The sequence below is a fragment of the Pinus tabuliformis genome, chromosome 6, assembly GCF_031772625.1.
Source record: "Pinus tabuliformis cultivar Carrire ecotype Pingquan chromosome 6, CPIR1, whole genome shotgun sequence".
Taxonomy (NCBI): Eukaryota; Viridiplantae; Streptophyta; class Pinopsida; order Pinales; family Pinaceae; genus Pinus; species Pinus tabuliformis.
This window is the reverse complement of record NC_142292.1, coordinates 2,057,093,818-2,057,237,996: the sequence shown is the minus strand read 5'-3', so window position 1 is coordinate 2,057,237,996 and position 144,179 is coordinate 2,057,093,818. Positions and strand designations below refer to the sequence as shown.

Below are 144,179 nucleotides of genomic sequence, written 5' to 3'. Positions count from 1 at the left end.
CATTCTCAACTCTTTCTTTAGCTAGAAATTCATTGAAGAAAAAGGATTGTTTATTATCTTAGGTGCATTTTTAGTGTTTTGGAGTCGAGTCTTCACACCATAAAGTTTCATCTCCACACCTTTTGACTTAAGAAACAACCATAAAAATAACGCTTAAAGTAAAATCTATCTACTAATCTTTTTATTTCTAGGGCTCTTTATCACCAACATAGCTTAGGCTAGTATCTTGGAGTAGGGAGTAATTAACTCTCCAAGATAGTAAAAATAAACAAGTAGCTGTATCTTGCGGTAGGAGATAAATTCCAATTGTTACATCTATGCTCTGGGAAGCTCCTCTTATAGGAGTCAAGCACGAGGTCATTTCCGAACCAGTGGGGTAATCAATCCTTCCTCATTGGGAACGATAGCAGATATACACGTATTAAAAATGATAAACCTCAGATTAACCATTGTCGAGGAGCCTGGGGTCACTTGTTGGTAAACCTTGGATTATGTCAAGGAGCCTTCAAGGGGATTGAGCTTGCCACTCTGCCCTTGCGTGTGTATCGGATCATAGACTATTCCCCCAGGTATATTTGTTTCTGTTGGTAACCATAGTGACCATAATCTATAGGATTCTTTCCTAAGGTGATGGTGGAGGGAAGATCCCACTGTACCTGGAGTAGACGTCGACTAGACTCACTTGGACTTTCTGGGGGGTTCTCTTCAATCGAGACGGTTTAGTGGAGAAACTTGTGCCAGTCTATTTCATTAAGCAGGTTGTCAGGGTAACTGTTCCAATCACCATTTCTGTATTGAATTCTGCGACGTTGGATTTCATCACCAACTAGTGTTTTCGGTACGAAAAGTTAGTGTTTGTGTGTGGTTTGACCTCCTAGATTCTTTAGGCTTGTGATTCAAATTGATTGGTTCTTTAAAGACTTTAGGTGGTTTTCATTGAGATTTTTCTTTGTTTGCGTGTGAAGTAATTAAAATATTTAATCGTGGCTGAATTACCGAGACAGTCCCGTAGACTTCGGGGCCAACCTCCTGAGTTTTCACCAAGCCAGCTTGAAGGGCTACGAGCTCTTGTAACTCCTAGTGACAGTAGAGTTGGGTCATCCGAAGAAGGAGAATCTTCTTTAGTTGTATATCTTGATTATCAAGTTCAAGCACCAGAGTATATTATGGAACCAATTTCATTTTCCGAAGTTACTGGTAGTGTTTCCTCTACTAGTGAATTATCCAAGGAACCTGAAATTTCTAAACCTGAAACTGAACCTGCTACTACTCCATCATCAAGATTTTCTTCTCCAACTTCTAATGGTCCTGGTTCACCCAGGGTAGGAAGAATCATTACCCAAAATCTTCCTTCTGGACTTATTGCTATTGCAGAACTTGTTACTCCGGAAGAAGGTATATCTATCCTTGAAAATCAACCAACTATAGAACTTAGGGAGCGTGAATCGATTTTTTACAGTCCACCTAGGAGGGACGCTTGGTATCTTTCATTGACCAACTTTTTAGAAAATCTGGGACTAAGTTTTTCACCACCTCAAGTTCCTTATCATCCAACACCTAGAGGTTATTATCCTCCTTTGAATATGTCGAGACAATCATCCATGTTTTCTCAATCTCCAGAAACATTTTTATATGGCGATCCTTCTGTTCCTTCTAGGTATCAGTCACTCATTGGTACTTTTTCGGGAGCATCTCCTCAACCTGTTGAACATGGGTTATTAATTGGTAATAATGGAACTAAGCCATTGAGTGTAGAAGATATTCTTATGATGTCAGGTACTATTCCAAATCCGCAGCCTCAAGGTATTCAGTTACCGCCTGGGGGGAAACCTCAAGGTCCTCAATTATCACCTGGGGGGAAACCTCAAGGTACCTAGTTACTGCCTGGGAGGCAATCTCAAGGATAGTACATACCTTCGGGACAATACATTCCTTACGGTCAACCCCAGACTCAGTACGTACCTCAAGGTCAACTCCAGTATCAATATGTACCTCAAGGTCAACCCTAGTTTCAGTACGTGCCTCAAGGTTATCAACCTCAAGGTCAGTACCCAACCCAAGGTTTCCAACCACCTTCAGGTCAATCATTTGTCCAAGGAGCTGGAAATGTACCTTTGAATTATTCACCCTACCCTCAACCCAGTTATGGTCCTCAATATGCTCAACCTTTTATGGGTCCATACCCCGGAATGAACGTAGTGCGGGATCCATCTCAATCCCAACAGATCTTGCAATCGAATGTGCAGTTGTCATCTCAATCTGGACAACCTTTGGTTTCTGGTTCAACCCAACGACCTATCCAGCCTACTATTCAAACTTCTGCACCTGGTGTAGTTTCTCAGCCTGGGCCTAGTTCGCCTCGAACTCCGCCTCAAACGACTATTGCAACTGCTGCAACATCTGTTCAATCTACCCCACCTACTTCTAGAGTATCGACAGCTCCAGTTTCTACTGTTCCTGCATCAATTTCTCAAGCATCTTTACCTCAGTCTGGACCTACAATTCAGACTTCAGTTCAAATGCCTGTAGGACAACCTGGTCCAAGTACGGTTGTCACATGTCAACCTCAATTTACTTATCAACCGTACCAGGGACAGTACCAATTCGGTCCGGCTGTGCAGAACCCAGTCTATCAGTATCAACTGTACCCTAGATATACTTATCAGCAACCTCAACAACCCCAGTACAGTCCGGTTAATCCTAGTTTTCCGGGAGGATATAATATCCCAAATGCAATTCCATTTCTAAGTTATCCTGGATATCCTCCTCCTGGGGCTGGTCTTATGACCCAGGGTTTTCGAGACCCTAATTGTCAGTTAACGTTTATTGCAACTTTGGACTTGCCTGATTTGTCGTGCCTTACGAATGATCTGATTAATTATCTTTCGTTTTGGCCGCCAATGCTGAATAAGTTTCCCAGTGATATCCCAACGTTTGAAGGTAAATTAGGAGAGTATCCGTCAAACCATGTGATGACTTATCACCTCTGGTGTGCATCTAACTCCATTTTAGATGATTCAATTCGTTTACGTCTTTTTCAATGCACTCTAATTGGTCTTGTGGCCAAGTGGTACATTGAGTTACCGCGAGCCACTTTTTATAATTTTAGTCAGCTCGCTACTTCATTCTTAACTCATTTTCAGTTGCCTGTCAGATATGACAATGGCACAGAATTATTAACTTCATTAAAATAGTCAACGTCCACTTATATTTCAGATCACATTCATGAATGGAGGTGTCGACGGCGTTTAGTGAAAGTTTTTATTCCGGATCAAATCTTAGCAGAATAGTTTGTCAAGTCATTATTACCTAAAATCACTGAGGATGTAGCTAAGGCAGGAGTTGTTACTGAAGAACAAGTAATTGCTCAAGCTCAGTACCTTGACCTCGTTTATACGCAGTTGGGTACGTTACACGAGAAAATCCCCGACCTTCCTAAACAAAATCAAATAACTGCAGCTCCTTCAGGGTCACATGCCGCTGACGGTATGATTGGTTCAATTAACACCAAAAGTAAGAAGAAATCTTCAAAGAATTCTTCTCCTATCATAACTTTACCAGATTCCCCGACAAGAGACTCTTTCGCTGAAATTTCTGCCATTATTCATGTCGTAGAGTCATCTACGGCCAAATCAAAATCCGACGGTAAGAAGAAGGGGAAAAAGAAAAATAAATCAGATAAAAATTCGAAAGAGAAATCTGATAAAACGGAATCTACTGATGAGAAATGTAAACCTCGTTATCCTTATCTCATTTGTGATGAAGAGCATTTTACAAGAGACTTCCCTCATCGCGCTGAGGTTGTGAAAATCGTCAAAGGTTCTCAAATGCCTGTTGTCTTGAAGGATCATTTTCCTAGTTAAGATAGTAAGATGATAGGTTCTTCCTCAAATGCCTCGGAAGAACCCATAATGATGATGTCCCATGTTAGGATTGCGACACAATCGCAAGATTATGGAAGTAAAAGTCTTGTTGGTGGTAAGGAAGCAAAATCTTCTAATTCGAACCCATCAACTTCAACTCCTGGTTCCGATCTGCTACAGATCGAGAAACCTAACCCAGACTTAGTAATTAAACCACCCACTAAGGGTATACTTTGAAAGTCAACTTTCAATCCACATGCGAGAGCTGCTCAGAACTATAACATTGTTGAAGATTTAGCTATTTCCCCTTCAGCAATGTCGGCTTTGGAGGTGCTGCAATCATGTCCAGCACAGCGTAAATTGCTATTTTTGGCTATAGGAGCTGTTAATAATCAGGACTCGAACCTTATAATGTTTGATTTAGAAAATAGTACACCTTGCTTACCTCATCAAATGGCTTTCCAGATTCCAGTGTTAGTAAAAAACAGACCTTGCTATAGGATTGTAATTGATGAGGGAGCTTCAACGTGTATTATGTCGATCTAGTGTTGGAGATCGCTTGGTTCTCCTACACTCAATCAATCCCCAATGATTCTAAAGGTTTTTGATGGTCGTGGGTTCCATCCTTTTGGCATTCTATAGGATTTACCTATAGGGGTTGAAGGCAAAACTATTAATCTAGATGTGGAAGTGGTTGAGGACCCTCTAAATTACAACCTTCTCTTGGGTCGTAGTTGGTCTTACGCTATGACTGTTGTTGTTTCATCGGTCTTTCGGCTTATAAAGTTTCCTCATAATGGAAATATTGTAACTATAGACCAGCTAACTTACTATTCATTCAACCCAGCCTCTTCTGAAAGTATCCAGCATGTCGGCAAAACAACTATCCCTTATAAGGATGTTGGAGTAGGACTAGTTAAAGATTCTGGTTTACTAGGAACTTTTTCCTTTCCTCTTCCTACCGTATCGCCTTCTACAACAACCATTCATATGATTTCATCAGACACTATTGTTTATGATGATCCTTGTATCATACCTTCTGAATCTGAGATGGATTCATTTGGTGATGCTATGCCTTTGAGTCCCTATGAAATTGCGTATCAGGCCGTACAGTCGTTTTCCGACCCTTCTTCAACTGAAATTGATCTAATGAATGTGATCCATGGAGAATCACTTTCAACATCAGACTCAGATTCAACAACTTTTTCTGAACTTGTTCATACTAATGAGCAGATTCGAGAAATTTTGTCTGTTGATGATTTACCATGGGAAGATCTTCATCATAGATCTTCGTTCTTACTTGAGATTGATTATTTTGAGAATGATTTTTCATCTATTTTTACCACTGATTATGTCAAGGAACCACAGAATCCCTTGCAAAATCCTGATTCTGAGTTAAATTTGGGAAATATTTCTCGAACAGTTCCTATTGACATTTCAGTTAAACCTGGAATTGTTGAAAACATTCATATAGGTGCCTCCTGTACAAAAGATGAATTTCAAACATATAAGGCCCTATTTCAAGAATTTCGCGACGTGTTTGCCTGGTCATATGAAGAAATGCTAGGAATTGACCCAACAATTGTTGTTCATGAAATCAAAACTTACCCGGATGCTAAACCTGTCCGGCAACGTTTGCGTCAGATACACCCGCGAAAAGCTTCTATTATTAAAGTAGAAGTTGAGAAATTACTTAAAGCAGGTTTCATTTATCCAATTCCCTTGATAGATTGGGTATCGAATATTGTTCCTGTTAACAAAAAGCAAGGGACGATAAGAATATGTATCGATTATAGGGATATTAATCGAGCCTATCCCAAAGACAATTATCTGACTCCCTATATTGATCAAATCATTGATGATTGTGCCGGCAGTGAAATATTCTCCTTTATGGATGGTTTTTCCTGTTACAATCAAATCAACATTCTACCTACTGATCAACCAAAAATGGTTTTCATTTGTCCATGGGGGACGTTTGCTTATTGCAAATTACCTTTTGGGCTAAAGAACGCCGGAGCAACTTTTCAAAGAGCTATGTCTTACGCGTTTCATGACATCAAGCACATTGTGCAACCTCATCTCGATGATTTACCTACTCATTCATTACGTAGAGCCGACCATCTTATTCATTTACGAGCAATCTTTATGAGATGTAGGCATTATCGAATTAGGTTGAATCCACACAAATGTGTTTTCTATATAGAAACGGGTCGTTTACTGGGATTTGTTGTTTCGAAAGCCGGCATTCGTGTCGATCCCTCGAAGGTTGAAGCTATTGTCAAATTGCCTCCTCCTTCGACTCTTTGCCAACTCCAAAGTTTGCAAGGGAAAGCAAACTTTTTACGTCGATTCATTCCTAACTACGCCGAGATAACAAAGGGTTTTACTAGGTTGTTGAAACAGAATACTCCATTCTTTTGGGATGAGATAGCTGACAAATCTTTTGATGCACTAAAACACGCGTTGACCCATGCACTGTTATTGCATCCTCCCAACTACAACCAGGACTACTTCTTATATCTCGCCGCCTCTCATTCCACCATCAGGATGGTATTAGTTCAGGAAGATGAATTCGGTAGTGAACATGTGATTTATTACCTTAGTCGAACTTTGAACCCAACTGAGCTAAAATATTCACATGTGGAGAAATTGGCCTTGGTGGCTGTTCAAGCTGTCCAACGATTTCGTCATTACATTTTACTACGCAAAACTACTGTAATTTCTGACTGCAACCCTATCATCTATTTTTTGACCAAACAATTGCTAGGGGGCAAGTATTCCAAATGGATTGTTATCCTACAGGAATTTGACTTGGAGTTTGAAAAATCTAAGTCAAAGAAATCTTTAGTTTTTGCAGAGTTGATGTGTGACTTCCTGCGTGCTGATACTGAAACTGTGGCGGAAGAGCCCATTGCGGACGAATCCTTGTTTCTTATCAGCACTCTTGATCCATGGTATGGGGATATCATAGTTTATCTCCAAACCCAATCCTTTTGGCCTGAAATTTCAAGATCTCAGCATCGGAAAATACGATTCCAACCCCAACAATACAAGATTATTGGAGATACACTTTATTGTCGTGGGGCAGACTCCGTTTTCCGACATTGTTTAACTCATGAGGAAGCTGAAAGGTTTCTAAATGACTGTTACTCTGGAGCATGTGGCGGTCATATGTTTGGGTATGCCACAGCCCAAAAGATATTGCACGCTGGCTATTTCTAGCCGTCTTTGTTTAAAGATTGTATTGACGCAGTCCGAAAATGCCACAGTTGCCAAATTTTTGATCGAAAGATGCGTGCTCCACCTGCTTCTCTCCACCCTATAATTGTTGTCGGACCTTTTGCGAAATGGGGTATCGATTTTAGTACATGTAACCCTCACTCGGCCGGGGGGCATGCGTATATCATCCTTGCGGTAGATTATTTTACCAAGTGGGCTAAGGCGATGCCTACATTTTCAGCAGATGGCAAAACTGCTGCGATTTTCGTTTTCAATCATATAATTACTAGATTTGGTGTTCCACAAGCGATTATCACTGATCATGGGCGTCATTTTCGAAACATCATGATGAGTGAACTAACAAATCAACTTGGCCTACGTCACGATAGTTCTACTCCATATTACCCACAGGCTAATGGTCTGGTTGAAGCCATCAACAAAGTTCTAGCCATTATGATCTGACGAATCATTGGGATTCATAAGTCGAATTGGCATAACATGTTATTTTCAGCGCTTTGGGTGTATCGAACCTCAATAAAACATCAACTGGTTTCACTCCTTTCCAATTAGTTTACAGTTTGGAAGCTGTGTTACCCATTGAATGCGAAATCTCGTCATTGCAAATAGCCATAGAATTACTTCCAGCCACTTCCGAAGAGGAGAAACATTTGTTGTACTTGGCTCAGCTAGATGAGAATCAATGTGATGCTGCACTAGCAATCGAAACTCACACCAAACGTATTAAAGCTCAGTACGATCGAAATGTTACACCTCGTAATTTTTCGGAAGGAGACCTAGTCTTACTATACGATCAAGCAAATGATAAGCTAGGCGTTGGAAAATTCGTACCCATGTGGCATGGTCATTATGTTGTTAAGCAAAAGCTGGCAAAAGGGGCCTATGAATTGGTAGATTTTGACGATGTCTCTTTAGGTAAGCCCAGAAATGGTCTTTATCTGAATAGATATTATGCTTAAATCTAGGTGTGGAGATTTTAGTTAGATTAGTTTTCTTTCTAGCTGGTGTGTTTTAGATTAGAAAAGTGTGCTTAGTTTAGAGAGTGTTTTTGTCATTATTCCTACTTATCTTGATTTTACTCTTGATATTGCAGATGTCGACGTCTCTTCAAACATACATTGGTTTCGCTGATGGTGCTTGTCATAACACACGGAACATTTCTTCCGCAGCTTGGGTTATCTATTCACCCTCTGATGAGTTGGTATCTATGCATAGGGTAAGCCTCGGTCAAACAATGAACAACATTGCAGAGTATAGTGCAGTGATTGAGTTATTATCTGAATCCATCTCATTTGGGATTCGGAGTTTGACTGTGAGGTTAGATTCTGAACTCGTTGTATTGCAACTTAATAGAGTTTATGCCATTAGAAATCCAGTGTTGTTAAGATTATTTTTAAGAGTTCGTCTCTTGGAACGTGAATTTGACTACATTGAATATCAGCACATTCCAAGATATTTAAATACATTAGTAGATGCAATTGCTTCTCGAATGTTAAGTAGACATTTGCAATAATCAAAAAGTGAATTTAAAAACATTCCATAACATTTTTTACAAGATAACCAGTAATAGTGATATAGTATAGCATAGAAGTGTGTCAAATATACATCGTCTTCGATCATAGGTTGAAAAACACCTTATGATCGGAAAAAATGATAGTACAAAAAGCAAAAATGTCATATGAGTCTACCACAGGTGATCATCCTATCACTGGTGATGATCACGATAAGAAACCACTGCTCGGGCCACCCTACATAGGAACCTCCTAAAAGGTCCTGGGACCCCAATCACATAGTGTTGTAACCTAAGAGGAATGTCATCTATGCTAGTCTCTGGAATACCTGCTATCAAGCGCTCTAGATGGTTTTCCAATTCGGCCAGGGTCTCTGTAGATTCGTCCCATGGGGCAAGTACTGATGCAGCTGGGTGTTTCCTCTCATAGGGCTGGAGAGTGGCTAGTCGCCGTGGACCTACATCTGCATTTGGAACTTTTTTCTATCAGTTTTGGGACGATTTAAAAACAAAACAAAAAAAAATTAATTAAAAAATGTTGAAAATGATTTTACCTGAGTCATCCCATTGCTCTCCTGGTGGAAGAGCCATGTCTGGGTCACCATGATAATCCATCCCAGCATAAGGAAAGTCCCGAATCATGAAAACTTGGTTCTCTAACCAAGGAAAATACTCAGGAGGAAATCGAACAACCTCTGAACCCTCCTCAGGATGACAGGTCATAACTGCAACCCAACGCATCAGTTTGGGCTCTCGGGGAAGTCTAGCTCCAATAGAAAGATGCTGTGGGACCAACATTGGGACCCTCTCTAGACCGAAGATCACAACTAAAAAACCATATCCAAAGTTCTTCAGTTGTCCGTTCTTTGCTCTAGTCAGTTGGCCTTTTACATTAGCCAACACAGCGTCGCACCAGTTGAAGAGGGTGCCTCGATAGCAGTCTACTGCCATCCGCATTTGGGATCCGGTGGCCATATGCAGTGCTACGCTTCCGCAGAGTCTAGTGACAGTAAATGCAATCACTTTGAGTTTAGGACGGGAGATGGTTTTGATATCAATCCTTTTGTCCTTGGTTTGGTCATTACAAAACTATAGCTGGAGACTATCGACAGACTGGCCACCTGGCCTAGTCCCAATAGAGTCAAGTGTTCACCTCTCTTAGGCAAACTAGTCAAAAAGTAAATTTCCTCTGGCTCCATTTCGAGCTGGTGTCCACCAATAATGAAATACTAGTCCTGTATATTCCATCTGTCCACCAGCCACTGCAAAAAGTCTACTTGGGCCCTCATGCCAGGTATGGCCCAGAATTTGAATAACCCGCATGTCTTCAATGCATCAATCGAAGGTTGATGATTAATTGCGGCAAGATCCACATCTTCGTGCTCCCGTTCCCGCCAACTAAGCATGGTGTATACCCTACATTGAAAGAAAAGGCGGATTAAAACATTTTAAATCAAATTTTTTGGGCAGAAATTGAAGAGTTTCAAATTGAAAACCTATGCCGCGGGGACCGCACTCTCCAGTTAGAGACAGTGCGTAGGTCCGTACTCTGCCCGAACAGAAGGTGCAGGCCCCTGGCTCTTTCCTGTGTGGGAAAAAGTCGGGGTTTGCAGGTTTCGCATGCTGCGCCTGCGGACCCCCGCGAGCGGTCTTTTAAACGAAATTCTTCCTAAAAATCAAAATAAAAACCTAAAAACAAAATTCAAATGGTTGAAATGCAAGAGTAAATTGATGTGGATTACCTGGAGGTGACGGTGTTCGATTCCAATAGACAGACATTCTGCAATCTTCACGAGAAGTTTCTTATCCAAAAGCTCTCTTTCTCACTCTGAAGTTAAACGGTAAAAATGAATTTACAAAAGCCCTTTTTATAAGATTTTTTGAATAAATGAATTTTGAATTTGTTTATTTTTCACTTTAAAGAGCTAACTTTTGAAACATTTTTATTTATTTTAAACAGGTATGAGTAATGTTTGAGTTTTTGTGCAGGATATCGGATTTTTCAGGCAAAATTGATCATTTTCAACAAAAACATTAGAGTCATCTTTAAGCTCTTTTCTGACTCCTAAAATATGAAAAGATTGCCGAGTTTTTCTTTTTAAGCTCGTTAAAACGGAATTAAAAGGACGGTCCACTTACAGCGCTTTTCTGACCGTATAAACATGAAAAGATTGCTGGATTTTTGTCATTTCAAATTCGATATTGGTTCTAAAACGATGTGTCGTTGATCGCTTTTTTACTTTTTCGGATCAGAGACACTAATTATGAAAAGTACTCCTTGATCGTAATGGTCAAGCGGTTCTCTCAAGTATTATTTTATACTTTTTCGGGCTTGGGAGACACAAATTTACGAAAAAGGACAACCATGGAGTTTTCTTAAGTTTTTCTTCCGAATCCCTAAAATTGAAAGACGCCGAGTTTCTCCTATACTGGACTCATTAAAATTTAACAGTAAAGGACCTGTTCAATTACAAACAGGAACGGACCACTCCTTCTTAGGGTTCGAATTTAAACTAAGTTGGACTCATCTGAAGGATGAGCTTATAATCAAGCAAATGTTATCCTCCTCAAGCTTGTCAAAAATAAAGAGGTACTTGCCAGAAATGGTGGGGAAAAGAGAGAAAAATGAACCTGTTTGTCATACTTTGTGTCTTAGAAAAACATTTAACCACTCTTGAACACGACACTTTTTGTTCACCTGGGTTGGGAAATCCTTTGCCTAACAGTTAATCAAACCATATTGAAAGTCTTCAGCCGGTTTCTGGGTATTAGCTTTGGGTCAATTGTCACCAAACCATCTGCAGTGTCGTTATGTGTTCAAGAGGTCAATGCAAATAAACCATTCATCTGCAAAATATTTGTCATCCATCTTGACCATCCCTGAGTCAGTCCTTGCAACTATATTTCTTCAAACTTGATCTATGATTTCGTGTTGTGGGCTTGCCTACGACGGATCGCTTTCTATCGACTTCAGCTCATTATCTAGAAAGATGATCTAGAAATCGTCAGTACCTTGGAATCTGCATGCCTCAATGGCAGGTTTCTCGCCTTCGACGACAAGTTGCATCATTGACCTTCGATCAAAGGATTCCGTGACATGTTCGACATCAACTCATCTATTCACATTTCATGGATTGTACTGAGTACTTTGAGAGCCATTGACATTAATGGTGGTTTCTCTCACACTTGTTAACAGTTTACATCATTGACTGGTAATCAAGTGGTTTCTACCATGTTCGACTTCGACACATTCATTCACATGGATAGAATCGTACTATTTCGAGAAGTAGAAATCAAGACCCTGGATCTAGTTTCCACCATCCAGGTTGCGAGGAATTTTGTTATTCATTATACAGTGGACTATTCATAAACATATGGCTGCGCCCATACTGTGTCTACATATGTCTATACTTGTGATGTATTACAAGATCATTCCTATATCAGAGCAGTTTAGTTAGTTTTCTAGTCAGTTTTGATCTGAATATGGGAATGCCTACCTCAGCAATGATATGATCACATATATATATTTTGTATTGAATGTTTTTACAGGTTCCAACTAGGCTCTCCACAAGATGATCCCCGAAATGATAAAGTACTTCACTCTTCTTAGATGAAAAATACTATCTATTACAAACTTCGCACTTTAGGGGGCAATCTGTTACAAAAAATATTGTCACCATGACTTTCTGCAGTCAGTGTGAGTCTATCACCACTCATACTGTCCTCCTTTGCAAGTCTCAAACCTCAGCTCTTCATGTCAAGCCTTAAAAATGAGAGAAAGTCCTTGAAAATCTCTAAAACTCTGATTCCGCACTTTCTCTTAGCATTACCTGCGGTCCCGCACCCCTTGGTCATGTTCCCTGTGAACCTGCCCGCTCTGTCTCCAAAGGAAAGGGTGCGGACCCCTATAAAAGTCAAAAAGGCGCAATTTTATTATTAAAAACTCACTTTAGATTAATTTTGGACGCTTCTAGAAGGAATCTTGAGGTGGCAAGTTCGCTCCTAGGTGGTTCATGCATCTCATAACTAAAGGAGCTAACCCCTTGATGAGAGGAGCTTATCCCTTTGAAGGAGGATGCTATCCCTTTGAAGGTGGACCTGGTAACTTCCTTCCTTTACACTATAAAATGAGGCATTGGGCTGGTTGCTAGGAAGGTTCAAAGCTGAATATTTTTTAGGGTAAATGCTGTTGGAATTTAGACTTCCTAATTGAGCTTGAGAGGAGAGATTACATATCTTTTGATCTCTTTGGGAAGAGAGTGAAGCTTGTCAAAGTACAGGAGATTCTTGCTGGACCCTGGGAGGAGCTTGTACAACATCAAGGCACTAAGGTTGTAAAGTTCTTCTTTGTCTAAAGTTAATACAATCAAGTTCATTTTTCTCAATAAGCAGTCTTATATGGTTTATTTCATGAATTCCTTGATCATCATGATAAATATGGTTTATTATATTGGCTATGTAGGTGTTATTTGATGTGTGCTTGTTTATGTTTGCAGGTTCTTTAAAAGGAAGCTCATTTGGACGGTCGAAGCGTGGCTGCCACAAACTAGCGTTGGACTTGAGGTAGGGTCTGAAACATCTCTTGGCTTTTATTTATAAATCGAAATATTTAGAGAAAGATAGGATTTGCTTGTTTTGATTGTCGCTAGATATCTGTAGATACTAGGGAGATCGGTCTTGTCCACAAGAACGATTTATCCGCCCGAAACCACCCTTAAGATGTCGATTCTTTCCCACGCACCCTTCTAATGTATAACCATACAAACTATCACTTGAAACATCAACACTCCGAGGAATAACAAATAAATAAAACCTGAATTAGAATGAAGTGAGTGCTTGTTGGGTGATGATATTCAACTCCTATTCATGCAAGCTCATTTATCCTTCATCCAAACTCAATCTGATTTAGATACTTCATTCATCCTTTAGTTCAGCACATGAGTTGAGATTGTTTCATTGAATTTAGCCTTCTATTTTCCCTAATGGTGTGTCTTTTTATGGGCCAATTCAACTACGTGGGGATGCATTCCATGATTTTGTAAGAAATAACAATGAGAACTTTTATAGTGGAAGTTTTGAAATAGTTTTTTTTAAGATGTTTTTTCAAAGTACATTTGAATATCTATTTTTAGTTAACTTTGTATCACACTATTGATAAATTTGAAAGTCCCACTTTCTTCAATCAAGCTTGCCATTTTAAGATAACAGTTAGAAATTTATTATGCAATTAAGATTTATTTTTTATTTATGATTTTTGTTTATTATTATAGTGTGTTTTGGTTCCTTTTCTTATTGCATTATCAAATCCAATGTCTCTTTTGCACTTTCTAAAAGATATAAGCTTTAAGTGTTTTTATTTTTCCTTTTGTAGTGCGTTTTGGTTCCTTTTCCTCTTGCATTATCAAGTCCAACGTCTCTCTAGTATGTTTTGCTTTCTTTTCCTATTGCATTATCAATTCCAACATCTCTTTACTAGTGAAACCTCTTTACAATAAGTATCTCTCTAGATTTCCTTCTTCTCCAATGCTTAAAGCATGATAACTTTGGCAAAATTGCATATGAAAAGTACATATTTCCACTTAAGTTTTCAACAAATTCCTTTGGTGCGAAGCAAATTCTCAATTGATGTCACTCATCAACAAAAAATCAAAGCACTTTATAAATCCTTCATAATCCAATGAGATAACTCAAAATAATATAAATGGGCTCTACATTGGAGTCTCTTTTCTTGGGATAGAGTTTTTAATTCTCTCTTACTTAGATCTTCCCCTCTTGGTGTGGCTTAAATCTTTAAGGACGCGCTCTTTATAGAGTGTATCTTTATAGATCCTTGTATACATGAACATTTAATTGTATACTAATATGATTTTGAAATTTTTTGCTAGAGATATAATCTCTTCTATTTGCACTTTTTGCGGCAATTGCTGGTTTGTCTACATGATTATAGTTTTTATAAAGATTATAGATCATATGTCAGTTTTTTTTGTTTTTTTTAATTTAATTTTTTGCTAGAGATATAATCTCTTCTATTTGCACTTTTTGCGGCAATTGCTGGTTTGTCTACATGATTATAGTTTTTATAAAGATTATAGTATTGCCACAACTCTTCACTTGATTATTTATTTAAAGTGTGCTAGCTCAATGGAAGAGTGTCTGCCTTACAAGCACGAGGTTGGTGGTTAGATTCCAAACTTAGATTGTACAATAATTTTTGACACAACAATTTAAATACAATATTTAAGACAATACACAAGTATTTTTTTTTGTCAAGTTAAGACAATTTACCCAAAAATTGTCTCAAATATTGTCTTAAAACTCCCTTCATATAATAATGTTATTTTCTGTATATCTTGTAACTTAAAATTCCCTACCAGATTTTATATCTATTAAGAAATCATTTTTTCTTCCCTATAAAAGAATTTGGTAACTTTGAGAAACGCTGATGGTTTGTATTGAATGCATTATTGAGGAACAAAGGAAAGTTATACATTGTGTCGGTTACTTCTATTAATTATATATCTGGTTAGTATTGAAATCTGTTAGTTCCAGTTTTACATATTGAAGTTTGTTAATGAAACAGTCCATATTTAGGTGACTAATTATACCTAAGTACTATATAAGGAAGAATGGCGTGATTAATTATACCTAAGTACTATATAAGGGAGAATGGCAAGTCCTGAAGGGAGTTTATCTAGGTCCCGCCTATCCTATGAAGTACTAGTAATAAATTCAAGAAATTACAAGTAAAGCGTTAAATTAAAGAATTATGTAAAGTAAACAACAGATAAGGTAAGAAAATAATTAAATCGATACATCTGAACAAATGTCATCAAATTGAAGTCCCCGTAAAAATGTAGAATGAAAATGGATACAGCGTAAACTAAAGGTGTACATGGGTCAAGCAAAATGAACAAGTAATGGAGTCGAGAGACGTTAGAACCATATATAGTGTAACAAAAAATTATAGTATGTATAACAAAAGTGTTGTACTTATGTCAGTCACATAAAAACCTAATACCCGAAGAACATATGAACTATATAGTGCTGGCCATTCATATCTGAAAATAATACTCTGACAGATTTTTAAAAAAAGGGCATTGTATTGGAATAAGTTTAAGTATAGTGTCGTCAATGCTAGTTAAAATCCCTAAAGAGTTAATAATATCTGGAACCAGGTTTACCTAGCTACTACCATAACCTGAATGAGGGATTTACCTCTATTAACAAGGACATAATCTTCCAACGACACCTTCCACAACCTGAATGAGGGATTTACCTCTACTATCGAAGGACATCGCTTGGAAAAAGAATAATAATATCATTGCGCCAAGGTTGGGGTTTATAGGGGAGTTATTCAAAGTATCCAGGCAACAATATGAATTATTTCATTATTAAAACTTAAGTAGCAATGAAATCACTTTGTAAATAACCATATCATACAAATAAATAAAAGTTGTGAGCAGTAAAGCTTTCAGTCGAATTCCTCTACGAGTACCAATACAATTTCTCCATAGAAACATTTTATTAATCCTGAAAATGCAACAGTTGTGCGTATTTCCATGCTAGTCATGACTATTGAACATTGCCAAGTAATATTAACAGTATCAAAATGAATTATTTCATTATTAAAACTTAAGTAGCAATGAAATCACTTTGTAAATAACCATATCACACAAATAAATAAAAGTTGTGAGCAGTAAAGTTTTCAGTCGAATCCCTCTATTGAACATTGCCAAGTAATATTAACAATATCAAAATGAATTATCTCATTATTAAAACTTAAGTAGCAATGAAATCACTTTGTAAATAACCATATCATACAAATAAATAAAAGTTGTGAGCAGTAAAGTTTTCAGTCGAATTCCTCTACGAGAACCAATACAGTTTCTCCATAGAAACATTTTATTAATCCTGAAAATGCAACAGTTGAGCGTATTTCCATGCTAGTCATGACTATTGAACATTGCCAAGTAATATTAACAGTATCAAAATGAATTATATGCAAAACCCCCTAGAGGAATAATTTCCAGAAACCTCGATAGCCAATATTAGGATATTGGTTCACGACCTTGAAGAAAATGTCTACACTGAGCCTTTGTGGGAACTGTAGAATAAAAACCTATTTAACTATATATTTAAACCCTACAATTCCAAATAGAAATTGTAGAAATTGAATCTCTCAACTATGAGGTTCAGTTGCAAGACTTTCAAGCACATCGCAAGAGAAGGTAAAGAAAACCCATCACCTAGAACCAACAGTAAAATCCCCAAGGAGTTAGGCCAGTGAAAATATGAAATTAGAGATAATCGCGTTTGTTTCAGCTAGAAGCAACTTCTCAAATGTACACGAGAAAAAGAAGTTAAATCCTGAAGCGCTGTAGCGTAAAATTACTTCTATCAAAGCTCTCACAGAGAAAATTACCTCTGGAAATGACCTGGAAGAGAAGTGGCATTCTCCATCGACATATTTGCCATTAAACCAAATTAGAGCTAGTCATGCTGCGGGAATTACTAGCAATCAGTGTGAAACAAGAAAAAAACCTAACATTGCAACAAATATTCCATGTATCCTGTCATGGAGAAATTTCATATTTTGAGCAGGAAACCGTCGCGCCGGAGGTTGCAGAGCCGTTCGACAGAAGGACGGGGCGACAATGCGATTAGGATTTCCCCGGGGCAAGAAGTTACCACTAACTGTCCTGGATGCATCCCAACCATTCACTGATAACCCTAGAGTTGGATGGCGGTGATCCCCGGGGACGTTCCCCAGGAGGGTGCAGTGGGAAGACCTCCTGGGGGTCTCTAGATCCTTGGATCCGGCCAAGGGTTCCATACCATACTAAAAAGAAACATAACACAAGTTCTTATCACCGCTGACAGGGTCGATATGGTTGTGTGCCTAGGGAGGCATAATATAGCGTATTAATATAAGTTTTTTAATGAATGCAACTCTTAAACCCGATCTTTGTGACCTAGTGTAAATACATTTCAAACTATCATATTTTTCCTAAGGTGAGATATAAACTCCATAATCTTTGCTCCGTTGCATAAAATTCTTAGTAGAAGTAGTAACGACTATTTTATTTTTATGGTTGGTATGAGAAGGGTTAAACACTATGACTTATAAGCCCAACTATAGATAAATTAACATATGATGAGGAAGAAGTAAAATTTCTATAAAATCAAAGCAACAAGAAGTGAAAGGACTTCGCTAAGAGTAATTGGAATAGACTCTCCTAAATTAAGTTAACTATTGGGTTACCCTTATTGAGCAACACTGATATGATTGAGCTTAATGATGAGAAATACATATGTACAAAAATTGAAATGTGATAAAATACGATGTTCTATCAATTAAATGGCTTTCCAAGTGAGATAGCTCGAGAGTTTACACACACTCATGCAATACACGCTATGTTTCTATGTGGAGAACAGCCTAGTACATATAGGCTTTCACACAATGAGGTGGTTTGAACCACTCTCTGAATATTAGGATCTGAGATCTAAAGTTAGAGTCTCAATCCTATCATCACTATAACAACTTTCTAGGTTTAGCTTTCTCCATTATCTCCAACACTCCCCCTTAATGGACAAAGGGTACTGAACAATAACACATGTGTGCTAGTCTAGTCTCAGCTAGGCTTACAATTAAACACATGAAAAAACTTGGTAAGAGAGTTTTCATTTTTGTCTTCTTGCTTGAGAGTCCATGCTTGTTCATCTTGAGTCGAGGCTTCATCTTCACTTTCCTCGCCATGAGATAGTGATGTATCTTCGCCTCATTTCTTCCCCTGTGAAGGAACACTTGAATTCTTGTTCTCGTCCTTCTCAGAATTATGGCAGGTTCGATAGGAGAATTTTCCTTCTCACTATTTTTGGTGTCAACTATTTGAACATCAATGATGATGTCTTCACCATTCATTAATGCAACTTCTTTGTTAACTTCATAAAGACATGGTGTTTCCAGCCATGCTTCAAGAAACTTCAATTCTTCTTCAAAATTCATTGTTGTTTCTTGCCTCCCAACATCTGCACAAAAAACGATGTTAGATTTATAAAGAGGACCACATTTACTTTCATCTTCCTGCTCCTTCAGGAGAGCTTTCATTTCACCATCTCTCCCTACTTTATCCCTTTCTGCTGTCACAATTATGCCTTCAGCCTCTTCACTCAGTTCTGCAGGCATCTTCTACATTTGATCTGTTTGTGAAGATAGGCCTTCCTTCTCACCAAACAGTAATTTATCAATAATACGTTCTTCAATCATCAAATTGATCCACTCATCATGGGGTATATAAATCTCATCAAACTTGATTTCTACATCACGAAGACTTTGAGGTTCTACAATAATGGATGTGTTTTCATCATCACAAATTTCAGTTACACGTGCACATTCATCACCCATCATTGCATCTTTAGTTTCACAATCAAATATGGGATCGTTACAATTTAAATTCTCATCAATTTTGTTTTCTTCTGCCACATCTTTGTAATCAGCTTCATCTGACTCATCCCATTGATCTTCAACACTTTGTTCCTCTTCACATCCTTCCTGAAAAACAACTTGTGAGTTTTCAGTCTCACATTGTTTTAGAACATATAGAATCTCTTGATAATCGTGGTCATTAATAAAGCCACTGTGCCTTACGAAAAAGATATCATCACGATCAAATATGTCTAAAAGTGCAACCATATTGAAAACAGTCCAGCTTATCTCGCTTTGAGATTTATTTTCAACTCCACACGGTCCTTTAACGAGCTCCAACAACCCCGTTACCTCGTTCCTGCTGGTAGCTCTTCAACTGTAGAACCTTGTACACTATGGCTTCTGTGCCACACAGGTCTTAGTGCCCTCGGCTCTAGCAACGAGCAACTAAACGACCTCTTACAAGTTGAAAACACTATCAATATCTAATTCTGATGCACATATTTCTTAAAGATGGGTTCAATCAGTTTAAAAAAAAAAAAAAAGTTCACATTTTCTGTGGCATATAATAATTTTCAAAAGAATTTTACCCAATTGGTTTTCAAATCCCAATTGATTTTTCAGATCTCTTCAACAACGAAAAAAATACATATCTTTAAATCATCTTGTCAATGAGATTGCTCTGACTGTAAGGCAAAGACCATAGTGCATGGAAAATGAGGCTTTACAAAGGAAATCCTCTTTCAAGGGAGCCGTTGTTTTAGACCAAGCATCATAGGGAATTCTGATATGCAGGCCACCGCCATGAACTTAAGGTGCCACCGTTGCTTCGATCTCTGGTGCTGCGATCTCGTGGATTGAAACTAACACAGGTGGGCCTCCAGCTCGAACTCCACATCACAACACAGTCCTCTCACGTTGAAATGGAAGTTTTCCACGCGGCTTTCTGATACACGCAACCCTTTAAAAGAAGAAAGCTTTCTCATACACGCAGCCCTTTAAAAGAAGAAAAGCACAACCAGCATGATCGTCGCAGCTGTTTTCCTCAGATCCGCGACTAGTCGCAAGTGTACACGGGATTCCTGCGACGATGCAGGCATTTAAAACGGAGTGAAGTTGGAAGATACTCGTCGCGGCTACTCTTTTTGTAGAAATTTTGAATAATATGACACTTATTCACAGAGATTATCCTGATTATACACTATTGCGGAATACATGCATAATACATAACCTCCTCTACGTTAATCATCAATTTAGCAGCATCAAGAAACAATGAAACATGTGCACATAGAAGCATCAATCACACATATCAACACAGTATGTACCCGGGGAAAGCTTACAGCTGAAAACCCCCAACTATCTGTATATTATATTGATTGAGAACATGTAACAATACATAGTACAATACTCCTCGCAAGTAATCAGTACTAGCTCCACCTGTTACACACAAAACTAGCTCAGATCCGAACAAGTCACAGGTTCAAATCTCCTCCGCTGCTTTGCCTGCCTCTATTGCACAATACCAAGTGAAAATCACGTGAGCACAGGCTATTTCACTGGGCATATACTGCGCAATCCTCATGGGCATACTCAATCCATTGATTGTGCAAATCTCATGCACAACTGATAGTAGCAACTCACCCTTTCACTTACCTCTAACACCTGTCTCTGTTGAACTGTCCATGCAATGAGTTAACTGATGTATTCTTTAGTTTCTTTATGAGTTAATAATTAGTGAATTAATTAACAATAAATTCACACAACTCATCACTAGTGTATTCTGCAGTTAGACTAAATATAACTAGTTCAACTGAACACAACTCCATCAACTCCACATCCAACTCCATAGAACTCACATGCATGAGTTCTAACTGAAGTCCTCCATGCAATAGCTCAACTAACACATAAAAAAAGTGTATTTCCTTCTGTCAGCTTCATGTGCCACATCCGTAGCTTGAACTGAAGTGCTCCAAGAGAATAAGATAATGTTTAGAGTCCAAATATTACTAAGGGCTAATAATATTTGACTGTTTCTATTTTAGCCTGGTAGTCTAAAAATAGACTCTGATCACACCGTTGTGAACTAAAAATAGAAGTCCATCTATTTTCCCAACATGACCAATCATCCATAAATAGCATCTTGCAACTCATAGACCATGATCCATATGTCTAAAAATAGACATAGTCTAAAAATAGACTTTACGCCAAAAATAGCCTGCGGGCCCACTTAGTGAAGGCGACTCCTTTCCACTAAGCTCCATCATCTTGTTGCATTCTCAACACTCCCTCTCAACAAGATATGGATTATCAGCAACCCCTATCCTGCCTCGATGGTATTCAAATTTGCTCCTGGTGAGCACCTTCGTCAAGATATTAGCATCCTAATCCTCTGCTGGAATGTATGAAAGTAACATGACTCTCCGCTGCACACAATCTCTGATATGATGGTACCTGATGTCAATGTGCTTAGATCTATCATGAAATATAGGATTAGTCGAGAGTTTAATGCAACTCTGGTTATCACAGTAAATCACAGTAGGCTCCAAGTAAGAACCGAACAACCCGACCAGGATCTTCCTCATCCATATAGCCTCGCATGTAGCCAAACTTGCTGCCATATACTCGGCCTTTGCTGAACTGAGTGCCATGGATCTCTGCTTCCTATTGTACCAAGAAACTGTTGTCGACCCGATACTGAAGACCCCTCCTGATGTGCTCTTTCTGTCCGTTGGGCTCCCTGCCCAATCTGCATCCGTGAAGCCACATAGCTTCACCTCATCCTCCTGTCTGTACCACAATCCATATCCTGATGTGCCTCTGAGATAACGCAATACATGCTTGCCTGCCTTCCAGAAGAGCTTGGTTGGCTTAACCATAGCTTGTGAAAGCTGGTTAACAGCATAGCATATATCGGGTCATGTATTGACCAGATACATAAGCGACCCCACCAACTGTCAATAAACAGTGGCATCCACTTCTTCTGCTGAAGTGGCATCCTCCTTCCTCCAACCTCCAGGAAGAGGAGTATCAACAGGCTTGCAGCCATGCATGTTGAACTTCTCCAGTATCTCCCGAGCATACTTACCCTGAGAAACAAATAGTCCATCACTGCGCTGCTAGACTTCCAATCCCAGGAAATAATGAAGGAGGCCCAAGTCCTTCATCTCAAACTCCTTAACAAGATCATCCTTTCATGAAAGTATCAACAAATCATCACCCGTTAGAATCAAATCATCCACATAAAGTACAATGATAAGCAACTTACCCTCCACCACAATCTGGTATAGGTTAGGATCCGCCTCACTCTTGGAGAATCCAAGTTCGGTGAAATAGTTGTCTGTCCATGTGTACCAAGCACGTGGTGCTTGTTTCAACCCATACAACGCTCTCTTGAGCCTGCACACATGCGACTCGCTGCTGAAGATCTTGAAACCTTCGGGTTGTTCTATGTACACCTCTTCCTCAATGACTCCGTTGAGGAACGCAGTCTTCACATCCATCTGATGAATGTGCCACCCCATCTGCGCTGAGAGATCAAGAATCGTCTGTATGGAAGAATACCTTGCGACAGGTGCAAAGGTTTCCTCATAATCGATCCCCTCTATTTGTGAAAAGCCTCAGGAAACAAACCTTGCCTTGTACTTCTCCACACTCCCATCAGCTGCCTGCTTAACTTTGTAGATCCATCTCGAACCCACCATTGATTTCCATTCTGGTCTTGGGACAATCTCCCATGCACTGTTTCTGACAATCAAATCATACTCTTCCACCATGGCATCTACCCATGCGGGATCCTCCACAGCTTCCTCGAAAGAGGATGGCTCAGTCATGACACATTTGCTCACAAGAGCCATGTATCCAGTGTACCGGTCAGTTGACTGTCTCTGTCTACGTTGGGCTGTAGGTGGTCCTAAAACTTTCTCTGCATCTTGAGCCAGTCGCTCAGCTTCTGTCAAGCGCTTTCGCCCTTTGATGGTTGGCGCTGCATGAGTGGTCTCTTCCACTCCATGAACTTCGTCCTATGGCTGATCCACATCCTGAAGCTCATCCTTAGGAACTAATAACTCCTCATCTGCATGCAAGTGTGGCTCCCTCTCAAGCGAACACTTCATGGCTTTCTCCTCCTGAAATTTTATATCCCGTCGTACAACAGTCTTCCCACTGTCTGGAAAATACACACGATAGTTGTGGGGCGTATCAGTGTACCCCACAAATATCTCAACCTCTGCGGTCGGCTCCAACTTTTTCCTGGCATCCTTCGTTACAAGCATGTAAACATTAGAACTAAAAATCCTCAAATGAGAAAGATCAGGCCTCTTACCAGAATAAGCCTCCTCCGGTGTACTCATGCCAAGTATCCTGTGAGGACAACAGTTTTGCACATATACTGCAGTATTGCATGCTTCCACCCACAAGTGAAGGGGTAGGCCCTGATCATGCAACATCGCCCGTGCAGCACCCACGATCGTTCTGTTCTTCTGCTCAGCAACCCCGTTCTGCTGTGGGTTATGGGGAGCTATGAGCTCTCTTCGAATCCCTTCTGCACTGCAGAAATCCTTGAACTCACCAGAGATGTATTCACCACCATTATCGCTCCTAAGAGCCTTCACCTTCTTCCCCGACTCCTTTTCGACTAGTGCTTTGAACTCACAGAACTTTGAGTATGTCTCGCTCTTCTTCTGCATGAAGAAGATCCAGCACTTACAAGAGAAATCATCAACAAAGATCACATAATACCTGTGTTTTTCTCTCGAAGCTACTGAGAAAGGTCTACACACGTCTGTGTGAATTCTCTCAAGGATCATCGTGGCGCGAATATCCTTCTCGTGAAAGGTGGCTTTCACAAACTTTCCCAAAGTACACCCCTTGCACTAATCTGACTGCGCAAGAGTGCCTTTAGGAAGCCCCGTAGTGATCTGCTGCAGTATCTTCAAGGCTCCATGGTGAAGGTGACCCAATCTCCTGTGCCACAGCTCGCCATCATCCCAGCTCACCAATCCTTCTGCCTTGCATGCCATTGCTTCGTAGCCATCTACATGCAACTGATAAAGGTTCCTTACTCGAACCCCTATCTTCCGGGTTTCTCCAGTTGTCTTACTGCGTAGGAAAGCCTTTCCCTCGCTGAAAACAACATCATATCCCTGTCTTCTAACATCGCCACAGAGATAAGATTCTTTTTCAATCCTGGAACATGCATCACTTCCTTCAATACAAAGGGTTTACCAGACTCCCTCTCAAAGGAAATGGTACCGATACCAGTCGCCCTATATCTACCATCATCGCCCATCTCGATGTGTACTCCAAGATCTTTCTCCTCCAGATCAGGAAACAAATCTCGATCTCCTGTCATGTGAAAAGACACACCACTGTCCAAGAACCACAACAATCCCATCACACTTGAAACCAAGCGTGCGATCAATGAAAAATCAAGCTCAAACTGCGAGGCTAGAGCCTCTCCTGCTGCAGATCCAATAGCTTGCTTGTTCTTCTTCTTCTGCGGACAATTAGTGGCATAGTGTCCGTGCTGGTGACAGTGAAAGCACTTCACCTTGGACATGTCCTGCTTCTTGCCTTTTGCACCGGAGTGAGAAGCTTTCTTGTTCTTCCCCTTCTTTTCTTTGGCAGCCAAAGCACAATTTTCTTCATCAGATGCCTTTGATGAAGATCCATCCCTGGTATTCCGCCTGATCTCCTCTTGCACAAGATCCGACCAAAGTCTCTCCCATTCTGGCAATTTCTCCTGACCATTGACAGAGTCCTCATAGGAATGCCAACTCTTCGAAAGACCAAGAAGAGCCAAGCTCACCAAGTCCTCATCATCGACAGTCACCCCCACACTTCCCAGCTCATCCCGGCATTGGGTGAACTTCGTGAGATACTTGGGTATATTGTTGCCTTTCTCACATTTAATGTTTCTGAGTTTATACTTGAGCGCCAGCTTCCTCTGATCGCTCTTGCTTTGGAATAGATCTATTAACACTTTCCACATCAAGTATGGAGAAGCCTTTCCATGAAGGTTGGACACAATGTGATCCTTCACGCCCTCCAACAGAATCCTTCGACACTTTGCTGTCTTCTTTTGCCAATCCCCGAATTGAGCAGCATCAGTAGGTTTGGGACATCATTCTCTATGAACTCCTTCAACCCATTATCATCTAACACCACCTCCATCCTGTCCTTCCATGCAATATAGTTTGAACTGCCCTCAAGAGCATACTCCAATCGCAATCCGCTGAAAGACATTGCAACGTTGACACCAAGAAAACACTGCTACAAATTCGAATTCCACCAGCTAAAAACTCAACCGCTTATGATCTAAAATTCGTGAGAAGAAGGTATTTCTCATACAGAGATCGACTGTATGGGCATTCACCGGATATCTCACCTTCCAAAAGAAGGATGAATCCAGAGGCTACCTGGCCTGATTACAGACTCTGCCTGAAGAAATAAAATGTAAACACTTTCTGAATAATAGATCTGATGATCAAATCCTCTGATACCATGTAGAAATTTTGAATAATATGACACGTATTCACAGAGATTACCCTGATTATACACTATTGCAGAATACATGCATAATACATAACCTCCTCTACGTTAATCATCAATTTAGCAGCATCAAGAAACAATGAAACATGCGCACATAAAAGCATCAATCACACATATCAATATAGTATGTACCTGGGGAAAGCTTACAGCTGAAAACCCCCAACTATCTATATATTATATTGATTGAGAACATGTAACAATACATAGTACAATACTCCTTGCAAGTAATCAGTACTAGCTCCACCTGTTACACACAAAAATAGCTCAGATTCGAACAAGTCACAGGTTCAAATCTCCTCCACTGCTTTGCCTGCCTCTATTGCACAATACCAAGTGAAAATCACGTGAGCATAGGCTATTTCACTGGGAATATACTGTGCAATCCTCATGGGCATACTCAATCCATTGATTGTGCCAATCTCATGCACAACTGATAATAGCAACTCACCCTTTCATTTACCTCTAACACCTGTCTCTGTTGAACTATCCATGCACTGAGTTAACTGATGTATTCTTTAGTTTCTTTATGAGTTAATAATTAGTGAATTAATTAATAATCAATTCACACAACTCATCACTAGTGTATTCTGCAGTTAAACTAAATACAACTAGTTCACCTGAACACAACTCCATCAACTCCACAAAACTCACATGCATGAGTTCTAACTGAAGTCCTCCATGCAATAGCTCAACTAACACATAAGAAAAGCATATTTCCTTCTGTCAGCTGCATGTGCCACATCCGTAGCTCGAACTGAAGTGCTCCAAGAGAATAAGATAATGTTTAGAGTCCAAATATTACTAAGGGCTAATAATATTTGACTGTTTCTATTTTTAGCCTGGCAGTCTAAAAATAGACTCTGATCACACCACTGTGAACCAAAAATAGAAGTCCATCTATTTTTCCCAACATGACCAATCATCCATAAACAGCATCCTGCAACTCATAGACCATGATCCATATGTCTAAAAATAGACATAGTCTAAAAATAGACTTTGCGCCAAAAATAGCCTGCAGGCCCACTTAGTGAAGGCGACTCCTTTCCACTAAGCTCCATCATCTTATTGCATTCTCAACACTTTTCGGACTCGTTGCAGCTACTCTTTTCAGCTTCCTGCGACGACGGTGCGATTACTCTTCAGCTCCATAGTGACGATGTCGCATTCCTCAACTCAGCGTACAGGCCTCTCCTTCCTGCAGCTCCGATACGATGATAAAATACAATGTTCTATCAATTAAATGGCTCTCCAGGTGAGATACGTGGAGGGTGTACACACACTCATGCAATACACACTATGTTTCTATGTGGAGAACAACCTAGTACATATAGGCTTTCACACAATGAGGTGGTTTGAACCACTCCCTGAATATTAGGATCTGAGATCTAAAGTTAGAGTCCTAATCCTATCATCACTATAACAGCTTTCTAGCTTTAGCTTTCTCCATTATCTCCAACAAAATGTAATAAGTAATAATACATTTTTAAATCTATAACACATTAGATATGCTTGAGGAAGAAGCTAGGGTGTTGTATCTGAAATCGCCCTAAAAGTAATAAACTATCTAAGTGGGAGCACCTTTTTTTAGAAACAAGCAAAAATTATATAAGAGCGGTATTCATGATGTTCGGTGTTAAATCCCTAGTTTACATGGTGAGGGATGAGACGAATATGAAAAAAACAAGAAGGAAATAGTACATTGGGAAATAATTATAGTAACATTGTGAAACTTTTAAATAATAAGTGATAGGGTAGAAATCAACAATGGTGACAACAAAAATATAAATATTTGTTAACAGTGTAAGCCAAAAATAAATAAGTTAAATTTAGTAATAACTAGTTGGCACAAGTAAGTTTGAACTTTATGATTGATTAAAAAAATTGCAAGGGAAAAATTAATGAACTTTTCCATCTAGTCTGTGGTACATGCCTTCAATATGGAGCATTGCATTTAATAGATAACTAGTATTGCATGGAAGAGATTTTAACAAGTCATGAGAAAACAATAGGTTGTGGATCAAATCATGGATAAGTATGAGGGAAAAATTTTGTGTTTGAATTAAAAGAGGGATGTATGTCAACAATTATTCTAGGCAAAAAACTTAACACATACAAGTGGGAGATTAAACTTATCGTGTAAAAATGGTATATACTTAGTAATTAGTGGTTTCGTTCTATGTTGGGTATGGATCCATTAGAAGTCCTAATATAGACAATAATAGATGCATGATATGTAAGTTCAATTATGAATCATAAGAATACCTGTTTGTAAAAAAAAAAAAAAAAACCATGTTATCTCGAGATACCGTAATCAATAATGTGCCAAATAGAAAGGGATGTAAAACCCAAGAAGAGAGTTGAGAGAATCTCATATGTGAGATATATTGGAAGTACTACTATAAAATGGATGATGTGAATCTCGTGTGATCTTTTGTGCATTTTAAGTATGCTTGTATTATACTAGGTTATACCTTGAACATTCATAGTGATTTCTTTTAATATTACTATGTGTTTCTAGTGTCGATGTCCCATTTGGGAAATACATGGAGGAAACGCATAAGATAAACAAAACTAATTAAATTAAAAAAATGATGGATAATTAATGTAAACAAGAACTGGGTTCACAAGAACAAAGTACAAGGATCATATCTCCCATGAGGATGTCAAGTTGAAATAATTAATAATATTTGGTTATGACTCATTATTGTCATGAAATTATAATGGTACCTAAAGAGAAGATCACTAGTTGTGAGCCATAATGGGGATAAAGTAAGGAAATATTCCTTGCAAATTGCAATATATATAGATATATATATATATATATATATATATATATATATATATATATATATATATATATATATATATATATATATATATATATATATAGGAAGAATGATTACTCTGTGAATGGTATAATAAGAAAATTAGATATTCTTAAATTGGGGTAAGATTGTTGACCACGCGACCCTAGACATCAAGGGAGTAAGGTAACCTATCGTGAATGAAGCGGGTGATGTGTTGTGAACTGATATGGAAGAAAGAATTATGTCAGAGAAACCTAATGAGTATGACACAATCAATATGCTTACGAGTGTAAAATAGACAAATATTCAGCTATAAATACTTTGATACACAGTAAAAATATATACATAATAAAATGGATGCAAACTACCCTAAGGAATGAGGGACAACTAGATTTGAAGCATAGAATATATGTATCAAAAATAGAAATGTATATAATGACAGTATGAGTGTGCTAAGTATGACTCTGACTAGGTTTCCGTAGCTCTCACGAGGAGGTTTGACTGTTGGGGTTGATAAAAGTGGAAGAATTAATCATATACCTCCATAAAAAAGAGATACAATAAAAATTGGAAATTTCAAAAGGAATCTTTTGTGATCTTCGTGATTGTGGCTAATCACTGATTGGTTCATCTATGGTTTGAAATTTCAATTTTGCATATTGAATAACTTGTAGAATAATGGCACAAATATGGGGAGTGACATTCTCAAGGAAGAAAAGCGTGTGAAACAAGTAGCTATGTGTTATAAAAGAAGTTGCACCTTAAAAACCTTTATCGAAACCCATAAGTATTGATTAACAAGGGTAGAGTGTCACAATAATTTATTGAAATAATAAAAGAATGAAACATTTTGAATCTATTAAATTAGAGGTGACAATGATAATGATACTTTGGTTGCTCCAAGAACAGAAAAGTTGAGGACATGTAGAAATGTTACTCGAAAGATTCATAAATTATAGTTTTACGCAACTCATGGGAAATATGATATTAAAAAATGATAATTTAATAGCTAGGTAGACTAGTTCAGTCCATGGAAATGAAGGACAATAAAATGGAAAAGGGGGAACTTTGTAACCCTCGCTTAGAATTTCACATGTACACATGTATTGTAGACACGATATATGTATATATATATATATATATTGAAGTTCCATTATCTTGGACATGGATTCTAGGGGTCAATGGAGCATAAAATTGTCTGCTTATGAATTATATATATATATATATATGAATTATATATATATATATATATATATATATCTAAGTTGCAGGAAACGTTGCCTAGGGGTCCGTTTCTGGCCGGAAACGAAATGGAAACGCGTTTCGGCGTACCGTACGGCCTGGAAACGCGTTTCCGGCCGTACGGGCACGTTTCCCGAAATGGAAACGTGCCCGTACGGCCGGAAACGCGTTTCCAGGCCGTACGGGCCCCGTTTCCCCAAAAAAATGACTTGTTTTTTAATTTTTTTTTTTTTTCTAATTAGTTTTTAAATTTTTTTAGGGTTTCTAAGCTGTTCTAGAAACCATTTCTAAAGTTATAAAAGAGCAGTGTCTCTCATTCTCTCATCACACTATTCAGCAAGGAGTTTCTCTTGGAGATTGGCAGTTGTTTCAGTAGCTGGTTTTTCCAGTTCCTATATTTTTATTTTCATTATGTGATGACTCATGAGTAAATGTGATGTAAATTTAATCTTAATGTTAAAATGTTTAAGTAAATGTATCATTAATGCTTTATGATTGCACATATGTATATTAATAATTTTTAAATGTTTTTAATATATATATATATATATATATATATATATATATATATATATATATATATATATATATATTATTATATTATTATATATATTCGCGTTTCCCCGTTTCCAAAATTTGGGGAGGTCGCGTTTCGTTTCGCTTCCGCGTTTCCCCGTTTCGTGCAACTTAGACATATATATATATATATATATATATATATATATATATATATATATATATATATATATATATATGTTAACAAATATTTTTTACCGAGCATGACTCTTATATCATGATCAAAAGCAGTATGATCTAGTTTGCATGAATAGAAATGGTGGGGTATCTCGAAATTTGCATGTGGTAATGTATGAAGTGTTGAATGATGTGTTTATGTGCATATGTATGATGTTGTGTGTACGTGGCATTGTGAACAGGTAAGTTTAAAACAAAATGTAAAGGTTATTCGATCTGTATGAGGTACAGTTTGGTGTGACCATTAATTAAAATACTAAAAGTTGGTGTTGCTGTATAAACATGTAATCATTGACGGGTTCCCTAGAATGACCCAATGAAATTGTAAGATTTTATGAGATGGAAGATGTTATAGCGGCTACTTCCACCCTCCAAAATTTTGTCTTAGCTTCGTTTTGGAGCCTCGCTACCAAATTTTCACAGCAGCATGTCTTGTCTTGTCAAGGACACAAGATTCAGTGGTTTTCTTACAGGATGACAGCCTATCCATCAAAGCTTGTTGCATCCCCCTCACAGGTTGTTGCACGAGACTTGGTCCAGCTGCAGGCTGAGGATCTCCCTCAAGAAATTGTGCAATTCTAGAGGGCAACCAACCTTCCCTCCAGAAATTGTGCAATTCTGTCTCGCAGCTTGCTAGGCTCCAAAATTGCGCAAATCCGCTTGTCACTGTTCACTCACAAAATTGTGCAATTCCTCCGAGCAGGGTTGCTCAGCCCAGAAATTGCACAATTCTGGGCAGCAATCAGTTGCTCAGCCCAGAAATTCCACAAAGCTTCTGAGCATCCAACCGAGCTCCCTCCCATAAATGTTCATTTTTTTCCCCTCAGTTGAGCATACCCATGCATGTGCTTTCAAATTGACCGGTTCCCTTTGGGACCAAGCAAAACAGATTTTAATGCATCGACTGCTTCTCCAAAGGTATCATGCAAAGACATCCCTTGTTTCAGGGATCTATGTTTAGCAGCTAGAGGTTACATGCAAGGATCATTTCAGAAACCTCCCACCAAGTGTCGTTTTTCCTACATTTGTGGCATGCGCGTCGCAACCTCAATTTTATCAAAACTCGTCAATCGGGACACTACAGAGCTCATTTCTCACATCGCACTTGCAGCTATGACATCCCACATTGCATCTAGGAGTCGTGGGCACATTCATCTCAGCTGGTTTGGGGTAAGCCCCTTTTTCATGTCTCGCGCTCCGTTTCTATCGCTTTTTGTGTTTCGCTTCATGTGAGTGTTATGTGCTTGATTTCAGTGAGCGCTTGCTATATTTTTGATGTATGTTAAGCTTGTAGAAGCTCCATTTCAATTTTCATTCGTATCTCACTGTTATTGCATGCATGAAATTGTTTTTGCATGGATGGTCGTTGTTGCGGCGACTCACTTCACACACATGCATGTTTTCCTGTTTTCTCAATCTTGCACTTGTTGTTTGCATTTATGATCATTCACTCTTGTTTGCGCTCATATCACCATGCATTCAGACTTCTCATGTTTTCAGTCCCCCGTCGGCCGAACTGGGTTGCCTTGGCCCGGACTATGCCTTTCCCGGATAACACTGCGCATTTCCAGAAGCGAAAACTCTACCTTCCCTCCAGAAATTTCACAAGTCTAGCCAAGCGCTCACCTCAAGGATTGCATTACGCAATTCTTGGAGGCAGTGTTCAGTTGGCCCCAGAAACTACGCAATGTAGTTTGTTGGTCGAATGTCACTGCTGACTGAAATTGCGCATTGCACAGTTTCAGTCCTCAGCAAGCCACGATGGACTATGCATTGTGCGGTTCCAGCGGTCAGTCACCCTCTTAACAACCCAGACTATGCCTTGTGCAGTTTTGGCAATCAATTTCCCAACCTCCCAGCGGAAATCGTGCAACCTTCACGTTCAATCACACAGGTATGTTGCAAGTCAGTCCTCAAGGTTGTTTTTGTTTTTGACTCACAAATTGCTTGTCATGAGTGTTGCTATGTCTCCAGGCATCACAGGTGTTCATCTATCTCTCAGTAGAACAAGTAAAATGGCTTCCACGAGAGAAGAGTCAAAGACACTATTAAGAGCACAACTAGAGATGCAGTTGGTCAAGTGTCTATGAACTTTCATATCCATGAAGACATCAAGATGTTCATGGAGAAGGATATCAAGATCAATGTCAACGACATTAGAGCGAGCAATACCATTAGCAACAGTAGAAGGCAACACACCTGCATGTGACGAATGCAAGAGGAAGGTTATTGACATCATAGAGGCAGATCAAAGATGCAAGTTCAAATCAGATCCCCTCATAACGAAAATAGCTTTGGAGATTGAGGCTATGAGGTGATTGCGTGACATGAAGATCGTACAAAGGCAGAGAATGGAACAGAGAAAGAGTTGCATGTGCTGAAGCAGAAAATCAAGAAAGAATAGTTGCTGCATAGACGAGAGAATGAGTTGCAGCAAGAACAGGTACAACAATGGGCGCAACATGCACAAACAGATGATTCTGCTCCCGTACAAGTTATGTATCCATCCGAGCAGTTGGCACAGAGCAGACAAGGTGAGCAGTGTTGTTGATTGCGTGCAAGGGAACTCAGCAACATGCATGTCATTGTGCACATGCATGCGATCCCACCCATTTAGCACACTCACCGAGGCAAACACAAGAAGCAAGTCCAACTAGAGCTGAATATGTATTTCGACAAGTTGATGTGCACGACCACCAACACATGCTTGCGAATCAGCGCATACACTATGCCTCAACATGTTGCCAGTCCGATTGCACCTAGGACGACCATGCGCATGCTATCAGACGAGTTGGACGGGGGATCCATATTAGTGTACTCGGATGCAATAGAGGCAAGAGTTCGCTTCAACAAGATATCAACATTGAGCACATGGACACCATCACGGACGACCAAGCTTGGCATCAATTCGCCACCATCGAAAATCATAAGGATGTCAAAGAGTTGGTCTCACCACAATAATCTGTGTGTTAGTGACATCTTTCATGGATTGCTCAAGCCATTTTGTCTCACATGCATACATGTGCATTGCAATGTAACATCTTATCAAGTGGAAGTTCAAGTGTCAATAGTTGAATGTAACAGTCATAGAGTAGTTGAACAGTCATGAGGATAGATGATGGTCAGAAAGTGGAATGTCAAGCGTCACCCCACCCTTTGCTATAAATAGTCCTTCATAACTCATTGTATAAGCTTTTGGTCAGCCAAACTTCCAATAAGACTATCTTAGAGAGAGCTTGGACAATATTGTAACGCGCATTGGCTTCTCCATTGTGCAGAGCTAGTATATCTCTTTGGAGGAGCAGGCGGTTGTGGCTGTAACGTTCTGCTGTTGGAAATAGTGGTTGGACATGGATGTATTGTATGACTGGAACTTACACTTCTTAATATAATAGAGGAAACACATTTCATGCATATGTCATATTGTATTCCAGTTATCTTGTTTACTCTAAATGGTATATGTATCTGTTTTCTTACGCATGCATGTATGAAATATTATGTATAAGTATGTATGAATCTTACTAAAGTCTGTCGATTGGTTTAACCATCACTTTGGATTGTTAGCTAACTTGATTTCCAGTTTGTGATGCATCTACACTCGTGTGTACCATTCCAAGCCGCATGTTATCACGGGTTTCCAAGGGGTGCACTCACCCCACTCTCCGTGTGTTATAACCGTTCATGCACCTTCCTTGTCTTTCGTGGCTGTCACACACTTGCTACCAATAGGGACATCTTACTTGCTTTTGTGCGAAATCACAGTCAAGGCATTACTGTACGACCCATTGTTGGGACTCCTATACCAAACGGTCTGAGGTCTAATTGGGACTTCTTACCATGGAGATCCCCTAACATGTTGGTGGGTCCAACACCGTCAACATTTCTGGCACTAGAAGGCGAGCTAGATGAAAAGATGTGTCCTCTCATCCTGTTTTGAACCTTTGCATATCTATCATGGAGTCTTGCACTCTCCTCCCTGCACGATTTTTTTCGCATGCCGAATCTATCACCATCACGAGGTAGTTCTTTGATCTCTTGTCTACATTCACGTATGATGGTGAAGGCGAAGTGTCCTGGCCTGAGTTCTTACATGAATTCCTTGCCTTGCTTCATGAGGATGATGGATGTTTTGACGAACAAGCCTATTTGTTGCTTGCATACACACTTCGTGAATCTCCACATCAGTGGTTGTGTAGCCTATTGGCTCATAACGTGCACTCACATGAGCACTTATGTGATCTCGTTGAATACACTTTCTATCATTTTGATCTAGAACATCTTGACCAAAAACTGTTACAACAATGGAAGGCTCTGCATGAATCATGTATGGAATTTTGGCATCGCTTCCTTGATTTGCAGTTTCAAGCTCTGAAGAGCCAAATGAAAATTTTCTATCTTTGGGATAGATTCAAGTATTTTTTTAAGAAATATGCCCATCCCAAGAAGAATTTTGAACTCAAGCCTCGCTCAGAAATCTTCAGTGATGGAGTTGCACAATCACAGATGGATACGGTCACTGTCACAAGTGACTATCCACCGTCCCCTCATCAAAAAGCTCCTCCACTGAGAGTGACGCGGGAGATCATGCTCACACATCTGTTCAACTGTCACATCCTCCCAACATCACTTTGCTTATTTTTTGCACAAATTTAGTTGTGAGTCCTTCGAGTTGTCGTATGCATTTTGTACCACAACCTCTGTCTTCGTACTTGGTTGTTCCTCGGGATGATATTGTCTTGTGTTCTTCCATTATGGACTCTACACTTATTGTGAACGAGGATCAAGCCATTGATGGAGTTGGTTTGCAAAACCAACATGTGTTGTCATTCATGAAGAGTATGACTGGGAGCTTGAGCATCAACACTCGGCGAAGGATAGCTCCCTTCTATCCAAGCCTCCTACGTTCTTTCCTGACATCTTTGGTGAACCTGCCATCCATTATTTCACATGTGTATTTTCATCTACAGATGCACCCATTGTTGACACACTAGATGTCAGTCCATCATCTGATAATGGAGAGGATAAACTTTTCATTGAAAACCCACCAGACCTTTCATCTGCCTTTTCCAGAAACACAGAGGATGAATTTGTTCGCTTCTCATCTACCCCTTTGTTTGATTCATCAAATCACGAGAATGCTGATGAAATCATTGATTTTTTTTTATCGTGGTTATCGTGATCCATTTACTCCCATATTCGATCACGATCATGATTCTATCGCAGTTGATTTTTTGAAGCCACCTATTTATGGTGATCTATCTGATGACAAAGTTTAAACACCCTAGACTGTCAAGGCACTTCAACTCGAGTTGATGGTTATGTCAGGCCCTCACTGTTGTGAGGTTGGTTTCCCTTCTGATCAGGAAATTGTTCAATCACCTGTGGCTCCTCATCACTCATCTGTATGCATTGAAGATCAATCTCACACACAGTTCATGCTTCCTCCACTCGAACTTCACGATCCCATCGTTCATGCATTGGAGGAATCTTACATTGCAAGCACACATGCATGACTCAAGTTGTCTTTGTTTCTTTCATTTGCTTGCATGTCACAGTCAAGAGTGTGCGTATGATTCACAGTTGTATGCAATGTCGCACAACACCATGATAAGTCCACGGACTGCTTGTCATTTACTTGCACTCACTTATGTCATGTGGGCACTTTTAAACATGAAGTGAGTTTGTCTTGATTTTTATATCTTTCTTGTTTGTTGGTTTGCACAACCAGGTTGCTCGCGGACCAAGCCTTCACCAACATGGGTCAATCAATGCGATGATGGCTGCATTAGAAATATCATTTCACGTGATCAAGGCCATGAACCATTAGTTTAGGAGTAGGAGTAGTGTTTTCTTTTATTTTGTTTTCTTGTGTGCATGTTTGCTTTCTTGCTTTGCATGTTTGTTTGTTTGCTTGCTTGTTTTCTTACTCACTTTTCTTTCGCTTTTACTTATGATTTTGATTTTCTTTTTTGTTTGTGTGCTTGTTTTGTTCGTAGGTTAGTTTCGCATGAAACCATGCATGACTCTTGAGACAAGATGGGTAAAGTACAAGAGGCCTTCTGCAACTATCACTACTTGGTTATGTGTCATCCTGCCTCTGTATGAAGAACTTCTTAAATTTTATTCCATGATATGTCGATGGAAAATACGTACTCGTAGAAGTGAAACCTCATGAAAACACAATGCTTGCACGCTAACTAGTGTCACCTACTCTAGTTGGTTGTTTTTAGGTTAACCCTTGTGAGCTCAATCAAGTAGAGTAACATGAGGGGGAAAACCTTAAAATGCACGTCAGAGGTATAAAATAAACTATTTCTTTGAAGGAACAACCTCTCCTTCTCTCAATAAGTCGAGATCCCTCTTCTGCCTCTGAAATGAATAAGTGTTATGCACAGTTGTGAAAATGAAAAATGAAAAAAATTAAAACTGAAAAATATTAAAAAATAAAAAATGAATAAGAGGAAAGAAGTGAAGGGATTCCTACACAGAGAAGTGATGCAAGTAACTCTGTCGAGGTACTGACCAGGGTCATTGGCAGCGGAGCGATGCTTGTGTTCTAGCGTGACTCCGTCGAGGTACTCTCCAGGCCTACTGGAAGCGAAGCAACACTAGAGATGAAACTAAGACTCTCATGACTATACTTATTTCGCACCAATATACCCCTCAACGCCAATCAAAACAACTGTGTTTCCTTGGCTCAGAATGTGTGTCAATTGAGCAAGAGTTTGGGAGATGCTACACCTTATAATCAAGCTAGTGTGGAACCCAAGACGAACTAAGAACCAAACAATACTTCTGGAGGTGTTAGACTTGCTTTCACGAACAAGGTCCATTGAGAGCACTAGAGTTCTACCAGTGTGTCACCAAGTGTTGTAGCGGCTACAACCACCCTCCAAAATTTTTCCTTAGCTTCGTTTTGGAGCCTCCCTACCAACCTTTCACAGTAGCATGTCTTGCCTTGTCAAGTACACAAGCTTCAGTGATTTTCTTGCAGAATAACAGCCTGTCCATGAAAGCTTGTTGCATCCCCCTCACAGGTTGTTTCACCGGACTTGGTCTAGCTGTAGGCTGAGCAACTCCCTCAAGAAATTACACAATTCTGGAGGGAAACCACCCTTCCCTCCATAAATTGTGCAATTTTGTCTGGTAGCATGTTGGGCTCCAGAATTACGCATATCCGCTTGTCATTGTTCACTGAGAAAATTGCGCAATTCCTCCGAGAAGGGCTGCTCATCCTAAAAATTCCGCAATTCTCAGCAGCAGTCAGCTGCTGAACCTAGAAATTGTGCAAACCTTCTGGACAGCCAGCCTACCTCCCTCCCAAGAATGCGCAATTTTTTCCCTTGAGCTACGCAGACCGATGCATGTGCCTTCAAGTTGACTGGTTCCCTTTGGGACCGAGAAAAGCTAATTTGCATGCATGAGGTACTTCTCCCAATGCAACATGCAAAGAAATCCCTTATTTCAAAGATCTATTTTTAGCAGCTCGAGGTTACAAGCAAGGATAATTTCAAAAACCTCCCCCAAGTGTCGCTTTTCCTAGATTTGTGACATGCGTGTTGCAACCTCGATTTTATCAAAACTCATCAACCGGACGCGGCAAAGCTCATTTCTCACATCAACCTTGCAACTTTGACATCCCACATTGCATCTAAGAGTCGTCGGCACATTTAGCTACACTGTTTTGGGGTAAGCCCACTTTTCATGTCTCACGGTGCGTTTATGTCGCATTTTGTGTTTCAATTTGTGTGAGTGTTGTGTGTTTGATTTCAGTGAGCGCTTGTTGTTGTTTTGATGTATGTTAGTTTGTAGAAGCACTGTTTTAGTTTTCGTTCATATATCACTGTTGTCACATGCATGACACTATTTTTGCATGGAGGGTTGCTCTTGCGGTGACTCACTTCACACACATGCATGCTTTCTCATTTTCTGAATCCTGCACTTTTTGTTTTCATGTATGATCATTCACTCTGGTTCGCGCTCATTTCACCATGCATTCAAACTTCTCATGTTTTCAGTTGCCCGTCGGCCGGACTCAGCTGCCTTGGCCCGGACCGTGCCTTGCTCGACTAGCACTACGCATTTGCGGAAGCGAAGTCTCTGCCTTCCCTCCAGAAATTGTGCATGTCTGGCCAAGAACTGACATCCAGGCTTGCATTGCACAATTCTCGGAGGTAGTGTCCCGCTGGCCCCAGAAACTGCACAATGCAGTTTGCTAGTTGCATGTCACTGCTAACTGAAATTGCGCATTTCATAGTTTCAGTCCTCAATAGGCCAAGATGGACTGTGCGTTGCATGGTTCTAGCAGTCAGTCAACCTCTTGATAGCCCGGACTGTGCCTTGCACAGTTTTGGTAGCCAGTCTCCCGACCTCCCCGCAGAAATCGCACAACCTTCATGTTCAATCAGACAGGTATGTTGCAAGTGAGTGATCAAGTTTGTTTTGGTTTTCAACTAACAGATTGTTTTCCATGAGTGTTGTTATGTCTCCAGGCATCGCAGGTGTTCGTTTATCTCTTATAGCACAAGTACAATGATTTCCAGGAGAGCAGAGTCAAAGACACTGTTAAGAGCGCAATTGGGGATGCAGCCAGTCAAGTGTCTATGAACTTGTATATCCACGAAGACAGCAAGATAAATTGCAACAACATCACAACGAGTAGCACCATCAGCAGCAACAAAAGGCAGGACATCTACATGCAACGAATGCAAGAGGAAGGTTGTTGACAGCATAGAGGCAGAGCAAAGCTGCAAGTTCATAGCAGATCCACTCATGACGAAAACAACTTTGGAGATTAAGGCTATGAGGTGACGATACGATATGAAGATCGTGTGAAGGAAGAGAATGGAACAGAGAAGGAGTTACATGTGTTGAAGAAACAACTCAAGGAAGAAAAGGAGGTACATAGACAAGAGAATGAGCTGCAGCAAGAATAGGTACAGCAGGGTGCACAACATGTACAAACAGATGAAACTGTGCACATACAAGTTATGGATCCATCCAAGCAGTTGGCACAGAGTAGACAAGGTGAGAAGTGTTGTTGATCGTGTGCAAGGGAATTTAGCAGCATGCATTTCATTGTGTGCATGCATGCCATCCCACCCATTTGGCACACTCACCGAGGCAAAGAAAAGAAGCAAGCCCAATTGGAGTTGAACATGTATTTTAACAAGTTTATGTGCACGACCACCAACGCATGCTTGGGGATCAGCGCAGACACTATGCATCAACATGTTGCTGGTCTGGTCGCACCCAGGACGACCATGCGCATGCTATTAGACGAGTTGGACGGAGGAGCCATATGAGTGTACCTGGATGCAACAAAGGTAAGAGTTTGCTTCAGCAAGATGTCAGCATTGAGTGCACAGAGACCATCATGGATGACCAAGATTAGCATCAGTTCGCCACCATCAACCATCACAAGGATGTCAAAGAGTTGGTTTGATCACAATGGCCCGAGTGTTGGTGATGTCTTGCATGGCTTGCTCAAGGCATTTTGTCTCACATGGGTACATGTGCATTGTAATGCAACATCTTGTCAAGCGAAAGTTCAAGTGTCGATAGTTGAATGTAACAATCATAGAGTAGTTGAAAAATCATGAGGATAAACGAATGGTCACAAAGGCAAATGTCAAGTGTCACCCACCCTTTTCTATAAATAGTCCCTCATAACTCATTGTATACGTGTTTGGTCAGCCAAGCTTCCGATAAGAATATCTTAGAGAGAGCTTGGACACTATTGTAACGTGCCTTGGCTTCTCCATTGTGCAAAGCTGGTATATCTCTTTGGATGAGCAGGTGGTTGTGGTTGTAACGTTCCGTTATCAGAACTAGTGATTGGACATGGATGTATTGTATGACTGGAACTTAAACTTCTTAATATAATAGAGCCAACACGTTTCATGCATATGTCATATTGTATTCCAGCTATCTTGTTTACTCTAAATGGTATATGTATCTATTTGCTTACGCATGCATGTATGGACTATTCTGTATAAGTATGTATAAATCTTATTGAAATGTGTTGATTGGTTTAACCGTCACTTTGGATTGTTAGCTAACTTGCTTTCCAGTTTGTGATGCATCTACGCTCGTGTGTTCCCTTCCAAGCCGCATGTTATCACAAGTTTCCAAGGGGCGCACTCACCCCACTCTCCGTGTGTTAGAACTGTTCATGCACCTTCTTTATCTTTCCACAGCTGTCACATCCTTGCTATCAACAGGGACATCTTACTTGCCTCTATGCGAAATCATGGTCAAAGCATTACCATACGACCCACTGCTAGGACTCCTACACCAAATGGTATGAGATCTAATTGGGACTTCTTACCGAGGAAATCCCCTGACATGTTGGTGGGTCCAACACCGTCAACATAACAATAAAAAGATAAAAAAAATTGTGACTCAGTGGTGCATCTATAGATATGGAGAGAAATATCTAAGCCTACTTTTATGATTTGAATCATTATGCAAATGAATGTTGGGGAAATAAACCCCACAATTATGCACAGAAACAAACTTCCAACAAAAATTGAGAGAATCTTGCAATATGGACTCTTGGTTTGCGCAAAAAGGAAATAACAAAGCATCCCAAGACTGGCACTAATTGGACAAGTAGGCAACAATGTGGCCACCTTGACCATGGAATAATTTTATTCACGCATGATTAATGTATATGAAACATTTCCAATTAAGATAACAACATAGTAATGCTATGATGACGTTAAAACACGAGTTTCAATCTATCGTAAAAGACAAGTAAATGATTTCTGAAAATGTTATTATCACTACGTAAGTGGTGCAAATGGAAATAGTGCTTCCATGGTATGGAATTTATAATGGACAACATGGTGGGGTCCTTATCAATTGGCATAACCATTTGGTAAGTAACCAAGATTGATTGTTATTGTGAAGAATTTACAATGGGATTGTTAACTTTTATTAAGTGCAGGTTGTCACCCTGGCTAGGTTGTGATGCATACTCAAGACCCTTGTTGAATATATAAATAACAATTGATGGTGCATTTAATAAATTTACAATGATTATATACATATGCTTCTTAAACAATGATAGAAAAAAACTTATGACAACAATTGTGAATATAGGACAAAAGAGACAGAACATTCCGAGTGGAAGCTTTGCATGTTCATAATCAAAGAGAAAATTTTCTAGAGGAAGCAAGATATTGCCCGTAATAAAGTGCAAAGGAAGCACTTCATTCATGAAAGGTTGTCTCGAAGATGGAGATAAAGATTTTATGCACAAGGCATATTCGAACATGTTGATGGGCTAGAAGCAAACACCCAGGACTTTGTTTCCCTCACGGAGGGAAGATGTATCACCCATTAGTAAGAAGTAAATATTTTATTTAATTTTACTGCACATACTTACTAAAATATGGGCTAAGTGAGAAGCCTAGTGGAAAACTTTAATGTTTAAAAGTTTTATTTTAATTCATCCTAAAAGGTTATGACTAGTGTTGGAATTCACTAGCAAAAGACACTAAATGAAAAAGTTTTCACTCATGAGACAGTTAGAAGATAGTTATTCCTCTCCCTATAGATAAATAATCTTAGTAGGGACAAAGAAGCCAAGAGGGTGGGAGGAGAGAAAACTTAAGGAAATCTTGAAGACTTGGTACATTGCTGAAGGAGTTCCAAGTGAGGAAAAGGGTGGGAGGACGTTGTCGTTTAGGGTATTCTTGATGCTGTTGTAACCATTGGAATCCCTAAAGATAGACTTGTGAGTGTGTGAATTCTTTGGATGGATTTTTACAGGCTTGATGCCATGGAACATACCTAGTGAGGTCACTGTCAAGCAACTATTCTTGAAGTGACTCACTAGCTTGGGGGGAGAATTGGACTTGATTTCCATTCTCATTGGTTGGGAGGAGTGATATTTCTCCCTTGTGAATTCCCTAGCTTCCTAACGGATGAAAGATAAGTACTTTAATTTGTTGTTTCCATAATTTAGAACTTATTTTCTATATATCTTGTAATGTGAAATTTAGTGTAAGATTTTGTATTGACTAGCTATCAAGAAATTGTTGGGTGTGGAGCTTGATTATCTTCTGTATTCAAAGGTTTCAGCCGGATGTATACCCCAGGAAGACTGTACACCCCTCCACGCGAGGGGGGTGCAGGGGGGACTTGTCCCCCCGCGGAGGTCCGGAGGGATAAATCCCCCCCGGCTGGGGAGTCCGGGAGTCAGTGGTCCCCCAGCGAGGGTTCGGGGGCAGCATCCATGAAGCTAAAAATAGATGTAAAATTGCCTTGTAAAAGTCTAGTAATTTCTAGTCAATCTGGGTCGTTCATTAGGCGGATGATCTGATGGTAGAAGTTATGTTTAATTTAGGGTTTTTTTCCCTAGAAGGAAACCCCTCACTATATATGAGGGAATTGTATTGCATCTATGTATATCTGTATTCTAAGTGAGGAAGAGAGAGGAGATTGAGAGATAAGAAGGAGTTATAGCAGATCTGTTGTAGGTTGTATCTCTTCAGTTTGCTGGATAATATAATAAAAGAAGGACTGGTTGTTTCTCCATGGACGTAACCCAAACTAGGTGAACCACGTATATCTGTGTCTCTCTTGTTTTAATATTTCTGCAATATTTTATGTGTTCCATTACTCTGTAATATATAATTCTCTAACAACTGGTATCAGAGCCGAAGGTCTATTTGGCTGATAAACTTGCAGGAGAGAAGGGTTCCTAGTTCGAGTGGGAGCAATGGCGGAAGATGGTAGGTTTAGGGTCAAAAAATTCAACGGCCAAAACTACCAGTTGTGGAAGATGCAGATGGAAGATTATCTGTATCAGAGAGATCTGTACCTACCATTGAGCGGAAAGACAAAGAAGCCAACGAGTATGACAGACACAGAATGGGATATTCTTGACAGAAAGGCACTTGGAACAATACGGTTGTGCCTAGCGGTGTCGGTAGCATTTAATATTTCAAAGGAAACGACAACACAAGGTTTAATGTTGGCATTGGCCAAACTATATGAAAAACCCTCGGCCTCAAATAAGGTATTTCTTATGAAGCGTTTATTTAATATGAAGATGTCAGAAGGTGGATCTGTTGCAGATCATTTAAATGATTTTAATACAGTTACAAGTCAATTAAGTTCTGTAGGGGTAAATTTTGATGATGAAGTTATGGCTCTGTTATTTTTGTCCTCATTGCCAGAAAGTTGGAATGGTTTAGTTATGGCCATTAGTAACTCTGTCTCTGAATCTAGTACTTTAAAGTTTGATGATGTTGTCGGTGCAATCCTTAGCGAGGAAATGCGACGGAAAAGCTCTGGTGAGACTTCAGATAATGCTTTGACTGCAGAGACTAGGGGAAGAAAAATGGAAAGAGGAAAGAGCTCTGGATATCGCAATAAGTCAAGAAAAGGAAGATCCATGTCCACATCGGGGATAGTGTGCTGGAAATGCGGGAAGAAAGGACACCTGAAGAAAGACTGCAAGTCTCGGAAGGGAAAAGAAGGAGACGTGCAACAAGAAACTAATCATGAAGTGAATGTAACAGGTGTTGTGTTACAAGATGCTTTGATTCTTTCTTTAGAAAATATTATTGATGCCTGGGTGGTAGATTCAAGGGCCTCATTCCATGCCACACCTGATAAGAAACATTTTCATGATTATGTTCAAAGAGATTTTGGACAGGTTCGATTGGGTGATGATAAACCCTATAAAATCATTGGAATTGGTACAGTTTTCATAAAATAGCAAAATGGAAATCAATGTCTATTAAAGGAGGTAAGGCATGTTCCAGATCTGAAGAAAAATTTGATTTCAATAGGGCAGTTGGGAGGTGAAGGTTGTATAACTACTTTCACAGATAAAACTTGGAAGGTCACTAAAGGATCGTTGGTAATAGCGAAAGGAGAAAATGTTGGTACATTGTATTTATGCAATGATATTTCTAATTTTGTTAATGCTTTAACCTCTACAGGAGAAGATACGACATTGTGGCATCATAGGCTCGGGCACATGAGTGAGAAGGGGATGCAGATTCTTCACTCAAGAAATTTGTTGCCAGGTTTGAAGCATGTTCATTTAAAATTCTGTGAGAATTGTGTTTATGGAAAACAGAATAAAGTCAGATTCCTTAGAGTTGCGAAAGAAAAGAAGAGCGGAAAATTAGAGCTTGTGCATACTGATGTATGGGGACCTGCTCAGGTATCATCTCTGAGTGGCTCTGGTTATTATGTTATTTTTATTGATGATGCAATTAGAAAAACTTGGATTTATTGTATTCGAAATAAATCTGATGTATTTGATACTTTCAAGAAATGGAAAGCTTTGGTTGAAAATGAGAGAGGAAAGAGATTGAAGTGTCTCAGATCAGATAATGGAGGTGAATATTGCAGCAATGAGTTTGATAGGTACTGTTCAGAAAATGGAATTCGTAGAGAGAAGACAGTTCCAAGAACACCACAAGAAAATGGTGTGTCAGAAAGGATGAACAGGACAATCATGGAACGTGCAAGGTGCATGAGATTGCATGCAGGATTGCCTTTACAATTTTGGACAGATGTTGTAGATACTGCTGTTTATCTAATAAATAGAGGGCCTTCAAGTTCCTTGGATGGTGGTATTCCAAAAGAGGCATGGACAAGTAAAAAGGTAAACTACTCTTTTTTAAAGACTTTTGGTTATGAAGCCTTTGTCACATTAACAAAGAAAACAAAATAAAGCTTGAGGCAAAATCAAAGAAATGTACCTTTATTAGATATAGTGTTAATGATTTTGGTTATCGCTTATATGATTATGAAAATCACAAAATCATTAGGAGCAGAGATGTAATATTCAATGAAAAGGTCTTGTATAAGACTCAGTTACAGGAAAAAAAACAAGAAAAAAAACAAAGAATACACAGTGCTTGACGAAATCACAGGAAAAGACATGGTGCCTGAAAATCATAATGATCAACAGCCAGAACAACAACCACAATAGCAACAAGCACTTCAAACACCTGAAAGTGGTGTTAGAAGATCTACCAGGATAAGTAGACCCCTTGAACGATAATCTCCTTCATTATATTATGTATTGTCGATTGATTCTGGTGAACCAGAATGTTATAAAGAAGCAATGTAGGTAGAAACCAGGTAGAAGTGGGAGCAAGCCATGAAAAAAAAGATGGACTCCTTAGCCCATAACCAGACTTGGGACTTAGTCAGGTTGCCTGCAGGTAAAACAGCATTGCAGAATAAATGGGTTTACAAGTTGAAGGAAGAAGATGGAGGTAGAAAAAGGTATAAAGCTAGACTTGTGGTGAAAGGGTTTGCACAGAAGAAAGGTATAGACTTTGATGAGATATTTTCTTCTGTTGTGAAAATGACTTCAATCAAAACTATTCTAAGTCTAGTAGCAGCTGAATATTTGCATCTTGAGCAGTTAGATGTAAAGACAATCTTTCTCCATGGGGATTTGGAGGAAGAGATATATATGCAGCAGCAACAAGGATATGAGGTAAAAAGGAAAGAGAAACTACTGTCCAGGTTGAAAAAGAGCTTGTATGGCTTAAAACAGGTTCCAAGGCAATAGTATCTAAAATTTGACAGGTTTATGTCTGAACAAGGTTATACTAGATGTCACTCTGACCATTGTGTTTATCTCAAAGGCAAAATGATGGCAGCTATATTATATTGTTATTGTATGTAGATGACATGCTTGTTGTAGGTTCTAACATGCAGGAAATAAATGTGCCCAAAAGGAAATTGGCAAACTCATTTGCAATGAAGGATTTGGGTGCTGCAAAACAAATCCTTGGTATGAGAATAACTAGAAACAAGAAGAATCGCAAATTAACATTGTCTCAAAGTGAGTACATAGAAAAGGTGTTGAAAAGGTTTAATATGCAGAATGCAAAACCAGTTAGTATACCTTTGGCTAGCCATTTCAAATTAAGTAAGGAGGTGTGTCCCAAGACTCAGGAAGAAATGGCTCATATGTCTAAAGTTCCATATGCATCAGCAGTTGGAAGCTTAATGTATGCAATGGTCTGCACAAGGCATGATATTGCACATGCAGTGGGAGTCGTAAACATGTACATGAACAATCGAAGAAAAGAACATTGGATGGCAGTGAAGTGGATTCTCAGGTATTTGAGAGGTACCACAAATCAAGCATTATGCTTTGGTGGTTCAAACATTGCTCTACAGGGATATGTTGATGCAGATATGGCAGGTGACAGAGATAATAGGAGGAGCACTACAGGATATGTATTTACTGTAGGTGGAACAACTATTAGTTGGGTTTCAAAAATCCAAAGTGTTGTTACACTTTCAACAATAGAAGCAGAGTATGTTGCTGCTATAGAGGCTAGTAAAGAGATGATTTGGTTACAAAGGTTTCTGGATGAATTGGGTAAGAAGGGGTTGGCCAGGTTATACAATGACAGCCAGAGTGCCATACATCTTGCAAAGAACTCTGCATTTCATTCCAAGACTAATCATATACAGCTCAAGTACCATTTCATATGGTCAGCATTAGAAGATGGACAGTTGAAACTGGAAAAGATACACACTAGCCAGAATCTTGCAGATATGTTAATAAAAGTTGTAACCAGGAAGAAACTGAGAATCTGCTCAGTTTCAATTGGTCTTCAAGTATGATGAAGCAGATGAGAAACAGCCAGGTCCAAAGTGAAGTCATTGTCTAGCAAATGAAGTAGCAGTGGAGTTGCTATAATCAGTCTTCAAGTGGGAGATAATCAATTTATCTTTCCTATAGAAGAATTTGGTAAGTGTGACAAATGTTGATGGCTTGTACTAAATGCATTATTGAGGAATAGAGGAAAGTTATACATTGCCTAGGTTACTTCTATTAATTATATATCTGGTTATTATTGAAATTAGTTAGTTCTAGTTTTACATACTGAAGTCTGTTAATGAAAGACTCCAAACTTTTGTCATTAATTATACCTAAGTACTACAAAAGGGAGAATGGTAGGTCTGGAAGGGAGTCTAGGTCCCCACTGTCCTTTGAAGTACTTTGAAGTAATGGTAATAAATTCAAGAAATTACTAGTAAAGAATTAGATGTTGGCATTATGATACATATGTTGTACTTGATGGCAACCCACTCATCTCAGATGATAAATTATAATGCAGAAAAGTTCACGCACTTATATGCAGAGAAAAGTTTATTCCATGTAGAGAAAAGTTCACGCACTTTTATGCAGAGAAAAGTTTATTTCATGTAGAGAAAAGTTCACGCACTTTTATGCAGAGAAAAGTTTATCTCATGTAGAGAAAAGTTCACGCACTTTTATGCAGAGAAAAGTTTATTTCATGTAGAGAAAAGTTCACGCACTTTTATGCAGAGAAAAGTTTATTTCATGTAGAGAAAAAGTTCACGCACTTTCATGCAAGGAAAAACGCGTATATGTTGGAGAACTTACCTTTGGGCCATGGTAGTTAGTCCTTGGTATTTGAACCTATGGTTTTGGACCATGGTACCTCGTCAGAAGTGTTGATCCCAAGTATTGGGTTGTTCATGCAAGGAAAAGCGCGTATATGTTGGAGAACTTACCTTTGGTCCATGGTAGTTAGTCCTTGGTATTTGAACCTATGGTTTTGGACCATGGTACCTCGTCAGAAGTGTTGATCCCAAGTATTGGGTTGTTCATGCAAGGAAAAGCGCGTATATGTTGGAGAACTTACCTTTGGTCCATGGTAGTTAGTCCTTGGTATTTGAACCTATGGTTTTGGACCATGGTACCTCGTCAGAAGTGTTGATCCCAAGTATTGGGTTCGTGGTATTGGTTTATTATGGTTTTGGTCCGTGGTATTGCATCCAAAAGTGTTGATCTCATGCACTTTCATGGTTGGTTCATGGTATTAGTCCGACAGTTTTTGATCCTATGGTTTTGGCCCATGGTATTGCATCCAAAAGTGTTGATCTCACGCACTTTCATGGTTGGTTCATGGTATTAGTCCAACAGTTTTTTGATCCTATGGTTTTAGACCATGGTATTGAGAAAGGACTAAGGCTATAAAAGAGGAAGGAGATCATTTGGCAAGGCATCATCTGAATTATTGAATATCTCATAAAGTGCTAGATCTGGAATACTATGATTGGGTTATGGTGCAGATCTAGATCTGAGCTAAAGAGGGATCTCACCAGTTGATGGAAAACAAGATCCAAGGATAGATCGGGATCAAATGGTTTGAAATGAACTATCTCTATATAGTTGATTATGCTTATTCTAGATCTGTATACTGACGCTTGTAATGATCTGAACTGGGTATAACTTAAGTTTGAAATCGTTGCAAGTCATGATTGAATATTTATAGATCTGTACGCGGGTTGGCTTTGGTGAAAGCACGTATGTACGCAGGTTTGGTTCATTGTAGTAGCATATACCATTTGAGCTATGATGTTTAATGTTACAGGTGGTTCAGGTTGTTGATGTGTTCTGATGACTATTTAATGGTGTCAGTATTCTACATATTCAGTTTGATTGATTGTGTTGATGGATGAGATCTAGTAATGGATCTAATGGACTAGATCGGGTTGCTAACACTCATATTATCCTTGTATGTGTATTGATCTGGTGATTGGGTGATTCAGAAGATTGATTGATTATGTGCTTCAATGATATTTATGGGTCCAGTATGAAAATTGGATGAAACGTGGCCCTTCAGATTATGTATTGTGCTTCAGGTGTATCCAGTCAGAAAATGTATGAAACGTGGTACCTGGAGGAGAGAAGATTGTAGGCCGGCGCCTACGTACTAGTATCTTGGCTAATACAAGAGCTAAGGGGGTTGTAGCTCCCTTCCAGGAGAAGCTGGAGAACGAAAGAGGGTTGTAGCTCTCTGCAAGTTGCAGCCTGCGTACTGGTAAAGGACTACACCAGTACAAAATCATTGTAAAAGGAATTTCTAATTGAAAGAAGATAGAGACATATTGCAGCAGGTGGTTTTCTCCCACATTAGGTTTCCACCTTATATCATGGTGTTCATGTGTGTGGCTTATGTGTGATGATCTGTTCTATTTTACTGCACCTGTTTACTGTTAATATGGTTGATGATGTTCTAATGCACTCATTAAGGATCAACTAACTGAATCGTAAGAAGTTGTGGAAGTAGCATATATGAATCTGAATATGGAAATGAAAAATTTTTATTGATGTGATAATACTGATTCACCCCCCCCCCCTCTCAATATTATTTCCAACATTAGATTAAAGAATTTTGTAAGTAAACAATAGACAAGGTATAGAAATAATTACACTGTCACGTCTCAACAAATGTCAACAAAATGAAGTCCTCATAAGCATGTAGAATGAAAATGGATATAATGCCACTTGAAGGTGTACATGGGTCAAGCAAAATGAACAAGTAGTGGAGTCAACATACGTATATAGTGTAACAACAAATTATAGTATGTATAACAACAAGCGTTGTACTCATGTCGGTCAACAACATAACAAATTAATACCTTAAGAACATATGAAGTATATACATCTCGACACTCATATGTGAAAATAATACTCTGCCAGATTAAAAAAAAAAAAAAAAAAAAACTAGTACTCTATTGATTTAAGTTTCAGTATAGTGGTTTGAACCTGTGTTTATAAGGATCGGGAATGCCCTTGGTACTTATCTGGATTATGACAAGACCTATGTGCAGTCAAAGAATCGAGCGTTGGCAAGAATCCTGGTGCATTTGGACACAAGGGAGGGTCTGGAAGAGAAGATTACTCTCAAATGGCGGCATTATACCAGAGTCCAGATTCTGGACTACGAGGGGGTTCCTTTTCGATGTAGGAGGTGCCACAAGGTAGGGCATGTATTCAAGGAATGCCCTATGCTCACGAAATCAGCAGAACCCCACGGCTCACCATCACCACAAAAAGGAAAAGCTACTGCAAATCAGATCAGCACCCTGGTATCGGTCCTCAAGATCATAATCATGGCGAATCCTCAAAGGCTGTGGAGGAGCATTACAGAACGCCCTCGCCCCCACTGACTCGGGCTAGAGCTGTTGCTGCTGCGGAGGTCGCAAGAAAAGCGGGTACAACTCTCTCTTCACCCCCTACCTCTCACTTTACTTCTATGTCATATGTTGTTTGTGCATCATTTGACTCTACTTCAGCATTGATTATGCCACCTACCATTACATGTGAGATCTCCTTACCCCCGCCCATCATCGCCACCACTGCCCCTACTTTGCCCTCCCCTCCATCCTCGCCCATGGCCTCGGCCATCAACCACCCTGTTTTTCCCCACTCATACAACTTACGTTCTTGGCTCATACCAGATCCTTGCATCCAGACTGGTCTTGGTCTCACCTTCCTTGGACCGACCACCCAATCATCCCGGGGCCACAAATCTAATCTATCCAAAGCTATCCAGAAGGTCGGGGCTGAAGTAGTCTCTGGTAAATAGTCCACTATGGAAGGGGTTCTTAGAGCATTGAACACCCTTGGGAGGGTTCCACCATGAAATGCCTCTCCTTTAATTGCAGAGGTATGGCTAGTGCCTCCAAAAAACTAGCCCTGAGGAGGTTATTTGAAAATGAGCCCGTTGATATTATTATGCTGCAGGAAACCCTGGGCACTGCTGAATCCATTGATCAAACCCTATCTGCCATCAACCCTGGTTGGCATTTCCATTCTCTAGATGCTATGGGTAGATCAGGGGGATTAACCATAGGATATAATCCTCGCTCCATTAATGTATCTGCCACTTGGGGAGGAGTGGGATTTATTGGACTGGATCTATTCTCGGCCGAGCTCGGCTTGTCCATCAGATTCATCAATGTATACGGCCCCTGTCAACAAAGAGAGGAATTTTGGCAGCACTTCCTTCATACTGATATCACATCAGTGGATCAGGTGATCATTGGGGGCGACCTAAACTTTTCACTGGGTTATGGGGAATCCTAGGGATCACAAGCCCAAGTTGATCCCATGACTGATTTCTTCAAGGATATCCTGGACCAGCACAATCTCACTGATGTCCCCATGATCAAGCCTTTGCCCACTTGGAGAAATAGAAGAGTTGGGGAGGCAGCTCTGGCTAGAAGGCTTGATCGTTTCCTGATTAAAGTTCCTTTGCTTCAACAATTTTCTAGATATAGACAATGGGTTGGGTCTGGGGGAATATCAGACCACTCACCTATCTATTTGGAGATTCTTGGACCCGATGCCAAGCCAAAGGCCCCTTTCAAATTTAACCACGTTTGGCTCCAAGATGCGGGATATACTAAGTTGGTCAAGGACTATTGGACATCCCACCCCATCTCTGGTCACAGAACTGTGGCTGAAGGTTTCTGCCACAACCTATCTCAGCTTAAACATTTATCCATTGCATGGGCAAAGGAGAAAAAAGCAAAGGATGATCAGACCATAATAGCTATTGAAGTTGAGCTGAACAATCTATTGGATGACAGAAACAAAGGCTTTGCCACAACAGAAGAGAAAGCAAATATGATTGAGCTCAAAAAACAGAGAGACAAGATACTAAAGGAAAGAGAAGAAACATGGAGACTGAAGAGTAGGGCAATATGGTTACAGGCAGGAGATGAAAACACAAAGTTCTATCAGAATTATGCAAAAGGAAGAAAGATAGCTAATACAATTTGGAAAATGCCTCTTCCAAATGGAGAGATGGCTGACACCTTCAAAAAACTATCTATGTTGGGTACCACTCACTTTCAGAATCTGTTCAGATCCCCTCAAGAAGCCAATCTAGCTGATATCATACAAGTGGCAGGCCATTTTCCTAGATATGTGGGGGAGGAGGCAGCGATTGAACTCAATTCTCCAGTCACTCTTGAGGAACTTGAAGGGACCTTAAAGTGGTTCAAAAAAGACAAAATCCCGGGTCCAGATGGGTGGACGATCGAGTTTTACCTGGCTTTCTATGATTTTCTGGCCCAGGACCTTCTCCAGGTTGTGGAGGAATGCTAGTCTTCTGGCAAAATGTACAATGCTATCAATTCTACTTTTATCGCCCTCATCCCCAAATCCGATTCCCCCACATCCTTCAATGATTTCCGTCCTATCTCCCTCTGCAACTGTCTCTACAAGATAATTTCAAAAATCATTGCAAATCGTATTAGGCCTATCCTGTTTCTCAGCACATCCTCCCTAAACAGTTTGCCTTTCTGGAAGATCGACAGATCCACGAAGCCATCGGCACTACACAAGAAGCCATACACTCTATTCGATCCAGAAGACTCAAGGGGATCATCCTCAAGATCGATCTGGCTAAAGCTTTTGACCAGGTAAGCTGGCTTTACATAAAAATGCTTCTTATCCACCTGGGCTTCCCGCATCTTTTACCACATGGATCATGGCCTGCATATCAACGCCTACCTTCAGTCTCCTCATCAATGGCTCTGCCTCTCCTTTTTTCCATGCTGAAAGAGGACTCAGGCAAGGATGCCCTCTTTCCCCTCTCCTCTTCCTGATTGTCATGGAATGTCTGAGTAGGCTAATCTATCATGAAAAGCAAAGTGGCAGATTATTTGGATTGAAGATCAATGATCAGTGCTACCTCACTCATCTCCTTTTCGTGGACGATGTCCTTATTTTCCTGGACGGAAGCATTCGTGACTCGATTGCCCTTGACAAGATCCTTGCCACCTTCTCCAAGGCCACTGGTATGTTGGCAAATCATGCAAAATCCACTATCACGATGGCCCATACCTCTGCTCAGGAATCCACCTTTGCCTCGCAGCACTTTCCTTATAGCCCTCGCCCACTTGATCAGGGCTTCAAATACTTAGGTTTCTGGATCAAGCCCATGAGTCAAAAGATAGCAGATTGGACTTGGTTGGTCATCAAATTAGAGAAAAGAATCTCTCACTGGTGCCATCGTTTCTTATCCAGAGCTGGCAGGCTGGTGCTAATCAAATCTGTTTTGGAAGCCACTCTGGTATTCTGGATGGCATTAGCATGGATTCCTAGATGTATCCTGGCCCGACTCAAACAGATTTGTTGGGATGGGGCCTCAAAGATCTAACCTTATTTGCACAAGCTCTGGCTGCAAAGATGGGCTGGACTCTCCTTACCAAGCATAACCTATGGACATCCATCTCATACCACAAATATATCTGGCCTCTCCAAATTATGGACTGGATAAGGATGCCTCGATGGAATAAGACAGGCATATCCTCGGTTTGGAAAGCTCTTCTTTTCTCGCTCCCTCTCATTCGAAACCACCTGGCCTGGAGGATAAATGCAGGTACTAGTGCACGCATTGGTCTGGATCCCTGGACTAGGGGAGGGGGTCGATGTCTCCTCCCAAGAGAGCTCACTCTACTTCTAAATCAACAAGACATCAAGGTAATTGCTCAAATTGCGGATCAGGAGAATACCTCTGTTTTTACTCAAGCATGGAAATCTGCCACTCAGCTAAACCTGCCTCCTCAATGGCACCTTATCTGGAACAACTATACAAATGCTTTGAATGAGTCACACATCCGTATCAAGGAGGGACCAGATGAGCTCATGTGGTGCATGGCAGAATCTGGAATCTACACTCCAAAGGAAGGCTACTTGTGTCTGCTACAAGACAAACAACCTGACAACATACAAAATTGGTGGCAGAACATATGGAAGTTAAAATCTCCTCCCCAAACCAGACTTTTCTTCTGGTGCATCCTTCAAAACAAAGTACCCACCGGGGACATCCTCACTCACAGATCCTTGTATGGTCCTCATTGGTGCATCCTATGCAAACAGAGCTCAGAATCGACAGAGCACTTGTTCCTCAACTACAATATCACAAAACAGTTATGGAGATCTGTAGCTGCTGAGATCCGATTCACGGGAGAATGGAAAGGAGATAGTATAACAGCAACATGGGAAGCCTGGAACAGTGCGCACACAGGGACAAATCTGCCATGCCTTCCCCTGATTATTTGTTGGGCTATATGGCTGGCCAGAAATAAAATGACTTTCGAGGATAGCATGATCAGATGGCAGAGCATAACTGCAAAAATCATAGCATCCTACCTTGAGCTACCAGAATACTCTCTGCCTCGTCTGCACAGACCCACTGCTCCCGAACCAATAGACCACTCCTCACCGTGGGCTTTTTTTGATGGAGCAGCCCAACAACAAGGATGCAGGGGGGGCTTCCTTCTCTACCTTACTGATCAACATTACTACAGAGTCAAAATGGGTTTGGGTGAAGGAACGAACAATTTTGCAGAATTAATCACTTTTCGACATTTATTACATTTTGCTCTAAATCATGAATGCAGAGATATTCAGATCTTTGGTGACTCTAATATTATTATAAATTGGATCAACAATAACACTAGATGCCACACACACACACTTATAAACATTCTGGATGAAGTGATGCATTTAAAATCTCTATTTAATTCCATACTTGTTCGTCATATTTACAGGGAGCATAACAACTGTGCCGACGACCTTTCCAAGGAGGCCACGCACCTGCCAAGAGGACAGTGGATAATCCATGAACAGAGGGGTACTACACAGTACCAGTACTATCACAGACCTTATATAGATCAGACATATCATCAGGTGGATGGCACCTAAATTTTTGCAGATTTCCGGCTATATATGATGATGTAGATATCTAGTTTATTTATGCACATCACCCTGCGAGGTGTATATATGTTTTGAACTCTATACAGCATCATCCTGCGTGATGATTTTTTGATTTTTGATACAGACCATTCACAGGAATGGGATTGTAGATACTCTGGACATATTCCAAAATGACATGAACGCATATGCTGCCAAGCATATACTATATGTAATTTTTCAATATATAATGAAAGATTACGATTTTTCCTTGGGAAAAAAAAAAGTTTCAGTATAATGTCGTCAATGCTAGTTATAAACCATAAAGAGTTAAAAATATTTAGAACCAAGTTTATCTAGCTTTGTCCATAACTAGAATGAGAGATTTATCTATAATATTAAAGGACATAATCTTCCAATGACACTGATTGGAAACAAAATAATAATATCATTGCCTCAAGCTTGGGGTTTATAGAGGAGTTATTAAAAGCATGAACGCAACAATAGGAATTGTTTCATTATTGAAATGTAACTAACAATGAAATCACTTTTTTGTAAATAACTATATCATACAAATAAATAAAAGTTGTGAGCAGCAAAGTTTTCATTTGAATCCCTCTACGAGAGGGAATATAATTTCTCCATAGAAACACTTAGTTAATCCTCTAAATGTAACAGTTGAGCATGTTTCCATGCTACCCGTGACTATTGAACATTGCTGAGTAATATTAGCAATATCAAAATTAATTACATGCAAAGCCCTAAAGGAATAATTTCCAGAAAACTGCATAGCCAATCTAGGGAGACCATTCCGTCTCTGGCATACAAAGTTACTCAAAAAGCGTAAGGCCTAGTTCGCAACATGACCTTAAAGAGAATGTATACACTCATCCATTGGAGGAAGTGGAGAATAAAAACCTATTTAAATGTACATTTAAACCCTTGACTGCCAAATAAAAACTGTAGAAATTGAATCTCTCAACTATGAGGTCTATCTGCAAGATTTTTGAACACATCGCAAGAGAAGGTAAAGAAAACCCAGCACCTGGAAACAACATTAAAATTCCCAAGGAGTTAAACTGGTGAAAATCCGACATTAGAGAAGGATTCTAACTAGAAGCAGCTTCTCACCTCTACACGAGAAAAGCAAATTAAAGCCTAAAGCACCGTAAGGTAAAATTACTTCTATCGAAGCTCTCACAGAGAAAATTACCTATGGAAACGACCTGGAAGAGAAGTGGCACTCCGGTCGACATATCTGTCGTTAAACCAAATTTAGAGCTAGTCGTGCGGCCGAAATTACCAAAAATCATTGTGAAACAAGAAAAGAACCTAACATTGGAACATAGATTCCACCTGTAATGGAGTATGGTGAATACCCCGCCAAGGTAATTTGGAAAACTCTCTAGGATATGGTCACTGCGGCAAATGGAAACCAAAAACATTCGTGAGGAATGTAAAATCTGAGCATGTCATTTGGCAAAGAGAAAGTATGTGACAACAACCCCTACTTACCAGAGAAATTTCATATTTCGAGCTGGAAACCCTGGCGCCAGAGGTGCAGAGTCGTTCGGCAGAAGGGCAGAGTGACATTGTCCAATAATAACATTAATTCTGTAAATATTTTATCTAAAACATGAACAGGAACAACGTCAAATTCCCTGACCTTTTCTCGTAAAATATCAACCTACAAAAGGACCCTAATCATGAGTCGCTTTAAGAACTTGAGAGGAATGTAACCAGATAGCTTGATTTGAATTTAAACGAGCTGCTAGGAAGACTTTAGTCACCAGACAAGAAACATTTCACTGCAGTTTATTCAACTCGATCCAAAAATAAAATGTATGAGAGAATTGGTTCAAACCAAAGAAATCTAATGTTGACCCAAATATCACAATTTAAATGGCATTCCCATAAACATCTATTGATATGAACAAACAAGCCATTGCAGGGACACGAAAAGGAGCATGAAATTGGGCAAAACTGAAAATTTGAAATCAAATAGTTTACTATATAGATATACTACTAGAATACATTGATAATTCAAATCAATACTATGACAAGTCATACCTTGAATCAGTTGCACAGGTGCTACAAGTGTGTTCCTGCTACTTTTGTTTTTCTGGTGATTTAGGAACATGAAATTGGGCAAAACTGAAAATTTGAAATCAAACAGTATACTATATAGATATACTATTGTAAATAACATTAACTTCTTTACAGAATACATTGATAATTCAAATCAATACTATGACAAGTCATACCTTGAATCCGTTGCACAGGTGCTATAAGTGTTCTTTCGCAACAACTTCCTGCTACTTTTGTTTTTCTGGTGATTTCGTTCAATACCAGTTCCAACTACCTGAATTCTCTGGCAACCAGTTCCCGCTATTTCTGTTTTTCTAGTGATTTTGCTCAATAATATATATGACCATGAAAAAAAAAATTAGAAAAATGTGAAGTGGGATAATAATCATGCATTTAATTATCCAAATGATAATTTTTTACACCAGTTTATTGTCACACAAAAAAAAATCTGATTTGGACAAATCTCCTCATAATTTCAATGGATTGAAATAACTAAATAAAAGCAGGTGCGCCTACATGGAACATCGACAGTTTTTGTTGGTATTAATTTTATAATATTAAATGCTAGCGAGGCAGACTGTGTGTCTGGAGGAGTCTCCAGCTTTTAGCTTCGCTGTTAGGGCTTAAGGAGTGAAGTATTGAAATCACATGCACACGAGGAGTGTGACACAAGTTAAGCGGTCACATGAAAGCGGTAATGGATCTTAAGCCAACAATAATGGCGACTCAATGGAAATGAAAGAGGATGGCACAAGATGGACACGGCGGGCCCTGAATACATGTGGAGTAATTAAATGATTAATTACATCATGGAATTTAAATGATATTGTTTAATTATTCTATGTTTTATAGTTTATGGTTATAAATTAACCAAATAAATTTTTATTACTCATTTTTTTTATTGTTTAATTTTTTTTTACATGCATAAATAAAGATTTAACAACATAAAAAAATTTATACAGATGTCACAAACTAAATTTAGGATTCCAACCAGTTTTTACCAAAATATAAACAGATTTAATTAAAAAATATGTCCAAAAACCTATAAAATGTAAAAATATTAAACTCGTGCATGTTGGATGGGCCCAAAGTTAGGCATACATTGCATGGACATTGGGAAATGCGTAGAAATAATTTGTGTGATATTTCGAATCATCATGTTCACGTCGTCATGCGTTGTACAGAGATTACAATATGTTTCACTGTCGGCTACTAGTATTCATTGTTTTACCCCCTAAAATAGAAATCTTTTTTGAAAGGTGAGAATTACCCCCTAAAATAGAAATCTTTTTTGAAAGGTGAGAATTTTTTTTTTTTCCGAAGGTGGTAAAACCTATCAACTCAGGTGTCAAACCAACAGTGAGGACAGCCATCTCTGGCTGCTATCCGCGAATGCTGGGTTTGACTCATCACTGTTAAATAGGAAAACCACGCCACCTGACATAACCCTGCTGGTGGTCCGTAATCGGGAGCAGGCTCTCACTCCTGCCAGATATTTCAATTGCAGAATAAAATTTGTAAAATGTTTTAATTTATTAGTCATATATTGCACTTGAGTGCATGGTCACGCAGTCGGGGATGACGGTTTTCTCGCACCTGGTCCGCGTTTGAGCTCCATTTGTAGCGCCGCGGCAGCATATGATGTATTAATTGAGGATTGATATGATGTATTAATTGAGGATTGATTGTGATATAATGGTTGTACATAATGTATATTGATTATTGGACTTAATACAACTTCTTAAAGGGACCTCACTCCCTTTTCTTTTTTTTCATCTACGTCAAAAATCGTGTCAAGCGTATCTTTGTTGTTGATATTTGTTACAAGGCCAATGAAACAACGGTCATGTGACACGTCATCACATGAGTCACATACCATGTCATACAGTTGGTGGCGCATACACAAGCATGATCCGCGATGGCGGAGACACGACGGTGGAACGAGCACTATGTGGCGTTTGATTACCTAGTGTAGTAATCGAATAAAATTACCTAGTGTGGTAATCGACTAAAATTGGCGGGAGACCGTTGGTGCTTACCGCTGAAACGATGGCAGGCGTTTATTTAGCCAAGTACCAGAATTGGGGGCGACCGTCGGCGCTTACCGCTGAATCAGTGGCAAACGTTTATTTAGCCAAGTACGCATTTCCTTATGCACAAGGTACGTCCAAATTTGGCGGTCGAATAAATGATCATCGCCTTTCTCTGCTATATTAAATAGTGGTGTTGGTGGAAATGATCTAGTATTCATTACAGGGTTGTTTATTTTGGCTGAAACTTTGTCATTCAATCATTTTTTCCATCTCCGGACTCCCGATCAGGGGTTAAATTTGACTGGTGCCTTTACCAGTCATGGAATTTTTTTATAACAGTTTTATTTTTAAATTGCCCATCACATAACTTTTAATATTTATTTGTACAAGTTTTATCTAATTTCTGTAAATTGTATATATAATTGTTGCAAATTTTCTATTGCTACAAAATAACTCATAATAAAAATTATAAAAAAATAGTAATAATATAAACTATAATAATTAATAATAAAAATAACAACCAGTGACAGAAAAAAAATACCAATCCATCACCCATATATTCTAATGTCAAATATTCTCTCTCTCGGATTAATTCTCCATATGTATTCTTACAAATAGACAAACCACTTGTATAATTTTTTCTTCCTAATTCTCTCTATAATTATTCACTTGCGTGCATAATCCAACGAGAGTTAATTATTTACTTGCCTCCATATTCCATGGAGAGCACCAAATGACAGTGATTGATCAACATAGGCTAAGAATTTCAAATCTAATGCATCTGACGACATCTCTGCGACTCTAATGTCATTTCAATCCTTTTACCAAAAAATGTTGAAGGGTTGGGAATTTTTTTTTTTTATATTAGAAAGGCAAATCACCTTTGAGGGTCAATTTCACAGTCAAATTCCACCCGTCACTCACACTTTCAAACTCCAGGTCTATTTTATGGATGGGGTTTCCGCTGCTTTTTTTGGGTAATAAATCACTGTAGGCATGCAGAACAGAGGGAATTAGTACTTTTTTAAAGAAATTGAAATGGAAGTTGAGTTATTGCATGCAGAATGGAGGGAATTGGTAATTTTTTAAAGAAATTGAAATGGAAGTTGAGTTATTGCCAGCAATGGTTTTTTCTATCTTTCTGTGTTTTCGTAAAGCCTGCATGAGAATTTTGTTTTTAGGTGTTTGGACAATTTTGAAGCATGGTCGAAGCGATGCAGAGTGAGTTGAACATGCATAAATGGTGGAGTTTTTTTATAGATCCTGTAATCTATGAGAAACTGATGAAAGCAGTTGAACCTTATGTAATGAGAAATTAAAAGCCAAAGTTGTCTGATAGCGAGGATCTCGTAGATGTTTCTTGCTCTTCTTCTTGCTTTTTCATGGGCAGATTAGGAACAAATACAGACGAGGCTTCTAGGCAGCAATTCTGCTAGAAATGTTCCGGAGATGTCAGCATGTGCACCCACTATTTCAAGCTCATGATCTAAATTGCTAATGAATGGATGCAGTAACGCTGGAGATGTGTCTTGGTACCCGATTTTTCATGGGTTAGAAGCCAATAATCAGCTGCAATATGCATTCGTTCCAAACAGGGCTATGGATATGGGTTTGTAGTGTATGCCTTCATCCCAAATGGGTTCTTTTGAACTGGGAGTCAATTCATCTCAACGATTGAGCATATCTGAAATATATGAGCAGGTTCATGCCAATATATAGACACAGAAGAAACAATAGATAGACCAACTAAAATTGTAGCTTTTCTTAGCCAAAAGCCACAGTTCACAGCAAGTACTGGGGTCTCTAGCCTACCATTATCAGCAACAGTAGCTTCAGCTGCTAAAACAATTAAGGGATTTATATTTATCAAGAAACCTACACAATTGATAGATTTATCTTTATAAAAAAACCTACTTGGGGTAAGAGGTCAGCCCATGAAACTTTCTGCAAAAAATGATTCAAAACTGGGTATTGCAAGGCTAGCCAAGCTCTACAGAGGAGTGAGACAGACTCAGGCCTGTGAGTGATTGACTGACTCATTGAAAACAACTAGAGAGGAGAGACAGAGAAATAAGACAAGGAAAAGAGGAGGAAATACAGCAACAAGATTTTTATATAGATAAAGAGTGATATGGTAACACGACACGATTTTCCCTTATGAATTAATTAATTTGAAACTATAACCATTTTATTCATACACTTTGAGCAAAGTAGGGGAGAACCATTATGTCAAGTAATGCTTTCGAAACAAAATAATCAGAATCCAGAGAACAAGGTATCAACTATCACTTACTGGTTATTTATTCTTGAAAGTTCTTCATGATTAGATTGTGCAACACAGTGTTGTGTTGAGTTCCAGGTTTTATAGCCTTCGAAGTTCTAGATTTTGCAGCATTCTCTGTATGCCCTTTTTCATGGTTAGATTGTGCAACACAGTGGTCTGTTGAGTTCCAGGTTCTGTAGCCTTCGAAGTTCCAGATTTTGTAGCATTTTGCCTATGCCCCATGCTTACGAGAATTCACATCAAGTAATAACTTGCACACTTGCAGTGGATTGGAATTTGGAACTTGCAAGCTGGAAGCCAGCAAATAATCATAACATAATTGGGCGGTGCACACGAGTTAAATTTGACGCCCGTATGCACGTATTTTCCTTTTTTACATGTAAAATACTATCTATTTCAAAATCTACACGTCATCTCTAACTTGCCAATAATTTTTAAAAACATCATATTGACGGGCATATTAAAAAATATCAAGTTTTAATTTTTTTATATATATACTTGGCAAGTTGGCAGCAATAACGTGGTTAAAACTGAAAGGTGAGTGTGTGATTCATTAATACCTTCCTTAATGATCCCGGTATCCGAATCACATGTAAATATTACAACTTACGGCTTATAGGACGAAGCCATAAATCTAAATGCCATAGCAATTAATCCGTTTGGTGACCTCCTAGCTACCCACCGCCTAGTTATGTTATGGTTATTTGCCTAGCTTCCAACTTGCAAGTTCCAAATTCCAATCCACTGCAAGTGTGCAAGTTATTACTTGATGTGAATTCTCGTGAGCAGGGGCATAGGCAGAATGCTGCAAAATCTGGAACTTCGAAGGCTACAGAACCTGGAACTCAGCAGACCACTGTGTTGCACAATCTAACCATGAAGAAGGGCATACGTAGAATGCTGCAAAATCTGGAACTTCGAAGGCTATAGAACCTGGAACTCAGCAGACCACTGTGTTGCACAATCTAATCATGAAGAACTTTCAAGAATAAATAACCAGTAAGTGATAGCTGATACCTTGTTCTCTGGATTCTGATTATTTTGTTTCGAAAGCATTACTTGACACAATGGTTCTCCCCTGCTTTGCTCAACGTGTATGAATAAAATGGTTATAGTTTCAAATTAATTAATGCATAAGGGCAAATGGTGTCGTGTTACCATATCACTGTTTATCTGTATAAAAACCTTGTTGCCTTATTTCCTCGTCTTTTCCTTGTCTTATTTCTCTGCTCTGGTTGTTTTCAATGAGTCAGTCAATCACTCATAGGCCCGAGTCTGTCTCACTCCTCTGTAGAGCTTGGCTAGCCTTGCAATACCCAGTTTTGAATCATTTTTTGCAGAAAGTTTCATGGGCTGAGCTCTTGCCCCAAGTAGGTTTTTTGATAAAGATAAATCTGTCAATTGTGTAGGTTTCTTGATAAATATAAATCCCTTAATTGTTTTAGCAGCTGAAGCTGCTGCTGCTGATAATGGTAGGCTAGAGACCCCAGTACTTGCTGTGAACGGTGGCTTTTGGCTAAGAAAAGCTGCAATTGTAGCTGGTCTATCTGTTGTTTCTTCTGCGTCTATATATTGGCATGAACCTGCTCATATATTTCAGATATGCTCAATGGCTGAGATGAATTGACTCCTAGCTGAAAAGAACCCATTTGGGATGAAGGCATAGACTGCAAACCCATATCCATAGCCCAGTCTGGAACGAATGCATATTGCAGCTGATTATTGGCTTCTAACCCATGAAAACTCAGGTACCAAGACACATCTCCAGCGTTACTGCATCCATTCATTAGCAATTTAGATCATGAGCTTGAAATAGTGGGTGCACATGCTGACATCTTCGGAACATTTCTAGTAGAATTGCTGCCTAGAAGCCTCGTCTGTATTTGTTCCTGATCTGCCCATGAAAAAGCAAGAAGAAGAGCAAGAAACATCTACGAGATCCTCGCTATCAGACAACTTTGGCTTTTAATTTCTCATTACATAAGGTTCAATTGCTTTCATCAGTTCCTCATAGATTACAGGATCTATAAAAAAACTCCACCATTTATGCATGTTCAACTCACTCTGCATCGCTTCGGCCATCCTTCTACCAAAATTGTCCAAACACCTAAAAACAAAATTCTCCTGCAGGCTTTGCGAAAACACAGAAAGATAGAAAAAACCACTGCTGGCAATAACTCAACTTCCATTTCAATTTCTTTAAAAAAGTACCAATTCCCTCCGTTCTGCATGCAATAACTCAACTTCCATTTCAATTTCTTTAAAAAAGTACTAATTCCCTCCGTTCTGCATGCCTACAGTGATTTATTACCAAAAAAAAGCAGCGGAAACCCCATCCATAAAATAGACCTGGAGTTTGAAAGTGTGAGTGACAGGTGGAATTTGATTGCCAAATTGACCCTCAAGGGTGATTTGCCTTTCTAATATAACAAAAAATTTCCCAACCCTTCAACATTTTTTGGTAAAAGGATTGAAATGACATTAGAGTTGCAGAGATCGTCGTCAAATGCGTCAGATTTGAAATTCTTAGCCTGTGTTGATCAATCACTGTCATTTGGTGCTCTCCATGGAATATGCATGCAAGTAAATAATTAACTCTCCGTGGATTATCCACACAAGTGAATAATTATAGAGAGAATTAGGAAGAAAAAATTATACAAGTGGTTTGTCTATTTGTAAGAATACATATGGAGAATTAATCCGAGAGAGTAAAAGAATATTTGACATTAGAATATATGGGTGATGAATTGGTATTTTTTTTCTTTCACTGGTTTTTATTTTTATTATTAATTATTATAGTTTATATTATTAATATTTTTTTATAATTTTTATTATGAGTTATTTTGCAGCAATAGAAAAATTACAACAATTATGTATACAATTTACAGAAATTAGATAAAACTTGTACAAATAAATATTAAAAGTTATGTGATGGGCAATTTAAAAATAAAACCATCATAAAAAAATTCCTTGATGGGTAAAGGCACCCGTCAAATTTAACCCCTGGGCGGTGGGTCGCTGGGAGGTCACCAAACGGATTAATTGCTATGGCATTTAGATTTATGGCTTCGTCCTATACGCCGTAATTTGTAATATTTACATGTGATTCTGTTATCGGGATCATTAAGGAAGGTATTAATGAATCACACGCTCACCTTTTAGTTTTAACCACGTTATTGCTGCCAACTTGCCAAGTATATATATAAAAAAAATTAAAACTTGCTATTTTTTAATATGCCTGTCAATATGGCATTTTTAAAAATTATTGGCAAGTTAGAGATGACGTGTAGATTTTGAAATAGATAGTATTTTACGTGTAAAAAAGGAAAATATGTGCATACGAGTGTCAAATTTAACTCCTGCTCCCGATAGAGGAGGTTTGTCTTCTAGTGACTCCTTGATTGGTAGTTCTTTCAACTTCGACTTACCAAATTAGTTAGAAATAGTTGTTTTTAGGGTCGGGTTTTTGGGATTTTCATGGCGTTAATACCGAGATAGGGGCCCATGGGTCCAGGGTGTTTTTTCAAGAAAGTAAGGGTTGGGCATTTACATTTGTAGTTGAAAGATATAATGCAGTTGGTCTGCCACTCATGGAGTACTGGGAAAGAATGGAGTCATATACCGAGGTGGAGGAATTGCTCGGATGATCAAAAGTGGCTGGAATCTGGGCAAAAAATATCAAAAAATCTTGTAGAGGCAGTTTTTGAATCATGTTTTTGATGGTGGAAATGAATTCAGCACCATCAAAAAGGTCTAAAATTTTGAAGTTTAAAAACTATAACTTGGATTTACAAATATCCTTGCCGGATTTTCTCTAAATATGACCGGAATTTCCATAACTTTCTGGGCAATTCCTCTGGCTAGTTAGACTATGGCGCAAAGAATGTGAGAGAGTACCCTATTATCAGGAAAACTAATGTCCATTCAGAGTTGCTAGTCCCACTAAGACGGGTAGCTATCTTAGAAACAAACAAACTAAAGTCACTTGTGTTTTCCTTTATGAGAGATAGATGAGAAAGAAGCAGAGAGTACCAACCTCAGTCTTTCGCTTGGCTCCTTGCTTGTTTCCTTTCCCCTTTGACAGAACTTCGCCACTCCTTCCTTACTTGTCCTGCTTCAAAGAGAACCTATAGAGTCAAAGCAACATAATACCATCAAAAGATAGAGATCTATAACCATAAACAATATAGGATCAGAAGTATATTAACCATACAAATGCATATATCAATACAAGATTCAGAAATATACAAGAATATGGAGGAAAACTCAAATAACTTTATTGATATAAGTAGTAGAAGAGAGGATTACAACCCATTGGTCTGCGCCATCCTCCCAGCATGAAAGCCCTCTTCACCTCATGAAAAGCTTAGATCACCCAACAATACAATGTTGCACAGAGAAACCAACAACACTTCCTTACAAAATACATGATTCTAGCCTCTAGATCTCTAGGATGAGGGATCCATATATAGATGTTTGTAGGGGGTGAGTCAGCTTCTGGGATTTTGATTAGTGTCATCTCTCTGATAGTTCTTGGTTCCACTTGGAGATTTCATGATCTCTTACTCGAATTTAGAGAGGCAAGTGTCAAATGAGCAGCGTCTAGAAGATTCTTAGGGTCTCCACCTATCAAACTGCTTCTGCCATTTGTCTGCTCTCGCTCATCGCACCCTGCAGAAGGGCTTTCCAGTATGCATCGCACTTTTTACATGTGGCAGGTGAGATGCATCGCACTCTTAGCACTGCGCAGTCTGTATGGTCTTGTTTTGACCAGTTCTGAGTAGTTTTTCATGGAGAACTTCTAATCAGTTGACTTTGCTCCTTTAGGGTATGAAACAACACTTTTAGGGACTTGGAAGCCCTTGGTTTTATGGACATATGTGTTTTGTGTTGCAGTGATATGTCTATACCATACCCGAATAGATTTTGATTATTTAAAACTAAATCTCAAATAATAATTACTAAATAAGAGAACTTCTTTTGTGCACCAATAAAAAAAAATTAATAAATAAATTGAAATTTTGAAAAAAAAAATTATTTGTATTTTTTAATGTCTATTTTATATATTTTTTATAATTTTTTGGTCACCAAAATAACTAATTAAAAATTCACCATATATTTTAATATGTTATACCCTAGCTTGGAGAGAAATAATAATAAATCGATCTGTTTGGTTAAAAATAAAAAAAATTAAAAAGAAACTTCCACAATAGACAAATTCTTTCATTCAAAGAAATTTTAGGCGATATTCACAATTATGTTTTACTATATAGACTTCCTTTTTGTTTTTACATTGTTGTTTTTCTAAAACAACCTATAATAAAAAATATATGTTTGACCATTATCTTGATAATTGTTTTAAATATATATAATTTGTTTAAACTAAATTTTAATTATAGATAATGAAAATTTAACTATTAATAAAATTTGGCAATTCATATCATATATTATATTTTATTAAATACATTTTTTAATATTAAAGACCCAGGATTCCCACAATTTTTCAAGTGACGGTTTGTGTCTTTGAAGATTTAGTTGCTTTAGCGATGAATAAAAATAAATTTTTACAAGTGACTGTTTTTGTCTTTGAAGATTTAGTTGTTTTAACGATGAACAAAAATAAATTATTTAATTGATATAATTTCTAGATATCAAATATTTTCATCTTTCTTTAAAAGTGGTATGGGAGAGAGATTATGCTACGAGTAATGTTAGAATCTGTTTCCACCAAGGTAAATGAGGATGTTGTAACACTGACAAGGAAGTCAATTTTAGGTCAGTATTACTTAAAAAAATGTTGAAGGTGGTACCTCGAGATCAACCTTATGAGTGTTGTGATTTTGTGCAGTAATGAATCAACCCTATGAGTGTTGTGATTTTGTGCAGTAATGAATTATCCAACGGAACTGAAGATAATTCTACCATCTAGGATTCTTTTAGTAATTTTTTTGATCTATTAGCTTTGACCAAACTTAGGTTGGAATAATGGAGAAATATCTAGAAGATTCTCAGATATTTAGATTTTGTTATGCTTTATTAAATTGTTTGCCTTATTTAGACTTAGTTGTTTGGAAAATCTTGTATTCCATAAATTTGTTCAACAATAATCCAATCGTACATATTTAATGGTTTACTAACTTGATGTATGCAATAGTGTGTTGTGGTGCAGTCTCCTAAGTGAGTGGTTTCCTCATCAGAGAGCTACATCCTTCAAATTTTGTCTTTGATTTTTCTATGTTGGTATCATACTGTAAAAATAGTTGATTGATTTGAAAATTGGAAGAATTTTTTTTAGAGATGGCTAAACCCCTAGTAGAATCATATCTGAATGAAGCAACCAAGTTGGATGGCGCCAATTATGTGAATTGGAATTTTAAGATGTAGACATTAATGGAAGGATACAATGGGTGTTTAATAGCGAATGGTGATGAAGTGAAGCCACAGAAAGTTGCATGAGCTACAAATGTAACAATTCAAGATTAGTTGCAAACATCTATAAAAGACAACATTATATTACATATTAGACACTACAATATGTGAAAAGAGACCTCGACAATGCTCAAGAACTTGTACAAAATGAAGAATAAAAATCAAATTTTGTCCCTAAAAACAACAATTTTATCTATTAAAATGGAAGAAAATGAAAATATGAGTAATTTGTTTCAAGAGATAAGGATTTCAAAGATAAACTTGGAGACATAGGATAACTAGTATCTAGCAATTACCTAGTCACTATAAGCTTAAATAGAAAGCTATATGAGTATCATATGTTCATCACAGGTCTTGCAGCAAGGGAGAAAGCTACCATTTTTTATGAGTTGGAAGGTATACTCATGTAGGAGGAAGAAAGACAAAGAAATCTTAAGCCTCAAATTTATGATTTGGCACTAATGGAGAAAGGGAAATCACATTTCAAAAGGAAGCCTTGTGAACGTAATAAAGGAGGAAAGTCACCACAAGGAAATCCATAATTTGGTAATTCGCCATTTTCAAAATAACAACCAGGTATGACATCTCCAAAGGTCAATCTTAAATGTCATTACTATGGAAATTTTGGACACTATTCTAGGTATTACATGAAAAAAAATTATAGTAATTTTGTTTATAGAGGAGAAATAATGAATGATGGCATCAAAAACATCAGACTATTTGTTACATATTTTTCACTATCTATTGAAATAGAGGATCCATATGATTGGTTTGTTAACTTTGAAGCCTCCATACATATGTCCTGTAATAGGCATTGGTTTGAGGACTTTCATGAAAATAACAATGGTGTGAATATATATCTTGAAGATGATTGTGCACATGAAATCAAAGGGCATGGTAGTGTACTAGTTTTGTTTCATGTAGCTTTCGAGACCCATCACATTATGTTAGTTAGATAATTGACGTTTTGAACCCACAACTGAGGTTCATCTTCAGGATAACTTGAAATGTGGAAAACTTATTGAACCAATGTAGATAATAAATAGGAATGATATGGTTGAAAAAACAGCCGACAATAAAAACCATAAAAGAAAAAGTATTTTATTAATATATTATAAAATAATTAAAGATCATATAATTATGTATATTAATATTAATCAAATATTTTATTTATTAATATATTTTTATTTAATGGGAATTAATAATAATGTTTTAAAATATTGGTAAAATGTTAGTAATAACAATAATTCATGTATTTGTTAAATTTTAATAAATAAAAATAGTTAATATATATGCGTTTATTTATGAATAATGTGTTTTGAATGATAAAGAAGAATATTAAATAATAAATCTTGAAGGAGGTTATTAATTATTGGGACCTTTAAGGTGAGGAGCTTGGGAAGATGTTGTTTTAGATGTCAAGGTAGGAATCCAATTTTTACTTATAATCCATCCTTCATCCCTGATGAGGTTTTTCAAATGTTTACTAATTTCTATGGCCTCTCTAGATTTTCTATGGAAGTAGTGGTCGATTATGGCAAGGATACTAGTTTTTTCGATACAAGTTTGATGTTTGGTTTTATTGGAATGTTGTGTGAGAGAAGTGTTTCTTGAACGATTATTTTTAATGTCATCAAAATGTTCTTGGATTCTAGTTTTAATAGATCGACCAGTCTCTCCCACATATGGAACCCCACAAGAACATGGAATTAAATAGGCGCCTTTCTCACATTTAGGATCAATGGGATCTTTAACTGACTTGAGACAACTATAGATGGTATTTAAAGTTTTTAAGGTGGTTAAAATATTGTTTCTCTTTAGTTTGTTGGAAATCATGTTTGTGGTTCGCATTATCTAATGGTTGTGTTAAACTAATCGACAATGTTATGTACGTGCCTAGTATTAAGAAGAATCTAATCTTAGTTTCTATTGCAACTCATCAGGGCTTGAAGGTTGAATTTCTAAATTCACACTTTGTGATGAAAGACATGTTGTTACAGATCCATTTGGGCACATCAACCCCAACTTACAGATCAGTACTATTAGGGCCCATCAAACCCTAAATCAGTTGTTATATGCCCTAAAGAAGTCAACCATCAGAATGCCTAGCTTGCCAAGAAGTTCAATGACTGAAATCATCTAGAAACTGCATTTAAGAAGATTAGCGCAGGCATGCCTTCATTAGGGTGCGCTACAATGCAGCCAATACACTGTCAGTGTGCGTTGCAGCACACTTGGTCTCTCTCTGGCCTGCGCTAGGCGAATTTTAGCGAATTTCCATGAGGGTTTGTAAGATTCCTTATCCATTAGGTGCCTCTAGAAGTTTCTCAAGGCTATCCATTCCTTTGGGTTTGTATTTGGATGAGGAAGGGAGTTAAGGAACATCAATCCCTTTATCCCTTCCTCCATGGAACTAAACTCTAAGTTTGGAAGGGCATTCATTATCACGATTTATGGCATAACTTCCTTCATTCACCTATAAAAAGACCACTCATCTAAGTGATCAGGGGTTGGAAATCATTGAATTATAGGGAGATTCCGTGAGCATGAGACTTGAGTTGATTTCAAGTATTGTAATGATGTCAAAATGTCTTTCTTGTAATGAGGAGAGGATGGGATTGAACTGGAGGAGTGAAGCTAAATCAGGCAAATTGGGTTGTTACTCTTCCTTTTACTAATAAAGTGTTAAAAGATTTTTCCATATGCTTGTATTGTCCATAGGTGCTTCCATATGTGTATCATGTACTTGATTCCATGTTATGTTTAATCAATAGATCATTATCATATGCTTTGATCGGTTTTTGTCTTCTGTCTCTGTGCAGGCACTCTTCAAGCGAATTAAGTATGGAAAGGAGCGATAGAATTGGTCAAGGGAGATAAGTGTTATAGACATTTTTGTGCCTTACAACTCTAAGCATGAAATGTCCAGGGGATCCTAAGTCCCTAATAGTGTTGTTCCAGCTCCTAAAGAAACAAGGTCAACAAATTACAGCTTCTCCCAGAAGTTCTCCACCAGAAACTGCTCAGAACTAGTCAAATCAAGATCATTTCAGCTGCTCCACTAGCTAGCTGCGTTGCAAAGCACCCAAATATACTGGCTAGGTGCGTTGCAACACACTTTAATGCACTACCAGGGTGCGTTGAGCGGGAAATGACAAGTGGCAGAGTCATTCCACGAGGTGGAGAGACAATGGAAGCTTCCAGAATCTTCTCCAATGACACCTGCCTCACTGAATTCGACCAATGATGAGTAAGAGGCTCTCAGTCTCCAAGTGGAAGCAAGAACTGACAAAGAGAGGCCACTAATCAATTCATGAGCTGACTCATCCTCTTTGCATACATCTATATATGGATCCCTCACCAAGAGATCCAGGGGCTGGAATTTTGTACATTGCAGAGAATTGCTGTTGGTTTTGAGATAGATATAAGAGTATTGGGTGATTTATGCTTTGTTGGAGGTGAAGAGGGGATTCTATGCTGGGAGGTTGATGCTGGATCAGGAATCATCAGTTGTAACTCCTCCTGGACCTTCTTGTTTTATCAATAAAACTATTTGAGTTTCTCCTACATGCTTGTATATCATTGATGTATGTTATATTTGTATGTTTAGCTTAAATTTGATCCTAAGCTATTTATGAACATAAATCCATGTCTTTGTGTAGTTTCTTTCTTCTGTGATCTTACAGGAACTTGGTGAAGCTGGGCAGGTAAGGGAGCAGGTATCCGGAAGCTGTCAAAGAGGAGAGAGATTGGATCAAAGGACTAGCGCAAGACACGGGTTGGTTCATCCTATTCCTCTTCGTTTATAGTTCATAAAGGAGAATACAAGAGTAGTTTTCCCTGTTTGTTTCTGAGGTCACTATCACACCTCGGTGGGATAGGGTCGTTCTGAATAGACACTTTTCCTGTTAACAAAATGGCGACTCCACTGGGGATCGTGTCTAGTTAGTTTGTTTGTGTTTCTCTTGTTGTTTGTTTCATAAACTTAGAAGTAGCGAATCGAACTGCATTTGCCATTAACAAATGCGAAGTAGACATATGCTGCTTCAATCCATTCACTGGATCTGTTTATGATCTAAACAGCTGATTCACAAATGATCTGATTACCCTTTGTGATAGCTCTTAAACCTCTTTTAAATCAACCCTCTGATTGTGCATCACTGATTGCTTTTACTCGGCCAAAAACCATAGATTAAACTGCAAACCGTGACCCAGAACCCGGATAGAATTCTCGTTTCTGCCCCAGCGCAGGTGCTGTGAAGAGTTCCTGCATTTCAGCGCAGTTCCCGAGAGGGAAACCTGCGTTGCAATCCAGTTTCTCTGTGTAGCAGGTGCGTTGATCAGCCTAGCCCTGTGCAGCTGAGGTTCTTTGCTCATTTTTTCCAGTTTTGCCTCTGATTTTTGCAGCCTGTGATCAGTGTGTGTGTTTGTTTAAAAGCCCCTTTTCTTTGCCTTAATTCCGCCTCAGTTGTATAAAAGAAACTGGATATGTTTTTGTGTTTTTGTTACGTCATTTACAGTTTCCCATTGCAAAAGTAGAATAGTCATACTGTCGTCCTTTGATTTAGATCTGTCGTAAGTGTCGATTTTGATCTTAGGAGAAAGTTTATTTGCTGTTGACAGTCGATTATGCTTTTACTTTTTCCTTTGGCTTGAATTTGTGAATTTCTAGTGTCGAAACAAGTGTTTATTTCAAAATCATAAAGTGTCGTAATCGTCTCTACCTTTTGATTTCGAAAAAGAAGCTTATTTGTGTTTTTCACTTGAAATCGAATTCAAATTTGTACAACAACTTTCTTTTTAGGCATCAATATTAAGAAAGTGAAAAACAAATACATGCACATGTGCATTTGCATATTGACAGTCTGTTTGGCTTGATTTAGGAAAAGTGCATTTACAGTGTGCTCTTCGCTCTTTAAGAAAAGATTGTGTCTTTCTTTTCCCCTTGTAGCTAGGATTTTCATTGCTGAAAAGAGATAAAAGCTTGCTTATCATCTTTAGATTGCATTTTAGGAATTACATCTACACCTCGTGGTGAACCCAAAAGGCAAACTTCATAAGAAAGATCAACCTAAAATAAATTCAATGAACTTAGCAATGCTTTGTAACTTAACGCACAACATTTAGAGGTATAGGTTAGAGACGTATTCCGGCGTCGTAAAGCCTGGTAACTGTTGTCCTCACTGATGGTTGGGTGATTCCTCCACTTTGAGATGATAAGTGCCAGTACAGACTTGTGCTCCCACGTACCGTCGAGTATACATTGGGAGACCCCTATAGGCATAAAACCTTTATCCATATGAAGCCATGTCGGCCGCCCTACTGATCGTAATGCACCGAACACAGCATTCGGGAAGATTGACTGCCGTACCGTAAAAAGTATTCTGCAGTTTTGCGATTGGTTTGGTACTCCCTCTACCTAGACCTCCAGAGCAGTCCCTTTCATTCCTTTTCAGACTCCTTAACGGAAAAGGTCCATCTGAGCACTTGTCACTTCAGGCTCATTAAAAATCGAAGGAGACTAGAGTCATCTTTTGTTTTTTCTCGACTCTTTAAAACTGAAAAAACAAGTTGTGTCAAAGCGTGTTAAAATTTATTTTAAATGGAATATTCATACCCTTTTCCTACGTTGATCTTTAGGTTGAGAAAATGGAGCCTACCAACCAAGGAATTCCCCTTGGTGGAAATCCTAGTCCCTTCTCCTCTTGGGGAGATGTTGGTGCGCCCCATATGGCCACATTGTCGCTTCCAGGACTGACAATTGGCTTGCCAGTATGGCTCTTCTCAACCAGTGTCATTCAGAACACCACTATTCCTGAACAATCGAATCAGCAATTTGACGAGTCCAGAGTTACCCACCAGCCTTCTACTTCCTCTAATTCTTCCTCTCCTCCTTCCTCTTCGCGTGACGGGACTGGTAAAGCTAAAAGCCAAGTTCCTAAGGAGAAGAAGGAAAAGAAGAAGAAAGAGAAAAAGAAGAAGGAGCCAAAGGCGAATAGGGGAAAACGAGTGTCGTCTAATGAAAATCCACACACAGCACCGACCAGGCCTAAATCGCCATGTGTCATTTGCAGAGGAGACCACTTTCACAGAGATTGTCCTTGCATCCCCCGGATACTAAGGGACTGGTCTCCTCGTTTGCACAATCCGGTGTCATCAACCTCTGGAGATCATGTTGAAAGCACACCGTCAACTAGTGAAAGTGAAGCCCCAAGACAAAAAGGGAAAGCTAGATTTCCTTGTAAACTATGCGAAGGCGACCATGCCCTCCACCATTGTCCCTTCTAAGACGAGGCTAAAAGAGTTTTGGATGATCGTCCGATTTCACCGTTACGACTTCCTCCTGGATATAAAAAACTCTTGCCGAGTCCGTCACTAGTTGAGAACCTAGCTGGCCCGCTCAAGTGGTCGGGTGAAGCGCCTATCATTGAAGATAAACCAACTGAATCCATACTAGACGAAAGTCAAAAGGTCGAGGCGGCAGTTGACCCGGTCTTGCCTTCAGAGGTTTTATCTTCGAATGATACAGTCACTGAAGAGAACAAGGATGACACAGTCCAAATTCTCTTCATCAACACAGACTCTGACGAACATGGGGGCAATGCACCCATTCCTTTACCGCAGGAAGGAAATTCGTCAGAGCCATACCCGTCCGTCTACTCGGTCCCACCTCCAAGCAACCTAGTTGTATCCTTCGACTGGAATCAACTAGGCAGACCTCGTTTTCCAGCAAGCATACCATTCCGAATTATCGTTCAAATATATAGAATGGTCATGGCTGGTACCATCATAGATGAGGGGGCTTCTGTGAGTATCCTTTCCTCTATTTCTTGGAAAGCGCTTGGTTCGCCATCGCTGTTGCTTGAAATGAGAAATCTGACAGGCTTTGATAAAGGAACCAATCGACCTTTAGGGATCCTTCCCGATGTGCCCATAACATTGAGAGGGAAGACAATTTGCATGAACGTCATGGTAGTTCAAGGACCCTTGGATTATAACCTACTCCTTGGACGAGACTATATTTATTGCATGGGAGCCATCGTCTCCTCACTCTTTAGAGTAATGTGTTTTCCGCACGAAGGAAGAGTGGTCAAGCTCGTGGACCAGCTTTCATTTCCCGGATCACGCATAGCAAATAGTCATATACCATCCCTGAATGGTCTCTTCACGCAAGAAATGTCTCAATCCCCAGTCCGTCCTCCTGATAAGCGCAAGTAATTCGGAGGGATATGACTGAAACCCAGGGGGCATGCATCCTGGTCTGCTTCGGTAGGAAAACTTCGGGTATAGGGTAGGTTTCCGCGGGAGAATATGACTAGTCTGTACCTCGTCCGTGATTGGAAGAGGGGTTATTCTAGAACAAGATTCTCTTGTCAAAGTTATGTGAGTTGGCAGAACTGAGTCACTCACCTTTGTTTATCTCGGTAGACATCGCCAAAGAAGTGTTTTGTTTGCTGTGTGAATAGAACAATCTTTGGGTAACCTGTAAGAGGTAGGCCTCTCTCGGTAAAACAAATGTTTTGGCGGACTAAAGTAGGGGTAACTTTGAAACTCTGTTTTATACCTGGGGGCATGCAAACCTTTTGGCATGCAAGCGAGGGGCGGCTATTTATTTTTTAAATTTTTAGGACCTCTAACCCTTTAAACTCGTAGGACTAGTCGTCACCAAACTTGCATAAAGAAAGGATGTGGGGCAAAAATCTAAAAGTTGTCGTTTTTATATGAGACATTCTTATCATATGACTGGATTAATCGAGTAGTTTTAGCACATAGTTCAAGCTCGTTAAAAAATAAACATAAGACCGAGCAAATGTTTCCAACCGCGTTTAAGTTCGTTAAAAAATAAACTATCTCCCCGGTAAATGACCACTGTGAATGAAGCATTTTCAGCCATTAAAGCCTTGGTCGTGTTTGCACCGTCACCTCCACTTTTCATTTTGGCCGATCATTCACCTCCATTTGATTGTTTACCCATTTTGAGGAACAGCTGCGAAGAGTGATTTCACTAGCCATCCTTGTGACACTGCCGTGATTGGAAAATTCCAAACCTTACCTGGAATCAGCTGCTACCTATTTTATCACTCGTTCCTCAAAAGACGAGTCTTCTTTAAGCTCTTTTCATCTGACTCGTAAAATATGAAAAGATTGTCGAGTTTTGGCCTTCCAGCTCGTTAAAGCGACATGAAGTGCTATCCCTCCTCTAGATTTTAATCTTTTTGGACCTGAGGGATTATTGCACAAAAAGATCGAGCGCTTGTTTTGTTCGGCTCGTTAAAACTATCGAAAATTCATCCCTTCTATATTGTTTTATACTTTTTCAGACTTAAGGGATTAGATGACGAAAAAGGAATTCCGAAGTTACCTTTACGTACCTTTTCAGACTCTATAAAAATGAAAAGGACCGAGTTATCTTTGTCGTTAGACTCGTTAAAAAGATTAAATAGCGACAAACTTGTCTTTAGACGAGAACGAGTTTCACTATCACTAGGCTCGTTAAAACATAGCGATGAGTTTGCCCGAAGGGCAAATTATAGAACAAGCATATGTTATCCTCCTCAAGCTTGAAAAAAATAAAGAGGTATTGGTCAGCAATGACTGGGGAAAAATTGGGAAGAAAACTCAAAGAAACTGTGTTGGTAGCAAGTCGCTCTTGAACATGACACTTCCACTCTGTGCCTGAGTCGGGTTGGGTTGTTTCATTCACCGGTCACATCACCATGGTCTCACCATACCATCCACATTTGGGGTAAATGCTACCAATCCATCACATAAGTGTTGCCGACATGTTCAAGAGAAGTCATCCAGAGAAGTCACCTGTGTCCCATCCATTACCATACATCATACTTCATTCTTTCATGACCGCCACCCTGAACCATATATCATCAGATCGTTTTCACCTCCATCAAAATCATTTGCTCCGTTCCGTGTCATTGATGTGGGATTCATTAAGGCCCTCCTTTGACAGATCGCTTCTTGTCGACATCATCTCATTATCCAAGAAGTTGATCTAGGAACACCCCATTCAGTACTTTGAAGCTTGCATGCCTCAATGGCAAGTTTCTCACTTCCGGCGACAGGTATACATCAATGACCTTCGACCGAAAGATTTTGCGTGGTGTTCGACGCCAAGTCCTTTATTCACACCACATGAATTGTACTGCAGTACCTTGAGGGTCATTATCGTTATCGGTGATTCCTCTCGCGCTTGTTAACAGTTTACATCATTGACTGGTAATCAAGCAATGTCTTTCCATGTTAGACTTCAAAACATTTCTCACATGGATCGACTTGTACTTCGAGTGAAGATCGGATGAGATTGAAGAGCCTGGATCTAGTTTCATCCATCCGGGCTGCGATATATATTCAGGAAAAATAAAGACATTGAAATGTACAGCATTGCAGCACAGATAATCATCCTACCAAAAGGATGATGACTTCATCAGAATCATCAGTCTACCATCAGATGATTGTCTGTCCTATGTACATGAAAATGAATTTATAAAGCTGAGCATGGGAATGCCCGCCTCAGCTAGATCATGAAAACAGTATGAAGATAATGTATTGTATTGTATCTTATTACAGGTCTCCTCCCAGCATTGAAAGAACTTCGGATCCTCCTAATAAAGCATTTCACCCGATAAACGACTTCATACTTTAGGGGGCAACTGTTATAGACATTTTTGTGCCTTACAGCTCTAAGCATGAAATGTCCATAAACCAAGGGATCCTAAGTCCCTAAAAGTGTTCTTCCAGCTCCTAAAGAAACAAGGTCAACAAATTACAGCTTCTCCCAGAAGTTCTCCACCAAAAACTGCTCAGAACTAGTCAAATCAGGATCATTTCAGCTGCTCCACTAGCTAGCTGCATTGCAAAGCACCAAAATACACTGGCTAGGTGCGTTGCAACACACTTGAATGCACTACCAGGGTGTGTTGAGCGGGAAATGACAAGTGGCAGAGTCATTCCACGAGGTGGAGAGACAATGGAAGCTTCCAGAATCTTCTCCAATGACACTTGCCTCACTGAATTCGACCAATGATGAGTAAGAGGCTCTTAGTCGCCAAGTGGAAGCAAGAACTGACAGAGAGAGGCCACTAATCAATTCATGAGCTGACTCATCCTCTTTGCATACATCTATATATGGATCCCTCACCAAGAGATCCAGGGGCTGGAATTTTGTACATTGCAGAGAATTGTTGTTGGTTTTGAGATAGATATCAGAGTATTGGGTGATTTATGCTTTGTTGGAGGTGAAGAGGGGATTCTATGCTGGGAGGTTGATGCTGGATCAGGAATCATCGGTTATAACTCCTCCTGGACCTTCTTGTTTTATCAATAAAACTATTTGAGTTTCTCCTACATGCTTGTATATCATTGATGTATGTTATATTTGTATGTTTAGCTTAAATCTGATGCTAAGCTATTTATGAACATAAATCCATGTCTTTGTGTAGTTTCTTTCTTCTGTGATCTTACAGGAACTTGGTGAAGCTGGGCAAGTAAGGGAGCAGGTAGCTGGAAGCTGTCAAAGAGGAGAGAGATTGGATCAAAGGACTAGCGCAAGACACAGGTTGGTTCATCCTATTCCTCTTCGTTTATAGTTCATAAAGGAGAATACAAGAGTAGTTTTCCCTGTTTGTTTCTGAGGTCACTGTCACACCTCGATGGGATAGGGTCATTCTGAATAGACACTTTTCCCGTTAACAATAAGGAGTAAGTGAAAGCTATAGGTAGGCTTCTTTACCTCTTATTTAATCTATTGGTCATAGAAAAAGTAGAGAATGCTTTGAACTGTTGTTCTAGACTTAGCTACTACTCTAGGGGTTTAAGCGTTTATCCGTAGACACTAAAACTTACCAAAACAAATTGGCGACCATACTGGGGAGAGATCGTCCATCTTAGTAGTTTATCAGCCTCTTAAGACATTTCTACATACTGTACTTATGGTCGTTGATTGAATTTCAGTCTTCTTTCATTGAAAATTGAGCTGAAATTGTGTCAAATTTCCTTCAGAATGGATTACTGTCACCAGCGCAGTCCAATGAAGGACACAGTGTGCTGCAGTACACTTCCAGCATAGATCTAGTGTGCTTCAACGCACTGTCGCTCACTGCTACCTGCGCCGATCCCTTGAGGGTTAGTTTCCCATCTAAGAACTGAAAGTTTTTACCAATGTTCTCCTATTTGAATGATTTGCTGAATGTCAATGATGTCTTGTCTCTGAAAATAGTTTTTCATCTCCTTACCTGGCCCTACATAGACTAGGATTAATAAATGTTTCTTATGTATTTACTTTGTCATTTTCAATCTATAGTTGAAAGTTAGTTTTTGATCGATTGATCTTTAGCGAAAGAAAGTGTCGTAAAATCGTCTTTTCCTTCGAAAATCGAATTGTCGTCAAATCTTCATTCATGAAAGATTGATTGATTGATGTGTGCATGTGATCAGTATTTTCGTTGAAAGTGTCATAATTCCTCATTTATTTGAAAACAAAAGTGTCGTAGAGTATTCCTTTCCTTGAAAAGAAATTGTTTCAAAATTGTCATTTTTATGAAAAGAGTTTATTGATCAATTATGCATTAGTTTTCCTTTTTGATCATTCACATTAAGGGAAATTGAAAAGAAATACATGCATGTTGCATTGAAAAAGTTTGTGTGTGCTGATAGGAATAATGTAGGGAATTTGCATTTAGATTGTGCTCTTTGCTCTTTGATCAAAAGAAATCTGATTGTTCTATCCCTAAGTAGCTAGTATTTTCATCGTTAAACTGAATGGAAAAAATGCTTATCATGATAGTTGCATTCTTAGGAATTTTAGAATAAATCACGTGGTGAACTTGAAAGTCAAATTCCTAAGAAAGATCAACTTAAAATAAACATCAATTTACCTAATGGAGCATTGTCATTAATGAGAATATTTAGTGGTTCTAGGCTAGAGACGTGTTTCGGCGTCGTTAAACAAAGAAGTTGTTGCTAACTTGTCTGCAATACATCCCGAGTGTGATACCTCATTCCACGTATGTGAGTATATCGTAGCTCGTCTAAATGCCTTTGGGTATATAGGGCGGTGTTACAATATGTAAAGTATATGGGAATGCTCTCACTGTGCGGTTTTGCATTAGGCAACGCTTATACGGACTGGGCCTCCACGTACCTTTAGGTATATATGGGAGGAAAACTCTAGGTTGTTATCCATCCTTAAGTAACCGAGTTGGCTGCCTTTTAAACTGTGATACACCGAACACAGCATTCAGGGAGATTTCCTCCTCGTACTTCTTGGTTTTCCAGGAGGTATTCTGCAGTTCACAGTACCCGAACATCTAGACTTCGAATTTGAACATTCAGAAGTTGTTACTTTATTGGGTGACGATCAATCGGTTACCCCTTAGACATCAGTAACTATTGAAACTCCACCTTCATCAACACTAGAAATATTTTACGGACCTGACGGTGAAGTTCTTCCACCAGGATTGATTGCCATAGAGGAGGAATTAGAAGAAGATTCCACATGTGGAACCCCATTTCACTTTGGAAATAGGCTTTACCTTTACCCTAATACTCCTAATTTCTTTGCTTCATTTGATCCTGCTTCATTTCAAGTACCCGTCGAATCTTTAGGACAACTTTTGGGTCAATTAACTATGGCTAAACAACCATTAACATCTCAAACTATATCATCTGATGCAGCTGCAGCAGAATCTTCTGTTGTAACTTCTTTGATGTTTTCTACCACACCTGAGTCACACCTGTATGGTGAATCGTCCATCCCGATTGGTTACCAATCATTGTCTGGAACCCACTCAGGGGTTGCTTCTACACCATGGTCATCACCCATGTCCTCAACCGGAATTTTACCTGGTTCTTCTCTAATGGGAACTCAACAGTTTGATCCTGCATATCAGTATCAAGTTGGGAAATCTAGTTAACAAAGACCTATGTATCCATTAAATACTGGATTTCCACCATATGGAGAGCAATTTGCTTACTCACCGTATCCTCCTTATTCCTGGGGACAACCATATGGTAATATCCCACAATATTCAAGTCAACCTGGAATTAGATTTTGTCAATGACAACTAATAATGCCAGTTCAACCAAGGCTTGTGTATCCAATACAACCAATGCAAACTGTGTCAACTATTCCCACTACACCTATTGTTACTATTATACCACAGTCACAAGTTCAAACTGTTGTATCTCAACCGGTACAAACTGATCCTTCTACCTTGCAACCACAAGTTTCAAGTCAAGAAGTTCAAGTTTCTCAAGTTGTTGTACAACAACCACTTGTTTCTGGAGTTCAGCAACAACCTCAGGTTAGTGTACCCTTATTTAGACTTGCCCAGACTTAGACTGGTATAATTTATTCACAACCTGGCCAACCTTTCATTACTAGAAAGCAACAATCATTAAGTCCACAATAGTTGTACCAACAACAACAACAGTTGATTCAACAACCGTGGCAGCCTCAATTTCAAAAACCCCAATTCCAACAGTTCCAACCCCGGTTTGGACTTGTTTCACAAGCTTAACCTGGTTTTGGTCAATCTCAAGCTTACCAAGGTCCTGCTCAACAAGGTTTTGCAGGTTATGGACAACCACAAATTCAACCTGGTTATCAACAACCACCTTATACTAGTTTTGTTCAACAACCATACCAAGGTTACCAAATGCAGATGCCCTATGTCGATATGCAAAGACCTATTGCTCAAGTAATTCCATCATATCCTGGGTATGCTCAACCTGACTTGAATCGACAGTTGCCATTTGTAGCAACTTTAGAATAACCAAATTTAAACTAGCTCACTAATGATCCAATCTTATATGCACCTTGGTGGCTGGTAATTCCGCATAAGTTACCATCTGACATTCCGAATTTTAATGAAAATCCTAGAGAAGACCCCTCAAATCATGTTATGACCTTTCATTTTTGGTGTTCATCAAACACTTTGAATGATGATTCAATCAGACTTCGTCTTTTCCAAAGAACACTTACTGGTCCAGCTGCTAAATGGTACATTGAATTACCAAGAGTTTCTTTCGATAACTTCACCACTTTAGCCACTACTTTTTTGACCCACTTCCAGTTACCTATCAGATACGAGATTGGAACGAAACTCCTAACCAACTTTAAATAGACTACTGCCACCCATATATCAGATCATATTCATGAGTGGTAGTTTCGTCGTCGAATGGTTAAGACATATGCTACCAATCAGCTTTTAGCTGATTGGTTCATAAAATCCTTCTTGCCATCAATCACCAAGGATGTGGAAAAAGGTGGAGTTGTCATAGAAGAGCGAGTCATTGCTTGTGCCCAATACTTGGATTTGATTTACACACAATCCAACACGCTTTATGATAAAAGTCCCAATGCACCTTGACCAGCTTTCACTGTTCCACCTCCTCCTCAATCGATAAAGGCTCTCATGCCAGCGACGATGTGATTGGTTCTTCAAGCACACAAATAGCCAGAAGACCATTTGTTCAAACTCTTGTTGTTTCCAATCAAACTACCAATGCATCTGAAAATACTCTTGCCTTCGAGATTAATCCGTGTCATCTGACAAAGGCAAAAATCCAAAGCAACCAGGAAGTAAGAAAAAGGGGAAAAACAAAAATAAACAAGAAAATTCCCCTCCAGAGAAATCATCTAATCATCTACTTCGGCAAGGAAACCTCGTTATCCATGTCTGATATGTAATGACGAGCATTATACAAGAGATTCTCCACATCGCTCTGTGGTCTCTAAACTTTTAAAGACTTCAAATACATCGGCAGTGTTGACTAATATGTTTCCAACCTTGGAGACACATTTGGTTGCAACAGACCATGCTTCCACATCCCAAGTACTCATGTTATCCATCACAAAGCCACAAAATGAAGTTTTTGTGTCAACAACAAACAAAGATTACAGAAATCCATTGCCGTCGACTAATTAGGCCACTGATCAAACTATTCCTTCGAGCTCGACTTCATCTGAAGTTGTTCCACCAATTGTCCCTGAATTGACAATAAAACCACCAAAGGGAGTTGTGCACAAATCGACATTCAACCCTCAGGCTCGAGCAACTCAAATCTATAACATAGTGGAAGATCTTGCTCAATCACCTTCCACTATGTCAACACTCAAGGTGTTGCAAAACCGTTCCTCGTAGAAATAGGCTTTACTATAAGCAATAGGCGGAATAGATCCTACAGATTCAAATCTTGTGGTTTTTAACCATGCAGGATATTCACCACAGTTACCGGCACAATTAGCTTTCCTAATCCAAGTAAAAGATCTCAATAAGAATGTTCACTGAACTATTATTGATGAGGGTGCATCTACTTGCATTATGTCCATGAGCTGCTGGAAAACACTTGGTTCACCATCATTGTCACGATCACCAACTACATTAAAAGCCTTTGATGTAAGAACATATACTCCATGTGGGATTTTGAGTAACGTACAAATTGAACTAGGAGGCAAAATGGTTACTGTTGAAGTTGAGGTAGTTGAAGGACCCCTCAATTACAACATTTTACTGGGAAGGCCTTGGGTATATGCTATGGTTGCTCTAGTTTCCACGTACTTTCATATTATTTCATTCCATTTTAAGGGTGGAATTATATTCATTGATCAGCTAGCCTTCTTTGCCAATAGTTCACAGGCTACGGGAAGCATTCCATTGGTACACGGACCCCTACTATCACTTCAAAGTGTTGGAGTAGGTCTCTTTAAGGATCCTTCCTAATGGGCACTTTTACCCTCCCATCACCATCTGATTTAACGGAAGTGGCAAGAGTAGAGACTTGCAACATGATTTCCTCCACCTCATTTGATTTAAGGAGGATTTCCAACCAAGTTGAAGTTGATAGTAATAGTGAGGTATTGCCGTTAAGCCCCATTGAATCATCATAGCAATCAATCTTTCGGGCTTGTGCGACAAACCCAAATCTGCACTCAACAATTGTATGGGTAGATAGATCGTTAGAATATGGTACCTCTTCGGATCCTTTTTCATGTATACATTCTATGGATGAAGGAATCATCCAATCAATGATGATAGGAGAGGAACCATGGTAGGATTATCATCATCATTCCTGCCTTCCAGATGACATTGAAGATTATTCAAATGAACTAAACCACCCATCAATTGTTGATTTCTTGTCGAATTCTATTAGGATAGATACTGTAGATTCTGAGCGTAATTTGTCAAACATAGAAGAAACAATTTCTATAAACATTTCGACCAAGCCTAACATTGTAGAGAACATTCATGTCAGCAAATCTTGTTCTCCATTGGAACTTGATAATTACCGTGCTCTGTTTCGTGAATTTAGAGATATTTTTGCATGGTCTTACAAGGAGATGCCAGGAATTGACTCAAGCATTGTTGAACATGAAATTAAAATGTACCCTGATGTCAAACCAGTACGACAACGGCTTCGACTTGTTCATCCTAAGAAATCCGTTTCCATTAAAGCAGAGGTTGAAAAACTTTTGTGTGCTGGCTTCATTTTCCCTGTACCTCTTACCGATTGGGTGTCTAACATTGTTCCAGTTATGAAAAACAAGGGACAATTCGAGTGTGTGTCGATTATAGGGATGTAAATCAAGCATGTCCAAAAGACAATTATCCTACACCTTTTATCAACCAGATTATTGACAAATGTGCCAGATGTGAAGTCTTCTCATTCATGGATGGATTTTCTGGCTACAATCAAATCAATATCTGCCCACAGGACCAATCGAAAACCGCTTTTATTTGTCCGTGGGGCACATTCGCCTATTACCTTTTGGTTTGAAGAATGTAGGGGCTACATTTCAGAGGGCAATGAATTATGCCTTCCATGACATCAAGCACATTGTTCAACCTTATCTTGATGATTTTCCTGCTCATTCACGAAAGTGGATTGATCACCCGCAACATTTGAGAGCAATATTTTTACGATGTCGACACTACAAGATAAGACTCAATCCACACAAGTGTGTGTTTTGTGTTGACTCTGGTCGATTTCTTGGATTCGTGGTCTCAAAAGATGGAATTCGACTCGATCCAATTAAGGTTTAGGCAATCCTTGACTTGCCTCCACCTTCCAACTTGTTACAGTTACAGAGACTTCAAGGGAAGGAAATTTTTTTGAGGAGGTTCATCCAAAACTATGCTGAGTTGGCTAAAGGTTTTACGTGTCTATTGAAGAAAGGGGTACCCTTCTATTGGTACTAGGTTGCGCAAGCTTCCTTTGATGCTCTTAAATATTCCCTGATTAGAGCATTGTTAATGTATGACCCAAACTACCAAAATGACTATTATCTGTATCTTGCCATTGCAGATACAACCATTGGCATGGTTTTAGTCCAAGAAGAAAGTGGAATTGAACATCCTATTTATTACTTGAGTCGTAATCTCAACGATACATAAAGTAAGTATTCATATGTCGAAAATTTAGCTTTGGCAGCCATTCAAGCTGTGCAAAAATTTTGTCATTACATCCTCCTCCATAAAACTACCATTATATCGGATTGCAACCCTATGACATACATTTCGTCACGTCAATTGTTGGGGGTAAAATATTCTAAATGGATAGTTATCTTGCAGAAGTTTGATTTGGAATTCATCAAATCTAAATCAAAAAAATCTCTTGTCTTCACCGAGTTACTTTGCGATCTTCCCTCATCCTCCAAAGATTCAACATTAGAAGCATCAATCTTGGATGAGTCTCTGTTTCTTATCTCGTCAACTGATCCATGGTGTGGAGATATACTGGTCTATCTCCAGACCCAAGATTTTCGGCCTAATATCTCTCGCTCTGAACAACGACGTATTTAATACCAAGCAAAATATTATCTAATCATTGGTGATACACTTTATTGTCATGGTGTCGATACAATTTTACGTAGGTGCCCCACTCATGAGGAAGCTGGAAAAGCTTTGAATGAATGTCATTCAGGTGCTTGTGGTGGACATTTATCTGGTTACGCTACCACACAAAGAATTCTTTGTGCTAGTTACTTCAAGCCAACCATATTCAAAGATTGCATTCTTGTTGTTAGAAGTTGCCATGCTTGCCAAATATTTGACCGAAAAACTAGATTACCACCTACCCCACTGCATCTAGTCATTGTTGTTGGCCCATTAGCCAAATGGGGCATTGACTTTATGACATGTAACCCCACCTTGGCCGAGGGGCATCAGTATATTATAGTCACTGTTGACTATTTTACCAAATGGGTCGAGGCGATGCCAACATTGTACAACAACGACGAAACAAATGCTTTATTTTTCTTCAACCATGTGGTTTCTAGGTTTGGTGTACGACATGCCATAGTTATATATCATGGATTGCATTTTTGCAATCACATTATGGTGGAATTGACTGCCAATTTAGGACGGTCACATGATAGTTCTACTCCATACTACCCGCAAGCTAATGGACAAGTTGAGATTATCAACAAAGTCCTTAAGTGCATGTTGCAAAGAATGATTGGAGTTCATAAAAGAAATTGGCATTTAATCTTGTATTCGGCTCTGTGGGAATATCGAACCTCGGTGAGAAATGCGACCAGATTCATACCCTTTTAGTTGTTGTATGGTTTGGAAGTAGCCATACCAATCCAATGTGAAATCTCATCTCTCAAACTCATGATTGACCTACTACCTGACACTTCTGAAGAAGAAGCATGTTTCTTGGAGTTAATCCATTTGGATGAAACCTGTTGTGATGCCGCATTGGCTAACGAAGCACATAAGAAATGTATTAAGGCACAATATGATAAAAATATCAAGCCTCGTGTCTTCTCAGATGGTGATCTGGTCTTGCTTTACGATCAGGAGTCTGATAAACTTGGAGAGGGAAAATTTGAACTGCTATGGATGGGTCATTATGTTGTTAAGTGTGTTTTGACGAAAGGTGCCTACGATTTAGTGGACTATGATGGGATTCCATTGTCGCAGCCCCGAAACGGGTTGTACCTTAAACGTTACTATGCTTAGTTAAGTGTAGTAAAACTCACTGTATATATGATTTGATTGCCTGTGTGTGTGTGTTTCTTTTAGAGTTCTTATTTGGTTAAGTAATCCACTTCGCAATTGTGCAAATGTTGAACTTTTTGGAACCATTTGTTGGTTATGCCAATGGGGCTAGTCGTAGTACGCAAAATCTATCCTCTGCAGCATGGGCCATTTTTGCTCCAAGTGGCGAGTTAGTGAGTTTTAGAGGGATATGTATTCGACGATCGACGAACAATATCGCTGAGTATAACACGTTGATTGAACTCCTCTCTGATGCCATTTCACTTGGCATACACCGAATCATCATTAGGCTAGACTCACAACTCATTGTACTACAACTTATTGGTGTTTATACCATTCGAAACACAACAATTCATCGTATGTTCCTTAGAGTTCGTATTTTGGAAAGGTATTTTGAGTTTTTTGAATATCAGCATATTTCCAGAAATCTAAACACATTAACTGATTCTCTAGAGAATTATGTGTTAAATAGACATTTGCAATGTATGTAAAGTAAATATTTTCAATTGACATCATCAGTTGAATATGATTGCATCACTTAACGATAATAAAAATCTGAAAGTAAAATAGATAGTTGTTTTAAAAGTTTTTACAAACAGTTTGTGCCCAAGGCAAAAATTGGTCATCTGAACCAAAAACTCAAAATGTATGCAGAAAACATCTAAGTAGACTAGTGCTGCTCATGATAATAGGTCACAAGCGGATCCCCCGCGTAACAGTTTTGGGGCTTAAAGCCCACAATTTTGGGTATTGGTATTGTAAAGGCTCCGCGAAGTGCATGGAGCGTGAGTTGTAATGAGTCAAGTCAAAGGGTAGTCCGCCCGAAAATAATGTAAGATAATAGAAAATGAGTCGGCCTACCCATGGTCCACGGACCATGGGAATGTATAAATAGAGCAAGGCTCTAGGTGTAGAAGTCATTTTTTGGTAGCTTTTAATCGGATCTGAAGTGTTATGGGTTGTTAACGGCAATATTCGCTCTGAGTCTGTAAGTCTGAGTCGAGGGTTGTAGTAGTAGAAGAGGCTCTGCAGTTGTGTGCGTGGAGGCCTGGTAGAGTCTGCAGCTGTGTGCGCGGACACCTATAGCTGAGTGTGCAGGGTGGAATTGGATTGTACTGGGACAAGAAGATTAATATAAGATAAGTGTTTCTGAACACTGTGCATCTGCTTGTAGATTTGTGTATTTATTCTTCTGTTATGGTGTTATGCATCTCTTTAAGGCTTATGTTTGCATGCACTTGTTACAAATATTAAATGATTGCTAAAGACTATTGAATTAAGTCAGATCTATAATAAAACATACTAAGGGTAAGGGATCTAGATAACGCCTCTTCACTAGGGCTACGTGAAGGTCGGATAGCTGTGAGAAGTAGTACAAGTGTGAAATATCGGTTTGCAACCTTTCTAGACCTCATCAAGACATCCCTAGGGTGCGGAAACCTAGTTCTAGCACCCTCCCATACTACCTCGGGTGAGACCTCAGTCTGCGCTCCACGGACTATTGCCGAAAGGGCTAGTAGTTTTGGGATTTGTTTGGCTAAACATTTCTGAACTTGGGTCAGGCCCCAATAAGCCAACAAATGGTTCCGTTGCTGGGACCGGGATCTACCTAAGGGATGTCTAATGTCGGAACACTGGAACCCTATGAAGAAGGAAATTGAAGATTGGTTGGATCAGAAGCTTCACGAGTTCGTATTACAGGAAAACAAAACCCCGCAGATATCCAAGAAGAGGTGGCTGGATCGCTACATATATACGGAAATCCATGAGATCTTCTTCGTGACCTTCTCATTAGAGCTGTATGATTGGATCGCGAGGCTAGCCGACAACCAGGGAAGGTGCAAGCTCGATCAACCAATAGTGTGGACTCCAAAGTTGGTGTGCAGGCTAGAGGCATCTGAAGATAAGATCGCATGGGCCATAGACCATTGGCTTGATCGGATAATAGGAGGGTTTATCACTGAATTTGCAATAGACATGACTGTAAGCTACAGAAAAGCAGACGTTTTCTCAAGGGACTACGAGGTAAGTAAATCAAATCTTTGAATACCTGGATTAAGATGATGTTATGTGAAAAAAGGGTGATGCAAATACATTAATGAGTGGAACAACACAGAGTGGAAAGGTCTACAAAGGTATCGAAGGGTTAGGAAATAGTCCTTTAATTTCACCTCCACGAGCAAGCGAGGAAGAGCGCACTTGGGTTTTCCAAGGAGTGTGGTCAGTTTGATAAGGCAACACATTCCACAGCTATCATCCCCACTAACGCCACCGCTCACGCCACCACCTTCACCTCCATCTTCGCCTACACCACCTCTGCCAAACCAACAGTTTATCATGGCGTGCGCGATCAAGCTGCCAGTATTCAGAGGAGTAGGGATCGAAGATCCAAATCAGTTTTGGTTTGTAGTAAGAGTAGTGTGGGAAGCACACGAGGTTACGGATGACAACATTAAGAAGGCCACATTGGTAAGTGTGTTGCAGGATCGCGCGCTGACATGGTATATCAAGCACCCGAATGATCACCCGAACGCAGGAATAGAGGAGATCCAGATTGCGTTGAATAGATAATTTAGCCGGCTAAAATCAGAGATGTAGTCGATGATCGGATTTAAGGAGATTGTGATGCTTCCAAGAAAAACCCTCTTGGATATGGATCAGAGGCTGAAAAGTATGATCCGCGAGGCTAATATGACACTGACAGATGAGCATCCCCACACGTGGTTTGTGGTGTTTTTGACACCACACCTGAGGACGACACTGTCGCAATAGAAGCTCTCAACCTAGGCAGAAGCATTGGAAATGGCTATGAGGTTGCATGAAACTCTGATACAAGATCCACGGTTGGGAGTCCAACAAATCCACGCACAGCTATAGAACCTATGCTTGGAGATGCAGAGTTTGAAGTAGGATAGGGCACCCTAGCTGGAAGCGCATGAAGAAGCGTGGTGCATAAAATGTAAAGGCCAGGGTCACGATAAGGATCACTGTCTGGTATTTGCGAACTACTTGGCAGGGAGGGGACCGATGCCATTAAGACCAGAGGCTCAGGTAGGGCCATGTGTGGAACCCACACTCTGGTGTGCGATCTGTCAGGTGGGAGGAAAGCACACGATAGACAACTGTCACCTGTTGCAAAAGTATACATAGACTCCGCAGTAGCTATTTTGTAATTTCTGTAGATCCGTAGGCCACAATGAGCAAAATTGTCGAAGTTATGAATTGTTGATGGATCGAACACCTACTTATAGGATGTAGATCGAGGCGCGAGGTCAGGATCTAGCTGCAGTAGTAGCGTGCATTGGATTTCAAGGGCAAGGTCGAGGATGAGGAGGAATGGGACCCGGACGAGGGCGTGGACAATTAATCTGCTATAATTGCGTTTAAACTGAAAAAATCGCAAGCTTAGTCTTTCTGCTCGTTAAACTTGATGAAGATGACCTGAGCATTCTTTTAGGTACTTTTCTCGCTCGTTAAACCAAAAAATCCCTAGTTTTTGTTACTGGGCTTGTTAAAAATATATGGCAACAGCAACAACACTTTATTTTTTGGGACCATTTCTCACTCTTAAATTGAAAAATCCCCGAGTTTTTCCCCTTCGAGCTGGTAAATCTATGAAGAAGGGATGAGCCATTCTTTTCCCTCTTTTTCTTGCTTACTAAACTGAAAAAGATACCCTAAGTTTTCTTCATCTGACTCACTAAACATTTTGATGAAGATATTGAGTTTGTCATCGCGCGACTCTTTAAAAATTCATGACGAAAAATGAGTTTAGTCCATCGCCTCGTACTCATAACAAAATGAGGTCGACATCTACTGAAAAAAGGTTTCTCTTTATCCGGGTTCAATAGATTAATTAATGGAAAAGTAACTGATCCGAGTATACTATTAACCTTTTTTCACACCTGGTTAACAACTGTGACAAAGGGACCACCATGGAGTTGCACTTTACGATCTTTTCAGACTCTCTAAATATGAAAATACCACTGAGTTGTTGGTGAGCTCCAGTATTGTAGCAATACTGCTACAACTCCTGGGGCTTCCTGTCTCTTAATTTTATCAACCCGGTAGTTCGTACAAACTTGGAAGCGGCGGTGCTATATGCACAAGTACTAGCTCTTGTCGCAGTTGTCACTTGGTCAGCTGGCACAAGTCCGCTAGGGCTCAAGTCAACTTCTATAGGCTCTCAGAAGAAGCTTGCTAATTGATGGACGAAAGCTATTCTCAAAGGAAAGCTACTTTACTTGACAAAAATGAATTGAAAGCAAATCAAAGCATGTAAACCTAGGAAACCCTAATTTGACTAGTCTAACCTCTACAATGCAAAGAATGTGAATAAACTTCTACCAATCCTGTCATTACCTCTAATAAGTGAAAATGCATGGATCTAAGCTACTTGCATCATAAAAGATATGTTTTTGTATTTTTCCTTTAAGTGTATGGAATGATTGTGATTTTGTGCTAACTAGGGTTTGGTTGTGCAGATGGGATGGAGAAGTAAGGAAAGCATGGGAAAGGTTGGGGAGGTTAGGAGAGGTCCCTAGGGATCCTTAGCATCCATCCACAGAGGTTCCTCATGTTCAAAAGCTCAGCAACCGAGTGAGTGGCCTCCTACAGGATGTCTGCAGGGGATCCTACAGGATACTCAGAGGTTTCTACAGGAAGGCTGTGCAATTCTACAGGATGATTGGCCATGGAGGTTTTGGGAGATGATGGAGTGTTGGAGTGGTGTGGGAGGCTAAGTGAGATGGAGATGGACCTGATGATGGCTTAGGAGCTGGAAAATCAGATGAAGGAAGAGTGTATGCAATGGTTTGATGATTGGAAGGATGGAACCAACGAAAGTTGAAGGAGATGGAGCTATGTGGGAAATGAGAGAGTTGGAGGGTAAATGAGCGAGACAGAGGCTAAATAGAACTTGAGGAGATGATGAAGGTGCCGTGCATATTGTTTACAATTGAACTGACAAGGACATGCAAGAAAACAAAGATCTAGTTATGAAACCTATGACCTAGTTACTTTACTCTAATCTGACCTAACAGCAAAGGAAATGAACAGAAGTTTATTTGCAGTGAAACCATGTGAAACGATCATGAAACTAAGTCATTATAAACCTAAACATGCATCCAAACTGATATCAAGTTCTGCAAATGAGATTCAAACACTAATGATTGCATGGTGAAGCAAAGAAAGTGTTTTTGTGGGCAGCAAGGCTACATTGGTCCCAGCTCATTATTCCACTGAAGGGGAGGTGAGATCCAAAGTACTTGGTAGCCTTTTTCTAAATATATTCCCTGTGATTAACCTATCAAGCAAATCTGAACATTAAAAACCTTTTCTAATCATCAAAAGCAACCTAAACAACAACACAATATTTAAATCTAAATAGCAGATTTTATTATGAGAATGCAGCAAAGACACATAAATATAAACAAGGGAGGTACTGGGCGCTTGAGATGGGCCCAACCCCAAGAACTACAGCCTCCCAAGAGAGATTTAGAGCTGGTGCAAAGCTGGATCCATCTTTATTAACCAAGAAATGAAAAGTACATCAAAACTGTCCATAAGGAGAGCTTGAGAATGAGCTGAAAGCAAAGCTAATCCATGGCCTAAAAATCGAACTACAAGCTAGCTAACTAATGGCTAAAACAAAATGACTAACTAGCTACAAAAATGACTACCAACTAGCTAACCAAAATGAGGCCCCAAGCCTTCTTATTTATACAATTTGAGGACCCAACAGTCCTCCTAAAAGTTAGGGACTTGGCTGTCCAAGACTTGGAGTTAACAGCAGTCCAACTTGACTTGCTTGGCTGCCCTTGTGCTCATTAATTTGGTGGCCTTTGAACTCCGAGCTGATGGTGGAGAATTCGAGGTAAGGGTCCATAAATGAGGGGGACACCTTCCTACAAATCCTCTAGCTTGTTCTCCCACGAATTTGGCTGCCAAGTGCTCATTAAGACCTTCAATTTTGTCTCCAAGTTGACCAACAAGGCTACACAAAGCACCCATTAGACTTGTTGGCATAATGACTAACCAAATTCACTCTATTAACATAAAAATAATCAAAAACATGCAATAAACAAATGAGAATGGTGGACTAAGCCAAATTAGGAGGTTGAATGAGCCCAAATAATTGTACATTTTTGGGGCTCATCATCACCCCCCTACTGAAAGTGTTGCTCATCCTCTGAGCAACCAAATCTCTCCCCTTGTCTTTGATGGCCCTGGTGACTTCCTTGGCTAGCATCTCGGCCGATTTCTCCTTTGGCTTCCCGCTTTCCAAACTTTCCTGTAGAAACTGTTCGCTGGCTTCCTGTAGAAACAGTCCTGTAGCTGAGTTCTGGCTTGGCTATGGGCGATTTTCCTTTCAGCTGGGCTGTGGCAGCCTTCATCTTCTCCCCCTTTCTGCTCTTTTTCTTCACTGTTAAAAGGACTGATATCTTTGGCCAAAACTCTTCATTCATTTTTTCAACAATTCAGTTCACCATTTATTCCAACACATATCATGACAACATGTTCTCGTGTCCTTTCATCACTGTCATGAAACCATGCTTCTTTGCTTTGGTTCTTCCCACTGCCTGCTGCTTTTCCTGTTTTATGAGATGTCCCATATCCATGTTTGAAAGAATGATCTTTGTCATCTATGGAAGTATATAATACAAAATCTTTGCGTCATCTGACCCTTTTTTGGAAAATATATTCCTGCTTTTATTCATGGGTTATTTTTCGTAAGAGTATAATTACTAGAAAAACTCAGCAGAAATTAATTACTTTCTTCCTGGTCATCTAGCAAAATTTTGACAACAAAATTGGCAGTCAATTGTTTCATTTATGGCTCTGCATGTGTCTCAAGGAAAATAAGAACTTCATGTCAACAATTTTAGTTATAGACACTGCTGAATTCATTTCTTTATCAACATTCTACTGCTCTGTTTTGAATTCATGATCATATTGCAGAGATGGCATCTTTCCTCAACAATTAATTCTTCCCATGTTCCATATTGGTCCAGGATAAATTCAAATTATTTTGAAGAAAATCTCATACAACTCCTAAGAGATGAAAGAACCTACCAAAGGTATTCTTACTCTTTGATTTCCATATCGTTCAATGAAGCCGGGGGCTTTCTCCAAGAAGGATTCAACTGAATTACTTCAAAATATACAGCTCTGTCCCATAATCAATTCCCTGGTGAAGACTCACCAATGAAGAAGCATAACATTTCAAATCAGAAAATAATGTTCTATTTGGAAAAACTTCGTTATCTCGAGCTCTTTTCCTTGCTTTCATTCAAGTGCTTCTTGTGCTCAAGACTTCGCGCTTTATCCCTGTTTAGCCTGTCCAAACTCTGCCGCGGAGAAGCAATCCATTTTTTCCTGGGCTGTAGTTGTTTTGCAACAACCTTGACTTCATTTCTTCAAGCTTCTCTGCTCTGCTGCACTTTCCTGTAGAAGACCCCACCCGTTTCCTGTAGAAAACGCCTGTAGAGTGCCCCTACGCCTCTGAGCGAGCTTGATACGTGGGATAATTTTGAAAACAGGTAGAAACCAATGGAGGATGACTAGTTCATCACTTTTGGAATCGGAGGATGCATACTTCAGTCAAGTGCAAATGGACAGCAGGTGGTGTGAGGTTCAGCCGAGCATTTAACATTGCTGCGTGATTCTTGGTGAGGAAGTAAAGTGGCCAGGTGTACATGGCCACATGCAGACTGCAGTTCTATTTATTAACTGTATGTCTCCTTCTATTTGTTAATCAATTGAACTAGAGTTAAAGTTCTGATCACTGTTTTTTTCTTTTACAATTTTTTTAATTTTTACGTGAGTCCATTGTCCACGTGCACTGCTTGGCTGCCGGCGAAGTTCTGAAGCAGACAATCAGTTGAGCCTTGCTACATTCGTGGCTTAATCCCTCATCCCATTCATTTATGCAGTTCCCAATTAAATCTATGCAATAGAAGAATGAGATTAGTCACATACCTCGAAGTAGAATGGTTGCCGTGAGCTGCTGTGGCCTGTCCTTGCTGCATGCATTGATTTTATGATTGCATGATGGCTTGGCTGCTAATCTTTGATTGTGTTTTTCATGTGCAGGTGTCCTCTGGCCGGATCCAAGCTCCAGACAATTGTTTCCATGTTCAAATCTGCACATTCAAGCTGCGGTTGCTGCATCTTCACCAAACCAGAACTTGTTTTCGACATTTCTCCCAAACGCCAAACTGGATCAAGCTGAAACTTGCTGAGCATGTTTCTATCACCATTATGCATCTCCCATAGCAAATTCGTGATCAATGGATGCACGGATTTCGAGAAAAATGGAAAATGGATGAAGATTTCAGAGGTCGATTTCTCGGAAACCGTGCATCAGAATCGGGTGAAACTACTTGGGTAGGCTACTATCATCCATGTGCATCTCCCCATGAAACAGGTTTTGAAACGGATGCACGGTTATGGAGAAAATGCAAAAATGGCTGATGGTGATGGAGGCTGATTTCTTGGAAACCGTGCATCGGAATTGCATGAAACTGCTCAGGCATGTTGTCATCAACCTTGTACAATTTCCCATAAAATGGTTTGTCAAAAGGATGCATGGTTTTCAAGTTATGGCAAAAACAAATTTGGTTTTATGGATTTTTGCCTCAAGGCTTTTTGCATGTGCTTGCATGGGATGACAAAATGAATTTTGTTTATGATGCAGGTATGGAGATGATGGAGGAGGAGTTGGAAGATTTCATGAGGGCTTCTGAACCTTTGAGGAAGCTACCATGTTCGTCAAACCACTTTTTGAAATGCATGCCTAGTTTCCCACAATTTCTACAGGAAGTTCCTGTAGAAGCACAATGAGAAGCACAAGGAGGTGAAAAAATGATGGATGAAGGCAAGGGATGGACACACAAGTGCTTGTAGGCCTAATCAACATATTCCCACCATTAGATTCACTTTTGAAATTGGATTTGGCTCGTCCAAAGGTTCTACAGGATGTTTCCTGTAGAAATTCAGAGCTTTCCTGTAGAAGACACAGTTTTGAGGAAAGAAGCTTAATGACATGAAAAAAATGATGGAAAAGGGGTGAGGAATGGAAACATGGATGTGGGTAGGCCTCATGGACATATTCCAAGCCTTCAGGTCCTCCTCGGAGATCAATTTGGCTTTTTTGTAAGCTTCCTGTAGAAGATACGAAACTTCCTGTAGAAGGCACAAAAACTCCTTTGTCTTTGATTTGAGTGCTCCTCCTGTCATGAAACGTCCTTCTTTAACCTGCAATGTCATTGCTGCAACATGAAATGGAGATTAGCTTTATTTTTCTTTTCTTTTTCTCTTTTTTTTTGAAAAACAACTAGGGCGCCTCATGGAGGTTTTCACCCTAATTGCCTGCCCTGCGTGCCTCCAAGGGAGGTTTTCACCCAGAGATCTTATCCTCTTTTTTTTTTTTTTTTTCAACCCATTGACCGCCTCATGGAGGTTTTCAATCAATGAGCCAATCTAAGGCGCCTCCGAGGAGGTTTTCACCTTAGATTTCTATTTTCCTCTTTTTTCATTTTTTTCTTTTCCTTTTTTCTTTTTTTTTTTTTTTTCCCTACCCTACCCTACTTGAAAAAACAAAATCATTTTCAAGTATAAGAATACTTCCAATGGAGCCATGTGCACATTGAGATTAGAGACAAGATGATGTAAAGGCTCGGAATGCATGCTTTGACAACTATCCAACTTTCAGAGACAAAATGATCTGACTTTGAAAGTACAAAACATAGCTGAGGAAGAAAGTACTGCTGCAACTTAGTGACCTTCTGAAACCATATCTCAATATAGCTTTGATATCCTTGGTTCTTTTGCTGATCTGGATCCTTCTTCATGTCACATTCTATCATGACCTTCTGATCTTCCTCATTTTGTTGATCTTTCTCTTGAATACATGGAAGATTTGATGGTAACCATGAGGGAACTATCTCGATCTCTGATTCTGATCTCTTCTCTTTATCAAGTGCAGCCCATGGTTCTTTGATCTCCTCTTTTGAACCTTCTTTTACTGGATGTGATCCTTCAATGCTTTCAAGATGATCTCTTTTTTGCAATGCTTTTCCTGAGCTTTGGTGAACATCATTGAGCTCATGAGGAATCATTTGCACATGTTGTGCCTCAGATTTGCAATTGGGTTGAGTTGCTCCATTGCATGGTTTTGGAAATGGTGGTACGGGTGGTTGAGTGGAGGTGTGAAATTGAGATGGAGATGGATGGCATTGTGGTTGGGTAGGCATTTGGGGTTGCCTTGGTGGAGGAGGAGGCGATGGTTGTGGATGAGCAGATGGTGGAGGAAAATGAGCGGGATGAGAGTTGTACTGAGGCCTCCACTCCTGATAAGGTGCATTCCACTGAGGCTATGGCTGAGCATAAGAGTGAAATGGATGAGCAACTGGTTGGGCATAATATGGATCTGTGAAGGAACAAGGAGAATATGATCAAGGAGGAGGTGTAGACCAGGAAGGATGAGCAGGGGGATCCCAAGAAGGCATGAAAGTGGCTTGATAAGGGTCAAAATAGGTCTCGGGTATCCCTTGCAGCTCCTGCTGGTAAGATCTGGGTCCATGTGGCCTCCTTTGGTTCATATAATAGAGTGATTCAGTGGCTCCCTTGGCTCTTTGATATGTAGCTTTGATTCTGGGCAAGGAAGGGCACTGATCTGTAGGATGGTATTCTTCACAGATGAAACACACTTCTAGGGAGTGCATTGGACATTCGTTCCTAGGATGCTTTTTAAGGCACCTAGGACAAAAAATGACCAAAGCCCTTTTGGCTTCTTCTTGCTTCTTTTGGATCCGCAAGGTATCCAGTTGCATGGCAAGAAACTGCCTCATGTCACTCTTGAAATCTTCGATCTGATTTGCAAATTCATCTTTGGACAAGATGTTGCTCCCAACATCTCTACTTGTAGCCATTTGCTTCAGAGGAATGTTTCTTCTTCTTCTCCCCTAGAGGTTCTTCAGATATGTCTTGATGTCCACCCAGGGGTTCTTTCATCACAGCCATCGAAGAAGAACGTTGGCTGTGTGAAGCAGTGGGGGTGTTGTGCAATCATTTTTCTAACTTATCTCTACTCCTACAAGGCATGAAATAGATTGAACTGCAACTAACTATCTTGCGAAATTGAAATGAAAGCAGGAAAGGACTAATCTATTTTGCTCAAATGAAATTGCAAGAATGAAATGCTAGTCTACGCTTGCAGAAAGGAAATTGCGGAATTGAAAGGCTATTCTAGGAAAGCAGGAAATGCTAATCTATGAAAGCAGGAAATGCTAATCTATGAAAGCAAGAAATGCTAATCTACTTTTGCATAAATGAAATTGCATAATGGAAATGAAATAAACTACTTAGCAGAAGGTTGTAGTAGAAAATAGAAGAATAGCAACAATCACCAATACTCTGCCGCTTCCCCGGCAATGGCGCCAAAAAGATGGTGAGCTCCAGTATTGTAGCAATACTGCTACAACTCCTGGGGCTTCCTGTCTCTTAATTTTATCAACCCGGTAGTTCGTACAAACTTGGAAGCGGCGGTGCTATATGCACAAGTACTAGCTCTTGTCGCGGCTGTCACTTGGTCAGCTGGCACAAGTCCGCTAGGGCTCAAGCCAACTTCTATAGGCTCTTAGAAGAAGCTTGCTAATTGATGGACGAAAGCTATTCTCAAAGGAAAGCTACTTTACTTGACAAAAATGAACTGAAAGCAAATCAAAGCATGTAAACCTAGGAAACCCTAATTTGACTAGTCTAACCTCTACAATGCAAAGAATGTGAATAAACTTCTACCAATGCTGTCATTACCTCTAATAAGTGAAAATGCATGGATCTAAGCTACTTGCATCATAAAAGACATGTTTTTGTATTTTTCCTTTAAGTGTATGGAATGACTGTGATTTTGTGCTAACTAGGGTTTGGTTGTGCAGATGGGATGGAGAAGGAAGGAAAGCATGGGAAAGGTTGGGGAGGTTAGGAGAGGTCCCTAGGGATCCTTAGCATCCATCCACAGAGGTTCCTCACGTTCAGAAGCTCAACAATCGAGTGAGTGGCCTCCTACAGGATGTTTGCAGGGGATCCTATAGGATACTCAGAGGTTTCTACAGGAAGGCTGTGCAATTCTACAGGATGATTGGCCGTGGAGGTTTTGGGAGATGATGGAGTGTTGGAGTGGTGTGGGAGGCTAAGTGAGATGGAGATGGACCTAATGATGGCTCAGGAGCTGGAAAATCAGATGAAGGAAGAGTGTATGCAATGGTTTGATGATTGGAAGGATGGAACCAACGAAAGTTGAAGGAGATGGAGCTATGTGGGAAATGAGAGAGTTGGAGGGTAAATGAGTGAGACAGAGGCTAAATAGAACTTGAGGAGATGATGAAGGTGCCCTGCATATTGTTTACAACTGAACCAACAAGGACATGCAAGAAAACAAAGATCTAGTTATGAAACCTATGACCTAGTTACTTTACTCTAATCTGACCTAACAGCAAAGGAAATGAACAGAAGTTTATTTGCAGTGAAACCATGTGAAATGATCATGAAACTAAGTGATTATAAACCTAAACATGCATCCAAACTGATATCAAGTTCTGCAAATGAGATTCAAACACTAATGATTGCATGGTGAAGCAAAGAAAGTGTTTTTGTGGGCAGCAAGGCTACATTGGTCCCAGCTCATGATTCCACTGAAGGGGAGGTGAGATCCAAAGTACTTGGTAGCCTTTTTCTGAATATATTCCCTGTGATTAACCTATCAAGCAAATCTGAACATTAAAAACCTTTTCTAATCATCAAAAGCAACCTAAACAACAACACAATATTTAAATCTAAATAGCAGATTTTATTATGAGAATGCAGCAAAGACACATAAATATAAACAAGGGAGGTACTGGGCGCTTGAGATGGGCCCAACCCCAAGAACTACAGCCTCCCAAGAGAGATTTAGAGCTGGTGCAAAGCTGGATCCATCTTTATTAATCAAGAAATGAAAAGTACATCAAAACTGTCCATAAGGAGAGCTTGAGAATGAGCTGAAAGCAAAGCTAATCCATGGCCTAAAAATCGAACTACAAGCTAGCTAACTAATGGCTAAAACAAAATGACTAACTAGCTACAAAAATGACTACCAACTAGCTAACCAAAATGAGGCCCCAAGCCTTCTTATTTATACAATTTGAGGACCCAACAGTCCTCCTAAAAGTTAGGGACTTGGCTGTCCAAGACTTGGAGTTAACAGCAGTCCAACTTGACTTGCTTGGCTGCCCTTGTGCTCATTAATTTGGTGGCCTTTGAACTCCGAGCTGATGGTGGAGAATTCGAGGTAAGGGTCCATAAATGAGGGGGACACCTTCCTACAAATCCTCTAGCTTGTTCTCCCACGAATTTGGCTGCCAAGTGCTCATTAAGACCTTCAATTTTGTCTCCAAGTTGACCAACAAGGCTACACAAAGCACCCATTAGACTTGTTGGCATAATGACTAACCAAATTCACTCTATTAACATAAAAATAATCAAAAACATGCAATAAACAAATGAGAATGGTGGACTAAGCCAAATTAGGAGGTTGAATGAGCCCAAATAATTGTACATTTTTGGGGCTCATCATCACCCCCCTACTGAAAGTGTTGCTCATCCTCTAAGCAACCAAATCTCTCCCTTGTCTTTGATGGCCCTGGTGACTTCCTTGGCTAGCATCTCGGCCGATTTCTCCTTTGGCTTCCCGCTTTCCAGACTTTCCTGTAGAAACTGTTCGCTGGCTTCCTGTAGAAACAGTCCTGTAGCTGAGTTCTGGCTTGGCTGTGGGCGATTTTCCTTTCAGCTGGGCTGTGGCAGCCTTCATCTTCTCCCCCTTTCTGCTCTTTTTCCTCACTGTTAAAAGGACTGATATCTTTGGCCAAAACTCTTCATTCATTTTTTCAACAATTCAGTTCACCATTTATTCCAACACATATCATGACAACATGTTCTCGTGTCCTTTCATCACTGTCATGAAACCATGCTTCTTTGCTTTGGTTCTTCCCACTGCCTGCTGCTTTTCCTGTTTTATGAGCTGTCCCATATCCATGTTTGAAAGAATGATCTTTGTCATCTATGGAAGTATATGATACAAAATCTTTGCGTCATCTGACCCTTTTTTGGAAAATATATTCCTGCTTTTATTCATGGGTTATTTTTCGTAAGAGTATAATTACTAGAAAAACTCAGCAAAAATTAATTACTTTCTTCCTGGTCATCTAGCAAAATTTTGACAACAAAATTGGCAGTCAATTGTTTCATTTATGGCTCTGCATGTGTCTCAAGGAAAATAAGAACTTCATGTCAACAATTTTAGTTATAGACACTGCTGAATTCATTTCTTTATCAACGTTCTACTGCTCTGTTTTGAATTCATGATCATATTGCAGAGATGGCATCTTTCCTCAACAATTAATTCTTCCCATGTTCCATATTGGTCCAGGATAAATTCAAATTATTTTGAAGAAAATCTCATACAACTCCTAAGAGATGAAAGAACCTACCAAAGGTATTCTTACTCTTTGATTTCCATATCGTTCAATGAAGCCGGGGGCTTTCTCCAAGAAGGATTCAACTGAATTACTTCAAAATATACAACTCTGTCCCATAATCAATTCCCTGGTGAAGACTCACCAATGAAGAAGCATAACATTTCAAATCAGAAAATAATGTTCTATTTGGAAAAACTTCGTTATCTCGAGCTCTTTTCCTTGCTTTCATTCAAGTGCTTCTTGTGCTCAAGACTTCGCGCTTTATCCCTGTTTAGCCTGTCCAAACTCTGCCGCGGAGAAGCAATCCATTTGTTCCTGGGCTGTAGTTGTTTTGCAACAACCTTGACTTCATTTCTTCAAGCTTCTCTGCTCTGCTGCACTTTCCTGTAGAAGACCCCACCCGTTTCCTGTAGAAAACGCCTGTAGAGTGCCCCTACGCCTCTGAGCGAGCTTGATACGTGGGATAATTTTGAAAACAGGTAGAAACCAGTGGAGGATGACTAGTTCATCACTTTTGGAATCGGAGGATGCATACTTCAGTCAAGTGCAAATGGATAGCAGGTGGTGTGAGGTTCAGCCGAGCATTTTACATTGCTGCGTGATTCTTGGTGAGGAAGTAAAGTGGCCAGGTGTACGTGGCCACATGCAGACTGCAGTTCTATTTATTAACTGTATGTCTCCTTCTATTTGTTAATCAATTGAACTAGAGTTAAACTTCTGATCACTGTTTTTTTCTTTTACAATTTTTTTAATTTTTACGTGAGTCCATTGTCCACGTGCACTGCGTGGCTGCCGGCGGAGTTCTGAAGCAGACAATCAGTTGAGCCTTGCTACATTCGTGGCTTAATCCCTCATCCCATTCGTTTATGCAGTTCCCAATTAAATCTATGCAATAGAAGAATGAGATTAGTCACATACCTCGAAGTTGAATGGTTGCCGTGAGCTGCTGTGGCCTGTCCTTGCTGCATGCATTGATTTTATGATTGCATGATGGCTTGGCTGCTAATCTTTGATTGTGTTTTTCATGTGCAGGTGTCCTCTGGCCGGATCCAAGCTCTAGACAATTGTTTCCATGTTCAAATCTGCACATTCAAGCTGCGGTTGCTGCATCTTCACCAAACCAGAACTTGTTTTCGACATTTCTCCCAAACGCCAAAGTGGATCGAGCTGAAACTTTCTGAGCATGTTTCTATCACCATTATGCATCTCCCATAGAAAATTCGTGATCAATGGATGCACGAATTTCGAGAAAAATGGAAAATGGCTGAAGATTTCAGAGGTCGATTTCTCGGAAACCGTGCATCAGAATCGGCTGAAACTGCTTGGGTAGGCTACTATCATCCATGTGCATCTCCCCATGAAACAGGTTTTGAAACGGATGCACGGTTATGGAGAAAATGCAAAAATGGCTGATGGTGATGGAGGCTAATTTCTTGGAAACCGTGCATCGGAATTGCATGAAACTGCTCAGGCATGTTGTCATCAACCTTGTACAATTTCCCATAAAATGGTTTGTCAAAAGGATGCATGGTTTTCAAGTTATGGCAAAAACAAATTTGGTTTTATGGATTTTTGCCTCAAGGCTTTTTGCATGTGCTTGCATGGGATGACAAAATGAATTTTGTTTGTGATGCAGGTATGGAGATGATGGAGGAGGAGTTGGAAGATTTCATGAGGGCTTCTGAACCTTTGAGGAAGCTACCATGTTCGTCAAACCACTTTTTGAAATGCATGCCTAGTTTCCCACAATTTCTACAGGAAGTTCCTATAGAAGCACAATGAGAAGCACAAGGAGGTGAAAAAATGATGGATGAAGGCAAGGGATGGACACACAAGTGCTTGTAGGCCTAATCAACATATTCCCACCATTAGATTCACTTTTGAAATTGGATTTGGCTCGTCCAAAGGTTCTACAGGATGTTTCCTGTAGAAATTCAGAGCTTTCCTGTAGAAGACACAGTTTTGAGGAAAGAAGCTTAATGACATGAAAAAAATGATGGAAAAGGGGTGAGGAATGGAAACATGGATGTGGGTAGGCCTCATGGACATATTCCAAGCCTTCAGGTCCTCCTCGGAGATCAATTTGGCTTTTTTGTAAGCTTCCTGTGGAAGATACGAAACTTCCTGTAGAAGGCACAAAAACTCCTTTGTCTTTGATTTGAGTGCTCCTCCTGTCATGAAATGTCCTTCTTTAACCTGCAATGTCATTGCTGCAACATGAAATGGAGATTAGCTTTATTTTTCTTTTCTTTTTCTCTTTTTTTTTGAAAAACAACTAGGGTGCCTCATGGAGGTTTTCACCCTAATTGCCTGCCCTGGGTGCCTCCAAGGGAGGTTTTCACCCAGAGATCTTATCCTCTTTTTTTTTTTTTTTTCAACCCATTGACCGCCTCATGGAGGTTTTCAATCAATGAGCCAATCTAAGGCGCCTCCGAGGAGGTTTTCACCTTAGATTTCTATTTTCCTCTTTTTTCATTTTTTTCTTTTCCTTTTTTCTCTTTTTTTTTTTTTTTTCCCTACCCTACCCTACTTGAAAAAACAAAATCATTTTCAAGTATAAGAATACTTCCAATGGAGCCATGTGCACATCGAGATTAGAGACAAGATGATGTAAAGGCTCAGAATGCATGCTTTGACAACTATCCAACTTTCAGAGACAAAATGATCTGACTTTGAAAGTACAAAACATAGCTGAGGAAGAAAGTACTGCTGCAACTTAGTGACCTTCTGAAACCATATCTCAATATAGCTTTGATATCCTTGGTTCTTTTGCTGATCTGGATCCTTCTTCATGTCACCTTCTATCATGACCTTCTGATCTTCCTCTTTTTGTTGATCTTTCTCTTGAATACATGGAAGATTTGATGGTAACCATGAGGGAACTATCTCGATCTCTGATTCTGATCTCTTCTCTTTATCAAGTGCAGCCCATGGTTCTTTGATCTCCTCTTTTGAACCTTCTTTTACTGGATGTGATCCTTCAATGCTTTCAAGATGATCTCTTTTTTGCAATGCTTTTCCTGAGCTTTGGTGAACATCATTGAGCTCATGAGGAATCATTTGCACATGTTGTGCCTCAGATTTGCAATTGGGTTGAGCTGCTCCATTGCATGGTTTTGGAAATGGTGGTACGGGTGGTTGAGTGGAGGTGTGAAATTGAGATGGAGATGGATGGCATTGTGGTTGGGTAGGCATTTGGGGTTGCCTTGGTGGAGGAGGAGGCGATGGTTGTGGATGAGCAGATGGTGGAGGAAAATGAGCGGGATGAGAGTTGTACTGAGGCCTCCACTCCTGATAAGGTGCATTCCACTGAGGCTATGGCTGAGCATAAGAGTGAAATGAATGAGCAACTGGTTGGCCATAATATGGATCTGTGAAGGAACAAGGAGAATATGACCAAGGAGGAGGTGTAGACCAGGAAGGATGAGCAGGGGGATCCCAAGAAGGCATGAAAGTGGCTTGATAAGGGTCAAAATAGGTCTCGGGTATCCCTTGCAGCTCCTGCTGGTAAGATCTGGGTCCATGTGGCCTCCTTTGGTTCATATAATAGAGTGATTCAGTGGCTCCCTTGGCTCTTTGATATGTAGCTTTGATTCTGGGCAAGGAAGGGCACTGATCTGTAGGATGGTATTCTTCACAGATGAAACACACTTCTAGGGAGTGCATTGGACATTCGTTCCTAGGATGCTTTTTAAGGCACCTAGGACAAAAAATGACCAAAGCCCTCTTGGCTTCTTCTTGCTTCTTTTGGATCCGCAAGGTATCCAGTTGCATGGCAAGAAACTGCCTCATGTCACTCTTGAAATCTTCGATCTGATTTGCAAATTCATCTTTGGACAAGATGTTGCTCCCAACATCTCTACTTGTAGCCATTTGCTTCAGAGGAATGTTTCTTCTTCTTCTCCCCTAGAGGTTCTTCAGATATGTCTTGATGTCCACCCAGGGGTTCTTTCATCACAGCCATCGAAGAAGAACGTTGGCTGTGTGAAGCAGTGGGGGTGTTGTGCAATCATTTTTCTAACTTATCTCTACTCCTACAAGGCATGAAATAGATTGAACTGCAACTAACTATCTTGCGAAATTGAAATGAAAGCAGGAAAGGACTAATCTATTTTGCTCAAATGAAATTGCAAGAATGAAATGCTAGTCTACGCTTGCAGAAAGGAAATTGCGGAATTGAAAGGCTATTCTAGGAAAGCAAGAAATGCTAATCTATGAAAGCAGGAAATGCTAATCTTTGAAAGCAAGAAATGCTAATCTACTTTTGCATAAATGAAATTGCATAATGGAAATGAAATAAACTACTTAGCAGAAGGTTGTAGTAGAAAATAGAAGAATAGCAACAATCACCAATACTCTGCCGCTTCCCCGGCAACGACGCCAAAAAGATGGTGAGCTCCAGTATTGTAGCAATACTGCTACAACTCCTGGGGCTTCCTGTCTCTTAATTTTATCAACCCGGTAGTTCGTATAAACTTGGAAGCGGCGGTGCTATATGCACAAGTACTAGCTCTTGTCGCAGCTGTCACTTGGTCAGCTGGCACAAGTCCGCTAGGGCTCAAGCCAACTTCTATAGGCTCTTAGAAGAAGCTTTCTAATTGATGGACGAAAGCTATTCTCAAAGGAAAGCTACTTTACTTGACAAAAATGAACTGAAAGCAAATCAAAGCATGTAAACCTAGGAAACCCTAATTTGACTAGTCTAACCTCTACAATGCAAAGAATGTGAATAAACTTCTACCAATGCTGTCATTACCTCTAATAAGTGAAAATGCATGGATCTAAGCTACTTGCATCATAAAAGACATGTTTTTGTATTTTTCCTTTAAGTGTATGGAATGATTGTGATTTTGTGCTAACTAGGGTTTGGTTGTGCAGATGGGATGGAGAAGGAAGGAAAGCATGGGAAAGGTTGGGGAGGTTAGGAGAGGTCCATAGGGATCCTTAGCATCCATCCACAGAGGTTCCTCACGTTCAGAAGCTCAGCAACCGAGTGAGTGGCCTCCTACAGGATGTCTGCAGGGGATCCTACAGGATACTCAGAGGTTTCTACAGGAAGGCTGTGCAATTCTACAGGATGATTGGCCGTGGAGGTTTTGGGAGATGATGGATTGTTGGAGTGGTGTGGGAGGCTAAGTGAGATGGAGATGGACCTGATGATGGCTCAGGAGCTGGAAAATCAGATGAAGGAAGAGTGTATGCAATGGTTTGATGATTGGAAGGATGGAACCAACGAAATTTGAAGGAGATGGAGCTATGTGGGAAATGAGAGAGTTGGAGGGTAAATGAGTGAGACAGAGGCTAAATAGAACTTGAGGAGATGATGAAGGTGCCCTGCATATTGTTTACAACTGAACCAACAAGGACATGCAAGAAAACAAAGATTTAGTTATGAAACCTATGACCTAGTTACTTTACTCTAATCTGACCTAACAGCAAAGGAAATGAACAGAAGTTTATTTGCAGTGAAACCATGTGAAATGATCATGAAACTAAGTGATTATAAACCTAACCATGCATCCAAACTGATATCAAGTTCTGCAAATGAGATTCAAACACTAATGATTGCATGGTGAAGCAAAGAAAGTGTTTTTGTGGGCAGCAAGGCTACATTGGTCCCAGCTCATGATTCCACTGAAGGGGAGGTGAGATCCAAAGTACTTGGTAGCCTTTTTCTGAATATATTCCCTGTGATTAACCTATCAAGAAAATCTGAACATTAAAAACCTTTTCTAATCATCAAAAGCAACCTAAACAACAACACAATATTTAAATCTAAATAGCAGATTTTATTATGAGAATGCAGCAAAGACACATAAATATAAACAAGGGAGGTACTGGGCGCTTGAGATGGGCCCAACCCCAAGAGCTACAGCCTCCCAAGAGAGATTTAGAGCTGGTGCAAAGCTGGATCCATCTTTATTAACCAAGAAATGAAAAGTACATCAAAACTGTCCATAAGGAGAGCTTGAGAATGAGCTGAAAGCAAAGCTAATCCATGGCCTAAAAATCGAACTACAAGCTAGCTAACTAATGGCTAAAACAAAATGACTAACTAGCTACAAAAATGACTACCAACTAGCTAACCAAAATGAGGCCCCAAGCCTTCTTATTTATACAATTTGAGGACCCAACAGTCCTCCTAAAAGTTAGGGACTTGGCTGTCCAAGACTTGGAGTTAACAGCAGTCCAACTTGACTTGCTTGGCTGCCCTTGTGCTCATTAATTTGGTGGCCTTTGAACTCCGAGCTGATGGTGGAGAATTCGAGGTAAGGGTCCATAAATGAGGGGGACACCTTCCTACAAATCCTCTAGCTTGTTCTCCCACGAATTTGGCTGCCAAGTGCTCATTAAGACCTTCAATTTTGTCTCCAAGTTGACCAACAAGGCTACACAAAGCACCCATTAGACTTGTTGGCATAATGACTAACCAAATTCACTCTATTAACATAAAAATAATAAAAAACATGCAATAAACAAATGAGAATGGTGGACTAAGCCAAATTAGGAGGTTGAATGAGCCCAAATAATTGTACATTTTTGGGGCTCATCAGTTGTCTAGTCTGGACTCTTGAAATTACACAGACAAGATATAGAGTCGTTCTTTTTTCGATATTTTTCAAACTCTTAAAACATGAAAAAAATCGACGAGTTTTCCTATCTGGACTCATTAAACTAATTAGATATGACAAAGAGTCGCTCTATTTGCGATCCTTTTCAGACTCTTTAAAGATGAAAATATCGATGATTTTACCCGTCTGGATTCATTAAATTAATCAGACGAGGAAAGTGGAAAATACAACTATATTCTATATTAGAAAGCATGGTTTGGCAGCAGTCGTTCCCTTGAACATGGCACTCCCTCAGAAAAACCTTCCTTTTGATGGCCTCTCAATATTAACCCTACCATTCTATGAGTTTTAGCCTATATACCCTGATGTAATTGCATCTCTGTATCCTAACACTTTGTAGTGTTCATGAGTCTAGTGTTGTCTAGTTAAAACCGTTTTCATGCCTTCTATTGTTCAAGGGTTACCCATTTGTTTCCTCCATCAACCGATCAAACATATCCTTTCATCATGCCCTCCATTGTTTAGACCCAAATGCTCAAAAGATTCCTCAAAAAACAAAATCATTCTTGTCCCGTTTCATGTCGATTGATGTAGGACACATCATTGCCTACCTTTCGACAGGTTTCTTCCTATCGACTTCAACACTCTATCTAGGAAGGTAACCCAGAAACACATTCAATGCCTTGGTACTTGCAGACATTAGTGGCAGGTTACCTTGTGTTTGATCAGGGGTTCTCATTATTGACTCCTGGTTAAGCGATTCTACGGGTGTTCAACGACAAAGAAATCTTTCACACTCGCTAGTTTGTACTGTGCATCTTGGAGACCATCACCATTATCGGTGGCCTTCCTCGCATCTGTTAATGGTCTCCATTATTGATTGGTAATCAGATGATTTTGTGCATGTTCGACATCAACACATATTTTTCACATGTATCGATCTATGTTGTTTGGTGAAGCGGAAATCAAGACCTTCGGTAGAGGCTTGCATCATTCAACCTTGTTTCCTCTCCCAAGATGCGGATATTGTTTTTTGGAGACAGTGATTTCAGGATGATTCTATTATGACATTGCATCCACTTTGTGCTTATCGGTGGCTAGCCTTGTTATATCTCTTCAGAGAAGATTACTCTGACATAGCTACTGAGCATGGGAATGCCCAACTTAGGACATGATTTTAGCAGTTATATATATATGTGTTGTATCAGGTTTCTCTTGCCGCCCGAAGCTTCTCTCTCTACAAATTTTGACAGAAATCTCTACAAATTTTGACAGAAAATTATAGTTTTAGTAAATTATTTTTGCCATCATCTCTGCCTCTAATCTCATAATTTAGGGGGCATCTATTATACAACAAAATGACCTCCTCATCAACTCAGAGATGAAAGATAGCATGACTGAACCAAAGACCACAATTGCAGGCCTTGACTCCACACTAACACTGGTTGCACACTATAAAACTACTTTATAAATCTTGTTACCAAGCCTAAGGGTGTGTTAGTGACCTTGCTAACTCAAGTTGTTAGACCAGGGGTAGCGTTATTGAAACTAAGGGAAGTTCAATGGGTCAAACCAACGAATCTGCTCACAAATATCTAGATATTTATCCCTAAATTTGCTCAAGAAAAGTAAGGAAATTCCCAAAAATCAAACTATTAGGGGAAATTCCAATCTGAAAAAGAAGGCAAAAGGGAATGAGCTGGAAAATAGGGTAGGTTCACTGCTTTTGCCTTAATGAACTCTATGAAGAGCTTGGAAACCCTAACTCGATTACTGCATAAGCAGTGAGAGGGCCATTGTGAAAGTGTTATAGACATTTTTGGGCACTGCAACCCCAAGCATAAAATGTCCATAAACCAAGGGCTCCTAAGTCCCTAAAAGTGTTTTTCTAACCCCTAAAGGAACAAGGTCAACTGATTACAGCTTCTCCCAGAAGTTCTCCATGAAAAACTGCTCAGAACTGGTCAAAACAGGATCATTTCAGCTGCTCCATAGGAAATGTCCGTTGCATCTCACCTAAGTACACTCTGTGGGTGCATTGCATTTCAAAAAGCCCTTCTATGGGGTGCGATGGGCGAGAAGTGACAAATGGCAGTGTCAATTTGCGAGGTGGAGAGGCATGGAATCTTCCAGAAACTTCTCCTATGACACTTGCCTCTTTGAATTCGACCAAGGATGAGTAAGAGACCATCAATCTCCAAGTGGAAGCAAGAACTATCAGAGGGAAGACACTAATCAAATCACAAGCTGACTCATCTCCCTTACAGATATCTATATATGGATTCCTCATCCTAGAGATCCAGAGGCTGGAATTTTGCATCTTGTAAGGAATTGTTGTTGGTTTCTTGAGACAACATCAGAGTGTTAGGTGATCTAAGCTTTGTATGAGGTGAAGAAGGGCTTACTTGCTGAGAGGATGATGCTGGGTCAGAACGATTGGTTGTAACTCCCTTGGCTCTTTCTTGATTATCAATAAAAGCTATTCAAGTTTTCCTCCATACTCTTGTGTCATTTATGTTTTATGCATTTGTATGGTCAATTTACATCTGATCCTAGATTTTTTATGATTATAGATCCATATTCTTGTATAGTGTTATGCTACTTTGATCCTACAGGTACTCTGTGAAGCTGGGCGTACAAGGGAGCAAGTAGCGAAGGACTATCAAGAGAGAGAGGAATCGAACTAGGAGATAAGCGCAAGATAGAGGTTGGTCTTCTTGTTCTTCTCTCATCTATATTTCATAAAGGAAAAACGAAAGCAGCTTTACTTTGTTTGTTTCTAAGGTAGCTACCACACCTTCGTGGGATAAGTAGTTCTGTGTAGACACTTTTCCCTGTAACAAAATGGCGACTCCACTAGGGAGTGACTAGGTTGTTTGTTTATCTTCTTTGTTGTTTATTTTATAAACTTACAGACGGAGCCTGAAGTCGAGCCAGGTAGCTTTCAAACTGCATTTGCTGTGTAAATGCAAAGTAGATAAATGTCGCTTCAGTCAATCTCCGGGATTTGTTTATGAATTAAACAACTGATTCACAAACTCTCTAATTGCCCTCGTGGTAGCTCTTGGAACCTCCTTAGATCTACCCCTGATTGTTGATTTACTGATTACCATTTGCTCGGCCAAAACCCCTGAACTGAACTGCAAACTATGACCCCGAACCCAAGCAAATTCTCGTCTCTAGCCCAGCACAGGCTCTGTTCTGTGAATCTGAAATTTAGCGCAGTTCCCAAGTGTAGTAGGTGCGCTGCATTTCAAGTTCCCTGTGTTACAGGTGCGCTGATCAGACTAGGCATTTTTCCTCAATTTTGGTTTCTGTGTTCATTCTTTTCAGTTCTATTCATGAGTTTTGCTGTTTGTAATCAGTATATCTCTGTTTGAAACCCCTTTCCTTGTTGATATTCCACCTCCATTGTGCAAAAGAATTGTAAATGTTTTTGTGTATTTGTTAAGTCATTTTTAGTTCTCCCTTGCAAAAAGTAATGTAATTGTACTGTCGTTCCTTGATTTGAAAGTGTCGCAAGTGTCGTTTTCAGTCATAGGAGAGATTTTGGTTGCTCTTGATAGTTGATTACCCTGTTGCTATTGTATTTGGTCTGAATTTGTATTTTTTCTAGTGGCGAAAGCAAGTATTCATTTCCGAATCGTAGAGTGTTATGATTGTCTCCATTTTTGATTTTGAAAAGAAACTTGTTAGTAATCGTCGCTTGAAAAGTAATTCAGATTTGCGCATTAGCTTTCGTTTTACCATTCAAATACTAAGAAAGCCGAAAACAAATACATGCATGTGCATTTGCATTCAGACTGTTTGATTGGTTTGATTTAGGACAGTGCATTTAGTGTGTGCTCTTTGCTCTTTGTGAAAGAATATTGTCTCTCTTTCCTTAGTAGCTAGGATTTTCATTGCACAAAGAAGATAAAAGACTATTTATCATCTTAGATTGCATTTTAGGAATTGTACATCTACATCTCACGGTGAACCTGAAAGGCAAATTTCTTAAGCAAGATCAACTATAAAATAAATTTAATGAATCTAACAACGCTTTGGAACCTAACGCACAACATCTAGAAGTCTAGGCTAGAGACGTATTCCAGCGTCGTAAAGCCTGGTAATTGTTGTTCTCACTGATGGTTGGGTGATTCCTCCACTTTGAGACAATAAGTGCCAGTACGAACTTGTGCTCCCACGTATCGTCGAGTATATTATGGGAGACCACAATAGGCTTAATCCTTTATCCATAGGAAGCCGTGTCTGCCGCCCTATCGATCGCGATGCACTGAACACAGCATTCGGGAAGATTGACTCCCATACCGTAAAAAGTATTCTGCAATTTTGCGATTGGTTTGGTAATCCCTCTACCTAGATTTCCAGAGCAGTCCCTTTCATTCCTTTTCAGACTCCTTAACGAAAAAGGTCCATCTGAGCACTTGTCACTTCAGGCTCATTAAAAATTGAAGGCGACTAGAGTCATCTTTTGTTTTTTCTCGAATCTTTAAAATTGAAAAAAGAAGTTGTGTCAAAGCGTCTAAAATTTATTTTAAACGGAATAATCATCACCCTTTCCTATGTTGATCTTAGGTTGAGAAAATGGAATCCACCAACCAAGGAATTCCCCTTGGAGGAAATCCTAGTCCCTTCTCCTCTTGGGGAGATGTTGGTGCACCCCATATGGCCACATTGTCGCTTCCAGGATTGACAATCGGCTTGCCCGTATGGCTCTTCTCAACCTCTGTCGTTCAGAACACCGCAATTCCTGAACAATCGAGTTAGCAACTAGACGAATCCAGAGTTACCCACCAACCTTCTACTTCCTCCAATTCTTCCTCTCCTCCTTCCTCTTTGCTTGATGGGGTTGGTAAAGCCAAAAATCAAGTACCTGAGAAGAAGAAGGAAAAGAAGAAGAAAGAGAAGAAGAAGAAGGAGCCAAAAGTGAAAGGGGGCAACCAAGCGTCGTCTAGCAAAAATCCACACACTGCACCAACCAGGCCTAAATTGTCATGTGTCATTTGCAAAGGAGACCACTATCATAGAGATTGTCCCTGCATCCCTCGTATCTTAAGGGACTGGTCTCCTCGTTTTCATAACTCGGTGTCGTCAACCTCTGATGATCGTGCTGAAAACACACCGTCAACTAGTGAAAGTGAAGCCCCGGGACAAAAAGGAAAATATAGATTTCCTTGTAAATTGTGTGAAGGCGATCATGCCGTCCACCGTTGTCCCTTCTTAGACGAGGCTAAAAGAGTTTTGGACGATCGTCCAGTTTCATCGTTACGACTTCCTCCTGGATATAAAAAACTCTTGCCGAGTCCGTCACTAGTTGAAAATCCGGCTGACCCACCCAAGTGGTCAGCCGAAGCGTCTATCATTGAAGACAAACCATCTGAACCCATACCAGATGTAAGTCAAAAGGTCGAGGCAGCAGTTGACCTGGTCTTGCCTTCAGAGGTTCCATCTTCAGATGATACAGTCACAGAAGAGAATAAGGATGACACCTTCCAAATTCTTTTCGTAAGCACAGACTCCGATGAACATGGGGGAAATTTACCCATTCCTTTACTGCAGGAAGGAAGTTCGTCAAAGTCATACCCGACCGTCTATTCGGTCCCACCTCCAAGAAACCTAGTTGTTTCCTTTGACCGGAATCAACTAGGCAGACCCTATTTACCGGTTAATGTACCATTCCGAATTATTGCTCAAATATATAGAATGGTTATGGCTGGTACCATCATAGATGAAGGGGCTTCTATGAGTATCCTTTCCTTGACTGCTTGGAAAGTGCTTGGTTCGCCATCACTTTTGCCTAAGATGAGAAATCTGACAGGTTTTGACAAAGGAACTAGTCGACCGTTAGGGATCCTTCCCAATGTGCCCATAACATTGAGAGGGAAAACCGTTCACATGAACGTAATGGTAGTTCAAGGACCCCTAGATTATAATCTACTCCTTGGACGAGACTATATTTATTGCATGGGAGCCATTGTCTCATCACTCTTTAGAGTAATGTGTTTTCCGCACGAAGGAAGAGTGGTCAAGCTCGTAGACCAGCTTTCATTTCCCAGATCACACAGAGAAAATAGTCATATGCCATCCCTGAATGGTCTTTTCACACAAGGAATGTCTCATCAATCTCCAGTCCATCCACCTGATGAGCGCGAGTGATTCGGAGGACATGACTGAAACCCAGGGGGCATGCACCCTGGTCTGCTTCGGCAAGAAAACTTCGGGTATAGGGTAGGTTTCTGCGAGAGATATATGACTAGTTTGTACTCCGGTCCGTGATTGGAAAAGGGGGTTAGACTGGAATAAGATTCCCTCGTCAAAGTTATGTGAGTGGATTGTCTCACCTTTGTCTATTTCAGTAGACATCGCCGAAGAAGTGTCTTGTTTGCGCTGTGAATAGAACAATCTTTGGTAACCTAAAAGAGGTAGACCTTTCCTGATAAAACAAATGTTTTGTTGGAGATTTGAAAGGTGACCTTGAAACTCTGTTTTATACCTGGGGGCATGCAAACCTTTTAGCGTGCAAGAGAAGAGCGACTATTTATTTTTTAAATTTGTAGGTCCTCTAACCCTTTAAACTCGTAGGATTGGTCGTTTCCTAACTTGCATAAAGAAAGGATGTGGGGAAAAACTCTAAAAATTGTCGTTTTCATATATGAGACATTCTTATTATACGACTGGATTAATCGAGCAGTTTTAGCACATAGTTCAAGCTCGTTAAAAAATAAACATAAGTCATGAGCAAATGTTTCTCCCCGCGTTTAAGCTCATTAAAAAATGAACTATTTCCCGGTAAATAACCATCGTTAATGTAGTACTTCAACCTTTAAAGCCTTGGTCGTGTTCTCATCATCACCTCCACTCTGTATTGGCCGATCATTCACCTCCATTTGATTGTTTACCCCTTTTGAGGAACAGCTGCGAAGAGTGATCCCACTAGCCATCCTTGTAACACTGTCATGATTGGAAAATTCCAAACCTTACCTGGAATCAGCTGCTACCCAATTTTATCACTCGTTCCTCAAAAGACGAGTCTCCTTTAAGCTCTTTTCAACTGACTCGTAAAATATGAAAATATTGCCGAGCCATTGGCCTCTCTAGCTCGTTAAAGGGACCGGAAGTGCTATCCCTCCTTTATATTTTAATCTTTTTGGACCTGAGGGATTATTACACAAAAAGATCGAGCGCTTGTTTTGTTCGACCCGTTAAAAGTATCGAAAATTCATCCCTTCTGTATTGTTTTATACTTTTTCAGACTTAAGGGATTAGATGACGAAAATGGATTTTTGGAGTTTCCTTTACGTCCCTCTTCAGACTCTCTAAAATTGAAAAGGACCGAGTTATCTTTGTCGTTAAACTCGTTAAAACTTAACAGCGACAAACTTGTCCATAGCAGACAAGAACGCGTTTCACTATCGCTAGGCTCGTTAAAACATAGCGATGGGTTTGCCCGAAGGGAAAATTATAGAACAAGAATATGTTATCCTCCTAAAGCTTGAAAAAACTAAAGAGTTACTGGTCAGCAATGACTGGGGAAAAATTGGGAAGAAAACTTGAAGAAACTTTGTTGGTAGCAAGTCGCTCTTGAACATGATACTTTCACTCCGCATCCAAGTCCGGTTGGATTGTTTCATTCACCGGTCACATCACCATGGTCCCATCAAACCATCCACATTTGGGGTTAATGCTACCAATCCATCACGTCAGTGTCGCCGATATGTTCAAGAGAAGTCATTCAGAGAATTCACCTGTGTCTCACCCGCTACAATACATTTATATTCCATTCTTTCATGACCGCCACCATGAACCTTATGTCATCAGATCGTTTTCACCTCCATTAAAATCATTTGCTCCATTTCATGTCATTGATGTGGGATTCATTAAGGCCCTCCCGTGACGGATCGCTTCTTGTCGACATTAGCTCATTATCCAAGAAGTCGATCTAGGAACACCCCGTTCAGTACTTTGAAGCTTGCATGCCTCAATGGCAAGTTTCTCACTTCTGGCGACAGGTTTACATCAATGGGCTTCGACCGAAAGATTTTGCGTGGTGTTCGACACCAAGTCCTTTATTCACACCATGTGAATTGTACTGCAGTACCTTGAGGGTCATTATCATTATCGGTGATTCCTCTCGCACCTGTTAACAACTTACATCATTGGCTGGTAATCAGGCGATGTCTTTCCATGTTCGACTCTAGAACATCTCTCACATGGATAGACTTGTACTTCGAGTGAAGACCAAACGAGATTGAAGACCCTGGATCTAGTTTCATCCATCCGGGCTGCGATATATATTCAAGGAAATAAAGACATCAAATGTACATCATTGCTGCACAGATAATCATCCAATCAAAGGGATGATGGCTCTACCAGAATCATCAGTCTACACTCAGACGATTGTCTATCCTATGTACATGAAAATGAATTTATAAAGCTGAGCATGGGAATGCCCACCTCAGCTAGATCATGAAAATATTATGAAGATAATGTATCGTATTGTATCTTATTACAGGTCTCCTCCTAGCTTGAAAGAACTTCGGATCCTCATAATAAAGCATTTCACCTGACATCAAAAGATTAACGACCTCATGCTTTAGGGGGAAACTGTTATAGGCATTTTTGGGCACTGCAAACCCAAGCATAAAATGTCCATAAACCAAGGGCTCCTAAGTCCCTAAAAGTGTTGTTCTAACCCCTAAAGGAACAAGGTCAACTGATTACAGCTTCTCCCAGAATTTCTCCATGAAAAGCTGCTCAGAACTGGTCAAAACAGGATCATTTCAGCTGCTCCATAGGCAAAGTGCGTTGCATCTCACCTAAGTACACTCTGTGGGTGCGTTGCATTTCAAAAAGCCCTTCTATGGGGTGTGATGAGCGAGAAGTGACAAATGGCAGTGTCAATCCACGAGGTGGAGAGGCATGGAATCTTCCAGAAACTTCTCCTGTGACACTTGCCTCTCTGAATTCGACTAAGGATGAGTAAGAGATCATCAATCTCCAAGTGGAAGCAAGAACTATCAGAGGGAATACACTAATCAAATCACAAGCTGACTCATCTCCCTTACAGATATCTATATATGGATCCCTCATCCCAGAGATCCAGAGGCTGGAATTTTGCATCTTGTAAGGAATTACTGTTGGTTTCTTGAGACAACATCAGCGTGTTAGGTGATCTAAGCTTTGTATGAGGTGAAGAAGGGCTTACTTGCTGAGAGGATGATTCTGGGTCAGAACAACTGGTTGTAACTCCCTTGGCTCTTTCTTGATTATCAATAAAAGCTATTAAAGTTTTCCTCCATACTCTTGTGTCGTTTATGTTTTATGCATTTGTATGGTCAATTTACATCTGATCCTAGATTGTTTATGATTATAGATCCATATTCTTGTATAGTGTTATGCTACTTTGATCCTACAGGTACTCTATGAAGCTGGGCGTACAAGGGAGCAAGTAGAGAAGGACTATCAAGAGAGAGAGGAATCGAACTAGGAGATAAGCGCAAGACAGAGGTTGGTCTTCTTGTTCTTCTCTCATCTATATTTCATAAAGGAAAAACAAAAGCAGCTTTACTTTGTTTGTTTCTAAGGTAGCTACCACACCTTAGTGGGATAAGCAGTTCTGTGTAGACACTTGAAAGGGGTCATAGCATTTGAAAGGATAGCCTACTAAGCTGTTGAGCATTGACTCAAATCTGAAGAAGTAAGCTAGAAGAGAGCGAGAGAGAAGAAGAAGGGGCAAGGTAAGACTGATATAATGGATGGTTGTAATCACTCTTCCGTTATTAATACAGAACTATAGTTGTGTTCCCTACTCCATAGTGTCGGTAACATTGTTCATTTCGATACTTGTTTAGATGAGTAGTTAAGCTATATACAAATATATGTTCATTGCGCATTCTTATATTAGTTTTCAAGATTGTATGCTATGATTGTGTTTGCCTTTCCTTTGTGCAGGAATTGATTTGGAGACGGCTTTGAGGGAGTTCCTCTTGGTTGCATTGCGATCTCCAAACAAACCTAGAAGGAGACTTGAGGTAATACTCTTTCCATACTTTGTTAATTGATACTTGATAGATGAACATGTGTATAACTTGGTAGCTTCTGCAGATAATCTTACAGTCTGTCAAAGGTCCCGGGAAGGCCTTTGAGGGTAGTTTTCATTCTCCATACACCGTGTATTTTACCCCATAGCACCAACACCCTCCCATACTACTTCGGGTGAGACCTCAGTCCGTGCTCCATGGACTGTTACCGAAAGAGCCAGTAGTACCGAGATTTGTTTGGTTAACTCAACTTCGAACCTGTGTCAGGCCTCATTAAGCCAACAAATGGTTCTTTTGCTAGGATCGGGATCTACATAATGGATTTATGATGTTGTGTCACTGGAATCTGACAAGGAAAGAAATTTAAAATTGGTTGGACAGAAAAATTCATGAGTTCGCGGCGTAGGAAAACAGGAATCCAAAAGTATTGAAGGAATGGTGGTTAGAGCGGTACGTGTATACGGAAATCCATGAAATTTTCTTTGCATCCTTCCCCTCTAAGTTGTATGAGTGGATCGGGAAGCTAGCAGACAGTCAGGGAAGGTATAGGCTCGACAAACCAATTGTGTGGACTCCAGAATTGGTGCACAGACTAGAAGCATCAGAAGATAAGATCGCACGTGTTGTGGACCATTGGCTCTATTGAATTATAGGAGGGTTTATCACCGAGTTCGTGGTAGATACGACTGTCAGTTATAGCGAGACGGAATGACGCTTCCTCAAAGGACCGCGAGGTAGGTACATTAAATTTTTGAACACTTGATTTAAAATGCTACTGTGTCAAAAGTGGGTTATGCGAATAAATTGATGTTTGGGGTAATGCAAAGTGGGAGGATCTATAGAAACGGAAGTAGTGGAGAATTAGAGACTAGTCCCTTGACTTCACCTCCACGGGAGAGCGAGGAGGAGCTTGCAAAAGTTTCTCCGAGAAGCGCAATCAGTCTGATAAGACAACGAATTCCGCACATACCACCCCCACCAACACCGCCACCAGTTTCACCATCTTCACCTCCAACTTTGCCCACACCACCTCCACCACCACCATAGTTTAATATGGCGAGAGCAATAAAATTTTTGGTATTCAGAGGAGTATGGAACGAAGATCCGGACCAATTTTGGTTTGTGGTAAAGCTTATATGGGAAGCACAAGGAGTCACGGGTGATAATATTAGGAAGGCAACACTGGTAAGTGCACTGCAGGATCGTGCAATAACATGGTACATTAAGCATTCTAATGACCATCTGAATGTAGGGATCATGGATATCTAGGCCACGCTGAATAGGATATTTAGCAGGCCAAAATCAGAGACACAGTCAATTATCGGGTTTAAGGAAATTGCGATAATTCCAGGTGAGACCCCATGGGAACTGGATCATAGACTGAAGAGTATGATTCATGAAGCCAACATGACTTGACAGATGGACAACACCGCGCATGGTTTGTAGTGTCACTAACTCCACATCTTAGGACTGCATTGTCACAACAGAAGCTATCTACTTAGGCCAAAGCCTTGGAAATAACAATGAGGCTGCACGAGACCCCAATACAAGATCCTATCTTGGGAGTGTAACAAATCCATGCGCAACTGAAAAATTTATGTCTAGAAATGCAGAGTTTAAAAGAGGACAAGACAACTCACCCAGAGGTGTGCGAGGAAATATGGTGCATAAAATGCAAAATCCAGGGGCATGACAAGGACCATTGTGCAGCCTTCATGAACTACTTGGCAGGAGGTGGTCGACGCCATTAAGACCAGAGGCACAATCAGGACCGAGCGCGGCACCTGCATTATCGTGCGTGATTTGTCAAATGGGAGGAAAACATGCTACGGATAATTGTCATCTATTACAGAAGTATACGCAGATTTCCCAACAATTGTTCTATAATTTCTATAGGTTCGTAGGTCATGATGAGCGCACCTGTAGAAGTTACGAGTTGATGATGGATTAGATAATAGCCTATAGAGTGCAAACTGTAACGCGAGCCCTCGATCCAAATGTAGGGATGGCACGCGCTGGATTTCAGGGGCGTGACCAAGGTCGAGGTGGAGTGGGACCGGGAAGGAGTCGCGGATAGCTGATTTGTTATAATTGGGGAGATCCAGGGCATTATGCCCATGATTGTAAAAATGCGACGAGAGAATCATGTTTATATTGTACCCAGTTTGATCATGAGATGGAGGACTGCCCTACACTAATAGCGAGGTTGCGCGATAAAGGAGTAATTCAGCCTCCCGTGACTCAGAACCTGCAAGTGATGAGGTCTGAGCCGTGCTAAGAGGACCCAAATATAAATATAGTGTTTCGAAGTGGTGTTACAACAAGAGATGAGAAAGGTAAGCACCCTGAAGAAAGTGCGTGGGTTCGCAAGGCTCCCATAAAGGAACCTAAATTTGATTTGGAGCACGTGAAGGAGACATTCATGGAAGCTAAGAAGAGCTTCACAGAGGCCTCCACTTCAGGTAGTAAGGATCAACTAGAACCAGAGATGGATTCTTCAATGCTCACTAGCTTTCTGGAGACATGTATGAAGCTATTGCGTGACAACAAGGTTGTGAAAGGACTGCAGGAACTTATCAGTAGGTGCATTGGGTCAGGAGAATCATGTGTAGTCCAGAAGCTCAGGAAACATACATCACGAATAGGAAGGGAAATGAGATTTACTAACCAGATTGCGGAATATGAAATGGATCAAGTAATTTTGGATCTAGGATAGGATGCGAATGTTCTATCAAACCAGACATGGGAATGCATGGGTAAGTCCGCGTTGCAATGGTCCCCTATTCAATTAAGAATGGCGAGTTAGCAAAAGATCCTACCAATGGGGAGATTGCAAGGAGTAACGGTGGATATTGAAGGTGTGAGCGCACTGGCCGATTTTGAAGTAATAGTGATTGTCAATGAAATAAATCCCTATCCCGCGCTGTTGGGAATAGATTGGGCCACTGATATGAACGGAGTGATAAGTTTGAAAAAGCGTAAGATGATTTTTGAAAAAAAGTCACTACACGTAGTGGTACATTTAGACCCTACGGAAGGAGCGCACTACACAGAACTGGTGAACGATGATGACAGTGAAGATGATCTTGACTGTATCTACAATATAATCGGGTGAGAGTAGGATTGGGTGAATCCAACAGTAGATGGCAAGATTTCATGGGAGCGCGACAACTCCTGCACTTCGAATTCAGGTGAAGAAGTAGAACGATGGCATAACTGCTTACATGAGGTAACCATACTCAATTGCAACATGATGATAAGGTCACTACACTATGTAGCAATAGAGGCAAGGGATCTACCTATGTATGATGGGTTGACATCGGTGGATGAATTCTTGAACAAATTTGAAAGAGAAGTACTAGAACAGCAGTGGTTCGATGCTCTAAAATGGGCGTTGTGCGCTACACCTGCAAGATGGTGGGCTATGCATCAAAGAAGTTTTGAGGACTGGCGCGAATGCAGAAAGTGATTCTTATACGACTTGGAAAACATCATTTGTGGCCGAGAGTTGGTTATGATGAGCGAAACAGCCTGTGTGCTCACCTTTCCAGATGGATACAAATGTATGGTACACAACCCGCACAAACACACACTACTGTCACGATAGAAAATAGGAACAACACGCAGAAGCAGGAAAGTCAAAGCACGTCAAATATTATCCACAAAAAAACCTTTGACAAGGTGTGCAAAGTACTGAACAGGGTCCACCAGGTGAAACACACTGATTGGGACCTGTGCGTACCAGCAGTTTGATGGGCTTATAATACTATGTGGAAAACTTTGACCACGAGAGAAATTTCGAAGCTGAAGTATAAAGCAGGGGCTATAATCTCTAAGGAACATGTGAAGCCGAGTCCGTACGTAATAGAACCTGTAGATACAATGATCTGCACACACTGGAACGAAGAAATCACATAACTATATGATGCAAAACATATAAGGCTTCAAGAAGAAATTCGATGGGGAAACTTCAAACTTTGCGAAATTAAAAAAGACCAAGTATGGCTAAGGGAGAAAATAACTTCAATGAATGTAGAGGTCAAGAGGCTGGAAAACGAAATAAAGGAAGCATTTCTCATTGATAAACCAAGGATGGCAAAGCAAGGTGCATCTGATCATACTGATGAATTGGAGGACTATCGTTGAGAATTGGTTAGTCTGCTGCTATGGCTGGGACAACATATTGCCAAACGTAGTAAGCAAGGTAGCACATTGCAAATAGTAGAGCACATGGCGCCAATCACCACAATGGAAGATGAGGATTCTCTGCGAACCATGCCGGGGGACTGGATGGAGCTTCGCACGGGTGGTGCGACCACCTGACTAGTCATAGGAAGGACAATATTAGCACTCCAAGTAGTTGAAAGGGAGCACGAGACTATAAAATACTCTACCTGGGAGCTGCACGATATTGGAAATGCGTGCAGAATCAGAACGTCATAGGGTTCGTGCCCGTGCACGGAGGGCTGCGCTGCCACATGGGTTGGCTAGGAAGTGACCATTGGTGTCACTATTCATGTCGGCATGTCCGATTTGAGGCCAAATGGAATGGGCGGCGGGCATTTAAGACACGAGTTATGGGCAAGATTTGGGAAAATCTGCCACCAAGAAAGCATTAATCACTCGAAATTGGGGGGAATGGTCGAATTTGAATTCGGAAGATGCTATAAAACTCACAGGGCTATCCAGCGAGCAACACTTGGTTATTTGAGAATTGAGTGTTTGAGTAGAGCATAGAGTGTTGAGAACTGAGTGATAATTGAGCCCCTAATTTCGCGAGAGATGGAATACAGTGTAGAGATGATGACGACCACTAAGGATGGGTTGGGAATTGAAGAGGTAACCGTCGGCGAGGCCGCATAGACCCAAATGGTGGGGGATGTCCCAGAAGGCACCGGGGTGGTGACAAAAATCCCCAAATCACCGCGAACACCATGGCCTAAGAAGGATAAATAGGCAATGGGTCTGGTACGCATGTCCCCGAGGAATTTGTGTCACAACAAACTATCTATGGAAGAGAAGGGGAAAGCAGTCACAATCGAAACAAATGAGGAAGAAGAAGACTTACAGGCCCTGATCCGCAACAGAAGAAGAAGAAGATATGGAGGAGGATATCCAACCTTTGCGCTCCACAACGAAACTGCCAGCGTATGTCCCTCCGCAGGTTGGGAAAGCCAAAGTACCAAAGGACCTGGACGAAATGAAAAGCTCGCTCTAGACCCCGCTCCCTCCCAACAGTATTGTATTTGAGGGCACACACTTATGCCGCGTGCCAACCATGAAATTCGAATATTGGGACCTTGCTAACAGCAAGAAGTTCCCGCACCTAGAGACCAGGAACTTGATGAAGCAGAACACCGAGGGGGCGGTGATAACGTTAGAGCCACGAAAATGGTTGTGCAGTGTTGAAAAGGCTGGATTGTTGCACTTGTTATGGATATCGCATTTCCACTGCGCGTCCATCACCATTTTCATCATCAGGTAGCTGCTCTACCTGGTGCATGATGGGTATCTATGGTTGGAGGAGCCTATTCCCATCACAACAGATCGTACTTACCGTATCTCTCAGCACCCCTGTAAGGGAAAGGACCCTGCGACTATAACCAGAAAAGGTAGCGATTTGGCTCTCACAAAAGCAATGAAGGAAAAGTATAAGCTGGAGAAAAATAAGAGGGGCTAAGCCATCACCATCATCAAGGAAAAGGGGGTGCACGTAGCAACTCAACTTCTAGCCGGTAAAGTTATGAGAAAATGTTGTGGCGATGAGGTTCTAGCGCCAGTTGTCATGCTAGCCGAGTAGTGCGCTGAGGGGGTCTAGTTTAATTGGGCCAAATTCCTCTGCGAAGAATTTATGATAAACTATTGCAAAGCCTAGGAATAGGGTAAGACCTTCCACTACGCATGGTTGCTCTTATCCATATTGCTGGTAGCGGGAGAACTGTCAGAGGACAGTTAGTTCCCCACCATTAACAGAGAGTTACCAAAGGCTGTGAAGTACACTTTTCTCTGGGCCACCAAGGACGTGAAATGGATTCGCAACACAAAAATGTTCTAGGTGCTCATGGAGGCGAGCATCCAGATGTGGATCAACAGGAGGCTACGCCTATCACCTACAGTGCAAGATAGTCTGCAGAGTTTTGCAGACTTCAAAGCTGACATGCACAACATTTATATCAGGGCATGAAACGATCCAACGAAGAAGTGGACGAAGCTACCATTTGTAGCCACTAACAACGTGATCCTTACTGTATTAGAGACATGGCCTCCCGAATGGCTCGCCCCAGATTTGGTAGAACTGGAGAAAGCAGCAACATAAAAAAAGAAGGATGATGCCAAGTTGCACGTCACCCAACTAGCCGAGAGAAGGCGGAATGAAAAAGCAGTAAATGAGGTAAGGGCAATGCGTGAAGCGGCATAGAAGACCGTGGAGGAGAAGAAGGCCGCAGAAGTAGTAGCAGCAACACAAACAGCAGAGGCAACAATGACACTGGAAGATGAGGGCCAATCAACATCCTCAGGGCAGGAGGCAGAGGAAATAGAAATAGCAGAAGGGAGCACAGACCCAGGAGCCGTGTCCACACAGCTAAAGCAGCTGCGCATCACAGAGAGATCAGGCCCAAGGAAGAAGGTCAAGTGGAAACTGGCCATCTCCATGACATCAGCAAGATGGTTCGTGGTGTCACAAGTGAAGCGGTTCAAGAGTTTATGACGGAGAACCAGACTATGTTGGGGGCCCTCAGGGTGCAGCTATAGGAGTTACAAGTGCAGCCCCCTCAGGAAGGTACCCTGTCTACCCACGTCACAGCCGGAACTTCAGCAATAGAGCAGATGTTGCACACAAAGATGGAAAATATGATAGTATTGCTAGAGGGAGCACTAGTCTCGTCCAACACGATGGATCAGGTGACAATTAACATGATGAAAGGCCTTGGCCTTAATTTGGCTACCCTTCCCTGGTAAACACTATATCAACTACAGGATGGGATCACAACAGAGCTCCACGCCAGGGAGAGCCGCATGATCTAGGTTCTTAGCAAGCAGAAGAATCACATAGAATAGCTTAGCTTGCAGCGCGACAAGTTGGTGTCGCAAAACCAACAATTAGTGCAGATGGTTGATGACGCTTGCCGACACGTCCCAGAGTTGGACATTGTCGCAGATCTACCGGTAGAAGTGCGGATCCACAGTTTGGCAAGTGGAGTCTGTAACACATGAGAAGATACGACAAGGGTGCAGCTGGAGCTGAATCTCTAGATCGTCGAGTTGTGGTTGAAGGTGTAACCTTCCACTCCCTCTGAAGCTAGAGAATAGCGTTCCAGTGCTATTGCAGCAGGGTTGGAAGATAATGGAAGTGCAACGCGCGACTGTACAAATATGTTGGAACAGGCATTGGAGGTCCTCATGACTTTGCAGTAGGATCCCAACATCAAGTGGCTGGAGACAGAGGCATGCGAACTCTAGTAGCAGTACGATAGTATCAGAGGGATTGCACAGACAATGGTCATCACTCAGCGGCTTGCGAGGATGCAGCAAGCCAAGGCATTAAAAGAGCAGGTGGACATAGCGTGCCATAAGGAAGCAGTTCTCAAAGAATGCGTCTAGCCATGGATTAACAAGGCCTTCACAATCATGACAAATATTGAAGGGAAGCTTGCGCACATTCAGGGGATACATGCGTAGATACAGGGCAACACATCAGAAACAGAGGCCTCAAAATAACAGATGCAATAGGTTGAACAAGTAGTGGCTCAGTGCGTTGTAGACATCAGGACCTCTTAGGACCCATTGGAGGGACTCCGCGCCAAGGTCACCGCGCCGACAGAGTGACTCAAAGGCGAGTCACGATGTTTGTGTTGGGGGCCTGTTGGGCATAAAATCCCCCCACAGCATGTTTTGGGGCTCCAAGCCCAAGCTTTGAGTAATATTATTGTAAAGCCCCACGAATTTCGAGCGCATAATTTATGTTAGAGTCATAGGGTTGTCCACCCTAAGTTTTGAATGTAACATCAACCTACCCATGGTCCGCAGACCATGGGATTGTATAAATAGAGTGAGGATCTAAGTTGTAAAGATATCTAATGGAAGATGGGTCAGAAAGGTCTTGGAGTTTGAGTCAAAGTGCAAAGTGTGTATTGGAACATAGTAGTAGGAAGAGGCTCTGCAGCTGAGTGCGCAGAGGCCTAGTAGAGTTTGCAGCTGAGTACGCAGACCTCTATAGCTGAGTGCGCAGGGTAGAGTCGAGTATGTAACTAGAGAAGAAAATAATAAAGAGAAGTTTGTTACTAATCGTGCATATCTGTTTTGAGTTATTATATGTTTGATATCATTTGCAATTGTACTGTTTTATTTATTGCACGCACTTATATGAATTGTGAATATTGTTATGCATAACTAAAGCATACAAATAAGCTATGTTAATCAACTAATATGGGGTTACTAGTAAGGACTTGGGTAATAACACTGTTCAGCCCCCGAGTAGGGCTGCGAAAATGTATCATCTCAGGCTGCAAGGTACGGGTAAGTACGTGTAGCAACGTGCACGTAGGGTCGAACTGTGGACCACTTAAAACCATCAGACATCCCCCGGGTGCGGAAACCTAGTTCCAGCACCCTCCCATACTACTTCGTGTAAGACCTCAGTCTGTGCTTCGTGGACTATTGCTGAAAGGGCTAGTAGTACCGGGATTTGTTTGGCTAACTCAACTCCAAACCTGGGTTAGGCCCCATTAAGCCAACAGTTGCGGAAAAACACATTCTAGCCATGGAAAATAAAAATGCATTAGAAGAATGAAAATCTAAGGAAGTAGCCTTTAGGGACGACTCTAAGAAGAAACCACCAAAAGATCCTTTTGATCTAGAAAGGTTATAGAAAGTCCTCAAGATGATGTCTAATGAAATTGTTGATATTAAAATATAGGTAGCATAGACTTCCTCTAAGAAACCTTTTAGACCATTTAAAAGGAATTCCCCTACTGATCCTAAACCTCCAAATGCTATATTGAATGTTGAATCAGATGGAGAGGAGGACAAAGTTTCAGCAAATGAAGAACAAGTGGACAATGAAGAAATGGCATAATTACAAGGAATGTGGGATTTTATACTTCCCAATGAAGAAACTCAAGAAGCATTACCTATTGCTACCCGAAGTAAAAACCCTGTTGAATTGTCACAAACAAATTCAAAGCAGAAGGCTTCAATGCCACCTCCCAGGGACAAAGCAACAAGTAAGAAATCTGCACCAAAATCCACTCAAACTACGCCTACTCAATTGGATCCTTCACCTTCATCTAAAACTTTGATAGTTTCTAATGAAATGGAATATAATATTATTGATGATATGAAGAAAACTAGGGAAAACATCACCTTTCATGAGCTTAGTAAATTGAAGCATCAATAGAAGTTACTTCTTAAAGAACTCAAAGTAGTATCTACTACGCCGCTCCCTGCCACCATGATCTCATAGGCTGCCCAAGAAATGGGAAGGCCCCCTAGCACCTCTTTGAACAAGATTGATCCAACTGACATCACTCTAATTGGGGGAAGATCCAAATCCCATACTCCACCATTTCTCCTTACTGTTGAAGTCTTTAATAAGAACTTACACAACTGTTTAGGTGATTCTGGAGCTTCATCTAACATATTACCAAAATAGTTTGTGCAAAGTTGAATGTTCAGCCCCAGAAATATGTCATACAAATAGTAGAGTTAGATCGATCTCAAGTCGAAGTTGTTGGCGAACTTAACCAAGTAACCATCAGACTTTCATCAAACCCTAAAGTTTTCCAAGTCATCGACATAATTGTAGATGATATTCTTAAGTTCTATGGCTTATTCCTTAGTAGAGTCTGGTCAAAAAAACTTCATGGTTAGTTTGCCACTAACTAGTCTTACATGTGGCTTCCCTATAATGGCAAGACAAATCAAATAAGGGTTGATCGTGAGAAACATCAAAAGTACATAGTAATAGAACTAGAAGGACAAAATGCACCAGTCACGTATAGCAACAATATCATCAGAAACTATTCTGTAGAATCATTTCTAGGGAATTTTAATGCTCACATTTCACCTTTCTTAGAAAACTCTTTTGTATCTCAAGTTGAAAATTATTCCCAAATGGACACTTCTAAATGTGTAAATTTTTTAGATAAACTTGTAGTTAGATCTTTATTTTCAAAATTATTTTTTGATGGATCTAAATCTAATGATGGAGTAGGAGCAAGTTGCATCTTAGTCATCCCAGAGGGGGAAAACACTATGTTAGCATGTAGACTTGAATTTGATTGCACAAAGAACACTGATGAATATGAAGCACTAGTTCAAGGTTTATATAAGGCAATTGGCCTTAACGTCAAATACCTCCAAGTATTCAGAGATCCAGAGATTGTCATCAAATAGGTGAGAAATACTATACACCGTTTGTCAAGACATTTGAAACACTATCGCTCATTAGTCCAAGATCTGAATCTTCACTGTACAGCATTTAATATTTCCCCTAGTCCAAGACTCTAGAATGCTAGTGCCAATCTTCTAGCCATTGTCGTTTCCAAGCTTATCCCACTAGAGGATTATAACCCAGATCGATTTTCCATTGAATCAATTTTTATGCCTTCTATTCCTAATAATATCACCAACCGGAGAGTCTTTAATAACGATCAAGATATCATAAGCTTCATGACCTGAGAAGGCTCTTACGATGACTAGATAGTTGATGAAGACTAGCATGATAACCAACTTAAACAAGAAACAGTCATTAATGCTATACCAAAATCTATAGTTAAGTTGGAAGATTTATATGACCTCAAAGACAGATCTAAACGATCCACCAATTCAAAACTCCAGAGTTCAACTCTGAGTTTTGAATTGATCAATCTTGGGACTAACCTAAAACCTCAAAATATTAATCTGGGTCTCAAACTTATGTCAGACGATAGAGAAGCCTTTTTAGGTTTTTTGAAAAGATACAAAAATGTCTTTGCATAGAACTATGAAGATATTAAGACATACGACTCCTCTATTATTCAACATACTATTCCCATGACATCTGATGAAAGACCTACTCAACAAAAATTGAGGAAGATCCATCCTAATTTAGAAAGTCAAATTAAATCTGAGTTGAATAAACTACTGAAAGCCAAATTATTTTTCTTGTCAAGCATTCCTGGTGGGTCTCCAATCTTATCCCAGTCATAAAAAAGAACGGTGATATTCAGATATGTATAGATTTATGCAACCTCAATTACCCCCTATGGAACAAATATTGCAATCAATAGCAGGCTTAGAACTAATGTCTTTCCTGGATGGATTCTCAGGTTATAATCAAATATTAGTACATCCAGATGACCAGCTGAAAACTACATTCAGGACAAAATGGGGCACTTATCCTTATCAAAAGATGCCATTTTGACTGATAAATGTTGGTGCCACTTTCTAGAGATCCATGGACATAGCCTTCAAAGGTTTAGTAAACAAATCAGTAGCAATCTACTTAGATGATATAACTATATACTCCAGAAAACGTAATAATCATCTCAGAGATTTAAAGAAAATATTTGAATGTTTCCAAAGGTATGGAATTTCTCTTAACCCCAAGAAGTATTTTTTCGCATTAAGTGAAGGAAAGCTCCTTGGATTCATTGTTTCCAATGCAGGAATTCATATTGAACCTGACAGAATTAAAGAAATTTCATAAATACTTTTACCGCATAACAAAAAATCAATGCAATCTTTCCTAGGTCAAATAAATTTTGTTAAAAGTTTTTTCCCTGACTTCTCAAGAATTGTTTACCTCTTCAATCCATGATAAAGAAAAATTCTCTGTTTAAATGGGGACATTCAGAACATGAAGCTTTTAGCTTGATAAAATAAGAAATCATAAATTCCCCATATTTAGCAATGCCAAATTTTCGAATCATTTCATTTTGTATACTTTCACTTTTGAGAAATCATATGCAACCATATTGACACAAGTAAATCAAGAAAACGCCGAAGCCCTAATCTCTTCCTTTAGCGCCAATTTTCAAGGAGTTGAATTAAATTACTCAGATGTTGAAAAACAAGCTTTTGATGTTTTCAAATCAATAAAACACTTTAGACCCTTTCTCCTCAAAACCCACACCAAAGTAATAGTACCATTCTCAGCAGTGATATATCTTTTCATAGAAATGGATGTAGGTGAAAAGAGAGTGAATTGGGTGACATCTCTGCAAGAATATGACATACAAATCAAATCAGCGAAAATTGTAAAAGGTTAAGGTTTTTGCAGGATGTTGGCAGGAGCATCGAATCTATCAGAATTGTAGCATTCAGGTGATGATGTATAAATATATGAGGTAAACCTTAATGACACTAAATCAAGATATGTTGATATCATATTTTACTTGAGAAATGGATATGCCCCAACCCAATTAAATTACACAAAGAAAAGAGCCTTGAGATTAAAAGCTAGACAATATCGAATTGATAATGATGTGTTGTTTAGAATAAATTATGATTATGTTTTACTTAGATGTCTTGAAAAATCTAAGGCAGAGAAGGTGTTGCAGGAAATTCATGATGGACTAGCTAGTGGTCACTTTGGAGGGGATACTACAACACATAAAATCTTGCATTCCAGCTATCACTGGCCAACACTATTCAAAGATGCACACAGTTATGTAAGGAATTGTAAGATTTTTCAAGCAACTGCTGGAAGACAAAGGAAACCCCCGTTACCATTACAACTAGTAAACATTGACCAACCATTCAAACAATGGGGATTGGACGTAATAGGTGAGATTGTTCCTCATTCTTCTAAGCAGCATGGATATATCCTTATAGCCACTCATTATTTCACCAAATGGGTAGAAGAAATTCCACTCAAGGTAGCCAATTCAGAAAACATTATTGAATTTATAGATCAATTTATCATTATCAGGTTTGGCCTGCCATCTGCCATGATGTTTGATAATGCATCTTATTTTTCAGGCAATGCTATGAAAAAGTTTTCTATTAAGAAAGGTTTTAAGCTTAAGTATTCTGCTAATTATTATCCACAAGGAAATGGGTTAGCCAAATCCACAAAAAAAATTCTCATCAGGATTACTAAATGAACTGTTGACCAAAGCCAAAAGAACTAGCATAAATCTTTGGTGTTTGCTCTATGGGCAGATCGAATAACTCAGAAGGCCTCCATTGGCACTTCTCCTTTTAATTTGGTTTATGGGAAAGAAGTCGTCTTGCCAAAAAACATAGCTATTCCCTCCTTAGCCTTAGTTCAATTCATTGAAGAAGCTCCTTCCTCATCTATGGAGGTTAGACAATTACAAATCCTTAAGCTCGAAGAGGAAAGAGAAAAGGCCAAGACCACACATGCACATCATCAGCAGTTAGTCAAAGCCTCCTTTGATTCAAATTTTGTAACTTCAAAGTCTTTTCAACTTGGAGACCTAGTATTGAAATGGGATAAAGCCCACGAAGAGAAAGGTAAGCATACCAAGTTCCAACAAATGTGGCTTGGCCCATTTTAGATTGTGGAACAAATAGGCCCATCAACTTTTCTGTTACAAGATTTATCAGGTAAGAGAGAATCTCTACCTATTAATGGGCAGGTTCTAAAGAAATACTTTCCATAGAAGATGATCTCTTATGTTCACTGTATATTATTGCCTTTAGTTAAATTTTCTTTTAGAAAGAATAATACGAGTTGAAGAGAATTTACTTTTGGTTTTACAAAGGATAGTCTCTTTTTAATTTTGACTTTTTGCTTGTGTAAGTAAATATTGTTATGGATGTAATATTCACATATGAGATATATAGTTAAGTTCTATCACCCTTAAACTACCTCTTTTCTACCTAAATTATCAGATTTTTGATGAAACTTATATTTAAGAAAGAAATTTTTCCTTTACATCAGTCAAGAAAAGTATCAATAACAAAGCAAAGTCCCTCTGCAGAAAAGCATCTTTAAAACTCTACAATTGTCTTCCATAAGCTCTTAAGGAGCCAATGATTCTCCCCACTTAATAGACTTTCATTTTTAGAGTGTAATTCTAAAATATACTTAAACTTAAAGGATAAGAGGTCTCATCAAGAGCCATTTTATCACGATCATAACATTAGAACTAACTGACATTACCAATACTGCATATCAAAACAGGGTAATATCTTAAGATCATATTAATAAAAAGACAAGGGGTCTCATCAAGAGCCAACTTGTTCAGTTAAGTTACAAATCAAGTGAATGGAATTGCCAATTTTGGTCATCAAACAAAAGCATTATCCTTTAAGAGATAAAATATGAAGATTTGAAGGAAGAATGAATTACTTCAGAAAATAAAGAAAGCAACAAGTATAATTATGAGCTTATCTTTAAAAATTGCATTCTGATTTAAGTGGGATACTGAATCATTGTTGGTTAAAAGGTAACCCTGTTGAGGCTATGAATGCTTGTTGGCAGCAGAGGCTCTACCTATGACAACTGAGTATACCAAAAACTGATATGATGAGAGACTCCTTGCTTTCATCTTTAACAAACTAAGGACTGATGTAGACAAAGTGACTTTCTTATGAGAAAAGAATAATAAAAAGAACGATAGTTAAGTAGATTTTGTTTTATTGATAATGAGAAGTATTACTTACCTTATATTCCATGTAACTTATTTTATTTTCAAAACTATATTTATTTTGGAAGTCTTAGAAATTTCAAAAAACTTTCAAAGATAACTGGTTCTTCCAAGTGAATCACCAATTGTTGTGCTATTCAACAACCCCCCATTTATTAATGATAGTAGTTAATATTACATTAATAAATGGGGACCCTTTAAAAAATCCATCCAAAAAACAAACTTAGCATTTAGGCATTTCTTTAATTTTAGGAATAAAGCAAGATATCAATCAAACCCCCTCTTTTCAAAAGAGCTACTAGAAGCTTACCTTCCCACATACAACATGATTAATCATCATCACTAGACCTTTCTAACCCTCCAAATCAAGTAAAAAATGATTGAAAAAGGACTCTATGCTCGAAACTATCGTATTTCTGACATAAACTAGGTCCTTAAGCCCTTTCATCAAAAGTTGAGTCTCGCATCACATATCGTCATTTTTAAAGGACGCACCTTAAAAGGGTTTGTTGGCATTATGAGACAAGTGTTGTCCTTGATGGAAACTCACACAGATGGTAGATCATAGTGCAGCAGATCAGTAGCAAAAATTTGATGATCATACTACAAAGAATGAAGAAAGAAGAGTATATATGCAGGTCAGAGTATATACGCAGGTTCACTATATACCAAGTAGGGTATACACACAGGTTATATGCAAGTTCACTATGTACCAAGTCGCGTATATATGCAGGTTCGCTATATACCAAGTAGGGTATACATGCAGGTTATACACGTAGCTTCACTAATATAAAGATGCGTATACAAGCAGGATTGTCGATCAAAAGTCATGTATGCATATGCACGCACTTTCATGCACTGAAAAGCGTGTACATGTGGGAAAGCTTATTTTTGGGTCGGTGGTATTTAGACCTATGGTTTTGGTCCTTGGTATTGTGTCCGAAGTTGCTGAACCCAGGTATTGGGTCCCTAGTATTGTTTTGTTATGGTTTTGGACCATGGTATTGAGAAAGGGCTAAGACTATAAAAGGAGATGAAGATCATTAGGCAAGAGCATCCGAAAAGTCTTGAATATCTGGTGAAGGATGAGATCCAGTATGCAGGTTATGGGTTGATGATGCATTGCTTGACCTTAGCTAAGGAGGGATCTCACCAGTTGATGGAGAACAAGATCTAAGGAGAGATTGGGATCAAATGGTTTGAAATGGATTATCCTTATATGGTTGATTATGCTTATTCTAGATCTGCATACTGACACATGTAATGTTCTATAAATGTTATGAGTATGACTGATGTCTGGTACAGCTGCAAAGTTATAAGAAATATTTTTAGATCTGTACGCGGGTTGGCCTTGGAAAAAGCGCATATGTACGCGGGTTTGATTCATCGTAGTAGCGTATACATTTTGAAGTTTGATGTTTGAAGTTGCAGTTGGGTCTGATTATTATTGCAGAGTTCTGTTGTCTGCTCTGTGTTCTGGTGACTGTGTTGTTGACAGGGTTTCAGTGTTTCAGTGATTCAGAGATTGATGATGCTAGTATTGATTGTTTTGTGCTTCAATGATATTTATGGGTCTAGTATGAAAATTTGATGAAACGTGGCCTTCAGATTATAGTGTTGTGCTTCAGGAGTATCCAGTCTGAAAATGTATGAAACGTGGTACCTGGAGGAGAGAAGATTGTAGGCCAGCGCCTACGTACTAGTATCTTAGCTAGTACAAGAGCTAAGGGGGTTGTAGCTCCCATCCAGGAGAGTCAGGAAAACGAGAGAGGGTTGTAGCCCTCTGCAGGTAGAAGCCTGCGTACTGGTAAAGGATTGCACCAGTACAAAATATTGTAAAATGAAGTATCTTATTGAAAGAAGATAGAGACGACTTGCAGCAGGTGGTTTTCACCCACATTGGGTTTCCACCTTATATCATGGTGTTCATGTGTGCTTCTTGTGTGTGATGATCTGTTCTGTTTTACTGCACCTGCTTACTATTCATATGGTTAATGAAGTTCTGATACACTAACTAAAGATCAACATTTAATGGATTAACTGAATCATAAGTATTTTGGATATACGCTAGTTTCTTTAGACACAGTTGCATATACACACGGTTTCCCTTGAATGAAGTAGCATATATGTATCTAAGTATGGAAATGAAAACGTTTTATTGATCTGATAATACTGATTCACCCCCCCCCCCCCCCTCTCAGTATTATTTCCAACAATTGGTATCGGAGCAGGTCCTTTGGTAGAAGCTTGATCGCTTAAAGTAGATCTGTGGAACAATGGGAAAGAAGCTTAAGAAGAAAGCACATAAGCGGAAGAAGACATATCAGGAAAACTATGATAGTGGGAGAATCGATTGGGGATTAGTTGTAAGAAGCTCTTTAGATTCAGAATCATATTCAAAATCATTTCAGAATGAAGATGAACTATCAGGTATGAATTTTCTATCCTCTGATGTTCCAGCTATCTATCCATTTGGAAAATATGAAAGTGATAGCGAAACAACTGAATGTGCTCTTATGGGTGAGCAAGAAAGATATCAAATAGAGGAAGAATTTAAAAGGTTGACTGACAAAATCAGAGATCAAGAAGATCTACTGAACATAAAGGATGGTGCCATCAAAGAAGTTGTTACCAGACTAAAGGCTCAACGTGAGGAAGGTAACAAGGTAAGGAAGTTATTCAAGGAAAAATATCAAAAGTTGCAGGATGAAGTGACATCATTAAGAAATGAAGTCAATGAGAGAGACACAATCATTAAGAAACTCAAAGATAGATCCAGTTATTATGAAATTCTTGAAGCCACGATCTGCTCGCTAAAGGAAGATCTTGAAGAATCAAAGAAGAAGAATAAAGATATACTCCAAGCTATTGAAAAACAGGAAAACAAGGTTATCAGCTTAAAATATCAGCTGGAATGTGCCTTCAGAATTCGTCAAATGCAGCAAGATCTTAATGAAGAACAAGAAAAGGAGATTCTCAAATTGAGGTATCAGTTGGAAGAAGGAAGGAAAGCTGAAGAAGACATGAAGAAGAAATGTATATAAAAGGAAGAACAAAAAGTTGAGGTAAATATCTTGAAAGGTAAATTAGAAGAAAATGATAAACTGTTACGATTTCAAGATAGTACTAAAGACTTGGATGATATTTGTTTAGTCAATTTAGTGTTTCTAAATTGATGTCATTAACTGTCAACCCGGGGCTCGTAAGATGATGAAGTGAAGGTGTACTATATGCACTTAAGCAACCTCTTAGAGCTTTTTGTCGTTTGGGGTGTTGTTTGTGGTTAATTTATCTTCCTAAGATGGAGTGATGATTTTATAAACAGATGAGTGAATGTGTGTGTAAGGTGATTTCTAATCTAAACTTGCAAAGAAAAAGCTTGAAATAAATAAATAACTTGAAATGAACTGAAAGCAAAGAACCACTTTCTAATGGCACTAGACACTATTCATGTTGCTGCAAAAAGATAAGAAAAATTACTTTAAAGACCAGTTATAATATTCAACTCTTCCTAACTCTCTGCTTTCAACATATGGAATTATGAGAAACACGATTAGGAAGTAGTGAGAGATAAGTCTAGAAAGTAATAAAAAATGAGAAAAGTCTACTTTAAAGACTAGTTATAATATTCAGCTCTTCCTAACTCTCTGCTTTCAGCATATGGAATTATGAGAAGCACGATCAGAAAGTAGTTAAAGATTAGTCTAAAAAGTAATCAAAAATGAGAAAAATCTACTTTCAAGACTAGTTATAATGTTCAGCTCTTCCTAACTCTCTGCTTTCAGCATATGGAATTATGAGAAGCACGATTAGAAAGTAGTTAAAGATTAGTCTAAAAAGTACTCAAAGCCAGCTATAATTTATAAGTATTCTGACCTCTAAAAGATGAACAACTTATGATAAAGAGATCATACATATGTTAGCAGACAACTTTGAGAAACTAAACTAGAAATCAGCTATGAAAATAGAGTAAAGGCAGCAATCTCTGAACAAGTCAACTGAAAATGCCATCAGATATAAAGCAAATACACAAAGACAAAAACAATCCCGGGTTAAAAACCTGCAAAAGAACAACACTGATCAGTTTAAAAGAAATGTTGAAAATGAAATGACATGAAATCAAATGGTATGCTATTATACATGATAAAAGAAATAAAGATTGCTGAAAGCATGAAAATGAAACCAAACACTATGTACACGGGCTGTCATGAACGGGGGCCCTCCATTCATAAAACCCAAAGAAGACTCAAGGATTTGAAAAAGTCAGAACAACACTGTCTTCTATTACTCCATATGCAGAAAATTACAGTCAAGAGTGCTAGAACAGCACTATCAAAACAGAGTCTTGAAATGCACTAAAATTATAACAAGTTCATAAAACACAACAACTAAAAAGTAACATTAAGCGTACACAGACGCTAGTTTTTATAGGCATCTAAACGATTGCCTAATGCGTAAAGCTAGAAACTGAAAATTAACTAATCTGTCATGCGTAAGAAAGGTTCAGCAACACGTCATGAGCCTCGTGGATGAGCTGGAGGTTCTGGTCGTTATGGGAATTGAATCCAGGGTTGGATTATGTTTCCCACAACCTGCGTAACACGGACAAATCACCAGTTGCATTGACGTGACCCAACAGCTTACGCAACACCGTTTAAGCTGCCTTTATTGACCGTGGCTTGACCCTCGTTGACCGGAGGTGTAGATGATGTGGCTGACCGAACCAATAGCACAGGAACCTTGAGCACCTTTATTCCCACGTGCCCATGTGGTTCGTTTTGCAAAATGACACGTGGAACCTTGAGATTAACAAAAAGGTTGCGGAATCACCAGATGGCTGCGGAATCGCTGAATGGCTGCGGAATTGCCAGACAGCTGCAGAATCTCTGTAAATATGTCAAAATCTAAACAAAATAGTCACACATTAGCAAAGTTCACTTAATCATGCTTAAAGACATCAAATGTAATGATCTGGGTAGGTTTACAAGGAAAATAAGGCAAAAGAGAGAGATGAGTGAGGGAAAACTGTAGGTAATGATGGATAATCAAGTGCAAGTTAGAGGCTCTACATACCCCCACTACGAGGGTGTTGCATGTCCTCATGCAACGAAAACATTGTTCAATCCACCTGCTGAGATGCCTCTGCCAAGACATCTAGTCTTCTCTTCTTCCTCTGTGTGGCCACATTGACTCTTGGTCTTTTCATCAAACATCTGAATTTTAAATTAATCAAAGCTTTGTTTAACTTCCTGCATCTCTTCTTGAGCTTTTTGTTTTCCTTTTGCCAAAGGCCCATATGAAGCATGGTATTATCTTGGACCATCTTGTCCACATTACTCTGTTCCTTCAATTTTTCATTTTCTTGTCTAATGTGGCGATTTAGTACCTCTAGCTCAAATATTTCTTGCTTCAGTGATTGAACTTGCTGTTCAAGAGGTAGAACTGTGCTTGGACCAACAACAGCTTGTTCTAATGTTTCCAGGTAATTATAAACTTTCTGCTAATCTGGGTCAACCTCTGGTGACCTCTTTGGGCTAGGCTCATGCTCAAATTCAGGTTCATGTTCAAATTCAGGCTCATGCACAAAAGGACTTTCCTCACGTGGAGGGCTAGTCTCAACTTGCTCAACATGTGGAGAGCTTTTCTCAAAGTCAAGTCTTGTAGCAACCTTTTGGGGTGTGCTCAAGTCAATAAAGAATGACTTCTTGTTCTCGGTGGCCCCCATTTTTCTTTGTAACCTGCTGCTCCTTCTCACGATGGTGATGCTCTATTTTTCTGTTTATTGCTTCTGTTTTTGTTTTTGCATCTTTTTGGAAAGGGCAGCGTCATGAAGTTGGGCCAACCTATGTGCCAATGGCTGAGTGTCCTCTTCACTAGAATTCTCAGGAGTAAGGTAGGTTTCTTGGGCTATGGCTTTTCCTTTATTTTTCTTTTGTTTCTTCCTATTCTCCTTTTTCTTTTGAGCATCTTCTTGTACAATTTCTTGCAGGGTTTCTGCAATGATTTCTTGAGCTGTTTGATCAATGTCTTCAGTAGGTTCAGGGTCAATTTCATGTTCAGAATGATGAGCAACATTTTCTTCTTCAACAGGGTCTTGGACAGTTTCTTCTTGGACAACAGTTTCAGGGGTAGCCTTTTCTCTTTTTCTTCTACTCTTTCTAGGCACAGAGGCTTCTCCTGTTTCTTCGAAATGGTTTCTCACAAGAAATCTCTCCCAGGTATCTCTTTTTGCTTTCAACTGTTCCTCAACTAGCATCTTAACAAGACCATGATGATACAGATGTGGTTCAATGTTTCTTGGGTTCCTTTGGACAATTGAACACATTTTTCTAAGACTTGAGAGTAGAAAATATGGAAGGTTAATATCATCTCCTAAGAAATGCATCATGACTTTGGCATGGTAAACATATAAAACTCCAAACCTTCCCTCACAAGTAAAGAATTTTTTCACTAATAAAAGTAAAGTTGTCCATTCTTCCTTGACATAAGTAACAGGAATCCCTTTTGTAAAAATGCTGGTATCCATACCTGGATTCTTTAAGATTTGCTTCCACTGTTGGTCTTGTACTGATATGTTTTTAAACCATCTTTCTCCAGTTTGTGGGAGTGAAGTGGCCTGTGCTATACTGCTCTCAGTGACTGTAAACTTTAAATCCCCTATCTCCACTTGATTGTCTTTGTCTCTAAAAGAACGTGCAAAGGCCTTCGTAACCTCTTTGTGGTAACCTCTGAATTTCTGGATGCACTGGAGCCAGTTTGCTTTCTGCAAAGCGTCTTTAACTTGAGGATATCCTTCCAGAAATTTTGAGCCCTCTGGCTCTGCCCTTAAGAGTTTGCCCATTGGCTCTACGGCTTTGTTCTAAAACTTTTGGAAAAAAAGGTTACACGGCTTCAACAGTGGCCTTAACACAGTAGATTTACAGCTCTAATGTAACAGCCGTAACATACTTTCACTGGTAATCAAAATTAGCAGAGAGGAAGGAGTAAAACAGAGTATGGCTAAGGTAGCAGCGTAGTGAGCACAGTGAAATAAGGGAATTGTGGAAATGAAACAACGTGAATGGAATGATACGAGCGTAGGAGGGTTATGAAATGATGGGTAGAAACGGTTAGGTCCTTAGGTATCGGTCATGAATTTACACTTGGCTGCGGGATTATGACGTAGAGAGACGTAGTACAATAGTCTACGTCACTTAGGTACAAAAACCTTAATGGAGGAGCAGCCGTAATGGAGTTTCAAAATCGTGATGAACAGGACCAATAAGTTTGGGGAATACGTGGATTTTTGGTCGCATGATGGGAAAGACTGGTAATCATTACATTAAATGGAAAAAAACATAACTCGGAAACTTTGCAAAATGAGATAACTGTAAGTTTAGGATTTAGATCATACCTCATATCCACGCTTGGATTGCCTTTGATCATTTGCCACTAACCCTTCATTGTTTTATTGCTGTTGCATGACTCTTTTCCACTTATTGTTGATGACTTCTGAACTGTAAATTTCTTTTCAAACAGACTGTGTTTCTTTTATGCAGGTGCAGAGAGCTGCGGAATTGCTGAATGGCTGCAGAATTGCCAGACAGCTGCGGAAACTGCAGTGGTACCCTCCGGCTGCACAAAACAACTTTAGTTATCTAAAAAAATAACTTTATTGATGGAATGAAATGTAATGAATGGATGGATGGATGGAAAGAAATGAGGTGGAGTGAGAGTGATTAAATGAATGAGATGGTGAATGAAGTGGATGAAATGGCGAAATGAGATGGAAGAGAGAGAGGTTTTTTTTTGGAAAACATGAGGTGTCAGGTGACCCTGATTTTCACCTCAGGTTTTCTGCATAAGACTGCCAATCAGAGATTGGTTTTCAGGCTTATACACTTATTCTTTTTTTTCTCTTTTTTTTTTTTTTTTTTTCAAAAACCAAAGATTAGGCTGATGGAGGAGAAGAATCCTTCTCCACCAACCTGATTGCAGAATATTCTTTCAACAACTTGACAAATTCCTCTTTTGAGAGTGGCCTCTGGTAGATTTTCAATCTATGGCCATTCACAATAAGAGGTGTTTGAAGCTCATCAATGGTCTTCACTCGAACTGCTCCATTACTAAAGACTTCATCAACCTCATATGGCCCAAGCCAATGAGTTTGAAATTTTCCTTTGAAGTCCTTAAATTTTGAATCAAACAATAGAGCCCAATCTCCTTTCTGAAACTTTCTTTCTTTGATATGACGATCATGCCATTTAGATCTTTGGTGCTGAACTAGATCGGTCCTTAGAATTGCATCTTGTCTTATTTCATCTAGCTCATTTAGCTGGTCCATTCTGTGTCTTTGGGCTTCTGTGAGGCTCATCCCCAATTGGATTGCCATCTTGAAGGTCTTGATTTGGAACTCAATGGGGAACAGGACTTCCTTCCCATAAACAAGTTCATAGGGAGAATGTCCTGTTGTGTTCTTCCATGTAGTTCTATAGGCCCATAAGGCTTCAGGGAGCCTTTCCGCCCAATCTCTTCTATGAAGATGAACAGTCTTGGTGATAATGCCTTCAAGAACTTTATTGGTAGATTCCACTTGGCCATTGGATTGCGGATGGTAGGGAGTAGATGTTCTGTGCTTGATCTTATATTCCTCCATCAGCTTCTCCATCAATTTACATGTAAATTGGCTGCCCTGATCTGTTACAATTTCCCTTGGGACACCAAAACGAGTGAAAATATCCTCAAAAAGAAATTGAACAACTGAATTTTCAGTGGTAGAAGGCAATGCCTTGGCTTCTACCCACTTAGTAACATAATCAGTATAAACCAGTATATACTTCTTTTGCTTTGATGGTGGATTAATTGGTCCAACGAAATCTAGAGCCCATTTCTCAAAGGGTTCGATGCATACCTGAGGCTGTAGTGGCATTTCATTTGAAGGAGTTGGTCGCCCAACTCTTTGGCAGCTGTCACACCTTCTAACATATTGCTTTGCATCTTTAAAGAGAGAAGGCCAATAATATCCTAGAGAAAGGATTTTATAGGCTGTCCTCTTGTCAGCAAAGTGCCCGCCGCATGGTTCATCATGACATGCCTTAAGGATGTCAGGCATTTCATCTTCCCGAACACACCTTCTGATTATACAATCTGGCCCTGTTTTGAACAATTCATTAGAAATCCAAGAATAATGTGAACTATCCTGAATGATTTTCCTTTTCTCATTAGGAAATAAGTGTAGAGGTAGCTTCCCTGTAACTAGATAATTAGCCATATCTGCATACCAAGGAGTCTTGGTAGTTACTGCAAACAAGTATTCATCTGGAAACTTATCTTCTACTGGAGAATCTTCATTAGTGTTTTGGATTCTAGACAAGAAATCAGCTACTGTGTTTTGTTTTCCAGGTCTATCTAACACAGTGATGTTGAATTCTTGTAAGAGTAAAAGCCATCTTGTAACTCTACCATTAGTAACAGGTTTGTTCATTAAATATCTTATGGCAGAGTGATCAGTATGGACAAAGGTTTCATAGCCGGTTATGTAATGTCTAAACTTATTGATCGCATGTACCACAGCTAAGAACTCTTTTTCTGTAACAGTATAATTTAACTCGGTGGGAGTCAAATTCTTACTTGTGTAATAAATGGCATAAGGGATCAAATCCTTTTGTCCCAAAACAGCTCCTAGAGCTGTATCTGAAGCATCAGTAGAAATGTGGAAAGGGGGTTTCCAATTTGGTCCCCTTAAGATGGGTGCTTCAGATATTCTGGTCTTTAAAGCTTCAAAGGCAGATTGACACTCAGGATCCCATTTGAACTCACAGTCTTTGGTAAGCAATTTGAAAAGAGGAGATGCTATCTTAGTGAAGTTTTCAATAAATCTTCTGTAATATCCGGTAAACCCAAGAAAACTTCTAACATCTTTCTGGCAATTTGGAACAGGTAACTTAGAGATGACTTCAACTTTGGATCTATCAACCTTAATCCCATCTCCTGAAATATGATGTCCTAAAACAATCCCTTCAGTAAACATCATAAAACACTTTTCATGACTTAAAGAAAGATTTGTTTCCTTACATCTTACCAGTACTTTTTCCAAATTTTCCAAAGCTTCTTCAAATGTATTACCATAAACTGTGAAATCATCCATGTATACCTCTACACAATCATGAATCAGATCTGAAAAGATTCCTAGTACAACCCTTTGAAATGTAGCGGGTTCATTGCACAATCCAAAAGGGAGTACTTGGTAGGCAAAAGTTCCTCAAGGACAAGTGAATGTGGTTTTATCTTGATCTTCAGGTGCTACCTGAATTTGATTATACCCACTAAAACCATCCAAGAATGAGAAATACTTTTTACCTGCTAAAGTGTCTAGTACCTGATCAATAAAAGGTAGAGGGAAATGATCCTTTAAGGTTGCCTTGTTCAATTCTCGATAATCAATGCAAACTCTCCATTTACCATTCTTTTTGGGCACTATAACCAAGGGAGAAACCCATTGGCTATCTGAAATGGGGTAAATGAAGTTTACCTTGAGCAATTTCTGGAGTTCTTCTTTCACGATTTCCCTAAGGTTTGGATTCATCCTTCTTTGTGGTTGCCTAATAGGTCTGCTGTTTTCTTCAATATAGATGTGATGAATACAAGTCTTAGGATTGATTCCTTTCATGTCAGTGTATTCCCATGCAAAGGCAGTGGAATGTTTTTGCAACAGTTTAGTTAATTCTTCTTGTTGTGGTCTTTCCAAGTTTTTGTTAATGTTCAATGTTTTTCCTGGAAGGATTTCAACTGTAGAACTACCAAATTCTTCCATTGAGAAGAGAGACATCTGTCTAGAGGAGAGATATTCAATGTCTGCATCTAACTGAAACTGTGTAGAGTCATATTCTAAAGGTATTTCAAAATTTTCTAATGTATTTAGAATTTGACTATCCTCACTGATCTCAGAGATGGTTAGAACAGGTTGAATAGTATCCTCATCATCAACCCACTCATCTTCTCCTATTTCTGTTATTGCCTTTGCTGGAGGATACAAGTTGAATTTCTTGGTGGAATTACCATCTGATATATACATGTCCCCAGACCTACAACTTATGAAAGCATCAGCTGTGGCCAGCCAAGGTCTTCCTAAAATAAGAGGATGTCCTCCTAGATTGTTCTTGGGAGTTAAAATCATAAAATCAACTGGATATTCCCAAGAGTCTAGGGAGACTGGAATGTCTTCCAATACACCATCAGGTTTAATGATTGATCTATCTGCAAGCTGCAGCAAAGTAGGTGTAAAGAGAAGGTTAGGAAGCTTTAACTGATCCATGGTCTATCTACTCATGATGTTGATCGCGACTCCTAAGTCAATCAAAGTATTTGGGATTTCAACCCCATTAATATGAGTTTTGACAATAGGGCTACCGGGATCCACATATTTTTGCATGGTAATCTTACCCATCATAATATCTACAATTTTTCCAACTAGATGTATCCTTTTAGTATCTCTGGTTCTCTTTCCTGTTTTCTTCAAACTCAACTCCTTTATTGTCTTCGCTAGAATGGGAATTTCCTTAATGGCTTGTAACAAGGGGATCTTGATACAAACATTCTTCAATTCATCTAGGAAACTATAGTCAGGCACCCATATTTGCTTTTCCACCCCTTTGTCAATTTGTAATCTTTCAGGAAAAGGAGGTGTAGCTAAAGGTGTAG

At 39.6% G+C, this 144,179-nt stretch overlaps 1 long non-coding RNA gene across 2 annotated transcripts; it reads right to left on the bottom strand.

The window, feature by feature from the left end:
* Nucleotides 1–55,683: 55,683 nt before the first annotated feature.
* On the bottom strand, nucleotides 55,684–56,547 carry LOC149267481 (uncharacterized). 2 transcript variants are annotated; one of them, XR_016253109.1, is made up of 4 exons: nucleotides 56,432–56,541; nucleotides 56,273–56,335; nucleotides 56,130–56,174; nucleotides 55,684–55,961 (listed from the first exon to the last, which is right to left on the bottom strand). It is a non-coding gene; the product is annotated as an uncharacterized LOC149267481 (long non-coding RNA). The 2 variants fall into 2 exon arrangements; XR_016253110.1 differs by having other exon boundaries at nucleotides 55,811–55,961; nucleotides 56,048–56,335; nucleotides 56,432–56,547.
* Between the last annotated feature and the right edge of the window lie 87,632 nt (nucleotides 56,548–144,179).